General features: G+C 46.8%; 5 protein-coding genes and 1 long non-coding RNA gene across 14 annotated transcripts; 1 reads left to right on the top strand and 5 right to left on the bottom strand.

Moving 5' to 3' along the window:
• Positions 1–42,477: 42,477 nt before the first annotated feature.
• Positions 42,478–43,428, bottom strand: LOC121149836 (olfactory receptor 6C4-like). Its single transcript, XM_040970464.1, has one exon. The coding sequence runs from the start codon at positions 43,420–43,422 to the stop codon at positions 42,478–42,480; it is 945 nt and encodes a 314-aa protein (XP_040826398.1). The 5' UTR covers positions 43,423–43,428.
• A 5,112-nt stretch (positions 43,429–48,540) lies between these two features.
• Positions 48,541–49,488, bottom strand: LOC121149837 (olfactory receptor 6C4-like). Its single transcript, XM_040970466.1, has one exon. The coding sequence runs from the start codon at positions 49,486–49,488 to the stop codon at positions 48,541–48,543; it is 948 nt and encodes a 315-aa protein (XP_040826400.1).
• Positions 49,489–54,585: 5,097 nt separating this feature from the next.
• LOC121149834 (olfactory receptor 6C4-like) lies at positions 54,586–55,568 on the bottom strand. The gene has a single exon (XM_040970455.1). The coding sequence runs from the start codon at positions 55,516–55,518 to the stop codon at positions 54,586–54,588; it is 933 nt and encodes a 310-aa protein (XP_040826389.1). The 5' UTR covers positions 55,519–55,568.
• An 8,833-nt stretch (positions 55,569–64,401) lies between these two features.
• Positions 64,402–71,367, bottom strand: LOC121149777 (olfactory receptor 13A1). Of its 3 annotated transcripts, none has more exons than XM_040970365.1 (2): positions 71,348–71,367; positions 64,402–65,664 (listed from the first exon to the last, which is right to left on the bottom strand). In XM_040970365.1, exon 2 carries the CDS (start codon positions 65,658–65,660, stop codon positions 64,734–64,736), a length of 927 nt encoding a protein of 308 aa, XP_040826299.1. In that variant the 5' UTR covers positions 65,661–65,664; positions 71,348–71,367; the 3' UTR covers positions 64,402–64,733. The 3 variants fall into 3 exon arrangements, with proteins under 3 accessions (XP_040826299.1, XP_040826298.1, XP_040826297.1); XM_040970364.1 differs by lacking the exon at positions 71,348–71,367 and adding an exon at positions 71,017–71,030 and having other exon boundaries at positions 64,402–65,655; XM_040970363.1 differs by lacking the exon at positions 71,348–71,367 and having other exon boundaries at positions 64,402–65,720.
• Positions 71,368–75,090: 3,723 nt separating this feature from the next.
• ALOX5 (arachidonate 5-lipoxygenase) lies at positions 75,091–109,823 on the top strand. 6 transcript variants are annotated; one of them, XM_040970502.1, is made up of 14 exons: positions 75,091–75,284; positions 82,317–82,515; positions 86,259–86,340; positions 97,972–98,094; positions 99,550–99,656; positions 101,227–101,399; positions 102,199–102,345; positions 107,007–107,210; positions 107,420–107,506; positions 108,030–108,208; positions 108,308–108,429; positions 108,532–108,632; positions 108,845–109,015; positions 109,467–109,823. In XM_040970502.1, the coding sequence occupies exons 1-14, from the start codon at positions 75,135–75,137 to the stop codon at positions 109,644–109,646; spliced, it is 2,025 nt and encodes a 674-aa protein (XP_040826436.1). In that variant the 5' UTR covers positions 75,091–75,134; the 3' UTR covers positions 109,647–109,823. The 6 variants fall into 6 exon arrangements, with proteins under 6 accessions (XP_040826436.1, XP_040826437.1, XP_040826438.1 ...); XM_040970503.1 differs by having other exon boundaries at positions 108,117–108,208; XM_040970504.1 differs by having other exon boundaries at positions 108,126–108,208.
• On the bottom strand, positions 87,037–91,963 carry LOC121149864. 2 transcript variants are annotated; one of them, XR_005882863.1, is made up of 3 exons: positions 91,950–91,963; positions 91,595–91,697; positions 87,037–87,445 (listed from the first exon to the last, which is right to left on the bottom strand). It is a non-coding gene; the product is annotated as an uncharacterized LOC121149864 (long non-coding RNA). The 2 variants fall into 2 exon arrangements; XR_005882862.1 differs by lacking the exon at positions 91,950–91,963 and having other exon boundaries at positions 91,595–91,706.
• Positions 109,824–111,551: the final 1,728 nt, after the last annotated feature.

A 111,551-nucleotide genomic window follows, 5' to 3' on the forward strand; every position in this document is an offset into this window, starting at 1 on the left:
GTTAACAGATTAATACCAACATTCTCAGGGTTTCCAATAAGAGTATTTATTTCTCTTCTCTTGCATATTCACGGGGCTACAAGGACTATGGGCGAGTCCGGTGGCTCTGTTCCATGTGTCTTTTCATCCTGGGTCCTAGATTGAAGGACCTGCCCAACTGGGGACGTTCTGTTCTCGAGGTGGAGGGAACGAGCAAAGTGCTGGGAGGAATGTAAGATTCAGGGCTTCTTCAGGGACACGGTGTGCCTCGCACCTGTTCATGTGCGGTAAAGTCAACATCAGCAGGCTGGGCATGTGGCTCACATGGAGACGTTCAGAGCCACGCCGCAATAGGCAGGCACGCCACAACAGGCAGAGAAGGGTGAAGCAAGTGTCACACCACAGGGATCTCATGAGACCACAAGTGCTTCCAACAGTGCCCTGTACACAATAAATACGCAGGAAGTGCTAACAGTTAAGCTGGCAGAGCACCTGACATCTAAGACCGGCTGCCCTGTGGCTTCTCTCTCCTTCCCTAGCCCTTTCCCCGATTGGTCCCCTCTTATCCTTGTCTGGCTTGGCTTCTCAGTACTTTCCTCATTGTATTTGAACACCTATACTTCTTTACCGTTTCATTTTTCTCTTCTTAAAGCTTCATCGGTCTTTGATTCTCTAATCCTTGCACCTTGAGATGTAGGGAAAGGGCTGGCCCACCTTGATGTGGGATACCAAATGTTCAGGATATTTGCTGGGGTTGCGTGTGTATTGGGGAGGAGGGGAACAGTAGACGATACTTTTTAATGCAAACAGTCCCAGTAGGTGGTGGTTTGCTCAGGAAATCTTCCTAAACCATCTCTAGCCATGCCTTTCAACCCCAGCCTCTCCAGCCCACCAACATCAAGATCCTGCAAAACAATAAGGAGTCCCAATGGTTCAGGCTTCTTAATCGCCCCACGTGGTGCCTAGGGCCTCCTCACTCATACCACGATCCCTTGCACTGCCAGCATTACTGGCTTTGCAAAAATGCAACGCTTCATAGACAGAAGTGGCTGGAATTTAGGGGGCTACTCAGCCTCCTTCCCCTAAGTCTCCCCCTTCCTCCCTCATTTTACAGATCCGCAGGACACACACGGTCCCTGATTCTGACACATGCTGAAGATGAATCACTGCAGGATGGATGTAATAGCACTTCACACTGGGGGCTTCTACATATCCATTCATTCAACAAGCATTTACTGAGTGCCTGCTACCTGCTAAGCACTGTTTCCAGCACCCCGACACCACTGATAGCCAAGGAGAGCTCTGTGGGCCGCCACACGGTTGCTGGCTTTTGGGCCAAAGACAACATCACTCTGGGGCTCTGAGGAGACCTCCAGGAGTCCACGTTTCCACGGAGCAACACTTCATGTGCAGGTGTTCAAAGTGGCTTCATTTTGAAGATATTCTAAAGAGAGCCAATAGAATTTACCAATGGGTTGGATGTGGGTTTGACTTGAGCAACTGAAAAAAGATGGGAGTTGACTACCAGCTTGTTGGCAAGAGGCTAGCTGATGGTCAGGTGTTCACCTTAACAGCTCCACTATACATCCACAGGGTGCCCTGGGGTATCAGCCTGGCACACCCAGCTGTGGGTGTCAGTGATAAACAGAATCCAGGATCAGTCCGGGGTCAGCGAGGCGGTGGTCTTCGGCGGCACATCCATCGGAGGGTCTTTGAGATTGGCTGATGGGAGAAGCGTCCCCCACCTCCCCAGGATTAGGGTTAAGTGGAGGAGAGGTTCATGAAGCCAGAGAAGGACTCAGAGCAGATGAGCGGGCAGGGCCAAGGTGGCAGTGGGTGGCAGCAGGGACCCTGTGGAGAGAAGAGAGCCAGGAGAAAGGACATTAATGAGGGGATAAGCCAGGGGCTGCGAGCTTCTCAAGATGACTGGGGCACACACCGGGGGATGCGGAGCCTGTGGGACCCAACCAAAGGCGACCCACTCACACACAGCGTGGACCGGAGTAGAATTATCTCTGACGCCTGGAAAACGAGTACAGCCGGCGTCCCCAACTTCGGGGTTTCCGGGAGCTTTTCAAACTTGAAATCAACAGGGCGATTTGTGAAAATTATGAGGAATGAGGGACGGGCGAGGCTGCCCCGGGCACTCTGGCTGGTAGACCAGAAGGTGGGACAGACTGGCAGCCTTAACTTTCTCCACTAGAAAGTGGGGCGCCCACATGGTTGAGTGCTCCTGGTTTTCCCACCAGACGCCGTCTGAGAAGCGAAAGGCGGGGATGGAGGAGGGGAAAAAGAAAAAAAAAAAGGAAAAAAAAAACCGCCGGGAAGCAACGCACACAAATTCTTTTCGGGTGGGCTCGGGACCATAGAGGGTCGCTTCCTCCGCGTTCCTAGAGCGCCCGCGACGGCGCCCGGCGCGGCCCGCACTTCCGGCAGCGCGAGAGGCGCGGAGCCGGCGAGGGCGGCGGAGGCCCGGCGCGGTGAGGGGGACTGAGGCTCGCGAGGCGAGGGTCCCGGGGGGCTCCTCGGGGAGCCGGGGGCTCGCGGTGGGGTCGGGGCGGCGGCAGGGCCCCCCCGGGGTGGAGGGCCGCAATGGCTGGGCCGGCCTGCGAGAGACCTGGGCGGGGGGCGGAGGTGGCCAGGCCTTGCAGCTCGCGTCCGGTCGCTCGGGGCGGAGCGGGGGGCGGTCCTGAGCCATCTGTACAAATTCGGGGGTGCTGCTGCTGCTGCAGCAGCGGCTCAGGCGTCTTCCCCCCCAGGTGTAGAGGACTGTGCACACCCCCCATTTCCCTCAGCCAGCCCCTGCCACTCAGGCTTAGCCTTGCCTTGGCATTCGCCTGAGCCCCCCCCCCCCGGGGTTGGCAGCAGCGCGGGGTGGGGCTGGGGGGCTGGGCTCCTCCGCAGACAAAGCACAAGACTGCACCCGCTTAGGGGTTGGGGTACCTGCCTCTTATTGCACAGAAGTTGTTGTGGGACTTGAATGAGCTCTCCTAAGGCGGCCGCACAGTGCCCGCTTACACAGGCTCTTCCCCCCTCTTAGGCTGACTTCTCATCCACCCAGATCCGATTTGCATTTAAGAAAAAAAAAAAGTATAGCTTAAAAATATATATATATGTCGTTGCCATCCTAGGTATTTGTTGATGACCGACACACCACGTTCCTGAAGTGGTTTTGTAAATATTGGCTAAGGTTAAGGAACGGGTAGTGCTAATTTGGTGTTAGCTCAAGTTTGCTCTTGGCTGGAACTGACTGGAATCCCAGCACATGTAGTTATTAAGTGTCCAGTTAAAATCCTGGGCACTGTTAAACCCGAAGCCCCAGTTAGACAGTTGGCTGAAAGAAAAGTAAGAAAAGTTATGTCACCTGCCTTCTCATTTATTTGCACTGTGCTTGTATGCATAAACACCCAGTGTAATTACTCCTTTTTTCAGATCCTCTTTCTGACCCAAGGTGTGGGAAATAAGAATTTTGTTACTTGTGCAGTCTTAGAGTCTCTCACACTGCTAATTTGGGGTTTTGGGGTGTTTGCTTGGGCTGTTTTAAATAGCCTCAGGACAACCTAAGTAACTAATTTATCTGAAAACTTTTTACAGCATTGGGGTATTTTAAGACTGTCATCCTATTTTTAGATGTGAATTTATTTTCCCCCTTCTTGTTTTCTTGTATTCTATTCATGCCTTCTCAACTCTCTCTCTCTCTTTTTAATTCCACTGTCTCTTAAGTGAAATTTTTTTCTTTTTCTTGAAGCAATCTTCATTTCAGGCTTTCAAAGAATTGTCCTCTTTCTTGAATGGTTAGAAATAAAATATTAACAAAGCCCGTCATCATTTTCATGTTTATCGTTTATCATGTAAACTCAGAGCTGATCTGTCAGTCCTTGAAGAGTTTCTACTTTGAACGCGATGTTTACCCCCAAGGTAGAACCAGGTTGTCGTCAATAATTGGAAATCAAATGGCCAAGCAAATCAGAATAAACAAATAGAGAGTATTGTGGTTTCATTTCATTCAGTTTGGAAACGTTAACTAGATGTTAGCCATGAAGTGAGTTAGAGGCCTACAATGTTCTGTTTCACAAACTTTGTTATCTTCTGGAATAGTTCCTTCGGTTCTTTTTAAGATGCTCTTGTGTATCCGCTTTTTAATTCTTCATAATGATCTCATCACTTCCTTTTGGATCTTTCCAAACACTCTTAAATAGTAAGGTCAGTCAACGTTTAATGATGATTATCAGACTTAGGAATTACCTGAGATTGTGTATCGTTTCCTTCTAGAATGAAGCTGTGTTTTCATCAGTGCCAGATACTTTTTGTTTTAAACGCAGATGTAGTCTTGGTGCGTTACTAAAATTGAGTAACAGAACTCGTATTTTTTCTTCTGCCTGCAGAAGGCTCTGTAGCTCTAAGAAATGAAGCATTAATAGTTGAGAAGAGGACAGTGGGCTTCCTTCTGGTTACGTCTGTCAGTTCACCATGAAGTTAGGAAAACCTAAAGCAGGTATATCCCGGAGCTCAAGCCAGGGAAAAGCCTATGAGAACAAACGCAAAACGGGCCAGCAGCGGCAGAGATGGGGAGTGACCATCCGTTTCGACTCAAGCCTGAGTAAACTAAGGAGAAGCTTAGATGCGAAACCCTATAAATGCACTGAATGTGAGAAGAGTTTCAGTCAGAATTCAACTCTCTTTCAACACCAGAAGATCCATACTGGAAAGAAATCTCACAGATGCGCTGATTGTGGGAAAAGTTTCTTTCAGAGTTCTAATCTCATCCAGCATCGGCGGATCCATACTGGGGAGAAGCCCTATAAATGCGATGAGTGTGGAGAAAGGTTTAAGCAGAGCTCCAATCTCATTCAGCACCAGAGAATTCACACTGGAGAAAAACCCTACCAGTGTGACGAATGTGGCCGCTGCTTCAGCCAGAGTTCCCACCTGATCCAACATCAGAGAACACACACCGGGGAGAAGCCTTACCAGTGCAGTGAATGCGGCAAGTGCTTCAGCCAGAGTTCTCATCTGAGGCAGCACATGAAGGTGCACGAAGAGGAGAAACCTCGGAAGACCCGGGGTCAAAATAGCAGAGCCAAAACTCACCTGGTGTCCTCTTGGAAAGCCGGGAAAGGAAGGAAACCGGTGGCTGGCCTCCGCTAAGCAGGGAGCACTGCCTCCGCCATAAAAAGGAATGAAGTTGTAAACGGCCAGAGATGCTTTGCAGTGCAGCATTTTATACTGGATCTTTTAGCTGAAGGGAAACATTGGGACTTTAGTAACTTTATTGGGACAGAACAAATTACACGAGCCCAGCCGCCCTCCTTTCTTCGCTGTGTGACATGGAGCACAAAGAAAGTCTGTTTTGAGAAAAACGCGTTCTTGACCTCTTGAAATTGCTTCATGTTAACCAAGATCGTCGCACGTAATGACATGTTCGTGAAAGCACAGGCATGCCAGTTACTGAGTTTTAGGACTTTCTACGGAAGGAATACTTAGAAAGGAGAAGAACTTCTGTTGGTCTCGAAGTTCTTAACAGATGAGTTTTGTGGTGTGTTGGCCATTGGTTTATGAGTGTGTGGCTCAAGACTCAGTATGGTTAAAATGTATTCAGGGTCACAGATTTATAACCAACGAGGCCAACATCCTTAACATTCTTTTCTTTCTTTCTGCATATGGCCAGTTAGAAATTAAAGAAATGCAAAATTTTCTGCTTTTCACCAAATTCTTCATAAGAGATGACCATGGGATCCAGTATGAGAACTGAATGCATCCTACGTGTATGCCTGCTAATGGCTTCTTCATGATGTGGTACTGCTATGTCCCTCGATTTGCAGAAGTTGGGATCCTCGTGACCTCATTGGGCATTCTCTTTTGCTCCCATCAACTGAACGAGCCCTTTGGAGCTCTATGAATAAACAGACGGTTTCACCAACACAGTCTCGGCTTGCCTCTTACTCATTACACACCTACACTTCACATTGCCTCATTGCTTTCAAGACTGTGAGCTTTCGGTTTATCTGAAATGTCTGTGAACAACAGAAGTCGTTTGATGTAAGTGTCATTGTATTGTGGCTCCTTTGAATTGACCTTTTTCTGCATTTCTGGAGTTAAGGCTTAATAAACCTAATGTCAGAGTGGTGCCTGGTAACAGCTAATCTGATCAGCCTTCCGCTCAGGTTTTATCTTCTACTGAATACTAACATTCTTCCAATTTTTTCTTTGATATCTTTTGTAATCATGTAGTTTCTGCTGTACTAATGACAGTTATCCATAGAAATAAAAAATGAAATATTTTGCATACTACTACCTTCTCTTTATTTTTCTCCTGGAAAATGTAGACCTGAAGTCTAAAGACAAAAAATTCCGGTCTTTGAAAGAATCACTTGTTTTTCCTGTGTTTGTTTTCCCAGATTTGAACTTTGCCTTCTCCTTGGCCCTGTGCATGGGTGTAGGGTCACAGAAGCTGGCCTTGTTGATGGCATTCTCATCCAATAGAATTATCCACAAGGTGTTTTTGTGAGGTGATTACACTCAACTGTTACAGTAGACTTGATCTTTGATCCCCTTGTTACAGCCAGGTCACTTTGGCAGCGGCATGGCCGTGGGGCCCTTTGGAGGACTTGTAATGTGGTTTCAGTATTGTGTCTCGAGTAACTGCTGGCTAGGACCAAGGCAGCCTTCTTTTGTATCACAAATTCACCTATTTTGACAGCAACCATAAGACCCTGTAAGAGCAGGTCCTGTGTGTATTACGAGATTTCGTAGTTAACACTTATATCTTTGATAGACTTACGTACTGTCTGCAAAGTAAAACAGATACTCTTCAGATTTTAATATAGTCATAATTTTACTTTAATTGCACTTTAGAAATAGATTAGTAACATTGATGGTAATTGGCATGTGCTACCTAAGCCTTATTCTTATGAGCATTTTATGAGCTAGAAAAGTAACAAATGCTGTAAATGAGCAGCATTCCACCCTGAGAACTTCGATGTAATGTGAGACTAGTAGGCTCTGCATCCTTGTATGGAAATGCTGTACCTGCCCGCGCATATTCTGAATTTCCAACGTAACTTGAAAATTCAAATCCTTTGGACAACTCCTTTCTTATATAACCTCCATGCTTTATTTGGGGGAAATAGAAAGCTCAAAGGCTATTTTTTAAAATTACTGAGGTTTCTTCCACCTACACTGATAAGATGTGTAGAAATCATTGGCCTTCTACATTGCTTTATTCATTTGTTCAATCACCAAATGAAGGTGGTAGAAATAAAGCTGGCCAAATACGTTGAAAGGCAGTAAATTAGTTAAAGCACAAAGTGCTTTGAGACCCAGAGAGCACACCCTCAACCCTCCTGCAGAGTTGCTTGTTTATTTAGTAGGTCTGGCTTGGCCAGAAAGTGTGCATTTCTTGTGCTTTTCTGGGAGATACTTTGAGAGCTGTCAACTGTAACCATTGCTGGGAAGGCAGTGATGTCCAGGTCAGGAACCTTGCCCAAGTGTAGACAGGATTTAGTCAGGAGTACTTTGGGCCCCAAGGCCTGTCCTTGGTTTATTTCTTGCTCACCTAGTAATCAAGTATGTCCAATTTTGGAAATGTCCGTGGTTAGATTGTTAGTGAAATGAAATTATGTAGATTGAGGATTTAGCATAGAGCTTAGAATTGAATGCTGACTTGGCCGGTCACCAGAGGCAGGGCTGAGTATCTCTTAAGTCAGATTTGAAATGTTCAAGTGACAAGACTGTACTTTCAGGGAACATTTCTATAGTTTGTGAAATGTTCAAGTGGCAAAAGAACTACTCCCGTGAATTTAAGTTCACTTATATTTTGGTTCAGTCAAGACTGTTGCGGAGATAGACATCTGTGAAGGGAAGCACCGGAAGTTTCTGAGAGACACTTAAGTCTCCCCGTACATTGTTTGACAAGCAGTGAGTGTATCTCTTCAAAAATGGAAGTGCATAGCCACTGACATCACATTCCCCCGTGCTAGGGAGGTAAAAGGCCCTTCCTCTTGAGGAATTTGATTGAGAATGATTGTGTATAAAATGCTAATGAAAGGTAAATTACGTTTCTCGTGTTGTTTTAAATATACAGTGCCACTCTGAATTGAGACAATGTTCTGTTTGAATTGCCATGGAAAGGGGCATGTGGAGGGAAGAAGAAAGCAACCTGGCAAGGGACTGGTGTTTATACTAAGTCGGGGCTGGAAATGAAGAGCTGTGTGGAGGTCACGCAGCAGACGGGCAAAGTGAGAAGAGAGAGTGCTGCAAGCACGTTTCTAAAGAAAGTGACAACACTGACTCCGTTCCAGCAATTATTTCGCTTGCTTTTCTGATCTCTTTTTGAAATAGTGCTCTTAGCAGCTTGTAACACACAGACTAGATTTTTAAACTGCGCCAAGGTTTTGTGTATTTGGGGCCAAATCAAGTGCAGGGAAGGGAGGCGTTGGTACAAAGTGAAGTAGAAGCCATAAAATACCAAGATTCTGCTCTTAGAGAACAGCAGCTGCTAGCTGCTTTGTTTGCTGGCATTCAGGTGTTGTGTAAGAGCTGTGGGAGATGAGGCTGGGGTGGTTCTCTGGGAGACCCTTAAATGCCCACCCGAGGAGTGAAACTTCTCAAGAAGATGGTATGCGCTAACAGTTGTAGAGCATGTTAGAAGGTAATGACCAGGGCCTGGTGCGGTAGCTTACTGGCTAACGTCCTCGCCTTGCATGCTCCAGGGTTCCATAAAGACACTGGTTCGGTTCTTGTCCCAGCTGTTCCAGTTCCCATCCAGATCCCTGCTTGTAGTCCGGGAAAGCAATAGAGGGTAGCTCAGAGCCTTAGGACTCTGTTCACATGGGAGATCTGGAAGAAGCTCCTGGCTCCTGGCTTTGGATTGGCTCAGCTCCAGCCATTGCAGCCACGTGGGGAGTGGCTCAGTGGACAGATCTTTGTCTCTCCTCTCTATAAATCTGCCTTTCCAATAAAAATAAATAAATTGTTAAAAAAAAAAAAAAGCAATGATCCAGTGAGAAATAACCGCATTGCTCAAGTAAGTACTTCTTCAACAGAAACTGCACTGAGAAGTTAGAGCTCCTGGGCTTCACCTCCTTCCGAGGGCCTCTGATCTGACCACCTTCTAGCCCATCTCAAAACATCTCTGAGTAATACCTGTCCCTAAAGTTCAAAACAGCCTTGAAATCTCTTTATATGTTGTTCCTTTTAAACAGTTCTAATGAACCATATTTCAATCTGTCTCCTGGGTTGTAGTAATTACTTTATTTTTTTTAAAGATTTGCTTACTTGAAAGGCGAGTTACAGAGAGGGACACATCTTCATCTGCTGGTTCACTTCCCAATTGTCCATGATGGCCAGAGCTGGGCCATTCTAAAGCCAGAAGCCAGAAGTCTCTCCTCACTGGGGTCTTCCACATGAGTGCAGGGTCCCAAGTGGGACCATCCTCTCCTGCTTCCCCTGGCATCTCAGTGGGTTACTGGGCTAGAAGTAGAGCAGCTGGGATCTGAACCAATGGTAGGATGGCAGTGGCTTTGCTCACTACACCACAGTGCTGACCTCCCATTGTATGGACTTTCTAGATAGTCACACACACACACATACACACCAAGTATTAGTGTAGCAATCAAGCAATTCCATGTCCTCCAAAATTATGAAGCTGGTGAAGTTAACAACTTCAGGTTGGTAACTTGGAAGAGTTTTTTTTAGATGATTTCAGAGATGGAGACTTGGGTCAGGGAGCCCTCTTGGCATCACTGAATGCCAAGAAGACTCTTGGGATAATAGTCCAAGAGCAGGAATACTTCTGGTAGGTTCTGGAGAGGAGGAGCAGAAAGATGAGAGCAGAACCAGGTGACAGAATGGGCTGCCCTAGGGAAGAGCACTTTGTACTAGGAAATCCTGATCTTGAGTTGCTTGTGAGAATGGGGGGGACAAAGTTGAGTACCTCTAAAGTGTGGTACATGTGGAGGAGGAAGTTAATATTATGACTAAATGCTTTGCATAGCTTAGATCATTGTATTGGCTTGCTTCGCATATCCTGACAAAATACCACAAGCTAGCTAGCTTAAACGTTGCAAACTCACCTCACAGTCTCGTCTAATTTGATCTCTAGTAAGATTTCTAATCTGAAGGGGGCCGGCCTCCCCTGTTCTTTTCCTCTGGATGTGCTCATCAGGGCATTGGCCCTGCTGGATTGAGGTCCCACCCTTGTTCATTTAACCTTCATTCCCAGCTTGCAGACCCTATCTGCTAATACATTCCCATTGGAGGTGGCGTCTCAGCATATGAATAGTAAGGGTTCCCTAACAGACACAAATCCCATTTTCTTGACAAGAAGGCTAGGAGAGCTTTAGCAACTTAAGTTCAAACAGTTTTTTGTTTTTTTTAAAGTCTATGTCTGAATTTTGGGTGTCTGATTAAAATCTTGTCACACCATCCTATACTGTCTTGTCTGCTTTTATGGCTGTCAAAAATGTTAATAGGTTCAAAGAAAAAACTGCCCAGAATGGGCCACTTCCACCTCGGTTGGAACCCCATCTTGGACGTTAGGGCCGTCACCCACGGATGGGTGGGTGGGGAGGGAGCAGCACAAACATGTGGTCCACTACTCAGCTTTGTGGTTTACCTGTGGGTCTACTTCTCCCTGCTACTCCCAAGGTCAGTGTTACAAGTCGGGATTTGTGGTCTCTGAGAACACAATAAAAATGCCTAGTGTATGGGGGTGCTACAGGCCTCTGCTGGCGAACAGGGAGAGGACGGGCAGTCTTCTGTTGGCTGGCACTTTGGCAAGACTAGAGGGCTGTTGTGGTGTGCTGTTGATGAGGTGTGAAGCTTGGCAGTGAAGGCAGTACTGGGCTCTGAAGGAGCTGAGCGGAAAGTAAGTTGCAGTTGCTGCCCCCTGCTGGCCGCACGTCCACAAGCGCCAGCGGGAAACACATCCAGAGCTCCTTGAGTGACTTCTGTGAACCTCTCTCTGTTTTCTTCCTGTGGAAAACTGTGCAACTTGTCAATAAAAAGTGAAGCATTTTTGCCTCAGAGGTAAAGCCCTGTGGAAGAAGACAAAGTCAGACTAGATAGTTTTCATCAGTGCTGTGTGTTATAGGTCTCCATTGGGTGCACACTTCTCTGAATTTCCTGCAGAGGGATCCGCTGGCCCACGCAAGCTAGTTGCTAGCTAAAGGAATTTTCCTGTGTGTTGGCAACGGATCCTAGCCTGTACCAAGGACCCACTGTCACCACCATCCACTGCACCACCACACTCCCCTGTCACTGGCACTTCCCCTAGGCCCCACTTGAGTAACTTGCACCTAGGGGTCCACCTTGTGATGAAGCAGGACCCTGCCAATTATTTGCAGTATCCTCCCACGATAAGTAGTGTTTCCAGTAGAGAGCTTGCAGAGAAAAGAGGATTTGTCAGGGAATTAAAAATTGAGGCGTGATTAAAATGGAGAAAGAAGTTTGTGTTGGAGCCCGAAAAATCAGAAGAAGCAGCGTCATGACACATTTGAAAGTGCCCAAGGCGAGAGAGATTTATGAAAGAAATGAGGTGATTCACAACATTTCACATCGCTTCAGCACCCCACTGGACAAAGCAGAATAGTTAAGAAAAGATGCTGATCCTACCTCCAAGAAATATGTAGTTAAGGTAGAAGAAGAAATATTAAGACTATGAGGAGTACGCAGCAGTAAGAGTCATAACAAACAATAGCACAGGACAGAGAGCTACCAAAGCAGAAGCCCTCTAATTTCTTGAGAGCTGGATCATTTGTAGTCACCTATAGAGTAATTTATAGAAACATGCGCAGAGCAACATTATGAATTTGATGAATTTGAATATGACATTGCATGAATTAGTCATGCAAATATTCTATTTTAACATAAGCAGAGTAGGTTAAGTTCATTAAGTGACATGTTGGTCAGAACCCAGAGGGAACAGTCCCACCCCGAGGTGAAGGCTTTCAAGGGTGTCTGCCCTGCTGGTGCTGCCACTGCCACGGGCTGGGGTCTCCTCTCTGCTTCCTACTGTCACAGCTGGGCACGGTGACACGGCACTCTGCCCTTGCACCATGTGGAGCATGGGTGTTGGAGTGTTGGTCTCCAGTGGGAGACCGAGCAGGCCGGTGACAGACGGTCCAGGGGTCTGGGGTTTGTGGACTACAGCAGTGTCTGTATGAGATTTGGAGTTGGCTTCCTTGTAGAAAAATACCTAAATACTTCCCCACACTTGTCAGCACTCACGGTTACAGGGGGGAACATGGCCAGTTCTGGAAGTTAGACTGAGGCTTCTTTATTTTAAGGTTTATTTGAAAGATAGAGAAATTGAGAGTGTAGCCTTCACTGGTTGATCCCCCAGATGGTTACAACAATCAGAGCTGGCCCAGGCTGAAACTGAGAGACTGGAGCTCCACGTGGATTCCACATGTGGGTAGCAGGTGCCCAAGGACTGGGGACAACTTCTGCTTTCCCAGGTGTGCGCTCAGGGGGCTTGATTGGAAGCAGAGCAGTGGGCACCGCAGTCGCCTCTCTGATACGGAAGGCCAGTGTTGCAGGGAGCAGCTTAGCTCACTGCCCACGCCACCAGCCCCAAGACAGGCTTTTAACGACCACTGAATGCTTTGCTCTGCTCTCCTTAGCTCTCCGTACAGCCAGCTCCAGTAAGATGTGTCTGTATTTGTGTTCCCTGATTACTTCCTGGCATTCTTCTTTGAGTCCCTCCCTAGAAGGCTTTCCTCCGCCCCTGTGTTCAACAGTACTCCTCCCAAGCTTCCCAAGTAGCTGTGTGCACATCAAGGTGCAGCCTTTGAGATGCGGCTGGGAGGCCAAGGGTGGAACGCTGGTGTAGTTACTGACGTGGGAGCTTCAGAATTGGGATAACACTTTATTTATTTATTATTTTTTCTTAAATTTCAAAGGCAGATTTAAAGAGAGAGAGAGAGAGAGAGAGAGAGATCTTCTATCCCCTGGTTTATTCACCCAAATGGCTGCAATGTCCAGAGCAGGGCCGGTCCAAAGGCAGGAACTTCTAGAGAGAGAGAGAGAGATCTTCTATCCCCTGGTTTATTCACCCAAATGGCTGCAATGTCCAGAACAGGGCCGGTCCAAAGGCAGGAACTTCTCTCCAACTCTCCCACACAGGTGGTGAGGGCCAAGAACTCGGAACATACTCTACTGCCTTCCCAGGTGCGTTAGCAGGGAGCTGGATTGGAAACAGAGCAGCCAGGACTTAAACTGGTGTCAGTATGGGATGCTGGCACTGTAGGTGTAGGTTGAACTTCTTATGCCACAGTGCCAGCCCCAACCATTCACTTTTCATCATCATAAGCCAATCTTCTTACCATGTAGATATATTTATACTAGAAATATGTATGTAGGGCCCAGCGCGGTGGCGCAGTGGTTAAGGTCCTCCTCTTGCACGCCTGGGATCCCATATGGGCGCCGGTTCTAATCCCAGCAGCCCCGCTTCCCTTCCAGCTCCCTGCTTGTGGCCTGGGAAAGCAGTCGAGGACGGCCCAAAGCTTTGGGACCCTGCACTCGTGTGGGAGACCCAGAAGAGGCTCCTGGCTTTGGATCGGCATAGCATCGACCGTTGCGCTCACTTGGGGAGTGAATCATCGGACGGAAGATCTTTCTCTCTGCCTCTCCTCTCTGTATATCCGCCTTTCCAATAAAAATAAAAAATAAATCTTTAAAAAAAAGAGAAATATGTATGTAAAGTAAATTACAGTAGCAAAAAGGAGAGTGGGCATTGTATGGTTCAAGTTCATGTTCAGAACCCGAAATCCACACAGAACAAAGCTCAGCTGAAAACAAGCTTTATTGAGAGCACTCCCAGGTGAAGTTCACTGGTCCAGTAAAGACCACGGGCCAGGGAAGTTGTGCCTGGGAAGCAGGAGGTGTCGTTTCTATTCTGGGGCTGTAAAGGTGGGTTTGGGGGACACAGGAACGTGCCTTATATGGTTCTATAAAGTGCTATAGGTACCTTTTAGGTACCTTTTGACTTTGATGAATCCATATGTTACTGCTCGGCTTAGAGGGGCTGTCTTCTCCAGGCGTGGCCGTATCAGCCACCCGTCTCAGCATCCTCCTAGGCCGCCCCCGACCCACCCCAGCTGGGCCTTACAGGAAAACCTTGGTGAAGAGGAGATGGAATCTCAGAGCAATGTCCCAAAGTCCTGTCGCTTTGCCTGCCGGATGAACAGTCCTACCTAGCGTTGCCATTTCATCAGGTAGTTCTTTTTTGAGTCCTTTCCTGGTGCTTTTCTTCTCACCCACTCCAAAAGGCTGAGTCATTTTCCAGAGACTCTGTATGTGGACCTCTGTATGCGGACCTTATCCGCAGCTAAGTGTGTCTGGGAGGGGCTGTGGAACGTAAGGGGCCCTGTGAGCTCAAAGATCTTGTCTTGAGAGTTTAGTCCCAAGCTTTAGCATGTGCCTCTAGATAAATCATTTCCTCCATCTGGGTCTAAGTCTTGCTATCAAATGAAGCTCAATTTGGCAACTGAATTGGTTGTTCCAGTTTTGTGATTCTGTGGGTTCAAGTCACTGCAACCAACTTTGGTTAATGAAAGCAAAATAAAGAAAGAACAATGGCTGAAGAAAGAAGTGTAGACCGAGGCGTCAAGAAGGATGTGCGGGAACCATGCAGCCCCAGGCATCTTGAGTTTGTGGGTTGGGAACGTAGGAACACTTCCACTCCAGCTCTCACTACCGTCTGCCTAACAGCTCCGATGACAGGCTCCTTCCTGCCTGTGACATTTGTGTTTTGCACAGGGGAAGAGAGACAACATTCCCAGCAATGACAAGAGTAGAGGAACGGAGCAAGGATGGAGGAAGGAAGGCAGCGAGGGAAAGAAGAGACAAGCGAGCAAAGAGACGGAGAATGGAACCCATCCTTAACAGCTTGTCCGTTAGCTCTGCAGGCAATCTCCAAATTACTCATTTAGTAATGTTTGAGTGGTAGCCAGGGTGTTGCAATGCAGGCATACCTTTCTGATGTAAATACTTTCAAAGAAACAGTTTCTCTCATGTGTACGTTTTTGTAGTATGTTTTTACCAAATACTAAGTCTTCATATTGACTGAATCATGTCTTCTGAGACAATTTTCTCATTTAAAAATGTTGAACTAGGGCTTAGCGTGGTAGCCTAGCAGCTAAAGTCCTTGCCTTGCACACTCTGGAATCCCATATGGGTGCTGGTTCTGATCCCAGCAACCCCACTTCCTATCCAGCTCCGTGATTGTGGTCTCAGAAAGCAGTAGAGGACAGCCCAAGGTCTTGGGACCCTGCGCCCATATGGGGGACCCTGCATCCATGTGGGAGACCCTGAAGAAGCTCCTGGCTCCTGGCTTCAGATGGGCTCAGTTCCGGCTGTTGCGGCTGCTTGGGGAGTGAATCATCGGATGAAAGATCTTTCTCTCTCTCTCTCCTCCTCTCTGTATATCTGCCTTTCCAATAAAAATAAATAAATCTTTTTTTAAAAAAAAGTTGAACGAATGCCTGGCCCAATAGCCTAGTGGCTAAATCTCTCCTTGCATTTGCTGTGATACCATAAAGGTGCCAGTTCCTATCCCAACTGCTCCACTTCCCTTCCAGCTCACTGCTTGTGGCCTAGAAAAGCAGTAGAGGATGGCCTAAGTCCTTGGGAGCCAGAACCCACATGAGAAACCCGGAAGAAGTTTCTGTGTCCTGGCTTCTGACAGGCTCAGCTCTGGCTGTTGCAGCTGCTTGGGGCGTACACTAGTGGATGGAAGATCTTTTTCTCTGTCTTTCCTTCTCTCTGTATATCTGCCTTTCCAATAAAAAAATAAAAATAAATCTTCAAAACAAGTTTAATAACTCAAATATTTCATTGATTTTGAACTTTATCTCTGTGGCAGAACTGTCAAGGCAAACTCTCACTGTGCTCCTCAGACTTGGGATATTTGCTCTGACCCCTTTTTGCCCGTTCATTCAGATCAAAACATGTGTTTGTGTGTTCTTTTTTTTAAAAAAACACTTATTTGTTTTTATTGGAAAGGCAGATATACAGAAAGGAGGAGAGACAGAGAGGAAGATCTTCCGTCTGATGATTCACTCCCCAAGTGAGCGCAATGGCCGATTCTGTGCCGATCTGAAGCCAGGAGCAACGAACTTCCTCCTGGTCTCCCACACAGGTGCAGCGTCCCAAGGCTTTGGGCCGTCCTCGACTGCTTTCCCAGGCCACAGGCAGGGAGCTGGATGGGAAGCGGGGCTGCTGGAATTAGGACCAGCACCCATATGGATCCCGGCGTGTTCAAGTAGAGGACTTTAGCCGCTAGGCCATAGTGCCGGGCCCGTATGTGTGTATTCTTATACAGACATGTGAGCGTGTTTAAAAGTTCATGGAAAATGCATATTACCAAAAAAAATGCATAAATTTCAACATTTTGTGGAAAAATAAATCCGTCTCTTAATTCTACTTTTTCCATGAATGTTTTAGTGTATTCTTAAATAAAATTTTTGTTATATATCAATCAGAGGAAAAAATCTCATGTATTAATATTTTGATAATACTGAATATGCATAAAATTCTTTTAATACTATTTTTGGAGACTACACCTACTGTTTTACCTTGTTCTCCTCAAACGTAATTTTTTTTTGAATCTCCTCAGTCGGAGCCTGTGACAGACCCACTACGATGTGTCCTAAGCAATGGAATTCATTGTCCTCCTGGGGTCCTGATTCCCTTTACTGGAAAACCATGTCAGAGTCACAAAGCTAGTGACTGTGCATAAACAGGAGCATCCCAGAGCTGGAGAAGGCATGCATTTTTTTTTTTCTGTTTAAGTTTCAAACATTATGTAGCATTTTCTATCTGACCTATACTAAACATGCTTTATTTACTTCCACAGTTTTCCACTGGGTCTAGACAAGCAGCTCCCCACTGATGCCACTCTGGAACGACAGTCAGCAACGTGCTATGAGTGTTTCAATCAGCAAGCCCTGGTGGGCCCTGTGCTCAGGGTGCCAGCGCTGGGCTGACTGGGCCATAGCCCCTGCTGAACAAGCCCTGGTGGGCCCTATGCTCAGGGTGCCAGCACTGGGCTGACTGGGCCATAGCCCCTGCTGAACAAGCCCTGGTGGGCCCTGTGCTCAGGGTGCCAGCACTGGGCTGACTGGGCCATAGCCCCTGCTGAACAAGCCCTGGTGGGCCCTGTGCTCAGGGTGCCAGCACTGGGCTCACCAGACCATAGCCCCTGCTGAAAGAGCTTGTCTGCGTGCTAGCAAAGTCAGCCAGGGAACCATGTCTTCCCAAAGGTGAGGATATCTACAGCACCGACCTGGACTTGTACTAGCAGAGCACAAAGGACAGACAGGTACGCCCCTAGTTGACAAAGCCAGGGAACTATTTGCCAGCAAAGTGGAAGGATAGTGGAGAAGAAGAATGGAGAATCTACTGCATGCCTTTCTGGGGGTTCTGCTGGGGTTCACAATCTTTCCTGGCCCAGGGTTTGCAAAGACATCACTCCAAACTCCACCTCGATCTTCACATGGCCTTCACCCTACGTATCTGTTCTTACAACAGCATCACTAACGATTCATTGAGTCCTCCTTACTTTAAGGTAGGAACAGCATGAGGAAGGCTCAGGCAGGCAAAAGAGCATAGGATATTCTGTTTGTTGTTTAGAATGTATGCTGGGGAATGGAGCAAATGAGTAAGAGGAGGCAGAGATGGGACAGGTCAAGGAGGGCTAAGAAATACACTCTGATGTTCATTAAGACTGGTGCCGTTAGAAGGTGCAAAGTAGGGACCAGAGTAGGGTTAGATTTGATCATTATTCTGGCAGCCGTGTTGAAGAATAGCTCGAGAGCAGCGTATTATGTTTCACAAGATTCTTTTCAATTTCTTCTCCTTATCTTTCTGATGCTGAGCATATATTATAACAAATGACACTGCCTAACAATAATTGATTTTATTTGTTTTCCGAGATTAAAGAGAAAATGTTCTTTCTAGAACAATTCTTCTAAACCTCCAAAATGTTGAGAATTAATATTTAAAGTATGATGTTGCTTATTAAGAGCGATTTCATTAGCAGTTCTGAAAAGGGGCTGCCTGTAGAAGTTGAGGTCTGTTCACATTGGATAAATTTATCTTTTCTTATTTGAGATGGTGTAAATAGCTTCAGGCCGCAGGGTTTCCAACCGATACGTCAACATTTTCATACGATCGCATATTTTTATTGGAAAGGCAGATACACAGAGAGAAGGAGAGACAGCTCTTCTGTCCATTGATTCACTCCGCAAGTGGCCACAATAGCTAGAGCTGAGCCAATCTGAAGCTAGGAGCCAGGAGCCAGGAGCTTCTCCCAGGTCTCCCACACAGGTGCAGGGTCCCAAGGACTTGGACCCTCCTCTACTGCTTTTTCAGTCCACAAGCTGGGAGTTGGATGGGAAGTGGAGTAGCTGTGGTAGGAACTGATGACCACATGGGATCCTGGCACACGCAAGTTAAGGATTTAGTCATTGAGCCATTGTGTTGGGTCATCAATATCCTCTAGTCATCATCTATCAATCTCCCTCCACTGGTTCTGATTCTCTGTAGAATCCTAATTCTGTAATCTCTAACGCAACTTCTTTTAAGCTCCCTCTGAAATCTCCATGAACACACACAAGTGAAATCACAAGCCCATGATCTCTAAAGCTTCAGAATGATTGCAAATAAGACTGGATTGAGGAATACTGCCCAAGCTTTGTCCCATGGAATGCTCAGACACAGACCACAAAGGAAGACCAAGGAGGCACTTAGGTACCAGTGCCTGAATTAGTTCCCTACGACTGCTTAGCTAAGTGACATAAATTGAGTGGCTTTCAGTCAAAGAAAAATTTGTTATCTCACAGCTGTGAGAGTCTAAAATAAAGGTATGAGTAGAGCCATGCTCTAGATGAAACTCCTTTCTCTTAGGTTTTGATGCCATTTTTTCATGGTCCATGGTTTGTAGTTTATCATTCCAAATTTTGCCTCTCTCAACCCTGCTCTGCTCTTTCCTCCCCTCTCCCCTCCCGCCCCCCTTCTGCCCCCCTTTCTCCTCTCCCTCCTCCCTTCCCCTCCTCTCTTCTCTCTTTTCCTCCCCTCAACATCAATTATAATGGATTAAGAACACAATTTACTACATATGTTGAACTCTATTTTTAGTGACTCTATATCCAAAAATTTCAGGAAAAGTATGAATTTACAGACACAATTTAACCAAGTTACAGGTTCTGTCTCTTGATCTCCATGACTCAAGATCAAGGAAAAAATGAGATATAGTAATTTTAAAAATCACAGTTTTGTGGTCAAAAGTCTGAATAGGATAAACTGGATTTTTGGCATGGCATCTTACAAGACCCAAATCAAGCTATTGTCGAGCTGGCTCTTAGCTGAAAGCTCTGGGCAAGAATAAATGTTAAGTCATTTAGGTTGTTGCCAAATACTCTAGGGCAATGGAAAGGAAATACTGTTGTAGAATTAAAAATGGAGACTATACTTACCTTAGCTTGGGATGTTGACAAAATCAGAACCCAAGAAAGAGTGTTTATCTTGGTTACTGACTTGTAAGGAAGTCTCAGGGTAGAAGGGAGGCCTCTGGGAGACCACAGAAGAAAGGCTGAGAGCGAAGGGAGAGGATCCATCGGGACTTTCAAGGGGGCTCATGGAACGTCTGTCCAAGCTGTCATTCAGATACCAACAAGCAGAGCTCTTTGTCCATCTGATCTGGCTGGATCCTGCCCAGTGTGCTGGATTCCTACCTCCACCCCAACACACACACACACACACACACACACACACACACACACACACACACACACACACACACACCAAGACTGGGATGGTTCTTACAGGCTTGACAGTGAGCTGCAGTCTCTGGAATCAAGGATGACCCAAAACAGACAGTAAAATATATTCAGGACATGTTTGGGGCAAGACACTTCTGATAGGAGAATCATTTGGTTCAGTTAAGTGAAGCTGAAGGGCAACTAAGGGTGGCATTTGGAACCAGATCTTATTCAGCACTTCTGAAACTGACCCAAATTCAGGGAAACATTCTCATGTTTACACACAGGCTACAGTTGGCAGTGATTCCAACTAGGAGCCTAGGATGTGCACCTGACCCGTCCTGAGGGTTCCTGCACTCTCTTATCTCCGCTACTAGTTGTACATGAAAAAAAAGATTTGTTCATTTTTCAGATGCTCTACCACTTTCCTGTAAAGCTTCAGAATTCAGATATCTTAAAAGGAAAAATTTTCCTTATGTCTGACTTTCTCTTCTCATTTAAAGTCTTGGGTCTTCAGGTCTTATTACCATAAGTTACTCCAGTATAAGTGGATGCAAATAGCCATCATGTAACATGTTTAAAATTAAAATGTAAAATGGATCCATATCTTCCTGTTGCAGAAGTTGTAAGATACGCTATCGTTAGCCGTGTTCAATACTGAGACACACATAAAAGGACAGTGAAGTAACACACAAAAAGATGCATTTGCGAGAGATGGAGAAAATGCCCTGATAGTTTTAGTTTCTCTTGATGCTCATTCTTACTTTTCTGAGTAGGGAGGTTCCTTTATTTTTTGTATTTGTAAGTGCGTGTGTGTGTGTGTGTATGTGTCCAATAGCTTCATAAACAAGCTTTGGTTTGGGTGTCTGACTTTAGGATCTGAAAGCTTTAGTCCCGATTAATGTGGAAATATGATACTCAGAAATTGCATGTTACAAAATTGTTTATTTGAAAGACAAAGTGATAAGAAAAGAAGGGGGAGAGTTTATAAGAGAGATAGGGGAAGAGGGTGAGAAAGGGAGAGAGGAAGAGAGGGAGGGAGGGAGATCCTACACCTGCCACTTCACTCAGATTCTTGCTGCAGCTGAGACTGGGCCAGCCCGAAATCCAGAAGCCTAAAGCCTCATCCAGGTGTCATGTGGGTATTACGGACTCAAGACCTTGGATCATCATCTGTTGTCTTTCCAGTTGTATTAGCAGGGAGTTGGGTCAGAAATAAAATAACCGTGATCAAATCAGGCACTCCAGGATTAGATGAAGACATCCCCAGCCACAAAACACCTACCCCCAAAGAATATAATAAATAACAGAGTATAAATGCGGTGGATGGAAAGAATGAGGAAAGTGAGCATCTATCCGCAGTCAACTGTCAGTCCTGCTGTGTGATCATGTGGTGGACAGCCTCTGAGATGGTCTCCGTGCCCTTCCCCTCCAGTGTGTTTGACACCTGAGTGGGCCAGACCTCTCTTCTGGATCCTAACCAATAGAATATGGCAAAAATGATTGCATCACACAATCTAACATTCCATCTTGACAGCATGCCACTCTTTCCCACACTGGCTTTGAAAACACATGTTGGCAGGATGGGCAGGAGCCTTTGGGCAGGGAGTCACATTGCAAGGAACTGCAGGCAGCTCCTGGAGTTTACTTGCCTCCAGCAACGGTCAGCAAGGAGGCAGGGTGCTCAGCCTCACAGCATTGAGGAAGCGCCCTCTGCCAGCAACCTGAGTGAGCCTCAGTGAGTCTGTCAGTGGCTGTGCCTCCAGCAGAAAACCAAGCCCTGACAGACGCTGTTTAAGTGTAGACCAATAGGGTAAGATCCTGATCACGCCCAGACAGATAATACATGTGACAATTATTTTGACCTGATAAGTTTGTTGCAATTGATTTCTCAGCAATAGAAAAGTAATACACGTAGTTAGTCATGGGGGGAGGGGGTGAGGAGGAGGCAATTGGAATCAATGTCATCGGAATGGGGGACTTCTTCCCATTTCTTGATGTGACCTTCCATGCGGGGAGAGATGCTCCAGCTGTAACACATTTGCCTTTTTTCGAGGATGTGCACATTGGGGGATTTCTCACCTTATTGATGAACGTTGGTGGAAAATCCAAGCACGTGTGCCCCATGCCTTTCATTTCCCGTTTCCACGAGAAGCAAGCTGCCTCACAGTTAGCAAATGTTCCTCTCTGCTTCTGCAGTGGCAGGTCCCGCACACTGGCCCACTTCCTCCTCTGCCCCACGCCCAGCTGTCCTGTACTGCGGCCGTGTGTCTTCACAACGAGCGCTAAGATGAAGTTAAAATGCTTGTATCTTACCTACTGACTCGGGTAGGCTTTCTCACATATCAAGAAATGATTTCTTTCTTGCTCCAGGCGCTTCTTTATTTTAAAGGATTTATTTTATTTTTATTGGAAAGTCGGATTTACAGGGAGGAAGAGAGACAGACAGGAAGATCTTCCATCCGATGATTCACTCCCCAAGTGACCGCAACAGCCGGTACTACACCGATCTGAAGCCAGGAGCCAGGAACTTCTTCAGGGTCTTCCACAGGGGTGCAGAGTCCCAAGGTTCTGGCCTGTCCTCGACTGCTTTCCCAGGCCACAAGCAGGGAGCTGGAAAGGAAGTGGGGCTGCTGGGATTAGAACTGGAGCCCATATGGGATCCCAGTGTGATCAAGGTGAGGACGTTAGCCACTAAGCTACCATGCCGGGCACCCAAGTACTTCTTAATTGCAGTTTACAGTTGTATATGGTCAAATCAAATAGGTCACTTAGCTATCTTTTTCTCATTGTCTTCCTGTTCTCTTCCTTCTCCTCCTATTATTTCTCTTTCATTTTTGTTTTTAAGTGTTGCCATTCAGAGATGAGCTACATCTCCATAAGCTTTTCCACCATTTCATTGTTCACATTTCATTCTTTGCTTTTAAAAAATATTTACTTTTATTGCAAAAGCTGATTTATGGAAAGAAGAAAAGACACAGAGAAAGATCTTCCAGCCACTGGTTCAGTCTGCAAGTGGCCCAAATGGTTAGAGCTGAGCTCATCCAAAGCTAGGAGCTGTAAGCTGCTTTCAGGTCTCCCGTGCGGGTACAGGGTCCTAAGGCTTTGGGCCATGATCTACTGCTTTCCCAGGGTGCTGGATGGGAAGTGGAACAGCTGGGACACGAACTGACACCAATATGGGATACTGGGTCGAGATAGAGGATTAGTCAGTTGAGCCAAAGCACCACCCCCACAGTTAATTCTTTAATTCTATGAGAATTTGTGTTGCTATTTTATTAGGTAACCAGCTATTTTTGTAAGTAATTCATTATTCAAGCGCCAGCACTTGTTTATAAAGATTTATTTTCTACACATCAATTTCTGAATATTTTAGTTTGTTTGGAGTCTAGTTTTGTGTCCTATCAAATTGTGATGCTTTTATTTAGCCACCAGACAGTTTCTGTCACAGCCTTCAAGAGCCTGGATTTTACAGCCAAGGGGAGTTCTTATGAGCTCATCAGTGATTTCAGGACACTTCACATGAAAGAGAGACTTCAGATATGACACACACACGCACAAGACAGGCAAGCGCTTGAGTGACGTCTGACCACACACAGTCCCTGTGTCTTCCTATCCCTTCATGCAAACAGCGGGTGTCGAAAAATTAACTCCAGTTGGATTCTGGTTACCTCAATGCCCCTAACATTATAGCAGTTGCTTTGCATTTTGTTTTTAGTGTTAGCCATGGCACCCTAAGGCCAGTGAGGTGGTGGGGGAGAGGGTGGGATCTATAGCAAGAGGGATACATGTCCATGAATCAACGTGTAGATGTATTTAGTAACATTGGGCACCATTAATACAAACTGTATGATTTCCTAAGCATAGGGTCCCCTACAGCCCCTGTGTCTCCTGGCCTGTGTTACCCAAGCCTGTCACCTTCTATCACAGTTCCCCAGAACCCATCTGTCCCTGATCTACTGGGAGAAATTTTGCAGAGGTTCCCTCTGGGTCTACTCTACTGAGGCCCCTGAAACAGCCGAGGGACTCGGAGCTCCATGGACATGCTCCCCCAGCCCCACCACTCCCACCACAGGAAGCCAGCTTCCTTGAGCTAATAAAGCCCAGGGAGACAACACAGATGATGATCAGCCTCCAGATCCCTGCGGACTTGGCCCGGGCTGTGTCTCCATCACGCTCAGTATTCTGAGAGCAATTAGTAGACAAGTTAGAGTTCCTGGTGGTCATCCTTCCGGGTGGCTCTGTCATGGACTGGGGAGGCACAAGGGCCCTCTGCCTTGACCCAGTTTGTCTTGCTGTTTTCCCTTCTTAATTCATCTGAGAGTTACTCTGCAGGAAACATGAGGTACCGAACAGGCGGTGAGGGTAAGGATAGGAAAGCTGTGAAGATCTTGGGGCATCCACAGAGTTTCCGCATCGCCGCGTGTTTTCATATTGGTGACTAACTTGTGGCATGCATTTCCTGTATGTTGCCTTTAATTCCCACAAGGGCCTCCAGGAGTGCACAGTGCAGTTATCCAGAGTGAGGCTCTCTGGCATGCCGGTCTTGGTTGGCTCTGGGGCCAGAAGTGTTGTGGGAGAATCCTTCCAAATGTGACTGCTGGACCAACAGGATGTCATAAACGTCACAGAGCAGTACCGGCTTCTATTCCACAAAGGTGGCAGCGACCCCCACACCCACAACAGAGCAATGGGGAGTTTTTTTCTTTTTCCTCGTGTTTCTTTGCTTAAAACTGACTACTGTACTTCTTGTGTTGGCCAATAAGGTGTTTTAAGTGTTATTTCAATATTGTCTATTATTTACTGTGTATTATTATAATCAGCATGACTAATGTACATATTTCCTCCTCTGATAGTTGTCTCAGTTGTTTGGTTGATTCTCATATTGAGTTGTCTTTCTCTTAGGAAATATTTGTATGTTGAGATTAACCTTTGTATGTTTGTATGCACGGTATAAATATTTACTTTCAGCTTATCATTTGCCCTTGATTTACTTATATAAATATGTATTTTACTATGGAGAGTCTCAGTAATCTTTTGGGTTGTTAAAGCTGCAACTTTTTCTGTTTTTTTTTTTTAATTTTATGGCTCTGATTTTTTAAAAAGTGTGGTGCAAAGGATTAAACCACCAACTGAGATCCAGGTACCCACAAGTGGTAACTGGAGCCCTGAATATATGACTTCTTTTTTTTTCATTTTTAAAAATTATTATTTTATGATACTGTTCTGTGGGCTCTGGGATTTTGCTAACCACCTTTCCAAGCCTCCTAACCATCCCACCCCACTGATTTCCCCTATATTATTACAATAGAATAGTTCTTCATAAACATTCCCATGTCCAATATTGTGGGTTGGACAATGGCAGAGTCCAGCATCCTATTGTCAAAATATAGTTAATAGTTTCATTGGGAGTTCATCTTTGATTTAAAAGTAGAGATGCATACTGCATTGTATCCTCACACCTGAATATGATAGTCTCCATTACACAGTTGCTATACATAACCTTAAATGGAAAGCCACAAAACAACACCAACAACAGGAAGAAAAATAGAAATTTACAGTGCCATGAAGTTACATAACAAGCTACTGAATCACTAATGTATTGCTGAAGAAATGAAAAACAAAATGAAGAAACGTATGGGAGGAAATTATGCTACTGTATGAAACTGTATCATAAAATAATAAATTGATTACATAATTAAAAGGAACAACAAAAAACCATAAACCCAACGAGCAAGCAAACAAACAAAAAACAATTTAAGAGAACACAAAGCAATGGAAAGAAATCCCATGATCAATAAATGGAAGTGTTAATCTCATTAAAATGTGCATAGGAAATTTACAGTTTCCATGCAAGTACTTCCAAAATTCCAATGACATTTTTAACAGAAGTAGAACAATCCCTACTCAAACATGTATGGAACCTCAAAAGAGCCCGAATAACCAATGTAATCTTGAACAAAAACAGCGAAACAGAGGGCATTACCGATCTGACTTTAAAATACAAAGTATTGATAATTAAAGCAGTGTGATATTGGTATACCATACAGATCCATAGGTTAATGGAACCCCTAAAGCACAGGAAATCAAGGCAAAACTAGAGAAATGGAATTTTTACAAACCTAAAGAACTTTTACACAGCAAAGAAAAGTAATCAAAGAAATAGTGGGGATAGGAGAAAATATTTGAAAGCTGCATGTCTGACAAGTGATTAATAACCAGACTATATGAAGAATTCAGTTGAACCAATGGCATTAAACCAAGTGGACCAGTTTTTAAATAAGCAATAGTTCTAAAACATTTTCTCCACTGAAGACGTGTCAATGACCCGCAGGGATTGTTCACCTAGTGGATGGTGAAGCTTGTGACTATAAAATAAACAGAATTATGCTATTGTAAAAATTGAAAGAAAAACTAAGGAAAGAGAGAGAAGGCAGTGCAGGAGCATGGTTAAGAGAGAAGGGAGGCGTGGGAAACCCTTTATGCTCAAATCTGTACGTGTGAAATACATGAAATGTGTTCACCTTACACACATAAATTTTTTAAAACTTTAAAATAATACTCAGTACACCAATGTTAACATAATATTTCAAATAGACTGATATTCAGCATCACTAATCATCAAAGAAATTCACATCGAAACCACAGTGAGGCGTCACCTCACAATAGGAAGCCTGACCTTTAGCAACAAGACAAAAGCTAACAAGTGATGGCCAAGTTGTGAGAAAAGGGGAGTTCTTGCATACTTTCGGTGGAAATTTAAATGAGCATGGCCATTTTGGAAAGGAATGTGGAAGTCTTCCAAAAATAGAAATCGAAGTCCCAAATGATTCAGTAATCCGATATCTAGGCATCCATCCAAGGGAAGGAGAATTCATGTGTTGGAGAAACGTTTACACTTCCATGTTAATTGTGGCGACGTTCACAGCACTTGGGAATATAAACAACCCAAGAGTCCGTAAACTGGTGGATGCATAAAAATGTGCCACACATACACTTTGTTTCTTCAATGTGCCGGCTAAGTTTGGCTATTTTGTTTATATATATATATATTTTTTTTTAAATCTCAGCTTTTTAAAATCTTTTGTATGATAGTTTCGATCTTCCTTCTGCTCCCATTGTTATTATTTCTTTTTTTTTTAATTGCTAATATTATTATTATAATTTTACAATGCAGTTCCATAGGCTCTGGGGTCTCCCTGACCCCCTCCTCCAATCTCCTCCCTCCCATGGGTTTCCCCCGTATTATTGCAGTAATATAGCCCTTCATAAAGTCACATGACCATCATCCTGCTACTTAAGTGTAACCTTACATCACAGGCCTGGACAATGGCAGAGTCCAGCATCTTATTGTCAAGACATATTTAACAGTTTTGCTAGGAGTTCATCTTTGGCTTGGAAGTAGAGATGCATACTGCATTGCATCTTCACAACCGGTTATGATAGTTTCTATTACACAGTGATCATACTTCCCCTTAAATGAAAAACCGTAATACAAATTCAACAGGAAAATAAATAAAAAATTTACAACACGAGCTTAATAACATGCTACCAAGTGGCCAATTGCTCATTGAATTTTTTTTTAAGATTTATTTTTATTATTTTTTCATTGGAAAGGCGGATATACAGAGAGGAGAGACAGAGAGGAAGATCTTCCATCCAATGATTCACTCCCCAAGTGAGCGCAATGGCCAATGCTATGCCGGTCCGAAGCCAGGAGCCTCTTCCGGGTCTCCCACGCAGGTGCAGGGTCCCAAAGCTTTGGGCAGTCCTCGACTGCTTTCCCGGGCCACAGGCAGGGAGCTGCAAGGGAAGCGGGGCTGCCGGGATTAGAATCGGCGCCCATATGGGATCCCGGGCGTGCAAGGCGAGGACCTTAACCACTGCGCCACCGCGCCGGGCCCTGCTCATTGAATTAATGATGGCATTGTATGACCTGTGTGTCACTGAAGAAATCAGCAGGGCAAAAAAAGGCTTTTGAAGAAATGAAAATAAAAACATGAGATGTGTAGCCACAACAGTGTTAAAAAGGATTTTAATAATGTCCTCCCTCCATCGTCCCCTGTGTTGTGCAGTAAAATAGTCTGTGCATTCTTGACTCCAACCTTCTGCTCTTCACCTGAGTCATGACATTGTTGGCCCAGGTGAGTATAGAAAGTTTAATATTCTGTTGCCTAGGTGTATTTAGAAGTTTCTTTTGGGGGTCTACTTTTATTCAGTAGCAAAGATGTTTTCTGTTGATTTTCTTTGGTTCTTGGTCCTTTGGGCTCCATTATATCTTTTGTTTGTGAGATTACAAATGTGCATTTGTTTAGCTTAGTTTTAGTTTTGCATTCTTAGTGGAGGTTGTCTTATATTAGAACAAACATACGATATCTGTCCTTTTGGGATTGGCTTGTTTCACTGAGCATAATGGTCTTCATTTGGGACCATTTGGTTGCAAAGGGTAATATTTCTTTTTAGTAGCTGAGTGGTATTCCATTAAGTAGATGTACCACAGTTCCATTATTCAGTCTTCTCTTGATGGGCATCTAGGTTCTTGCTTTTTAATTGTTGGTTGTGCTGCAATGAATATAGAGATGCAGGTTGAATTCTCATGTGTATGTACCAATTCTTTTATTCCCAAGAGTGGAATTGCTGGTTCGTATGGTCAGTGAATTTTCAGTTGTCTGAGTATTCTCCATGCTGACATCGAAGTGGCTGCATCAATCTATCGTGCCACCAGCAGTGGAGGAGGGTACACTTCCCCCCACATCCTCGCCAGCAGGTGTTACTGGTAGTTTTCTGTGTGGGGGCCAGTCTCACTGGGATTAAATGGAACCTCAGTGTACTTTATATTTGCATTTCCCTTATTGATGGGAAGCTTGAGCATTTTTTCGTATGGAATGCTAGTGCATGCGAGGCAAGGACTTTGGCCGCTAGGCTGCTGTGCCAGTCCCAGTTCTGTCATTCTTGATTCGGGATCTCTGTTTAATTTTGGCTTCTTTTGTGGACTTTAATGGAAGCAACTTGCCCTTTGCCATTGTTGAGTGTGGCTAACTTGTGTTTTTTCTGTCTTCAGCATGTTTTTTGAGTAGCGTTTCTAGGGCTGGTGTAGTATTGGCAATCTTCTAGCTTGTTTTTTATTGCGGAAATACTTTATTTCATTTTCAAACACAAATGCTGGGTATGTTATTCTTGACTGACAGTTTTCCTGTTTTGGGATCTGGAAAATATCGCTCCATTCGTTTCTTGCTTGAACAGTCTCTTCTGAGAAGTCAGCAGTGATTCTGATTAACCAAATGTTAATCTAGCGGCTAAAGTCCTCGCCTTGAAAGCCCTGGGATCCCATATGGGCACCGGTTCTAATCCCGGCAGCTCCACTTCCCATTCAGCTCCCTGCTTGTGGCCTGGGAAAGCAGTTGAGGACGGCCCAAAGCTTTGGGACCCTGCACCCGCGTGAGAGACCTGGAAGAAGTTCCTGGATCCTGGCTTCGGATCGGCGCAGCACTGGCCGTTGCACTCACTTGGGGAGTGAATCATCGGATGGAAGATCTTCCTCTCTGTCTCTCCTTCTCTCTGTATATCTGCCTTTCCAATAAATAAATAAATAAATCTTTAAAAAATAAAATAAATAAAATTTTAATTGTGGTATTAATTTAAAGAACAGATTTAATATAGTTCATAGATACGATTGTAGTAATATACTGATAAACTTTTCTTCCTCCACCTCCTTCCTCTCTTCTCTCTCTCTCTTGCTCTGTCTCCCCAGCCCTCTCTTTCTACTTTTGGCACCTCCAGTGTCCTTGCCTAGACTTACCCCGAGTTTCACCAGAGATTCACTGAGATATTTTAAGGAATGTGTGATAATTTCTTTCCTGCATTAATTATCTAGCACATCAGCAAGATTTTATGATTTCCCCACACAGGTAAGTTTCACAAAAAATATTTCAAGTTAAACTAAACAATGAAGAAACTACTCCCTAAAGAATTCATTATTTGGTCTTCTATCCCCGCTGGAGATACAAATAAACTAGGAAATGAACTTTCAGTTTGTATATTAAGCCCAAGTGGGCAGAGAAATTCTATGTGGCAGCTCCTTATTCACAGGGTTCAGGAGGACAAACGGTTCAGGCAACCCTAGAGAATTATTGTACAATCCTGAAAATGTTGTATCACAATTACCACTAACTAGCTGTGAAACCATTTCTGTTACGGCTCTCAAAACCAATTTGCACACAGTATGCAAAACAATTAACTTCCTCTTGCCTCTGTCTCCTGTGCCCACTTTGTCCTCCTCCTATAAGCATCACAGTTTTAATAAGCACCCCAATTTAAACCTCCTGTTAATGCGTTGCTGAATCCTTGCCATGTTGTAAATACCAGTCATTATTTCCTCAGCTTTGTTTCTCTCATTAATACCATATTTAAGCATGATACTTAGTGAGAGAGGCTTGAAAAGAGTGTCAAAGGAATGAAATATGACATTAATTCTTTAAGTGTGGTTCCTGGATCAGTAGCAATACATCACCTGGAAACTGTTTAAAAATGTAAAATCTTGGGCCCCATCTATAGGATGAGAAACTGCTGGGCAGGAGGAGAGAGGGTGGGTGGCAAAAATTTGTGGTTAAATAAATACTAAGGGTGAAATGAGAGTACTTCAAGACGTTTGTGGTGAAATGATCTAGAAGTTCATTTCATATTTCATTGTTATGCAAAACTTTGAAATCCATATAGTCTTTTGATAATATGCAAGTTTTATGAACTTTTAAGTTATACATACTGAGTTTTTTTTCTCTTTGTTATTGCTATTATTATTTTATGATTCAGTTCCATTGGCTCTGGGATTTCCCTTTTAGCGCCCCCTTAAACTCCCTCCTCCTCCCACTAATTTACACTATATTATTGCAATAGTAGAGTTGCTCAAAAACAGTCATGACTCCATCACTGCGGGCATAGACAATGACAGAGAGTCCAGCATCCTATTGTCAAAATACAGTTAACAGTTTCGTTGGGAGTCCGTCTTTGTTCTGGAAGTAGAGATGCATACTGCATTGCATCCTCACATCTGGATATGATAGTCTATTACACAGATACTCTACATAACTTTAAATGGAAAGCCACAAAACAACACCAACAACAGGAAAAAATAGAAATTTACAGTGCCATGAAGTTACATAACAGGCTACTGAATGACTAATGTGGCATTGAAGAAATGAAAATCAACAACCGTCTTTTTTTTTTAACAGTTTTTTTTTATTGATTACATTACATTATGTGACACAGTTTTATAGGCACTGGGATTCCCCCCACCTCTACCCCATGGTGGATTCCTCCACCTTGTTGCATTACCACAGTTCAAATTCAGTTGAGATTCTTTCATTGCAAGCATCTACACAGCATAGAGTCCAGCATCTTATTGTCCAGGTCTACCACTCGATTTTACTTATTGGGGTTGGTACACGGCTCTTTGCTTGAATCACTTGTGTCACTCCCCCCAGCGAGTTCCACATCTGGGTTCTTAGGTTAGTCTTCCACCAGGGTCTCTGTAGCCCCAGCTCCTGGTTCTCCACTACCCACTTCCGTGATACCATGTTGAGGCTGCACCGTCTGTACGTTTCTGTCACATTGGGTTCATGCAGTTCCCAGGTTTAGAGAGATGCCAGGTGTCCTATATAGATCGCTAGTGGTGCTGATCTTGCTGCAACCTGTTAGCCTTTAGGTCTGAGGGCCACCTATTTTTATCCATGGTGTCAAAATTGGTATTATTTTCCCTGTAGGACCAATACAATGCCTTGAACTGGAAGTGGGTTTGCTCCCAGTACAAGCGCATGTGCAGCTAACTGTCGTTTGTGAAGTCTCATAAGTTTTTACCACACTGTACAAAATGTCACATGATGTGCCATTAGCTCTTGGGGCTACTCAGACATATTTTGGGTGAAACTTGAAGCTAATTCGAAGCCAGGAGCTAGGACCTTCTTCTGGGTCTCCCATGTGGGTACAGGGTCCCAGGCTTTGGGCCATGCTCGACTGCTTTCCCAGTCCACAAGCAGGGACCTGGATGGGAAGTGGAGTAGCCAGGACACGAACAGGTGCCCATATGAGATCCCAGCTCTTGAAGTGAGAGGATTTAGACAACTTAGTCTATGTGCCTCCCCCTACAAGTCACTTTTTAAGATTAGGGGTTTTCTGAGTTTTTACTTCAAACCTTGGGTGTTCATTGAATTTTTTTATGGATTACTGAGAAATGACAATATTCCTTCTTGATGTATCACCTAAAATTATTGTTTTTATCACTTCTCCTAATTTTTGTATTGTTACCTATTTATTTCCACTTACTTTTTTTTAAAGATTTATTTATTTTTATTACAAAGTCAGATACACAGAGAGGAGAGACAGAGAGGAAGATCTTCCGTCCGATGATTCACTCCCCAAGTGAGCGCAATGGACAGTGCTGTGCCAATCCGAAGCCAGGATCCAGGAACTTCTTCCAGGTCTCCCACGTGGGTACAGGGTCCCAGGCTTTGGGCCATGCTCGACTGCTTTCCCAGACCACAAGCAGGGAGCTGAATGGGAAGTGGAGCTGCCGGGATTAGAACCGGTGCCCATATGGGATCTTGGCGTGTTCAAGGCGAGGACTTTAGCTGCTAGACCACATCGCAGGGCCCTCCACTTACTTTCAAATTACACAAATAATGATATGGTACTTTACATGTATAATATTGCTTTAAATGTAACCATATATTCACAATTTGAAGTGTCCTTTGTACCTTTAGAAATATTTTAATGCAAATCGGTTGGTGAGAAAGTCTTAATTGTATTGCCTGTTTATACAACGGTTATTCTTTAAATTCTGCTATTTACTATAAAGAAGTCTTACATACAGACAAAATGAACAAAATATAGAACATTTCTAACATCCCAGAAGGTTTCTTCATGCTTCATTGAAATAATAACCACTGTTTGAACTCCATCATTGTATATTATTTCTACGAATTTATAAACTTGAGTAAGTAGAATGGTACTGTATATTCTTCTTATGTAAGACTTACATCAGTGTGCATTATATATATACACAGATATATATATTATATATGTTATATATATACATAATTTTCTTTTTTAAAAATAAAGCTACCAAGACATTCATATGCCTTTTGGTCAGCATGCACCAATTGCTGTGTGGTGCATTTGCAAGAGTGTGTAATTGCAGAATCATGGGTCTGCTTTTAATAACTGTTCTTATAGTTTTCCTGAGTGGTTGTACTAGTTTATACACCCAATATCAAGGAGTGCTAGTTGCCCCCACCTCCTCATCAACACTTGGCTTTGTTCTGTTTTAAACATTTTGGCCATTTTGTTAGATATGTTTGTTAGATATGTATTTTACTGTCATTTTGTTTTGTATTTTGGCACCTTCTGGTAAGGTCTTTTGTCCTTGGTGGGCATTTGGCACAGCTGCTAAAACACAGCTTAAGACACCTACATTCCATATCAGAGTACTCGTGTTTGAGACCCAGCTGTGGCTCCTAACTCTGTCGACTCTACAAGGCAGCAGGCGGTAACTCAGGTAGTGCCACCCACATATGTGGACTGATCCTAGATCCCGGTAGTTTTATCCCAACCCACCTCTTGCCATTGTGAGTATTTGGGGAGTGAGCCAGTGTAGGGAGATCTCTTTTCCCTTCTCCTCTCTTTTGCTTTTCAAATAAATAAATAAATAAACATTTATTATTTTTTAGTTAGCTTTTCTTTCTATTATCAATAGTGATTCCTTGTTATTTGATTTTTAAAAGGTTATTTATATATTTGGAGATCAGAAAATAAGTGTGTGAGAAAGATTCCTTGCATGTACTGGGTTACTTCAAACCAGATGACGATCATGGCCGGGGCTGGGTCAGGCTGCAGCAAGGACCCGGGAGTTTCATCCGGGTGTGTCACATGGGCAGCCGGAACTCAAACACCTGGGCCATTTTCTGCTGCTTTCCCAGGTGTGTTATCAGGATGTTGTATCGTAAGTGGACTTGAGCTACCACCCCTATGGGATGCTGGCATTGCAAGAGGCAGTTTTACCCATTGCTCAGTAACACAATCCTCTTTATAAATTCTATATACAAATATTTTGTTGTATATACACAGACACAGATATTGTATATCATGTATCCACTAGAGTGGATGAGTGATCATCACGGATTGTCTGAGATCAGAGAGAGGGATTCTCAGGCTATGAAATTTTGGGTCCTAAAGGGACCACTGTCCTGGCAATCCTTGATGGCTGATCTCACCCCCAACCACTCTTGTGGCTTGTTTTTTGACTGTTTTAATATGGGGCATCTACACATGAAACTTTTTAAAATATATATTTATTTATTTATTGTTGCAAAATTAGATATACAGAGAAAAGAATAGATAGAAAGATCTTTCATCTGCTGACTCACTCCCCAAGTGGTGCAATGGCTGGAGCTGAGCCGATCCGAAGCCAGGAGCCAGTGGCTTCTTCCAGTTCTCCCATGTGGGTTCAGGATCCCAAAGCTTTGGGCTGTGCTCAACTGCTTTCCCAGGCCACAAGCAGGGAGCTGGATAGGAAGCAGATCAGCCAGGACATCAGTCAGTACCCATATGGGATCCTGGGGCAAGCAAGGTGAGAATTTAGCCACTGAACTACTGAGCTGGGCTTTAAAGATGTCTTATTGAGCAAAAAAAAGTCATTTTAAATATGTAAATTTTTGTGGGTTTTTTCCTCCATTTTATAAAAATTCTTTTCATATCGTAGTTAATGTTTTTTGCCTAACTTAATGTCTTAGTTACTCCTTTGTTCCCTTCCTGAAGCTTGAATGTCTTAGTTTTACATTTATATCTGTGTATTTCTGAGATTATTTCTTGTGCATTGTGATAAGTGGATCATATATAGGTTTTCCCATCTGGGCATCTGATTAAGGAAATACTTTTTGTTGAAAAGATGTTTTTTTTTTTTTTCCAAACATGGAAAGGGAACTTTTTCGTAAATGATGAAATGCTACCTGTAGACTTGTTCCTGGAAACACTGTTACATTGACTGGGTGTATATTTTTATTTAATATTTCACCAATGCTATACCTTAGGCATCACGAGATTTATTTCTAGTAAATCCTTATTTCTGATAAGACAAGTTCTCTAATTTTGTTCTTCTTTTAATTGGTATTGCTTTAACTAATCCAGATGCGTTCAATGTGTATATTCGCTTTTTAGTACACCTGTCACTTTTGAGACATGCAAGAGTTCAAAGAATTTAAGGAAGCAATAAAGCAAATCAAGGCTGATATATCAGAAATTAAGAACATAACACAGCAAATTAAAAGTACAGTGTAGTATACATTTCTGCTTGCAGACAAAGATGGACTTACAATGAAACTGTTTATTATATCTTGACAATAGGATTCTGGACTCTCTGCCATTGTCCATGCCCACAATGATGGACATATGACTGAGTGTGAAGAACTATATGTTAGTAATAATATAGAGGAACTAGGTGGAGGGGGAGGGAATTGGGAGAGGATAAGGGAATATGGAACTGTATAATAAAATGATAATGATAATAAAATGTGAAAAAAACCCAAGTTAATCATGGTGTTTCAAACAATTGATTTTTAATTTATCTAGTAGGCAGAATCAGTAACATTGATTTCTGTATAATGGCTTCATGCCCACATGGAAGCCAAATGCTCCAAGTGGAGTCTTAACTGCCGAGTTAAACTCAAACTCCCTTCTGTTCTGGAATTGAACACAGCCTGAGTGGCTTGGCTGGCTCTTTTTTTCCTCAATGTGTTTCCAAGAGTCATCTATGCTATTTCATCTGCATTGATTGGTCTCCGTTGCTCTGAGCGGCACAGCCGAAGTATTTCACCATCTTCCCTTCTTCCACTGAAGGACGTTTATGTCCTTTCAAGTTCAATCTGATTATAAATGAAGCTGCTGTGATTATACTTGTGTACATCTTTTGGAAATTTCTCTGTAAGTTGCCATAAAAATACTGAATTGCAGAAAATAGCTCTGCCTATACTTTAGATGTGATTCGGCAGATGTTTTCTCAATAAAGTCACAAGTTGATGGTTCTGGGGAAGTAGAGATTTATCCAGTTGTGTCTAAGAAAAGCATCTGGGCAGATCTTTTAGTCAATCAGTAGGGACACCACTCTCCACCCCCTGTGATACCGTGCTGAGGCTGCACCGTTGTCTCTGCAACCTTCCTCCCACTTCCAGTTGGAGCGGGTCCCAGGAATACAGAGACACCACATGTCCTATGTAGCTAGGTTGTTGGTGGTGCTGATCTTGTCGGAACCTGTTGGACGTTAGGTCTGGGTGCCACACGGACCTATTTTGACCTGTACGATGCCACAGTCAGTATTATTTTCCTGAGGGACCTCAGTGAATTCTCACGAGCTCAGCACATGCGCAGTTCACTGTTGTCCCGGCAGTCCTAAAGCATTTGCCACAGTGCGCAAAATGGCACCTGATGTACCAGCACTACATTTGATCTGCTGGTCGTTGATCCGAGGGCTACCCAGACCTGCCCTGGGTGGAACCCATAGAATGCCATGTAGAGTCAGAAATGAGTTCACTCCCAGCTCAGTGTATGCTCAGTCCTTTCCCTTGCCCTTTCCTCCTAATGCAAAATGGTGCCCAATTCGGCTCTAGGGGGCTCACCTGGCTGTGAAATCCACTCTGTTCTCGCACTGCCCGTCTGGGATCTGCTGCTCTGTCTCTGCTCCTGGCCAAATCAAACGGACCAGCAGGACAGACAGTTCCCCGTCTGGATTCACCTCCCAAGCTCCCAGTGAAAGTCCCTTCCCACCTGGTTGCTGGTGGAGTTCAGATCGCCGTGCTGGAGTATCAGTCACTGCAACACCACACCGTTGTGTCCGCTGCTTTCCTGTGTCTGTCAGTCTCCAGGTACCCCTCTGCTGTTGTTCTGTCCTCTCCTATTTCCTGGAATGTGTCCTCTCGGCTTTGTCCTGATTAAATGTTTTTCCATCTGTTTAAATGTGTCCTTACCCTATTCTGCCAGCTTGATTCCTCCGCAATTTTCAGTGTAAGTCTAGTGTTTCTTATAAAAGAACAATAGAAAGCATGGCAAAACAGAAAGTTTCTGACCCTCATATCCACAAAAGCAAAAACTTAAAAATAACAGCCAATCACTTCAGAACTGAGTTTTCTGGAGCTTTAAGAGGTAAAGATTTACAACAATCAAGAGCACTTTCAGGCCCAGTGCAACATCACAGTGGCTAAAATCCTCACCTTGCTAGTGCCAGGATCGCTTATGGTGATGCTTTGTGTCTTTGCTGCTCCACTTTCCATCCACTCCATGTTTATGGACTTGGAAAGCAACAGAGAATGGCAAAAGCCGTGGAGTCCTGCACCCATGTGGGATACCTGGAGGAAGCTCCTGGCTTTGAATTGATTCAGCTCAAACCATCACAGCTACTTGGGGAATGGACCAGCAGATTTAAAATTCTTCTGTCTGTCACTCCTTTCTGTCAATCTACCTTTTCAATAAAAATAAATCCTTAAAACGGAAACTATATATATAAAGAGTATTTTCAATAAAGAAAAAATATCTTAAAATAGCAGGAAAGTTTTGTAACAATTTTACTCACAATTGAACCATGCCAACACTTTCTTCAATCCAAGTCTAAGTAACTTCCCCTAAGCAAAAGGGATTAGAGGATTGCATGTTTGTTTTGAAGATTTATTTTATTTTTATTTGAAAGTTAGAGTTATAGAGAGAAGGGACAGAAGTCTTCCATGTACCAATTCACTCCCCAAATGACTGCAATGGCTGGAGCTGAGCTGAGCTAATCCAAAATCAGGAACCAGGAGCTTCTTCTAGGTCTCCTTCATGGGTGCAAGGTCCCAAGCACTTGGAGCATCCCTCTATGGTTTTGCAGGCCGTTCGCAGAGAGTAGAACAGCTAGGACATGAACGGGCACCCATGTGGAGTACCAGTACCACAGGAAGAGGAGGATTAGCCTGATAACTTCATCAGTCCCTTAGGGAGTATACTTTTAATTGTGCTCTAAATCTCTTCTTCCTGGGGGACCCTTGAAAGGCCAAAAATAAGTCCCTCACCTCTGCTTTGTTAAATAATAATTTAGGGATGAGGGAGAGCATTACAGAGCTACTGTATCAAAGCAGTCAAGCAAAAAAGAAATGGAGGAAGGAGAGAGATTGAGGGAAGGAAAGGAGAAGGAGGGAAATGTGGCTGTCTTCCTGTAGTTGTGCCTGTGTTATGCGTGGACTCTCTCCTGTTTAAATAAATAAAAGGTTAAAAAAAGCCCAGATGTCCAGTCAACGTCATAGCTAACAGAATGAAATGTGAAAATAGGGTTCACTGAAGGAAAAATGTTAATATACAGAGCTAAATTTGGGGAAATTCTGACATCAGACTTACTAGAGAGAGGCCTTTGAAACCAACAGCATCTACGGACAAAGAGCTTAAATAAACCCTGTAAAAGCACTAACGGAAGCAATGAGCACAATATACGAGCAAAGTAAAAACATTACTGATGTGAGGTACATTTTTAAAAAATGATTGATTTATTTTTATTGCAAAGTCAGATATACAAAGAGGAGGAAAGACAGAGAGGAAGATCTTCCATCCAATGATACACTCCCCAAGTGACCGCAACAGCTGGTGCTGCACTGATCCGAAACCAGGAGCCTGGAATTTCCTCCAGGTGCAGGAACCCAAGGTCTTGGGCTGTCCTCAACTGCTTTCCCAGGCCACAAGCAGGGAGCCGGATGGGAAGTGGGGCAGCTGGGATTAGAACCAGTGCCCATATGGGATCCCAGTGCATTCAAGGCTAGGACTTTAGCCACTAGGCCACCACGCCGGGCCCAAGTGAGGTACATTTTAAATAAACTAAAGCGAAATACTCACTAAAAAGGACCAACAAATCTGAGCAGGTAAATAAAATACTCATGAAGTATAAGTTTGCCACACAGAGACAATAATACTGAAAGTTCAAAAAGTGTAGGGAACGTGTGGAATATCGTCTGGAGCATCAATGCTAGCATTGTAGAAGTCTGAGAGAGGAGACGGAGATGACAGGGGAGAATTTTTAAAGAATATGATAGGATGAATTCAGAGAGACCAGCGAGAAGATGCGTTATGCAGATCTTTCCCCCACTCATGGTTGTTTCGTTGTACTTGGTTTTACACTCGCTGTATCTTACAGACATTATTCCTTTATCAGAAGCATAGTTTGGAAATATTTTCTTCCACTTTTTTCCCCACTGCATTGATTGTTTCCTTTGCTGTTTAGAAGCTTTTCAGTTTTATATAATCCTATTCATACTATTACCTGTATTTGGGGATCTTTTCCGAAAGTTTATTGCACATGCCAACGTTTTAGAGCATCTCCTTTAAGTTTCATTCTAGTAGGTTCATAGTTTTAGGTCGCATTTGTAAGCCCTCCATTCATTGTATGTTGGTTCTTGCACAGGACACAACACAGGGATCCCGTTTCAAACTACTATGGGTGGAAATATAATTTCCCCAACATCATTTGAGCTTAATGCAAGGACCATAAAGACAAAGTTGGTTGTGGAAATCTGGATTTATCTTGGAAGTTTCTATTCTCTTCCATTTTTCTTTGGAAATATTATATTTGCATATATATAGTAAATGAAAGTTATTTACTTTATATAAATAAAAAAGTAAAAAATAAATAGAACATGCTATAGGCAGGATTCTAAGATGTCCACCACACTTCCCTCACACCCCTGCCATAACTCACTATACCTCCCTCCCTCCCCTGTTTTCAACCTTTCTATATCCCCAGGTGTAATTTGCCATTAACTGTCATATTGAACAATTAAAAATTAGCAGGACCACCATTCCGTTGGACTAAAAGCAACAATTATATCCCAAAGTAACCACTTAATTCCTATAAATTTTGTGTTCCATATTAGTCGCTGCATGTCAGAAAATATACAATATTTGCCTTCTTGAAACAAAGTAAAAATGATTTTCAGTTGAAATCAATTTGTTACAGAAGACAAGATTTCATTGTTTCTTGTGCCTGAGTAATATTCCATTATCTGTACATACACGTATGTGTTTATATAATGATATATCTCACATTTTCTTTACTTTGTCATCAATTGATGGATGCCTGGATTGATCTTGTATCACAGCAGTTGTGAAGTGAGCTTCAATAAACATGAAGATACAAATATTTTCTTTCATTTGACCAAATTCCCAGAACTGGGATGGCTGGGTCATACTGTAGATGCATTTTCAGATCTCTGAGGACTCTCCCTACTGGCTTCTGAAAGGGTTGTAATAGTTTACACTCTTTTTTGTTAGGAATTATTTTCATTTTTATTGGAAAGTCAGGCATACAGAGAGGAGAGAGACAGAGAGAAAGATCGTCCATCTGTTCAGTCACTCCCCAAGCAGACACAACAGCCAAAGCTGCGCTGATCCAAAACCAGGAGCCAGGAGCCTCTTCCAGGTCTTCCATGTGGGTACAGGGTCCCAAGGCTTTGAGCCTATCCCGACTGCTTTCCCAGGCCACTAACGGGGAGCTGGGTGGGAAGTGGGGCTGCTGGGACACGAACCATGGGATCCTGGCACATGCAAGGCAAGGACTTTATCTAGTAGGCTACTGCACCAGGCCCAGAAATAGTTTATACTCTTAAGAACCCAATGATACCTTCACCTTACCTTCCTCCTTCCTCTCATCCTCCCTTCTTCTCATTCTCTTTTTATTTTTCATATAACATTCTTTGTGTTTTTAGTCTATTTAAAATTTTATCATTTTAGTGCCTCAATACTTATAAGTTTCTGACAATTTATAATTGTCAGTTATAAATTTGTAACAATTTAAGTTTTTGTATTCTTTTTCTTCTCATTTATCTTGGCTGTGACACTTCACATTTCCTTCATTAACTTTTTTCTTTATTTTAATCGTTTATTCATGTCTTTAATTTTGAATTTGGTCTTCTTTTCATTTGGGGTATAACATTGAATTGGTTGACTTCCTTCTGTATGCGTGCCTATAATTATAAACTCTGTTTCAGAATAACTAATTGGCAGTTACAACAGATCTTCCACCATTACAATGTTCCATCTCAAAATTAGCCTTTATTTTAGTGTGTCATTAGTTACACAAAGTATCATTTGCATTGTTATAGAATGCACAGCTAAAGGTAATCACATCCTAATCTCTTAAAACACAAATGAATAAATGAAACCAATAATATTTTCCAATTTTAGAGACTTGTTCGTAAGTGCTTCTGGAAAGAGCTCCAGTCCTAATTAGACTTCTTCCCACCCCTGATTAGAGTTCTCCCAATGTCTTCAACTTTTTTTGTAGCAGGAGAAAGACCTTAAGTATCTAGTTCTTGTTCCAGAACACTGAGCACCCTGACCTGAGGGACTTAGACTTCTGGAATCTGAGTACTAAGAGCAACTGGATGAATGAAAAAAGAAAAGGAAACCACCCAGAACTTTCACTGAAACAACTTGCGCATGTGGTTTCATTGTATGGAAAACTATAATCTCAGATATTATTTTACATGTGTATATACCATATGTAGTTGGAAATAGTTGCTTTGACCACTTCATAGAAACAATGACAGTCATATATGAATATGAGTGTGTGTTCTTCAAAACTCGCTATCATGGCAATGTTCATCTATTTGTGAATCAATTTGATATTCTTAATATTTGGGAATTTTATTCTCTGTTACCTTATGGTTAGCACAAATGAATGCATGAAACCACTGCCCCAAGCTTTGTGATGCCATTTGTATCAAATTGATGAATACACCTGAGGATTTTCATTTAAGATTTTTTTAAAAACATCCATTCATCTTTATTGGGAAGTCAGATATTTGGAGAGTGACAGAAAGGAAGATCTTTAGTCTCATGATTCATTCCCCAAGTGGCCACGTTGGCTGGAGCTGGGATGATCAGAAGCCAGGAGCCTGGAACCTCTTCTAGGTCTCCCATGTGAGTGTAGGATCCCAAGGATGTGGGCCATCCTCCACTGTTTTCCCAAGCAACAAGCAGGGAGCTGGATGGGAAGCAGGGCTGCTGCAATTAGAAATGGCACAAATATGGGATCCTGGCATGTGCAAGCTGAGGACTTAAGCCGCTAAGCTACTACGCCGGGTCCCGTTGAATTTTTTTTTTTTTTTTTTAATCTGGAGCTGATGTGACTTAGCAGAAAAAGCTGACACTTGCAATGCCAGTCACCAGTTCAAGTCCTGCTCTTCCACTTGCAAGCGCCTTGTGATATTGGCCTGAAAAAAAGCATCAGTAGAAAGTATTCAAGTGCACGAGCCCCTGTAATCCATGTGGGAGACATGGATGATCCAATCTGATGCTGGCCGGGTCAAGCCCAGATATTACAGCACCTGGGGGGTGGGCGTTGATGCATCAGCAGAAAGAGGTTCCTCTCTTTCTCTCTCTTGCTCTCTCTATATAACTATTTCAAATAAATGAATACATATTTAAAAACAGTTTTGTATCTTATTGATTTATTTATTATCTAAAGATATCAGATAATACATTTGTCTAAATACAACACAGATTACTAAAGCATTGACAATAAATTACGACTTCAGTTAGCTCCCATTCTAACATAAATCATCAGAAAATGAACAAACTACTTCATTTATAAATTCACATGTAGGTAAAAGATACTGTACATTGAGCAGGACTGGATTCAATCAGGAGAAGGAGCACCCTCTACTGAGAAGCTGGGCGTCTACTTCACCCTGCACAGAGCATCTCTCAGAGCCTGGTGCACCTGCTTGTTGCGCAGAGTGTAAATGACAGGGTTCAGCACAGGGGTCAGCACGGTGTTCACCAGAGCAGCCTGTCTGTTGAAGTCCACCCTGCTCGTCTGCTTTGGTTTGATGTATATAAAAAAGCAGCTGCCATACATGAGAGAGAGGACAATGAGATGAGATGAGCAGGTGGAGAAAGCTTTCTTTCGCTGGGCTGATGGGAGCCTCACTATTGTGACTGCAATGTTGCTGTATGCAATGATGGTTAAAAGAAAGGATGTGAAAATAACCAAAAAAGCCAGACTGAAGAACAACGTCTCAACAGGTTTTGTTTCTGAACAGGAGAGCTTAGCCAAAGGCCCAAAGTCACAGAAGAAGTGGGGGATGACATTGGGACCACAGAAGGACAACTGGGACAGCGTCACCACTGGAACCAGCATGAAGAGGAATCCCAAAGCAAAGCAGGCAGTGACCAGGAGGAAACACACCCTGGGGCTCATGATGCTGGAGTAATGCAGAGGTTTGCAAATGGCCAGGTACCGATCCAGGGACAGCACAGCCATGAGGAAGAAGATAGTTGCTCCCAGGATAAGAAAGAAAAAGGCTTGTGTGAAGCAGGCAGCAAAGGAAATTGTTTGCTTCCCTGACAGGAAGATGGTCAGCAGTTTGGGAATAACAGAGGTTATGAAGCCACATTCCACAAAGGCAAAACTGCTGAGGAAGAAGTACATAGGTGTCTGAAGGCGATGGTCAGCCCAGGTGACGCTGATGATGAGCGTGTTTCCCATGAGCGAGGCCAGGTATGCCAGCAGGTGCACCAGGAACAAGATGTTCCCCAGGTGCTGGACCGCAGGGAACCCCTCCAGGATGAACTCCTGCACTGAAGTGTTGCTTCCTGCACGCCTCATCACCAGCTTTTCCATTTCTTCTACAACTCTCACGTGCTGTCTTGCAATGTCAGAACTGTAGAAAGCAGAATTCTATTTCATTTAGCTTACTATAGCGTAGGCCATTGGACTGTGTTTTCTGGAGACACTATTTCTTTTTTGCTTAGAATTTATGCATATGCAGATATATTTATATATATACATATATGCATATATATGTGTACATATATATATATTTGCTTGTCTGTTTATTTAAAAAAGAAAGGGAAATATTATTCACAAATCTACTGAGAAAATCCAGAAATGCACAAAATATCTCTACTTATACCAGGCCAATTGTAGCACCTTGAATCTCAACCAGCCCTCCATATGGGAAATGGTTGCATGGCTTAAACTATTTGAGCCACCACGCCTGGTCTCCAAGTTATATTATCTGCAGAAAGAATAAATTGAGCATGATACTTAATTTCAATGGAAACATTGCCTATGGGATGCTGTCATCCCATTACGTCTTAAACTAGCCGAAATGCTTGCTCCATGAGTTTTAAAACTGTCACATTTTGCACATAGCTTTCCCCCATTCTATATAGAAGCAAAAGTGATTTTTAATCATGAGTATAATGAGTGAAACCTATAATGATGAAAACCAAATTTTATTCTAAGTACCTGTCTGCCTAAGGTATAATGGAATGTTAAGAGCATTTCTCATATTCCTTTGCAGTCTAGTTTCAAGCAATAAAATAGCATTTCTTTCTTGTGCAACTGAGCATATTTGTGTCTCACTGCTCAGAAAGAACTCACATGTACAGTCAGAGGTGAATATTACGATAGAGAATTGGATCTCCAAAACACAATTTTTGTTATGAAATTCTGAAATGCCACAGAATTCTTTCTTAGGTAATATGGTTCGATTTCCAGTTTGTGGACATGAATTCATTTTTTTTTTTAAGTTTAATGTCTTCAAGCTACTGTTACAAGAAGTTCATTAGTCTGTAAGAGTCACAGAGTAGCATGAATAGGAATGTTCGAGGCTCAGCCCAGCCTTTTTCTTCCCTACATCAGCCAGCAACAGGGTACCTTTCCTTTCATCTGGTGCCAAGCGACACTGCAGAACGGAATCTTCTTCTGGATGCTCCCTCTCTATTCAATGATGGAATGCCCACCAGGAGGCAGAGCAGTGATATGACTTAATTTCAACAATTACCTTCTGATTTCTTCTGTCTCGTGATTTCGACTATGTAACATAAATATTGTCTTTGGCTCTTTAAGTCCACAAGCAAATCTCCAGTGAGACTTTGCCATACTGAACAAAAAGTGCTCCTCTTAAAACTCTGAGCGCTCTTACTTAGCCAAAACAAACAACCCCAATCCTTCTACTGTGCAACATCTGTTTGAGGATGAACAGAGTCTATTCGTCTAGAACAAATGAATGACGAGATGACCCACGTACCCTAAGGCCATGTACTCACCAACACTCGGTTACCAGCCACTGTGGTTCTTCACTATTCTGGAAGAAACTTGTGCATAATATTTGCTAATCACAAATCTTGGAGGAGTCCAGGGATTTCCAAGCTAGGAGTAATGAAAATGGTAACACAGTGGCAGAAAAGGAACACATCTTTTTCTGTAAATTGGATCTGAGTCCATTGGCATTCCCTAAGATCTCTCATGGACTCCCAGTCGGCTCCAGTTCTCTCAAATGACCTACTTCCAGGAAACAGGCTGCATGGTAACAACGAGACAAGAAGCAGCCTCCTCGCTTACCTTGGCCTGAGCTCTCTTATTTAGCCAAAACAAACAGTCCAAATTATTTTTACGGTGTGAGATCTGTTTGAAGAGGAGCAGACTCTGCTTTCGTTTTGAATGTAGATTTTAGAATACTCCGTTTCCCGCTACTCTGCCTGTATGATCTGGGAGGATCTCCATATGATTGAGAGCAGAAGCAAAATGTATACAGAGCTTGCCCATCCTATATTTATCATTGGACTGCCTCTTGCCATTTCCCTGTAGCCAGCAGGGCCAGTGGGCCGCTGACATCACTGAGATGGAACAAAGCCATCTTCACACCAGTGTCCCTCCAGGATCCTTGGTAGCTGCTAATTGGGCACTGGCATAACAGAAAGTTATACAAGCGTCACAGTTGTTCTTCCATTGTATGTGCAGGTAGAATACTATAAATCTTCCCATGAACATCACTAAAAGCAGAGAGGATCTGTGGTCCCAAGGGCTTATACTTTCCCAGATACTGTAATGTTACTACATGAAGGTAGTGGTCATGACCCATTCTGGCAGCAATGAGGTGTCACTCACCCTAACATTGTCATCGCAATGTACAACTCAGATAAAACCAAACATTTGAGTAGAAGGCAGACATCATAACACCCCAATGTCCCCCATTTCACCTAAAATTAACTTGTCACACAAAGAAATAAAGTATCACAATTGAAACTCAACACAACCAATAGATTGCAATATGAAGATGAGAGAGATGCAACAAACATTTGAGAATAGCTTGTGGAGGACTGAGGTGTGTTCCACTTCAGACATTTGGTAGAATTGAGCAGTGAAGCCATGCAGTCCATGGCTTTCCTTGGTTGCCAAGCTTTTAATTACTGATTCAATCTCAGTCATTGTTATAGACCTGCTTAGATTATTGATTGCCTCATGATTTGATTTTGGTCATGTGTGTGAACAGAAATCTATCCATCTTGTAATAGTTCCTGATTATGTTATGAATGCCTGAAATGCCCATTGTTAGATTTCATTTTTTAGCCTCTGATTCTTTTGATGTTTATCTTCTCCCTGCTTTGTTTCTTGACTAGTTGGGGTAGTGGGAATCTAATTTGTGGATTTTCTCAAAGAACCAGCTCTATGATTCATTAATCTTAAGTATTGTTCTTGTGGTGTCTCTTTGGCTTATTTTCTCCTTATTTTTATTGTCAGCCTTGGGATTGTTTTGCTGTTATTTTTCTAGTTCCTTCACACATATGTCTAGCACATTTACATGGGGTCTTTCTGATTTCTAGAAATTAGCATTCCTCTTAATGCTGCCTTGTGTTAAGTTTTGGTAAGTTGTTCTGAAGTCCTCCTTGGTTTCAAAGAACTCTTTGGTTTCCCCCCTTTGATTTCTTCTATATACCCCTTTGTTCATGTCACATCATGCTATTCAGTCTCCAAGTATTTGCACAATCTCCAGGGTATTTTGGCTTGCTGGTCTTCAGCTTCATTCCATGATGGTCTTAGAAGATACGTGGTATGATGTCAATTTTTACCACTTTGCTGAAGCTTGTTTTGTGGCTTATAATATGATCAGTCCTGGAGAAGGTTCCATGTGCTGATGAAAGGAAAGTGTGAGTGTGCTTTGCAACTGTACGATGAAAGGTTTCATGGATATTAGTTAAATCCATCAATTCTATTGTCTGAGTGAGTTTCATTATTTCCTGTATGGGGTTCTACCTCATCAGTCTGTTCATTGAGGTTACCGGGGTATTAGTGTCCCCCACTCTTATAGTATTGGAGTGTATTTCTCCATTTAAATCCATTAATATTCCTTTGACATAGCTAGGTGCCCTGGCATTTGGTCCACATACATTTATCATGGTGATTTCTTCTTGCTAAATGGATCCTTTGTTCATCATGTGGTGTCCTTCTTCATTCCTTCCAATGCGTTTCAGGTGAACTCTATTTCATCTGGAAGAAAAATGCCTACACCAGCTTGCTTTTCCTTTCCACTCCCCCACACACTATTCGAAACAAAAGAACGCCTCTGAAGACAGAATGAATGTCCAAGTGCCCTCCCACAATCATACCTATGCCACAATCACAGAATTCACACAGTCACACAGCACAGGTCTCCCACAGTCACAAGGAGCAGGGGATCTACTCTTACCCTTACAGGTATCCCCGTTGTACAGAAACATTGCAAATCCTGGGTATTAGTTCCCTATCAGTCATGTAGTGTGCAAAAGATTTTCTCCCATTCTGTTAGTTGCTTCTTCACTTTTTTGGGTCTCATTTGCTATACAGAAGCTTTTTAGTTTGATGTAGTCCCATTTGTTTATTTTGGCTTTGACTACCTGTGCTTGTGGTGGTATTTCTAAGAAGTCTTTGTCAATGCCTATATGTTGGAGAGTGCTTCCTATGTCTTCCTCTAATAGGTTTAAGATTTCAAGGTGCAGATCTAGGTCCTTGATCCATTTAGAGCTGATTTTTGTATGATGTGACAGGTGTGGGTCTCGCTCCCTACCTCTGCACGATGCTATCCAATCGTCCCGACAACATTTGTTGAAGACATCAGTTTTTTACCTTATGAAGACACTTGTTCGAAGATGCATTTGGAACACGAATACAGCCACAATCAGACTTCTTCCCACCTCTGATTATACTTACCCCACTTTTTCAATTTTATGTTGTGGAAAAATATCTGAACCGTCTGGCTCCTATTTCCAAATCCAATATTGTGTTGTGTCTTGAAGATCTTAGACTTCTGGCCTCCGAGTACTAAGATTAATCCAGCAAACCAATGGTACCAAGAACTTATGCTTCAAACACATGCATTTATGTGATTCAATTTAGGAGAAGCACAATTGTAAAGACTACTTGCATGTACGGATATAAAAACACACATCATCAGATTCAGCATATTCAATTTTATATGAATATTAAACATCATAAAAACTGCTTTGAGTAATGTTAGATAGTTAGATGATAGAATAACAGTAATGTAAAACATGTGTCACTACTTTGTAATTTCAATATCGTAACCTTCCTCATCCACCTGTGAATCAATCTGAATTTCTTAATATTCACAAACTTTGCAGCCTATGTCTTTAATAACTACCACAAGAGAACAGATGAATTTAAACCTTTTCATCACTGAGTTTACGAATGTATCACATACACATTTGTGGCTCACCATTAAAAATGTTTAATATTATTGATTGAAAAGAAACGAAAACACAGGAAAGTATTTTGCTTCTATATAGGGAAGATCATTAAAGCTTTCAGAATGGATTAACATCAATTATTCTATTGAAAACATTAAATATGAACAAAGGGAAACATGAATTTACATATATGTAGAAGATTCTGCCCACTGTGAAAACATTAAATTCAAGCAGGAGAAGGAGCACCCTCTACTGAGAAGCTGGGCGTCTACTTCACCCTGCACAGAGCATCTCTCAGAGCCTGGTGCACCTGCTTGTTGCGCAGAGTGTAGATGACAGGGTTCAGCACAGGGGTCAGCACGGTGTTCACCAGAGCAGCCTGTCTGTTGAAGTCCACCCTGCTCGTCTGCTTTGGTTTGATGTATATAAAAAAGCAGCTGCCATACATGAGAGAGAGGACAATGAGATGAGATGAGCAGGTGGAGAAAGCTTTCTTTCGCTCCTTGGCTGATGGGAGCCTCACTATTGTGACTACAATGTTGCTGTATGCAATGATGGTTAAAAGGAAGGATGTAAAAATAACCGAAAAAACAAGGATGGAGAACAACGTCTCAACAGGTTTTGTTTCTGAACAGGAGAGCTTAGCCAAGGGCCCAAAGTCACAGAAGAAGTGGGGGATGACATTGGGACCACAGAAGGACAACTGGGACAGCGTCACCACTGGAACCAGCATGAAGAGGAATCCCAAAGCAAAGCAGGCAGTGACCAGGAGGAAACACACCCTGGGGCTCATGATGCTGGAGTAATGCAGAGGTTTGCAAATGGCCAGGTACCGATCCAGGGACAGCACAGCCATGAGGAAGAAGATAGTTGCTCCCAGGATAAGAAAGAAAAAGGCTTGTGTGAAGCAGGCAGCAAAGGAAATTGTTTGCCTCCCTGACAGGAAGATGGTCAGCAGTTTGGGAATAACAGAGGTTATGAAGCCACATTCCACAAAGGCAAAACTGCTGAGGAAGAAGTACATAGGTGTCTGAAGGCGATGGTCAGCCCAGGTGACGCTGATGATGAGCGTGTTTCCCATGAGCGAGGCCAGGTATGCCAGCAGGTGCACCAGGAACAAGATGTCCCCCAGGTGCTGGACCGCAGGGAACCCCTCCAGGATGAACTCCTGCACTGAAGTGTTGCTTCCTGCAAGCCTCATCACCAGCTTTTCCATTTCTTCTACAACTCTCACGTGCTGTCTTGCAATGTCAGAACTGTAGAAAGCAGAATTCTATTTCATTTAGCTTACTAGAGCGTAGGCCATTGGACTGTGTTTTCTGGAGACACTATTTCTTTTTTACTTAGAATTTATGTACACATATATATGTATATATATATTTGCTTGTCTGTTTATTTAAAAAAGAAAGGGAAATATTATTCACAAATCTACTGAGAAAATCCAGAAATGCACAAAATATCTCTACTTATACCAGGCCAATTGTAGCACCTTGAATCTCAACCAGCCCTCCATATGGGAAATGGTTGCATGGCTTAAACTATCTGAGCCATCACGCATGGTCTCCAAGTTATATTATCTGCAGAAAGGATAAATTGAGCATGATACTTAATTTCAATGGGAACATTGCCTATGGGATGCTGTCATCCCATTACGTCTTAAACTAGCCGAAATGCTTGCTCCATGAGTTTTAAAACTGTCACATTTTGCACATAGCTTTCCCCCATTCTATAAACAAACAAAAATGATTTTTAATCATGGGTATAATGAGTGAAACCTATAATGATGAAAACCAAATTTTATTCTAAGTACCTGTCTGCCTAAGGTATAATGGAATGTTAAGAGCATTTCTCATATTCCTTTGCAGTCTAGTTTCAAGCAATAAAATAGCGTTTCTTTTTTGTGCAACTGAGCATATTCGTGTCTTACTGCTCAGAAAGAACTCACATGTACAGTCAGAGGTGAATATTACATTAGAAAAATTGGATCTTCAAAACACAATTTTTGTTATGAAATTCTGAAATGCCACAGAATTCTTTGTTAGGTGATATGGTTCGATTTCCAGTTTGTGGACATGAATTCATTTTTTTTTTTTTAAGTTTAATGTCTTCAAGCTACTGGTACAAGAAGTTCATTAGTCTGTAAGAGTCACAGAGTAGCATGAATAGGAATGTTCGAGGCTCAACCCAGCCTCTTTCCTCCCTACATCAGCCAGCAACAGGGTACCTTTCCTTCCATCTGGTGCCAAGCGACACTGCAGAACGGAATCTTCTTCTGGATGCTCCCTCTCTATTCAATGATGGAATGCCCACCAGGAGGCAGAGCAGTGATATGACTTAATTTCAACAATTACCTTCTGATTTCTTCTGTCTCGTGATTTCGACTATGTAACATAAATATTGTCTTTGGCTCTTTAAGTCCACAAGCAAATCTCCAGTGAGACTTTGCCATACTGAACAAAAAGTGCTCCTCTTAAAACTCTGAGCGCTCTTACTTAGCCAAAACAAACAACCCCAATCCTTCTACTGTGCAACATCTGTTTGAGGATGAACAGAGACTATTCGTCTAGAACAAATGAATGACAAGATGACCCACGTACCCTAAGGCCATGTACTCACCAACACTCGGTTACCCTCCACTGTGGCTCTTCACTATTCTGGAAAACACTTGTGCATAATATTTGCTAATCACAAATCTTGGAGGAGTCCAGGGATTTCCAAGCTAGGAGTAATGAAAATGGTAACACAGTGGCAGAAAAGGAACACATATTTTTCTGTAAATTGGATCTGAGTCCATTGGCATTCCCTAAGATCTCTCATGGACTCCCAGTCGGCTCCAGTTCTCTCAAATGACCTACTTCCAGGAAACAGGCTGCATGGTAACAACGAGACAAGAAGCAGCCTCCTCGCTTACCTTGGCCTGAGCTCTCTTATTTAGCCAAAACAAACAGTCCAAATTATTTTTACGGTGTGAGATCTGTTTGAAGAGGAGCAGACTCTGCTTTCGTTTTGAATGTAGATTTTAGAATACTCCGTTTCCCGCTACTCTGCCTGTATGATCTGGGAGGATCTCCATATGATTGAGAGCAGAAGCAAAATGTATACAGAGCTTGCCCATCCTATATTTATCATTGGACTGCCTCTTGCCACTTCCCTGTAGCCAGCAGGGCCAGTGGGCCGCTGACATCACTGAGATGGAACAAAGCCATCTTCACACCAGTGTCCCTCCAGGATCCTTGGTAGCTGCTAATTGGGCACTGGCATAACAGAAAGTTATACAAGCATCACAGTTGTTCTTGCATTGTATGTGCAGGTAGAGTACTATAAATCTTCCCATGAACATCATTAAAAGCAGAGAGAATCTGTGGTCCCAAGGGCTTATACTTTCCCAGATACTGTAATGTTACTACATGAAAGTAGTAGTCATGACCCATTCTGGCAGCAATGAGGTGTCACTCACCCTAACATTGTCATCGCAATGTACAACTCAGATAAAACCAAACATTTGAGTAGGAGGCAGACATCATAACACCCCAATGTCCCCCATTTCACCTAAAATTAACTTGTCACACAAAGAAATAAAGTATCACAATTGAAACTCAACACAACCAATAGATTGCAATATGAAGATGAGAGAGATGCAACAAACATTTGAGAATAGCTTGTGGAGGACTGAGGTGTGTTCCACTTCAGACATTTGGTAGAATTGAGCAGTGAAGCCATGCAGTCCATGGCTTTCCTTGGTTGCCAAGCTTTTAAATACTGATTCAATCTCAGTCATTGTTATAGACCTGCTTAGATTATTGATTGCCTCATGATTTGATTTTGGTCATGTGTGTGAACAGAAATCTATCCATCTTGTAATAGTTCCTGATTATGTTATGAATGTCTGAAATGCCCATTGTTAGATTTCATTTTTTAGCCTCTGATTCTTTTGATGTTTATCTTCTCCCTGCTTTGTTTCTTGACTAGTTGGGGTAGTGGGAATCTAATTTGTGGATTTTCTCAAAGAACCAGCTCTATGATTCATTAATCTTAAGTATTGTTCTTGTGGTGTCTCTTTGGCTTATTTTCTCCCTCGGTTTGATTATTTTTATTGTCAGCCTTGGGATTGTTTTGCTGTTATTTTTCTAGTTCCTTCACACATATGTCTAGCACATTTACATGGGGACTTTCTGATTTCTAGAAATTAGCATTCCTCTTAATGCTGCCTTGTGTTAAGTTTTGGTAAGTTGTTCTGAAGTCCTCCTTGGTTTCAAAGAACTCTTTGGTTTCCCCCCTTTGATTTCTTCTATATACCCCTTTGTTCATGTCACATCATGCTATTCAGTCTCCAAGTATTTGCACAATCTCCAGGGTATTTTGGCTTGCTGGTCTTCAGCTTCATTCCATGATGGTCTTAGAAGATACGTGGTATGATGTCAATTTTTACCACTTTGCTGAAGCTTGTTTTGTGGCTTATAATATGATCAGTCCTGGAGAAGGTTCCATGTGCTGATGAAAGGAAAGTGTGAGTGTGCTTTGCAACTGTACGATGAAAGGTTTCATGGATATTAGTTAAATCCATCAATTCTATTGTCTGAGTGAGTTTCATTATTTCCTGTATGGGGTTCTACCTCATCAGTCTGTTCATTGAGGTTACCAGGGTATTAGTGTCCCCCACTCTTATAGTATTGGAGTGTATTTCTCCATTTAAATCCATTAATATTCCTTTGACATAGCTAGGTGCCCTGGCATTTGGTCCACATACATTTATCATGGTGATTTCTTCTTGCTAAATGGATCCTTTGTTCATCATGTGGTGTCCTTCTTCATTCCTTCCAATGCGTTTCAGGTGAACTCTATTTCGTCTGGAAGAAAAATGCCTACACCAGCTTGCTTTTCCTTTCCACTCCCCCACACACTATTCGAAACAAAAGAACGCCTCTGAAGACAGACAGAATGAATGTCCAAGTGCCCTCCCACAATCAAACCTATGCCACAATCACAGAATTCACACAGTCACACAGCACAGGTCTCCCACGTCACAAGGAGCAGGGGATCTACTCTTACCCTTACAGGTATGCCCGTTCTACAGAAACATTGCAAATCCTGGGTATTAGTTCCCTATCAGTCATGTAGTGTGCAAAAGATTTTCTCCCATTCTGTTAGTTGCTTCTTCACTTTTTTGGGTCTCATTTGCTGTACAGAAGCTTTTTAGTTTGATGTAGTCCCATTTGTTTATTTTGGCTTTGACTACCTGTGCTTGTGGTGGTATTTCTAAGAAGTCTTTGTCAATGCCTATATGTTGGAGAGTGCTTCCTATGTCTTCCTCTAATAGGTTTAAGATTTCAAGGTGCAGATCTAGGTCCTTGATCCATTTAGAGCTGATTTTTGTATGATGTGACAGGTGTGGGTCTTGCTCCCTACCTCTGCAGGATGCTATCCAATCGTCCCGACAACATTTGTTGAAGACATCAGTTTTTTACCTTATGAAGACACTTGTTCGAAGCTGCATTTGGAACACGAATACAGCCACAATCATACTTCTTCCCACCTCTGATTATACTTACCCCACTTTTTCAATTTTATATTGTGGAAAAATATCTGAACCGTCTGGCTCCTATTTCCAAATCCAATATTGTGTTGTGTCTTGAAGATCTTAGACTTCTGGCCTCCGAGTACTAAGATTAATCCAGCAAACCAATGGTACCAAGAACTTATGCTTCAAACACATGCATTTATGTGATTCAATTTAGGAGAAGCACAATTGTAAAGACTACTTGCATGTACGGATATAAAAACACACATCATCAGATTCAGCATATTCAATTTTATATGAATATTAAGCATCATAAAAACTGCTTTGAGTAATGTTAGATAGTTAGATGATAGAATAACAGTAATGTAAAACATGTGTCACTACTTTGTAATTTCAATATCGTAACCTTCCTCATCCAATGTGAATCAATCTGAATTTCTTAATATTCACAAACTTTGCAGCCTATGTCTTTAATAACTACCACAAGAGAACAGATGAATTTAAACCTTTTCATCACTGAGTTTACGAATGTATCACATACACATTTGTGGCTCACTATTAAAAATGTTTAATATTATTGATTGAAAAGAAACAAAAACACAGGAAAGTATTTTGCTTCTGTATAGGGAAGACCATTAGAGCTTTCAGAATGGATTAACATCAACTATTCTATTGGAAACGTTAAAAATGAACAAAGGGAAACATGAATTTACATATATGTAGAAGATTCTGCCCACTGTGAAAACATTAAATTCAAGCAGGAGAAGGAGCACCCTCTACTGAGAAGCTGGGCGTCTACTTCACCCTGCACAGAGCATCTCTCAGAGCCTGGTGCACCTGCTTGTTGCGCAGAGTGTAGATGACAGGGTTCAGCACAGGGGTCAGCACGGTGTTCACCAGAGCAGCCTGTCTGTTGAAGTCCACCCTGCTCGTCTGCTTTGGTTTGATGTATATTAAAAAGCAGCTGCCATACATGAGAGAGAGGACAATGAGATGAGATGAGCAGGTGGAGAAAGCTTTCTTTCGCTCCTTGGCTGATGGGAGCCTCACTATTGTGACTACAATGTTGCTGTATGCAATGATGGTTAAAAGAAAGGATGTGAAAATAACCAAAAAAGCCAGACTGAAGAACAACGTCTCAACAGGTTTTGTTTCTGAACAGGAGAGCTTAGCCAAGGGCCCAAAGTCACAGAAGAAGTGGGGGATGACATTGGGACCACAGAAGGACAACCGGGACAGCGTCACCACTGGAACCAGCACGAAGAGGAATCCCAAAGCAAAGCAGGCAGTGACCAGGAGGAAACACACCCTGGGGCTCATGATGCTGGAGTAATGCAGAGGTTTGCAAATGGCCAGGTACCGATCCAGGGACAGCACAGCCATGAGGAAGAAGATAGTTGCTCCCAGGATAAGAAAGAAAAAGGCTTGTGTGAAGCAGGCAGCAAAGGAAATTGTTTGCCTCCCTGACAGGAAGATGGTCAGCAGTTTGGGAATAACAGAGGTTATGAAGCCACATTCCACAAAGGCAAAACTGCTGAGGAAGAAGTACATAGGTGTCTGAAGGCGATGGTCAGCCCAGGTGACGCTGATGATGAGCGTGTTTCCCATGAGCGAGGCCAGGTATGCCAGCAGGTGCACCAGGAACAAGATGTTCCCCAGGTGCTGGACCGCAGGGAACCCCTCCAGGATGAACTCCTGCACTTCAGTCTTGTTCCATGCAACAGCCATTTCTTCATTAACTTCCAATGAGCTATTAACAGCCAGAACTGCAGAGCAATGAGCTTTATTTCATTTAGCATAAAATAGCATACACGAGTTACCTATTTCTTTTAATGAGACTACTTATTGCTTACTTGTTGATGTATTCATTTCTTTTAAAGTGTGGTGCTTTGGCCAGGGTTCTTTCATGGGTGGCAGCATCCCTAGGCTTGAGGCATCACTCGCTTCTTCTGCGAGTCTGCATCCACAGGTTTCTGAATTCGAGAGTGAATCAAACACAAGCACTCACACTTGGGATCCATGCATACCAAGCAGCACTTAACCACTACGTTACATGTTGCCCATGTTACTTTAAACCATTTATGTAGCTTTTGCCTACCTCCAAAGTAATTTTTTTTCTAATCTTTACATAGTTGATTAGGGTATAAAGGGTCAAAGGCTACAGGAAAGTGGGTAAGACCATTGTTCTACATTATTATTTTTTTTCTAGATCTGGGGTAAGGGAAAAATAAAGGGAGAAGCCCCAACCAGCTGCCCACCCATCCCAGATGTCCGACATGGGGCATGCTTTGAGGGTCCTGCTTAAGTGGTTTTGCTAGGCTAACAGTTCTGAATTGCTGCCAGTCTCGCCATTCCAAACATGATGAAATCTGTCCAGAATCCACTGACTGACACAGTCTACCTTAGAGTCTCCGTTAGCCCAGATTCTCACTGCCAACACATGGCTGGAGTAGATATTAATTTGATCTGTCTTCCGTCCTGTTGTGATACCAGGTGTCCTTTGCAGGTTCCAAAGACTACCCTATCCTCCATGCGCACTTGGATTTGCTGTCTACTGTTTCTTCTGAGCCTCTAAGGAGGCTCGGCTTTGACACTTGCACTTCATGGTCAGACCATGGAATCTGCACTTCTCTTCATGCCTGGACAGAATAGCACCCACCAGCATGTGTGTGGGCTGGATAGTAGGTCGGTTGGGTTGAACTAGGCTTCAATGCCCATTGACATGTAGGGGAGCTGAACGGGATGTGGGGCAGATGTTGTACATACTGGTAAGCACAGGAACCAGGGCAGGAAGTGGGCCTGGTGGGAGTTATTGCAGGTCGCTCCGACTAGGCTGCAGCTCCCGCTGGTTTGTGTGAGGGCTGAATGCGTTCTGGGCAGAATCAGGCTGGACTGCAATGCCTGTAGGTTCGTGTGGAAGACAGGGCTGGAAACAAAACTAATCCAGCAATTGCAACCACCAGCTGATTGGGGTGATGGACTGTGCCGGACCCTGTACTGGCAAGCATACACAAGAATCTGGTCTGGGATCACCTCAGATGAAGCTTCTTTGGGGATCTCCCCAATTAAACAAAGTAATTTTCATGTATGAACATAATACATGTAGCCTACAATCCTTGTACAAATAAAATTGTGCTTGTTCCTAGCAGTCTGCATAAAGAACAATACGATTTTAAGAATGCCATCCATTGTCAAGAAAAGAAAATTTTTTTCTTTTAGTTCCTAATGTCAATATGTGATATAACACTGCTAACAAAACAAAATGTACAGCAACAATTAATAAAAAGAAAAATTGTGGTAAGAATTTTTGATCATGAAATTCCACATGTTTCCAAATTTGGAGACATACTGTCACTGAATTAAAAAAAAAAAAAAACTTTTGGTGGCTTCAACTGCAGCTCCTTGAGGTGAGTTATATTAGGAACATGACACTGGAGCACTGATTCTCCTCCTGTCCCTTTTGACCCTAACTTGACATCAACCAATTGGACAGGTTTCTTCTCCCTCCCGTGCTAAGTGCTCTTCTGGGAAGAATCTTTATCTATCCTTCCCAGTCCATATGTTCAAGGACATGCTGCAAGGAGACAGAAAGAGCAATAGCATGACTTGACTCCAAGACTTAATTTCTGATTCCTTCTCCAACCCACTGTCTGCCCATGTAGAATAATTGTTCTATTTTGCCTTCCAAGTTCACAGAGTTCTCTTACGTGAGACTTTGGCATGTTGGTCAGCAAGGGTTCCTCTAAGATCTCTGGACCAGTACTCAGATTCAACCAAATCGACAGCCCCAATCCTTTCACGGTGTAAGACCCATGGAAGAGGAACAAACTGCTTCAAATTACAACTAGTGACTCGATGACCTAGTTGAACTAAGGCCATGTACTCACCCACATGCAGTCCCCAATCATCAGGGCTTTATATGCAGCTCCTTACTCTTCTGAAAACCAAGATGCTGGACTAGGCAGTTGAAAAATCAAGAGAAGAAACACTGTCATCGGAGATGTTCTCCAATTTGTCCGGATAAAGACTCGAAATGTGCACTATGACTGCTAATCACCCATCTTCAACAACCTAGACCTTTCCCAACTGCAGGAAATTAAAGAGACATTCCAGCGGCAACCTTCAATGGTGAAACGCTAGAAAGTAAAGGACATCATATTGCATCTGGAAACTGAGTCTGAGTTCACTTGCACTTCCAAAAGGCTTTCATGGCATGCTGCAGGCTTTCAGGTCTCCCAGTTGCAAGAACCTTTCCTGTCCCTGAAACAGCCAGCTCTACTGAACTTTGCTGGGACAATGCCCGGGGGCAGTCAGAAAGCAAAAACAGCAGGCTTGCTTCATCTGATTTCTATTATATAGATTGTCTGTAAAATGTTACAAGGCACTAGGTTTTCCACCTTCACCTCATCAGAATGAAGCAGCATTCATGCCCTTAAAAGCAGAAAGTATGTTATAAGGATTTCTGTCACAACATGTTTCACATCAGATTGTCTCTTGACACCAACGAGGAGCCTCCAGGACCAGAGGGCAGCAAACGACATAAGAATAAGATGGGACAATGACTCCCTTGGGTCCCTGGTGGCTACTAATTGGACACTGTTGCAAGCAGAAAATTATTGCACAAACACCAGAGTCATTCTTTTATTACACGTTCCAGTATAATAATATGGACTCATAGATGTCTGCGTTGTCTTCTGTGGAATTCATTACAAATACCATACGTTTATAAAGTATCAAATCGTGTTATGATGCTAAAGTGGGGTTGAAAGGTCGGGTAGGAAACTTGCACCTTTTCCTGGCAGCTATGAGCTGCAGCATCCCCAACTCTTTCCTTGCTCTGCAAACTTAGATAAAATCCAACATCTAAGCAGAAATCTAGAGTCTTAAACCATAATACTCCAAATGCCCAAGTTTGTTGAAAATCACTCATTTCATCAAGAAGTGAAAAAATAACAATACTAATAAATGCCAATTTGAATTTTAAAAGGTAATCAAAAGATGGTAGAAGAGGGAAGCCGGGCAAGTGGGGAGTCCTGTACCTACAACAGTGTATAATGGAAAATACGAATAAAAAAATAATGAAACAAATGTTAATAGATCTAAAGACAGAAACATCCTCCAGTACAATAATAATTGTGGAGACTCATCACCTGACTTTTGCCAGTGGACAGATCTACCAGATTAAAAAAAAATCAATTCATAAAGAAACAACAGAACTAATCTGCACTACTGGCCAAGTAAATCAAAGTGATATCTACAGAGCATTTCATCCCACAACTTCAGAACACACATTCTTTCATGATTTCATGGGTGATTCTCTACAAGGGACCCTCTCATAGACCAGCAAGCAAATCTCAATAAATTTAAAAAAAACCTAAAACGATATCAGGTATCATTTCTGATCACATTGCAATGAAGCTGGAAATTAACATTAGAAGCTAGAAAATATGCAAACACATGGAAACTAAGCAATATGCTTCTTCTCACCCTCTCTTGTAATGACCATCAGGATCGCTCCAGAAACCCCTCAAAACAAACAAACAAACAAACAAAACTAGAATAGATAGACAGAGAACAACAAGGAAAGCTTACAGTCAGACAGGAAATGGTCAGCGTGGATTCACTTATACCTTACTAGGTGGGACACAAAGATTAGTTACTCCTCACTGGGGTATTGAAGATTTCTCTGCACACCCCTCCTAAAACTGTTTTGCACATAACCTGTTGACATATGCCTTGTTAGAGTTATAAGCCAGTTTAGACTACCTGAAAAACTGCCAGGTTCAGCAAAATTATGCTTCAACACTATAAAATGCTAAATGCTAAAATGAAAATAAACATGAGACAGCTGAATAGTCCCCTATCGCTATTTTAAGGTGTATAGCAGCCGATCGTATATAAACTAAAATTGAAATCTCAATGAAGTAGTCACAGAATGTGGTTAAGAACTTGAATTTTTTAACATAGTGGTTACTCAATACTACGTCAATTAATTCCATAACGTTGTAAATTGTTGCTGATGTTATGTTGGGGCTTTTAATTGATCGGGATGATACTCTGCCAGCTCTACCTTCAGACCAGAGATGGTCTCCCCAAGAAACCATTGAATTTATCTGGACAATAAGATGCTGGACTCTATGCTTGGTATATGCTTGCAATGAAAGAATCTCAACTGAATTGAACTATATACTATATATATGGACATCAGCTCTCTGGAATTTTCACTTTCAAGTAAAATAAATAAATCTTTTAAAAAGGAAATAAAAATGCTGGAAATTAATAAACATTACCACAAAACAGTCAAATGTATGGGGTACAGTAAAAGCAGTGTTAAGAGGAACACGTATAGCAACTAGTGCCAACATCAACAAACTAGAAAAACATTTTTTTAAATGACCTAACGATGAATCTCAAGGACATAGAAAAGTAGGAATAAATCAAGCCCAAAATTGTTAGATGAAAGGAACTATAAAAATTAGAAAAAAATAAACAAGACACAAAAATACAAAATACAAGTGCTATGAAAATCTGCTGTTTTTTCAAGAAAAAATAAGCAAACTGGATAGGCTATTGACCCAATTAATTTAAAAATGGAGGCGGCTCATATTAATAAAATCCGAGAATTGAAATGATGTTACAACAGACACCACAGAAATAAAAAAAAAATAATAATCATTGGGAATTACCATAAACCAAAAAAAAGTAATCCCAATCTCTAACATTTGAAAGTCAAAAAATAAATTCTGGTGAGGATGTGGGGGGAAATGGATCCTGATGTACTAAAACCAAGGAGTTTTAGACCCCGTGGTAATGGCAGAATGAGTCCTGGCCTTGGACAGGCACCAGTTCAGCCATCACCATGTGCATCAGCTGGTATACTCTCCAAATGACAGCAACAGCCAGGAGCCAGGAATTCCATCCTGCGGGGACCCAAGGCCTCGGCTCATCCTGTACAGCCTTCCCAGGTGCATTGCCAAGAAACTGGATCAGAAATGCCACTGGTGTGGTGGGTGGCTCAACAGGCTGATCCTCAACCTGCAAGCATCCCATATGGGTGTCAGTTCCTGTCCCGGCTACTCTACTCCTGCTAGATGGCCCAGGAAAGCAGTGGAGTATGGACCAAGTCCTTGGGACCCTGCACCCACGTGGGAGGCTCAAAAGAAGTTCATGGCTTCTGCTTTGGATCAGCTCAGCTCCAGCCTTTGCAGCCTTTTGGGGAGCGAACCAGCAGATGGAAGATCTTTCTGTGGCTCACTGTATCTATCAATCTGCCTTTCAAAACAAATCACAAAAATACTGAAGTGGGCTTTCGCAAAGATAGTGTAATGGTTAAAGTCTTCGCCTTCAATGCACCAGGATCCCATGTGGGTGCCTTTTCTAATCCTGGAGGCCCCACTCCCCATCCAGCTCCCTGCTTGTGGCCTGAGAAAGAAGTCAAGGATGACCCAAAGCTGTGGTACCCTACACCTGTGCGTGAGACCCAGAAGAGGCTCCAGGCTCCTGGCTTCGGATTGGTCCAGCTCCAGCTGTTGTGGCTGCTTGGGGAGTGAACCATTGGACGGAAGATCTTCCTCTCTGTCTCTCCTCCTCTCTGTATATCTGCCTTTCCAATAAAAATAAATAAATCTTTAAAAAAACGAAGAAATGAAGTAGCCCCGACTCAAATCAGGACTCCAATAAGGCATGTGGGCCTCTCAAGTGGCTGTTTAGCCCATGATCCCACAACACGTACAACACGTACCCCCACAAGATGAGACATTCTTGGTTGTCACAGATGGGCAGCCCTGCTAGCATCTGAGTCTGAGAATGATACTGCCAAATGCCCAGGGAAGCTCAAACGGCAGCCCAATGTCTCAGTGGTTTTCAGGGATTGACATGTATCATCAAAGCTCCCAGTGTAATTGCATCCAAGGATCAATCCTTGAAGAAAAAGGAAAGCTACATAAAACACAAGGGCACAATTGCCTTCCTGTTCAGGAACAGAGGAAAGCTACGTAGTTGAGGCTTCACTCAGTGAAGTAGCCTCCATGGAGAGGACCCAGATCCTATCCCCACCAGCCAGACGCATTATCATATGCTTGCCACCACTTCTAAGGAGGGCTGCTAGAATTAGGAAGGCGGAAGTAGTAAGGATTTATGATTAGGGAGTCATTTAAAGCAGGCAGTGCTTTCCTTGTTCAATAGGCACATGCAAAGACTGAAAGCAGAGGAATGGGTGAAATTGAAACAAAGAAGTTTCCGTCACTTCAAGGCTGTTAAATACTTGCTACTGTGGTGTCACGGTCAACCACAAAAGGGTTGCCTGAAGAGTTCCTTGGTCACAAATTTACCTGTTAAATCACAGGGCTAATTTTGAGAGGGAATATAATGTGAAAGCAAGAGCTGCTTCTCACTCTGAGCAAAAAGAGACAAACTGGTGCCAGATCCTGCAAAAGAATCCACTCAGAGAGCAAGTTGTTCCTTGTCCAGCCAGCTAAAGGAAAGGGTTATGTTTGTGCCTGAAAGACAAACGTCCAGCAAGGAAGGTTCTCCCTGCAGACAGACCGGCTGCTCACCCCTGCAGGACCCACAGCTATAAAATAAGCAGAACCCAAGAAAGGCACTGGGAGGATAGGGAGAGATTTGGAGAGGGACATGAGCCTGCATGGGTTTGGAGAACAAGAAGGGAGCATTATGTCAGAAAGAAGATTGTGGAGCCACACCAGGTAACGCCTTTTACTCAACTCAGTGAGTCACCACAAAGCTGGCCCTGGGGAGAGGCTGCGATGGCCATGGTCATCCAGGCCCTCAGGGATCATTCACCAAGGGTGACAGCCTAAATTCTGTGCTCAGCTGATCTTTCTTCAGTCCTCTAACTCCCTGTTGTCAGCATCGCTCGGTTGATGTTGTCCTCACACTTTGAAGATAAAGGGCTCAAGTGGGTTGAATGCAGCTGACGGAGTCTGGGCTTGAATTTACATCTCTCCACCCTACCAGTCCGGGGCTCTTTCCACGCTCTCACTTCGTTGAGCATCCACAACACCCTGGCACACACCTGGCACACAACACTCCTCAGGCTTTCTCGTCTATCATCATGGGTGCAACTGACCATGTCACCGAATCACCACTCTTCTTTTTTTTTTTTTTCAAGATTTTATTTTTAATCACAAAGTCAGATATACAGAAAGGAGAAGAGACAGAGAGGAAGATCTTCCATCCGATAATTCATCCCCCAAGTGACCACAACAGCCAGTGCTGTGCCAATCCAAAGCCAGGAGCCAGGAACCTCCTCCAGGTCTCTCACACGGGTGCAGGGACACACAGCTTTGAGCCCTCCTCGACTTCTTTCCCTGGACACAAACAGGGAGGGAGCTGGATGAGAAGTGGAGCTGCCGGGGTTAGAACTGGCACCCATATGAGATACTGCAGCATTCAAGGCTAGGACTTTAGCCACTAAGCCACCACGCCAGGCCCTGTATCACCACCCTTCTAAGAATATCAAATTATGCATTTCTGTTTTTCTCAAATTGTAATACTCTCCTAACCCTCAATAGTTGTCCAAGTACCTTTTAAAAATCCTTTATAAATGTAGAGGATGTGAAAATTATAAGAAACTAAGATAAGTAATACAGGAAGAACTCTTTTTGGGATGTTGAGAATCTACTAGTAATCATAGAGGCAGTGCTGACCTGACTGTTTTCAAAGCTTTGCTTATTGGATAGTCTCCCACAAAATTGGAGAGCATTAATATGCCATTTGAATTGTCATACTTCTACTAGAGGATGTTAGCTCTGCTCTGTAACTGTCGCTGTCAGCCACCATTCACTGTCGTGAATTGTTCTTGAACTTCATGCTCCACATCAATGGGCTCTCCAATGAATGATGATAACACTAGCTGAAAAAGACTCAGAGACAGTACATCCAATTCAAATACCAAACTCCCAGTTCCCATCTCTAATGGCAAACAATTCATATTTTTATTTTATTCCGAGGATACAACTAAACATTCTTAGTTTGATCTTGGCATTCTAACTGATACAGATAGAGAGGGAGAACTCTCCAGTACAACTGTCCGACAGCACAGAGCACAGGCTCAAGAGTTATCTTCGTTAGACACAGAGAACTTGTCTACCCAGTTTCAATCAGGAACGAGTATTGCCTTCTTTCAGAGCTGTGTGGCTTCTTATGCCCAGATTGTAGCCATTGTCCCCACTCCAAATCAGTGAGGTGCATCAGATCTTCATGACCTGAGAACAAAGTCAAGGAAGAGTGAGAAGACTTGCTTCGTGTCTCTCAGACGCATCAGGTGATGGACATTAGAATAATTATATTTAAAGCCAAGTGGCAGTCCTAATCATTCATCTCATCTTGAATGAAAGTGGGACAAAAAGGAAGAAACAGAAAAAGAAAAAAAGCTTTCATTGCAATCAGGAACTATTTTGGAATTCCAACAGGCTCCAGGGCAGTTCCAGTAAGATCACAGCAGCAGTTCCTTCGGGAGCAGTAAGCTTCATAAAGAGCTTGTTCCTCCGGCGGTCCTCCAAGCACTGTGGGTCCGCACATCCTGCCTTGCCCAGACCCAAACACCTAAACTCCAGGTGTGGCTTCAGGACTTACACCTTGAACCTTGTATGTGTGCATTTGCATATGACAGCACATCTGAGCTGCAGGGAGCATTCTGCTGCTGGAACACTTCACTGCACTACATTCTTAGCTTGGGGTCTGACTATGGGACCCCACTTTTTAGGGGTCTGTAAGTCCCCCGGATCCCCAATCCTCACCTCAGTCAGTCCCAGGACACCTGAATTCTGAGTTTGTCCATGCAGACATTCTACTAGAGTGAAATAGACAAGTTTACTCACCCTCCAGCCCAGAAACCTGATCATGAGACCCCCTCCCAGGAAGTTCACTATCCAACCAAATCACAATTCTCAGGAAGGGAGAAGGGCTTCTGAAGATGGAGATTAATTCCTGCAGAATGGGAAAAGCTTCCCGAGAGCTGTTCTGACTTCATTGTTTCTCAAAGTATAGATGAGGGGGTTGAGAGTAGGGCTCAGCAGGGTGTACAGCACACCAGCCACCTTGCTCTTCTCTGCACTATAGCTGGACACGGGGCTTATGTAGGCGTAGAAGACGGCAGTGTAATACATGCACACCACAATGAGGTGGGAAGAGCATGTCGAGAAGGCTTTCTTTTTCCCCTCTGTAGTTCGCATCTTCAGGATGCTGGCGATGATGAAACCATAGGACACGATGGTCATCAGAAAGTTCAGCACACCGTAAAAGGCATCAGCCAGGACGATCATGATACTGTTCACATAGGTGGAGCTACAGGAGAGAAGCAGCAGAGGCGGAACCTCGCAGAAGAAATGGGTGATGACATTGGGGCCACAGAAATCCAATCGCACCATGAGTCCCGTGTGGATGGCTGTGTTGAAGGCACAGAGGCCCCACACACCAGCAGCCAGCGTGCTGCAACATGCCTTGCTCATCATGGAGTTGTAATGCAGCGGATGGCAGATGGCTGCATACCTATCATAGGCCATCACCGTGAGGAGCAGCAGCTCCGAGGACGCGGACCACGTGAGGAAGTAGAGCTGAGCCATACAGCCCCCATAAGAGATGGAACTCCTCTCCAGCAACAGACCTGCCAGTGCCTTGGGCATGATGGAGGAGGTACATATCACATCCATGGTGGCCAGGTTGAACAGGAAGAAGTACATGGGAGTGTGGAGCCCACGGTTGAAGGCAATGGCAAAGATGATGAGGCCGTTCCCCGTGAGTGCCATAGAATAAAGGGAGAAGAAGCAGCCAAACAAAAGCACCCGGTATTCTGGGTGCTCTGAAAAACCCTGTAGGATAAACTCTGTCACCAGCGTCTGGTTACTCATTATCCTTGGGCTGAGAGGGGTTTCTGGGGCTCCCAGGTGAATCTCCACACACAGCGCCATGCAGTTCAAGGCTGGAGATAGAGAGAGGAGAGGTGTTCCAAAGAAGGCTGCTGCCATGCCCCATTCATACCTGATACCACCACAGGCTGTGCAACATTATACCCTGGGCTACAGGAACTAAGACCAGCACACCAATATTACAAAAGGCAAAAGCCTTGAGCATTCAGACCCTAAAAGATAAAAGCAGATGAGCAACTGAACTCATGAAGCATCACTCAACCCCAGAGAAATACAAGCCAAGTCAACGATCCTCTCTCCATCATCCCTGACTTGGCAAGATGGGATGCGTATGACATGGCATGTGGATATTCCTATGGAGCCAGAACTGACTCCTGCAAAGGCACCCAAAGAAAGTAATTCAAAACACAGTGTCGAGGCAGTGCTATCTATACCAGGGAATTTATCAAAATGTTCCTTGGTGAGTTGTTTTTTTTTTTTTTGAGTTCATCAATACATTAGATTCTCACGGTCACAGCAAATGCATGTAATAGTGAAATGTTAACAATAACCTATACTCTTAAAAGTCTGCTTTTTATGACATTGATATAATGTAATCCTGGGTCCTTATAAAAATTATGCTATGGAAGTGTTTTACTAACAATTTTTAAGGCAAAACTAGTGGTGGGAGTTGTGGTGCAGCAAGTTAAGCTGCCTCTTGGGATGCTGACACCCCAAATTAGAGTGCTGACTGTAGTCTTGATTCCATTTCTGGTATAGTTTCCTTATAATGCACCTGGGCAGGCACTGAATGATTCAAATGCATGAAAATTAAATGCAATATAATAGGATGAAGAACATAAAAATAATACGTATAATTAAATCTCATTGTTGCTTTGGAAAAAGAAAGAAGCACGCGCATGCACTTGTAGGAAGAACTACTGGTAAATGGCAGAGCAGTTTGAAAAGTGTGGGTGACTTATGACTGATTTTCATTGTCTTGCTTTTCTTTTCTTCAGAGAACCTTTCTAAAAGACGGTCTTACCAGTCTAAGCAATCCCATCATTTCCAGGGTGGAACAGTTCTTCCATGGCTTTCTTGCACTGCCAGAACCAATGCTCCCAACCACTGCTCTGGGAGAAACCCTCCACCACTTGCTAACATCTCTTCCCACCCATGTCAGCCCTCACAGAGTTCCAACTTCATCCAGCACTCCCAACATGACTCGTGCACCAAAGTCAAACCAGGAAATCCTGGCTCTGTTCTTGCAGACCCCTTAACCATGACCACTGCCACACCTTTCCTCTCTTAATATCCATTGGCTAAGCTGGCAAAAAAAAAAAAAAACAACTGTATCTATATTCGGTGCTCATCTGTCCTGGACCCCTCATCACACAGCACAGTGTGATCACATTACCCAACTGTCCACCCTGAGGTAGGTGCTTGCACCCCACTTGTCTCAACATACTCCTTCCTGGAATCCAGCCCTGTCTGTGGCACTCAGCTGGATTGACATCATGTTAAAGGACAGCCTAGTGTGAGTATCAGCTGAATCCCTTCTACCCACAGAACAAGGCACAATCTGCACCATTTCCAACACCATCAAAGACCTTGCTTATTTCTCTGTTAAACAGAAAAGTTAAGACATTCATTTTTAGTTAAGAATTCCATTTTTGCTCAACCTTCAAGAAATGTGCTTATCTCACACAGATTAAAAGATTTACACAAAATGAGCTAGCCTTACCTGTAATCTGAGTGGTATCACCATTTTCCCAAGTGAAGCCTGTTCTTGGTATACATGAGCAGGAAGGCAGAGTTAATGAGGGTGGAGCTGTTCAGAGCTGGTGAGAGTGATGGGGCCCCGTTGGCATGTGCTCCCAGCCACAATGTGTCAGAACAGCTCTGAGACTTGAGTGGATAAAATAAACATCATCTGCTTACTGCATTTTCATCTGGGACAAGATCAGAAAATCACTTTTTACTCAGTTTGAGTGGAAGATCTGACAAACACCTGCACTATTACTTACTCCTTAGCACGGTCACTGAGTGGCTCCTGCTTAACTCCAGGGCCCATCCAAGGTGAGACTGAAAAAGGAACAAAGCTGGACCTACCTACAAGATCCCTGTGCAAGGTTTTCTCCTTCCCACTCACATCCCCCCAGGATTTTCACAACTTCTCCCCAGCCATCATAGTGTGCATTACCAGCCACAGCCACGGTGTTGCTGCTGTATCCCAGAGACCAGCACATCTCTCTCCAAACAACTCCACGACAGTGGCGGGCCAGGTCTGCCTCACATCACCATGGGAGTACCAAGACAGCTTGTCACAAAGGAGACTGTAGTACCAACCTTTCAATACCTCCAGAATGAGAAGAAAAACACTGGAGGTTTTGAACAGGAGCTGAGCCCAGGGCAGTTTTAACAAACCCACTCCCATTCAGCGGACACACTGCCCATTCACTGTGACTTCCATGGCAGGTGGACAGTCTCCTTGTCCATTTGTTCCATAAGGAAATCAAAGAATCAGGAAACCATGACTCTTTCCATGAGAATAGCCACAGAATCTCTGTGAGCGCTCAGCTACCACTTCTCCTCCTGGAAAACAAGGACCTTTCTCTTGCAGGATTCTTAGAGCCCTGGCTTTAATTATCATCAAGCATCAATAGCTCATGACCAGGAACAGGACTTCACACACCAGTGAAAGTCGAAGCACACGCTCTCCTGTGACAACACAGTGACTCCCACAGTGGTTGACTGGGTAAACACTGTTTCCTACACTAACTCCTCAATGTGCACGCTTCCTGGAAAAGAAAAACACATTGGAGAATTTCAATCACTTAAATGACATGACAACGGTTGTTCTCAAAAGTCTCCCCAAAATAACAAAGCTCTCCATTGACTGGGCTTTTTCCGAAGATGGATTGAATTTTACCAGAATACATTTTATTTGCAATGAAATTTTATTAGTTCCAGGCTATTGTTCATGCTTTCACAAATGGAGCATTTTCCCTGCTTTTAGGTAATTCATTAATAATAGTGGAGAGCTTGACCATCTCTGCTATTTCTATCTCTAAAAAGATTCAAAGATTTCTTTACAGGTACTATATAATTAATTAACTCAATGTCCTATCGTATGGGAAGGCGACTCTTCCTATTGTAAACATTTCAAGAACAGAAAAACAAACACCAGAACACACCAAAATGTGCCCTAGACCTTTTAAATTTGACTCATCCTGATTTTTTTTGAAAGTCACAAACAAAGTGACTTGCAGAAGTCATATATAGCAGCAGAGACAAAGCTAGACTCTCATCCTAAGGCTTTGGAATTCCACTCTCGGGATTCTTGGCCAGGTAAGGTTTTAGATAGCTACCTGAATCTAGCTGCATCAAATGTTAGAGAAACACCATGAGAAAAATCACCCAAGGACTGCTGAGATTATTCTTATGGCTGAGGTGTGGAATACAATCCCCAAACTCTCACCAGGTTCTGACTTTCCATGCATTCTGTAATTTCCTTTACTGATCAAACAGCCATAACACACAGGGAGATAGATTCAAGAAGGCATCTGACTATGGGTCAGTCAAGTAAAACCCAGCAGACTTTTGCATAGTTAACTACTCATGCAAATTAGGAAGACTAAGAATTTGGAGCGGAATATTGCCTGTTCTTAGATCACCAGGTAGGATACAACAAGTCATCCTCAGAGCACACATAATTACCTTGGCAAAGGGATCTCACCCTTGTGCAGCTTAGCAGGGATTATCATTGACTTCTTTGTCAACTGCAGTTGAGGCCAGGGACACAGTGACACTGAAGCTGCGTGCAGCCTGTGGCAGTCAGTGTAGCCAGAGTAAGGTTATTTGCCAATATTTAAACTACTCTCACCAAAAATGTTAGAGTAATCTTCAGCCAAGTGTGTCCTTACCTGTGTGAGACACTTGGGAAAGATGCTCACAGCCATTACTCTAAGTGGACCCTGAAGGAGCAATTAAATGTACTGCTTCTTTGCTGAGTTCTTGGTTTTCCCTGGGGGTCACACAAAGGCCAGTTCAGAATTCATGTCCTAATTCATGGAAGAGAACGTACATTCAAGTTTTGGGCAGCAGGACTAATCCTCCTCAAAGCTCAGAATCCAAATTTGGGCAAACCAACCCAGCACCAAGGGGTCAGAATATTGTGGTCCCACCTGGGTGCTAGAAGAGAGGGTCGGGCCAGCAGCTGGCATCTTTACACCTCCCACCCTGGAAGATGAGAGACAGCAAGCAAACATCCCACACTTCCCTGTGTGTCCTTCCTGGCTGATTACCCTCACTCACATCTTGGATCTCTGTCTCCTTTGCTACTTCCCTTCCCCATCTCCATATTCTCTCTCCCTGTCCAAAACCCACCAAATCTTACCCCATTCTTCTGCCACACCTACCCCTGACTCCTGGAAGAAGATGGAGCCTGTCCACAGAGCCTCCATCACATCCTAGTGGTTGAATCATGGACTCCAGTATATTCACACACGAAGGTGTACTTCCCACTGGATTCCCGGTCTCCTTTATAAATCGCTTTATTGTCAGGGCCCATGATCTCCACGTTGATGTTCAGGAAGCCGCCCTCGGCCACCTCGAAGATGAGGCCCATCTTGTGCCCGAGGTGACCCACTCGAAGACGCACTCCTCGACATGCGTGTCGATGTTGACAAAGTAGCCCAAGGCCAGTAGCACCAGCAGCTCAGCGGGCGTCACCACGGTGGCTCAGAGTCGAGGCCACACCAGGACTCAATAAGCAATAACTCTTAAGCAATTTAGTTATCGGATTGCTTTATAAATCATGTTTTATCTCATAAACAGATACAAATTGTTGCATAAACTAAAAAGGAAAATCTAAAAAGAGATGTTAAGGTTTAACACCTCAAGACTTCGAAGTACAAATATTATTTATGCATGAAAGCAAACTAAATATGTCATCATAGGAAACTGAGATAATGATGGTATGTCCACATGTTACCCAGGTGTTAAAGTATGTTTTAATTTGAAAGGCAGGTGAACAGACTGGTGGGACAGGGATGGAAAAAGAGAGAGGAAGAGAGAGACATTTTGGCACTACCCAAATTCCCACAACAGCCACAGCTGGGTCAGGGTAACTCCTTCCAGGGCTCCCTCATGGGTGGCAGGGACCCAGTTACCTGACCATCTCTGCTGCCTCCCAGGATGCACAGAAACAGGAGGATGCGTTAGGCAGACAAGATGGGTACCTTGGCCGGCGACCCTAGCAGTCCGCTAACTGCAGAGACAAAGCTCTACCCCGTTAAAGTGCTTTATAATAAAAAAGAAAGCAAGATGGCAGAATAGGGCACAGACACATTTAAACAGATGGAGAACCATTAGCCAGTGTGAAGCAGAGAGGGCACATTCCAGGAAACATAATAGGAAAGAACAAAAGCAGAGGGGCGCCTGGGGACAGACAGCCATGGGAAAGCAGCAGACACAACAGTGTGGTGTAGCAATGACCGATACCCCAGAGGCATTCAGCAAGCAGTGATCTGAATTGCACCAACAACTGGAACGCCACCAGCAACAAAGTGGGAAGGGATGTTCACCAGGAGCTCAGGATATGAACCCTGACAAAGAACTGCCTATCCTGTTCGATTTGACCAGGAACAGACACAGAGCAGCAGGTCCCAGACAGGCAATGTAGGAACAGGGTGGATTTCACAACCCAGTCAACTCCCTAGAGTAGAATCAGGTGCCATTTTGTTTAGAGAGATAAAGGCCATGGGACAGGGACTAAGCATACGCTGAGCTGGGAGTGAACTCATTTCTGGCTCAGTGAATTGCAACAGCATGGCATCCCACAGGTTCTACCCAGGATAGGTCCAGGTAACCTTCAGACCTGACACTGAGGAGATCAAGAACTCTAGTAATAGAACATCAGGCACCAGTTTTTACAGTGTGGCAAAGGCTTTAAGTCTGCAAGGACAAGAGTGAGGTGAGCATGCGCTGAACTGCGAGTGAACTCATTGAACTCAGTGCATTCCACACTGCTCACAGGAAAATAATACCGACTTTGGCATCATATGTGACCAAATTGGTCCATGTGGCCCTTAGAACTAATGGCTAACAGGTTCCAGCAAGATCAACACCACAAACAACCTAGCTATATAGCACATCTGGTTTCTCCCTAATCCTGGGAACTGCTCAAACCAGAGCTGGGAGAAAAGTTGTACAGAAAATGGTGCAGACTCAGCACTGTATCACAGGAGGTGAAGACCGGTGAGCCAGGAGCTGGGACTACGGAGACCATGGTGGAAATCTGACATAAGAACCCAGACCTGGAACTCGCTGGAGGGAGTGGCACAAGTGACCGCAAACCAAGAGCCATGCAATAAGTAAAATCAAACTGTAGACCTGTGGGTGACACAGCTTAGAAACCTGCCCCAAGGAGAAGAATCTGGTAACCAGAAGCACAATGACCAAGAGCAAAAGAAGAGATAGAGGCACAATGAATATTACTGAAGACTCCCCTGTAAAGGAGTAAAACCCTTTGCCAACCTCTGAGTTAACTGAGGAAGATGTTGAGAAAATGGGGGGATAGAGAATTCCAAACACTTGTTATAAAGCTTCTTATCAACAGTGAGAAGCACGTAAAGCAGGCATTCAAGGAATTCAAAGGATATGTCACACTGGAAATGAATCAAGTGAAAGCTGATATTTCAGAAGTTAAGAATACAGTGGACCAAATTGAAAGTACAGTGGAGAGTCCCCAAAATAGAATAAAGGAAGCAGAAGAAAGAATCCAAGAATTGGAAGATATTTCCTGTCACCAAGGGGAAACAAGCAAAAAGCTGGAAGCAGAGCTGGGCCAAGCTAAAAAAAAGTATTCAAGAACTGAAGGACACCATTAATAAGAGTTATGGAGACCCAAAAGGTAGGGAAAGAGAAGCCGGGTTTACAAATGTATTTAGTGAAATATTAAAGGAAAATTTCCCTAATCTAGAGAAAGGATTGGCAAACAAAATCCAGGAGAGGTACGGAGCTCCCAACAGACTTGACCAAAAGCAATCTTCACCATGACACGTGATAATCAAGCTCTCTTCAATTGAACATAAGGAAAAGATCCTTAAATTTTCACGTGAAAAAAATAAACTGACTTATAAAGGAATGCCAATTAAATTCACAGGAGATCTCTCACAGGAAATCCTACAGGCAAGAAGAGAATGGAGCGACATAATCCAGATTCTGAAAGAAAAAAAAAACTGTCAGCCCAGGATAACATACCCTGCAAAGTTTTCCTTTGTCTTTGAAAATGAAGGAAAATTCTTCCACAATAAAGAAAAGTTAAATATGCCTCTTCCAAACATGATGTACAAATGATACTTAAAGATGTTCTCTTTACAGAGAAGAGGAATGGCGCCCACCAAAACCAAAGGCAAATGGGAAGAACATCCCAGCAAAACAACAACAGAAAACTAAATCAGGGAACAACCCATTGCCAAAATGACAGGACCAAATTACCACCCATTCATATTAACCCTGAATGTAAATAGATTAAGCTCACCAATCAAATGTCATAGATAAGCAGACTGGTTTTAAAAAGCAAGACTTGATCTATTTATTGCCTACAGGAGACATATCTCACCAACAAAGATCGGGGGAAACTATAGCTCATGGATTATGTTTTTTTAAGTTTCATCTCTTCAAAACAGCCTGTGTCTCATTAAAGTCTTCACTGACTCACAAACAGCAGCAGCATTTTATTATTTTCAAGTAGATTTTTGATTTCCTCTTACATTTCTTCAGCGGCACATTAGTCATTCCATAGCATGTTACTTAACTTCATGGTGTTTTTCATCTCTTTTTTTCCTCCTGTTGTTGATTTTGTTTTGCGGCTTCTCATTTAATCCAGTAACTTTGTAATGGAGACTATCATATCCAGTGGCATGTTTTGTAACTTCATGGCATTGTAAACTTCTACTTTTCTTCCTGTTGCTGATTTTGTATTGTGGTTCTTCATTTAAGGGGATGTACAGTAACTGTGTAACAGAGACTATCATATCCAGATGTGAGGATACAATGCAGTATGCATCTCTACTTCCAGATCAGAGATGGACTCCCAATGAAACTGTTTACTGTATCTTGACAATAGGATGCTGGACTCTCTGCCACTGTCCATGCCCGCAGTGCTGGACATACGACTGTGCATGAAGAACTATACTATAGTAATAAAATGGGGGAAACTCAGTGGGGGAGAGTGTACTTGGGCAGGGGTAAGACAAATTCCAGGGTGTGTGGGACTGTATCATAAAATGATAATAATGATTTTAAAATAAGTTAAAAATGTTTTAATTACAAATAAAAGGGCTTTGTAATGAAATCACATAGGAAAGTAAGTTCTAGAAAAAGGAAGCGTCACACGAAATTACACACACAGTGTCCTCTTGATGGTGTAAAAATGTCTACAATTGCTAATATTTTTCGTAATTGCTTCTTCTGTATTGTTATAAAGTGTATGCATCTGATTTATCTGTATTTCCTACATTTTCTGACAGAAAAAAAAAAACCTACTATATCTCCCTTTTAAGAAAAACAAAATGGCCATCTCACTGTCAGATATCAAGGGCGTGTTGCACAGCCACCTTCGGGTGGTCTTGGCGCAGCGCAGGCAGGCACCCGCCCTGGCTTCCCCTACCGCCCCCCTTGGGGTCTGCATCCTGCTCTTTCCCACCCCGCCTTGCCATGTTCCTCGCCATCCGTGGGATTCTGGAAACCTCCCTCCTGTCCTGACTTCTGACGCTGGCATCTGCCCTCACCAGAATCACCTGCACAGATGCACTTCCTGCCCGGGGCAGAGCAGGAAGCAGATAGCTCCCCCACGCAGGCTCCACCGGGATCTCAATCGCATTACCCGGTTCCCGAGTGTGTGGGGGTGCAGCACGCAATGCCCTGAAGGGAAAGCAGGCGGACAGAGCAGGGTGGGCTCCGCAGCGCCAGCCTGCGCCTTCCCTTCCACCCGTGTCCCTGCCCCGTCTCTGCGCCTCGGTCGCCAAGGCCGCCCCAGGACTCCCCGGGTTGGACGCACCGAGGTGCAAGCTTAGGGTGGTGGAGGGAAGCGGCTCCTCTTCCCTGGACCCTCGCTAGCCTCTGGGACTTGGTTAGAACTTGTGTGAGCACCGCTCAGCCCAGCCTGGGCAGCGGTACTGACCCCGCCTTAGGTGTCCGCTCAGGAAGCCCTGGCCCTGGCAGACAGGCAGGAGGAGGTCGGGTGAGTGAGTCAGTGAGACGATGGATGAACTGAGGTTTGCCGCGGCCTGGGACAGCCACGCAGAGGAGGTGGTGGACACACGAGGTGGGGCGCGGCCAGCGGGGGCAGGGGGCGTGCTCGGGGAGGGGCCAGGGCATCGAGGGGCGGGGTCCCGGGTCGGCGCGGGAGGAGGCGGCGCGGCGCCCGCAGGTGCGGACCAACAAGTGCAAGGCGAGCGCTCCGCGGCCATGCCCTCCTACACGGTCACCGTGGCCACCGGCAGCCAGTGGTTTGCTGGCACCGATGACTATATCTACCTCAGCCTGGTGGGCTCGGCGGGCTGCAGCGAGAAGCACCTGTTGGACAAGGCATTCTACAACGACTTCGAGCGCGGCGCGGTAAGGACTTCCAAAGTTTGGCCAGGGGTGGGAGGAGAAGGGTGTCCACAGACTCCAGGGGGCTGGATGTAGCCCGGCTCGGTCCGGAGCCAGGAGCATGTGAGACCCGGGCGCAACAAGCTGTGCTGGCGTAGGGGCGCACCTCTGGAGGGTCCCAGGGCTGCGGGGTGGTGAGGGAAGGGCAGCGTCAAGTGTGCGGTCTGCGGGGCTCTTGCGTACCACTGCGTACCACTGCGGGGCGGCAGCTGGGCGCGGCTTCCCTTCTTTCCTGGGGGGTGGACCATGACAGTGGCTAGGTCTCCTGCTGCCCCCAGCTCCAGTCTTCTGGGGGTTCTGGCACCGCAGTGGAGAGAGGGAGAGAGGGAGGGAGGGAAAAGTGCACCCTCCAGGCCTCAGTTCCCATAGTTGTGAACTGGAAGGTAGGCTGGAGTCAGGTCCCATTGGAGATCTAAGTAGAGCTATGTTGGGCGGTTTTCCTTGGCTCTGGAGAAGCCCCAAAAGGGAGGGGGTGGGAGTGAGGGCAAGAGAAGCAAGGCAACCAGTCACATTTAGGAACTCTCGGAACCCAGGTATGAAGGCCCCACGCAAGACGGAGAGGGACAAGAACCCCTTCTCCCCTTGGCACTGGGCACCCCGGAGTCCAGGAATTCAGGGCACACTTCTCACTCCGTGGAGCCAGCCACCTCCTCACTATATTCAGAAACCAGCTCCCAGCAGCTCCAGATGCTGCCCTGGCCATGAGGGGCCTGGTGCCTGGCCCGGGGGTCCTCAGTAAATGATGACCTGTCAGATACACTGTGCTGTACCACTTCCAGCCTCTGAACTGCCCCACTCCCCAAAAGAAATGAAGACTTGGCAGCGACCATCTGTCTCACCCCGTAGGAGACCACTGGGTCATACCAGGCAAAATTACGCAGAATCTGCGAGTTTTGACGGTCACAACTAGCGATTTGGTGTTTCCACTGAATGCTTGAATCAGATCCACAAGGTGTGTTTTTGGTCTGTAGATCCTAAAAGGGAGTAAATAATAGTCTATTCCTTTTCTTTTTTAATTGGAATTTTCAAATTCCCCATGGACTTGCTTCCTATGTAGGAACTTATCACTGGCTGTGAACTGGCTTGGCATCTGGCCCAGTTCGGTGGACTGGCAACCTGGCTTGGGTTGCTTTCCGCAAGAGTTGACTGTTGAATATAGAAACCACCTGTAGCTTGGTTCTCCACCCCACCCCACCCTCACACCTTCAAGGAACTAGCCCTGAGCATGACGTGCAGGGGAGGTAAATTGGTCCTCAATTGAGGATGGTGACACCTGTTGTCATTTCCAAAGCACCTTCCACTGGTTCCCCAGGCAATAGGTGAGGAGGCCATGTCTCAGACCACTCATGGGCAGCTGCCATGCACATCGCTCCACACCCCACCGGCTCTTGGAAGCACAAGCTATCAGTGTGCCCAGGCTGCAGAGCCCAGGGACCCCCATGGGTGGGTAGGCGGTCCATCCCAGGAGAAGCACAACCCCGTGGCCATCACGGACAACACTGCAAGCACCTCTCCAGCACTTCCATCTCTGAGGGGTTCTGACTCCCTCACCAGAAAGCTGTCATTCAAATAGCATCAGGAATAAATAGTTCATCAAGAAACCCAGAGGCAAAGGCAAGAGAGCTTTGCATGTCACGTTTTGCATGTCGCATTGAATGGGAGGAGAGACAGAGAGAGAACAACAAAGCAAAGGGGAACCCTGCAGTGCAGAGGAGTCAGCTGAGGGTAAAGGGACCTTGGAAAAAAAAAAAGTCAGCTTTGAGAAACTTCCTGTTAGTGCAGTTTGTCTTGCACAGCCTGGAGCCACTTCCTCCTCCTTCTCTTCCTCCAACCAGGGTGTGTTTAAAGAGAATCCTTCCCTTTGAGGTCAAAAAGAGAGGTCTTAGATGGGGCTCCCCAGTGGCTGCCATGATTGTGACAGTGATGGAAGCTGTCTCAGTCTGTGGAGTCGTTTTTCAGGTTATTTCCTCTGAAGCCTAGTCAGTGGGAGAACAGAGACCAACTCTTTCTCAGTAAATCAAGTTACCAATCCAGAGCTGGATGAAGTATCCCAGGTCAGCATGGTGGCTTGGAGGCCATCATGGTATGGGAGGGGAGGAAGAGCAAACGGCCTCATCCCCAGAGGCCAGTCTGTGTGGAAGCAGATGTGATGAATGGATGGGCTGAGAGAAACCCGAGCATGTTCATGTTATCAGTCCCAGGACCTACAAGACACACACACACAGAGCAGTCAGACAATGTTTGGCATCGAGTTTTTTTATTTTTAAAGATTCCTGAGCTTGTAGAACTCTATCGTGGAAAATAACAAAGAGAAAAAGGACATCTGACACACACACACTAAGATTTATTTATTCTATTGGAAAGTTGCAGAGAGACAGGGAGAGACAGATCTTCCATCTGCTGCTTCACTTCCCCAACGGTTACAACAGCCAGCAGTGGACTGGTCCAAAGCCAGAAGCCAGGAGCTTCTTCTGGGTCTTCCAAAGATTTGAGCCATCCTCCGCTGCTTTCCCAGACATGTTATCAGACAGCCAATGGGAGCTAAAGCAACTGGGACTTGAACCAGTGCCCATATGGGATGCTGGCACCACAGGCAGAGGCTTAACTGGATACACCAGCACGCCAGCCCCAGGATAGGTTTTTTTGAACACTTCTCGTGAGGATATGTACTTCTTAACTCTGATGAGTTTTTTTTTTTTTTTTTCCCATGGGGAATAAAAACTAGACTGCGTCCTCAAGAAGAAGGATTTACTGACAGAGAATAAGCATTCCTGCCTTGGGACCCCCCTATCGCGGTATCTCAGGGCTTCCTTCTCTTGCCTGCCCCTTGACCACATTCAACCCCCTCCACTTCCTCTGCTTCCTGTCCCCAGAGTGCTCCCTGAGCATGACCCCCTTAGTACCCGCTCTGTCCTCTCCCCTCAGCTACATCTCCTAGCTGCTGGCGGCACCTCCCTCCAGCTCTCCATCACCTGTCATCCTTATGGAACCCTCCCTGACTGTCTGCCTGCCTGCCTCCCTCTCCGCAGCCCTCCCCATCCCCACAGCCTGAGCAGATCACACCCTGGCCACCCCTCCTCCCACCCCCACAACACTTGCCTCAGCACCATTCTCCTTTCCAGCTCTCTCTGCCCACCCTTCCTGCTGTGACGATCCAAAGTTCACAACCAGACATGTGGATCTCCCATCCAAGGCCCTTCCCAAGACATTGGCCTTCATACAAGGGTGTGGGTTCTAGTCCTGGGGCCACCAGGTATTCTCTAGCATGGTAGCTACGGACCTGTCAACTTTGTCTGTGACTTGGGATAACCCTCAACATGTCACCTATCTGGTGTGCACTGAGACCCCATCCCAGACCAGCCACTGTACAGACTCCAACGCCGATCTGGGGCTCCTCATGCCTCCCTCAGGCCTCGCTTTGCAGTGTGTCCCTCGGAGAATCCTGGAGGGAGCCCCTTACTTGTCCTCTATGGCTGTTGCCCATGATGCTGGAGCCATTAGATGAACTTCCGGGGTCCAGGCCCAGCTGCTTGTCCACCTCCTATCGCACCCAGGCCTGAAGCCTCTGGGCCTGGCCAGAGCCCTCAAGGCTGCAAACCTGAGCTGCTCCCTACTGGGGAAAAATCACCCTTCCTGTGTCCATTGATCTCAACTCAGGAGCACCACTCTGGGACCCTGGGCCGGGTATCTATGGGTGTGGGGAAGCAGGGGCCAGGAAGGGCCCCATTTTCCTGGGACTGCACCCTGAATGGTATCCCCTCCTGAGTGGTCTACTCTCTTCCTTGTGGGTCCCCACACACAGCCAGACACTGCCCTCCCTCGGAGCCCTGCTCAGTTTCCCTGCCTTTTGGTTTGCTTGGTTGCCCTGCTTCCAGCCCTGCTCATGGCTGGACTGTTACACTTCCCTTAGGAGGGTCTCCCTTGGGGCATCCTGGAAGCTGATATGTACCATGGGCCCTCTTGAGCTGTGCATATGGCACACAGGTTCACATGCCTGCACAGTGTGTCACGATGCTTGCTGAAGAACCGGCTTCTACCTGATGCATACTGTGGGATGATCAAGTTCTCGGGGGTCCTGCCACGCGTGCTGGAGACTCAGGTGGAGCTCCTGGCTCCTGGCTTCAGCCTGACTGAGCAGCCAGCTGTGGTAGCCAACTGGGGAGTGAACCAGCAATTGGAAACTCCCGGCCACCACCTCCCTACCCCTTTTTCCTCTCCACCCTCCAAATTAAATAAATCACCTGTACTAGGGCCCTCTCCAGCTTCCCCCAGCCTCCCCAGCAACCATCTCGGAGGAATCCTTCTGCCCCCTCCAGCCACAGCAAAAGCCACTTCCCCTTCAGCCACCATGCTGGGTGCAGCCTAGGCCTCCCAGTGGCCACTCCTCTGTCCAGACCACAGGCTGACTTCCCCTTGTTCCAGCACAGTGCCTTGTACACCTTCCATTGTCCCTCTGTCCTCACAGCTGCTTCTCCAGCCTCATGCGACTCCTCCCTAAGGTCCCCAGGTTCTCAGCTCTCAGGTTCAAGGCTGCCTCCTGTGTGTGCTTCTGGCTGCTCTAGGGAGTGTGTGTGCGCTAGGGTAGTTATAGTGCTGGGACCCACGCTTGCTTGTGGCTGCCCGGTGACAGCTCCCCTCCACCCCCATCTCCCACCAAGGAGTCAGAGAGGGAGGGCCAGGGGTTTCTGAGGCCTAGAACAGCCAGCCAGGCATCATCTCACTTGGATCCCTTAGCAGTTTGCAATAACAGGTATCACCTCCTGTTGGTCCATGAGGATGTGGCCTCAAAGAGTGAAGAAAACTGCCCAGGCCACAGAGCAGTCTCTTTGTGGCTCAGATGTGAATTCAGAGCCCAGATGCCAGCCATGCAGCCCCCATTCTTCAAGGGGTGATTATGGGGTCTCTGTGCTGGCCCACAGGGCATGCAGGCCCTGCAGGTATCTGGTCCTGGGCCATCCTGCCCCTACTCTGCTCCTCCAGATGGGTCCAGGTCTCCAGGACAGTGAGCCTCTTGTCTGCCTGGGCCCACCGACAGCCAGTACAAGGCCCTAACCTCCTTGCTCTCCAGCTCTGCACCTGAGGACCTGACAGTTTCTATCCCCAGAGCCCACTTGTCTACAGTACAGACAAGGCCTGTGTGAAGTCTCACCCACACCCAGGCTGTTCTAGGGCCTCCCATACAGCGCTTCTTCCCAGGGTCTTGCACACCAGGAGGAGGGCTCTTACTCAGAGCGGACCCCTCTGTGTAGGAGCAGCGAGCTGGTGGCATGGAGGCTTGTATGTGGGTGGCAGGGGCCAGGACGTGTTGTCCCAAGAGCGAAGGAGGAGGCTTCCCCTTTCTGACCACAGCATCTGGCCTTGACAGCAGGGCAGCCACCGCACCACCTCATGCAGACTCCTCCCTGCTCCCTATAATCTGAGCCCAGACGTTCACTAAATTCACCCATCTTTTTACTTCCTTAGTTAGCAGGTCCTCCTGGCAGCCAAGAGGGTGGTGAATGGGACTAGGGCTACGCAGGTGGGTCAAGTGAGGGCTGGACGTCCCCCAGCTTCACTGTCAAGTGGCATAGCATACAGCCCGTCCGGGCCCCAAAGCCAACCTCCACTTACCATCAATCATGCATACAGACGCACTGGGACTTGCGCCCATCTGATCATCTCAGTGCCGTTGTGTGGCTGATGGCTGCAGCCTCCCGGCAGGCCTTGAATTCATGTGACTCCTCTTTATCTCGTGACATCATTGAGATCTACAGAGAGACAAAGTGGCTGTGATGGAAAGACCAAGAAAGGATCCTTCCCCCAGCTCTGTACTCTCACTCCCAGTTAACTGCTGCGGGACTTACTGGGCCCCTCTGTCCTTATGAGTGACACAGGTCAACGTCCCATGACCACCGTGTCTCAGAGTGGCCTTGGGCTCCGCAGTCATTAGGAAGAGGCCATGCCTCTGTGAGGGCGGGGTTGGGCTGGACACAACTGGGGCACAGGACCCTCACTGAGCATGGCTCAGCAGGTGCAGCCACATGCTTGCACTGGCACCTCGTGCTAACTGCCCCTGCTTCAACAGACGCAGGCACAGCCAAGGCAGGCCCAGAGCCTATGCCTCCCTGTTACCCAGGGCTCAGCACAGAGCCTAACCGAGGGCAGACATGTGGCAAATGTGGGCCAAATGAACCAAGAGGTGCACTGAAGGGATTCATTCAGACCCTAGAGAAGCAGCACCCTAAGCACCCACAATAGATGAATAGATTTTTTTTAAAAGATTTATTTTTATTATTCTCTCTGAAAGGTCGATATCACAGAGGCAGACAGATGGAAGATCTCCACCGAATGTTTCACTCGCCAAGTGAGCGCAACGCCGATGCTTTGCGATCCGAAGCAGGAGCCTCTCAAGTTCTCCACGCGGTGCAGGTCCCAAGCTTTGGTTGTCTTCGACTGCTCTCCAGCCACAGCAGGGAGCTGAGGGAGTGGGCTGCCGGATTTGACCAGCAGAGAGTTAAAGAAGGCCAGGGAGTCTTCTGTCCATTGGTTCACTCTATAAATAGCTGGGGCTGGACCAAGCCAAAGCCAGGAGACAGGAGCTTCTTCCGGGTCTCCCACGTGGGCTCAGGAGCCCAGAGCATCATCCTCCACTGCTTTCCCAAGCATATTGTCTCCACAGAATCTAAATAACACAAGAATCCTCACTAGGAAAGGAGGACCCCCGCCAACAGGCAGTTGGCATGAGGCAAGCTGTGGAATGCAGTTGGGAAGCAGATGGTGCAAGGGAGGAAGTTTGGGTGAGGAAGACAGGAGCAGGGTGACAAGGTTTGTGGGTGGCTCTGCTCAGCTTCCGGCCTTCATTTCCTGCTTTCCGGGAACAGAAGGAAGGATTGTTCTGTCTGCTTGCAACTGATGGATTTATTTTTCAAGATCTGTTGCTTGGAGTATAATGGCTGTGCCAGAGCAGTGTAGCTCTGAGCCCCTCTGACCACCTGCTCTCTCATCACCACCCGGCAGGTAGACTCCTACGACCTGACGGTGGATGAAGAACTCGGCGAGATCCAGCTGGTCAAGGTCGAGAAGCGCAAATACTGGCTCCACGATGACTGGTACCTGAAGTACATCACGCTGAAGACGCCCTATGGGGACTACATCGAGTTCCCGTGCTACCGCTGGATCACAGGCGAGGGCGAGATCGTCCTCAGAGATGGGCGTGGTGAGTGGCTTATCCTACTGAGGCTTCGGGAAGAGGGGGCATGGGGGACCCTCGAGTCCCAGAAATTGCTCCTGGGTGGTACATCTGCAGTGTGCCCTGATGCGCCTGTGGGAGCTGGGCTGTTCCTCAAGCACTCAGAAACCCCCCCACCTCAATGGCTAGGAGCGACTGCAGGGTCCAAAGCTGGGCCCCAACTTTTTGTGACAGTTCTTGCTGGGTGGAGGAGGGTTATAACCAGTCTTCTCAAGCAGCAGGCACCTCACACAGACCTGAAGAAGAAAGAAGTGGACCAGGGGTGCCTGGACTGCTGGTCCCAAGGGACAACAGCAACCTGGGGTCCATGAGAACTAGTTCTTGAAGAAATGCAATTGAAATTTCACTTTTGACTGAAAGAGTCTAGAATATGCCACCCCATCTGATCCCCACTGGCCAGAGTAAGCCTTCACGCAAAGTCAACCCAGCACTTCCTCAGGAAACCATGACTTATAAGGGATATGCAGCTGGCCTGGCACGGAGGGTCACAGATACAGATGTGGGAGGTCAACTTAGGGTTACCATCTCCCTAAGTGACCCTCGCATGCCTGCCTCTCAATAAGCATGACTCAGAGTCATAGCTCGGCAAACGCAGCTTCGCAGCAAAGCCATAGCCATTTGTTTTGCCTCCAGCTAAAGGCGGGGGGGGGGGCGGGAGACCTTCAAATGCCAGGCAAACCCTGCAATATTTGGGTGGAAGCAGTGTCGTCTTCCAGGGTCAGCCCTAATACTTGCTCGGTGGCGAAGCTTTCCTTGTGGCAAGTTCATTGTTCTTCCCAGAAGATCTACCATCTACACGGCTGAGCAGTGGATCTATAACCTTCTGTCCACTGGTTTGTTCCCCGTGTGTCCCTAACAGACCTGGGCCAGGAGCCAGGATTTCTAGATGGGTCTCTAGGAATGGGGAGGACAAGAATGATTACTTTCCCCATGATATAGCAAAAACAAACAAACAAACAAAGGCCTGAGACAGTGGAGGGCCAAATGCTCCTCTTTGTAGCCTCAACAGCCGGATCAGATCTTACTATTTCCAAAGTTCAACTCTACTAAGAGAAGCTAAGCCCAAGAGTGTATTGGACTGGGTGATCAAAGCTAGGAGGATTTTTTTTTTGTTTCCAACTTCATGGCAGGAAAATATGTGGTGGAGGAAGGGATGTGAAGGTTAGGGGCAGAGTGATGTCCCTTCCACAGTAGCCGGAAAACACCTGCTCCGTGTGCCCTCCCCGACTCCAGTCCCACCCACATACAGTTTCATTGTGAAACCCTTCTCCCTGCACACCCTGGAGCTCTTCCTGGCAAAGTGCAGGTTGGGACTCTCAGTTCAGGAGGATTGAAGGAGGGATTCAGAAAGGATCTGTTATCACCTGAGAGCCCACATCTCCTATCAGGATGCCTGGCTTGGAGGCCTCCTGGCTGCATTCCCTATTTCAACCTCTTAATGCATAATCCCATGGGACACACATATGGTGGCTCGAATGCTAGGGTCCCTGCACCCATGTGGGAAATCTAGATTGTGTTTCAGAGTCCCAGCTTTGGCCTAGTCCAGCCCTGGATGTTGCAAACGTTTGGGGTGTGAGCCAGCAGATGAAAGAGCTCTCTCTTGCTCCCTCATTCTCTCTCTCTCTCCCTCATTCTTTCTCTCTCCCTTCCTCTCACTCTCAAAAATAATAAGCAACAAAAAAATTTAAAGGGACTTGAGATAGGGGTGGGCCAATGTGTCCATTGTGCAGAAGGGCCACACCTGTGTGAAGCCAGCAGCACAGCTGGTCCCAAAGGGTGGAGGCGGGGGAGAAGGTGAGAATAATCCCAGAGAGGGGAACCCTGGAGACAGCTTCCTTGGAAGGGCTGTGGCCCTCAGCAGTGAGGCAGGCATCCTTGGAGACACTGCAGATAGGAGGTGAAGAGTAAGTCTGCTCTGATCATGACCCCGCTGCCCAAGCCCAATGCCAGTCACATGCAGGGAGGGTCGGGGGAGGTGGGTACAGAGGCACTTTCAGTCAGCTACACTGCCTACTGCCATATAAGCAACCAGCTTAGAAGCTTAAACAGGACAGGGAAGGATTCTACTGGGCGGTTCATCTGTGACCCGCATGGCGTCTGTCTGCTGGAAGGGCCAGGACTGGAACCCTTGCGTCTGAGCTCATTCTTCTCTTCCATGCACCTCGAAACTCCAGGGCCACCTCTGCACCCGTAACCTCGTTCTTGGAGACCTACCACGACATCATGGTCTCAGATGAACCCCCGGTGGTTCCAAGAGCAAGTTGCGAGAGATAGAGGCGGATGCCATCAGCCCTACACACTAGCAAAGTGTGACTTCTGCAAATCCTATCGGTCTGAGCCATCACAGAGCACCCCAGAGTCAGGAAAAGAGCAACCCCTCCCGACCCCTCAGTGGGTGAAGTATCCTATATCTTGTAGCCATTATTGATACAGTGCGTGGCACGATAGTCAAACCTTTGAGCAACCTGACAGGAAGGAGCTCAGTACATTAGCAGTTTCATCATTCTCCTTGCAATAATCTCTCTCTCCTCTGTTTTTTTTTTTAATTTATTTGCAAAGCAGTGTTGCAGAGAGAGAACGAGAAGGAGATGAGAGAGACAGAGATGGACAGAAAAATCTTCCACCTGTTGGTTCACTCCCCCAAATGGCTTCAACAATGGGGACAGCTGGGGCCAGGCTGAAGCCAGGAAGCAGAGCTTCTTCCAGGTCTCCCACATGGCTGCAGGTGTCCAAGCACTTGGGCTACTTTCCACTGCTTTCCCAGGAGCATCAGCAGGGAGCTGGACTGGAAGGGAAGCAGCTGGGATTTGAAGAGACCATATGGGATGTCAGCACTGCATTCCTAACTTAAGCCATCACTAAGCCACAGTGCTGGCCCCATGCGATAAGCCCCTGAAATCTGCATCTCACCACAGCAAGCTGGCAGCCCCAGACGCTCCACTGCTCTAGGCGGGGCTTCCTTCTGAGTCCTCTGTGCATCTACTTGGCCTAGGCACCTGGACACTGCATGCTCAGTGCCTCGATTTTCTTTCTTTCTTTTTTTTAAGTGCCTCAATTTTCTGTGGACCCACCAAGCAGACTAACAAAACAAGCACAGAGACTCCTGCTGCTCTTCCAAGCAGCACAACCACCCAGCCGACCATCATTTTTTTAGCTCAGCCAAGAGCTACAGGGGCAAAAGCGTCCTCTCTTGGCACTGGCTTAGAAACTTAGAAACTCCTCCGGGGAGCCATGAGATGCCGTCCCTCGTGGTGACAAGACACGCTGCAGTGGAGGCCCCAGGTTTCCTGCAGAAGCTACCTCCCAAAGGGCTGGGTGGAAGGTGAGAAGATGAGGTGGTAAGGCCAGACAGAGGTGGGCAAGAACTGCCCAAGAGCCAGAGACCTGGCCCGGACCTGGCCAGTCTGTGATCATGGCAAGCCTGGCTCATGCACTGGGACTGCAAGGCCTACTGGGTACATAGGCGGGTGGATGGAGAACTGGAGTTTCCCTTGCAGCAGAGATGATGAGGGCATGTGGCTGGCCATGGATGAAGTGTAAGGATGAAACTCCTTGACCTGCCCCAGCCTTGATGTCCTCACAGTAACATGGCAGGTGACCCTGAGGTTAAATGAGAAAATGTGTGTGAAGCATGTGGCATGGGGCAACCTGAGCTGGGAACCAGAGTTGCTCCAGCCCAGGCTCCGCTCATCCTTGTCCCTCCTTCACAGCCAAGCTGGCCCGGGATGACCAGATCCATGTCCTCAAGCAGCACAGGCGACAGGAACTGGAATCGCGGCAGAAGCAGTACCGGTGAGTTCCTACCTGGGCAGGGTGTGAGTGAGCCCCGAGCACATTGTGTGCCCACCCTCGCTGCCTGTTTCCAAGGTGGGCCCCAGATCCCGGGCACAGCATACAGCTACCCTCGCTGCCAGCTTCTGTGGTGGCCTCAAGATATTCGGGACGATGTATGGTCACCCTCGCTACCAGTTTCCATGGTGGCCCCTAGCCCTGGGCACAGCATGTGTTCACCCTCACTGCCAGCTTCTGTACTGGCCCCAGGTCCCAAGCTCCATGGTGCGAGAGAGTGAGCAGAAAGTTCAGGATCAGCCACGCCACCTGTGCAGAAGCTCGACGTCGCCTCACTGTTCTCCCACCTGCCATTGTAGGGATGCCCGTGACTTTGAAGTTTTCTCGCAATAACCCCGTAACAGTGACGTATGTGCCCACAACAAAATGGGCCGTGATAAGCATTTTAAATATTTCTATGATGAATGTAACAAAACCCAACATCTTTTCATGATAAAAAAAAAAAAACACTCAGGAAATAGGAATTGAAGGAAACTCACACACAGGCAAAGCTCACACTTAGCAGCTCACGGAGATCCAGGGAAAGGTTGACAGGGTCGGCCTCTGTCACTTCCGATTAACATCATCCTGGAGCCTCTGCCCGGATCAGTTAGGAAGAGAAAAAGGCCCTCGCATTACAGTCAATAAAACTGTCCCTACATAGAAAATCCTAGGAAATGCACGCACACACTGTTAGAACCAATAAACCAGCAAGATTGCAGGACACAAAAGCAACATATAAACACCACTTGTTTTCCTCGATGCTAGAACCAACTGAAACTAAAAAATAAGAGAAAAAAATAATGTATACCGCCATCCGAAGAAACAAAACTGCCTATGTGTAGGTCTAACAAAAGTAACCCAAGATGGTACAGAAGCTACAAAGAACTACAGAAAACAAATGAGTAACATCTGACGAAGCTGAAGTCACGGTCATGGACCTCAGGGATGAAAGGGCAACATCCCCTCCCCTCCGTGAGGTCCAGATTCCAACACAATCCGGGTGAAACAGCCCCGCTAGGGCTTTGGGGGCAGAAATCAGCAAGGTTTACATCGGAATTCAAACAGTCTGAAAAAGAAGAACAGAGTCAGAGGACACGTACTTCACAATAGCAAAAGTATTACACAACTTCGTATATCAAAGGATCCCATCAAGAAAGTGAAAAGACAGAGTGAGAAAAAAAAATGTATATATATGATAAGGGACTTCTATCCAAAATACATAGAGTGCTTGCAACTCAGTAATGAGAGAGAAAATAGCCCAAAATAGATCTGAGTGGGAATTCCTCCAAGGAGGGGAGAATGACCGCTGAGTACATCCAAGGGTGTTTGGGAAATGCAATGCAACACTACCAAGGCAATCTAGGGTGGCTACAATTTAAAACATAGCAACACGTGTCGACAGGGTTGCAGCTAGAACCCCCATATGCTGCTGGTGGGACTATAACGTGACAGCGTTCAGAGAAAACAGTCTGATGGTTCCTCAGCTGTCATCTAACCCAGCAGTGTCACCGCTTTGCATGTACCCAGGAGAGATGAGAGCATACGTATGCACAAACGCTTGTACGCTCATGATTTCCACAACGTTATCTATCAGAGCCTCCGGGGGTATACAACCCCAGTTTCGTTAACTGATAAGCAGATGAACACAAGGCGATTCTGTGCGGAAAAGGAAGTCCTGGTGCATGCTGCAACCAGATGAACCTGGAAAACATGATGCTAAATCGAAGAAAGCAGCCAGCCACCATGGATCACCTGTTACCGGATCCTGGCTGGGACAAGGACATTTGTAGCAACAGGACCAGATCTGTGCTGCCCGTGCACAGCTGAAGGATTTGAGGGGCCTTTTCTGGGATGAAGAAAATATTCCACAGTGGATGGTGAAAGCAGTGGGACACCTCTGTGAGTATCCGCATTCAAAAGTAACCTGAGGTTTAAATGTTAAAAATGGCAACTCCATGCCTCTTTGAAGAAGAGAAGACAAGTGTGGACAGAGGGCACAGGGGGTTAAGGCTGGTTCTCCCACAGGGAATGCTGTTTCCTGTCCTGCTAATACATTTCCAGTCCAGCTCCCTTCCCGTGTATCCTGGGATGCAGCTCAAGGGCTTGCCATCCACAAGGAAACCCAAATGGAGCTCCTTGATTCAAGCTTTGGTCTGTTGCAGGCATTCGGGAAGCAAATCAACAAAGAGATATTCTCAATCTCTCTCTCTCTCTCTCTCTCTCTCTCTCTCTCTAGTCTCTCATTCTTACTCTCTATCACTCTTTCAAGTACTTGAAAATAAACATTTAAAAAAGAATAAGTCTTCATAATCTGGTGATTGGCAACTCTTACACAACACCATGAGCACACACACACAAAAAAATAAATTTCATCCAATTTTTTAATTCTGTGCGTCAAAGGGCATCATGAAAAAAGTAAAAAGATAGCAGAGATGCTGTAGCCCAGCATGTGACGAGGCTGCCTCAGACATGCGCACTCACTAACGCAGTTCTAGCTGAGGCTTCCACTCCAGCAAGCTGCTAGTGCATTCTGTGAAGGCAGCAGCTGCGGGCTCAGGTTCTTAGAGCCCTGCCATTCACCTGGGGTGCTCCTTGAGCCTGGCCCAGCTGTAGTTGTTATGGGCAATTGGATAGTCAAGTAGCAAATAGAAAATTCACCTAACTGAATCTCTTTCAAATAGATTTTAAAAATACCTACAAATGCTGTGTCTGATAAGGAACTTGTATCTAGAGTACAGAAAGAACTCTAACAAGTGGATTTAAAAATTAGCACAGAGATGAGCCAAGCGCGATAGTGTGGTGGTTAAGGTCCTCTCTTCGCATGCTCGGGATCCCATATGGGCACAGGTTCTAATCCCGGCAGCTCTGCTTCCCATCCAGCTCCCTGCTTGTGGCTTAGGAAAGCATTCGAGGATGGCCCAAAGCTTTGGGACCCTGCACCTGCGTGGGAGAACCGGAAGAAGCTCCTGGCTCCTGACTTCAGATTGGCTCAGCTCCAGCCATTGCGACCACTTGGGGAGTGAATCATCAGAAGGAAGATGTTCCTCTCTGTCTCTCCTCCTCTCTGTATATCTGCCTTTCCAATAAAAATAAATAAATCTTAAACAAAGAAGCAAAAAAAAATAGCACAGAGATGGGCCGTATTGTGACACAGCAGACAAGTAAGCCACTGCTTGCAACATCAGCTATTGCATATGAGCACCTGGTTTGTGTCCCAGCTGCTCCACTTATTTTCTTTTTATTTATTATTTATTTATTTTAAAGACACAGTTATGGAAACAAGGAGGAAGGAAGAGAGAGAGAGAAAGACAGGCAGAGGTCCAGATTCATCCTCTATCTGATGGTTCACTCCCTCCAAATGGCCACCGTGGCTGGAGCTGGGCTGGTCCAAAGGCAAGAGCCAGGAGCATCTTCTCATATGGGCACAGGGGCCCAAGCATTTGGAGCATCTGCTGCCGCTTTCCAGGTACACTAAGCAGGGCGTTGGGTGAGGAGCGCAACAGCCAGAACATAAACTAGCACCCGTATGGGATGCCAGTGCCACAGATGCTGGCTTTACCTGCTGGCCTACAGAGCTCCTCTTTCAATCCAGTTCCCTGCTTATGGCCTGGGAGAACAGTAAGGGATGCCAGGTCCTTGGGACCCTGTAGGCACCCAAGTAGGAGACCAGAAGAAACTCCTGGCTTCGATCAGTTCAGTTCTGGCCATCGCAGCCATTTGGGGAGTGAAGCAGCAAGTACAAGAAGATTCTCTCTCTCTCTCTCTCTCTCTCTCTCTCTCTCTCTCTCTCCCCTCTCCTCTCCTCTCCTCCCTTGGGGTGGGAACCAGCAGTTGGAAGACCTCTCTGTGTAAGAAATAAAGAAGGAAAGGAAGTGAGAAAGGGAGGGAAGGAGGTGTAATTAGATTCTTAGAATTATATCTGTGAACTACATGGAATCATCTTGTGTTAGAATCACATTAACACAGGAATAGACAAGAATTGTGTGAGACAGGAATTATGTGTTAGTTGTAAGCTTGATAATTTTATGTATCGATAAAATCCTTTAAAACACCCCACTGTTTGGGGATTGGCATTTGGCAGTTAAGTGCAGTTGGTGAGGACTGTATTCCGTATTGAAGGCCTGGGTTTGAATCCTGACTCTACTGCTGATGCGAGCTTCCTGCTACTGGGCAGCAAGTCATGCCTCAACCACTTGGGGCCCTGCCATTCCTGGGGGGGGACCTAGACTAAGCCGTTGGATCCTAACTTTGGCCCTGATGTTGGGAACATTTGGGGAGTGACATCTTTTTGGAATTCATGCACGCAAGAGGTCTTGAAATACTTTATAGAAAAAAAAAAAAACTGTGCAAGATTTCAGATTTATTTCTGCGCCCAGATCAGCTTATCTCTTCACTCTGTTTCCCTCGGTGCCTTGTGCTTGATGGAAAGATGGAAAAGCATTACAGGACCACACTCGGCAGAGTTGTGTATATGATGCAAAACGTTTGTCATGAACACCCGACAATGCAACAGTGAAAAATGCAATGGGCAGAAACATCCACGAGAAAGTTACTGTGCCCAAAGCTGTTGCTGGGCTCTGAAGGAGAAAAACTGACACAGCAAGCCTAGAAGCAGACCCCCCAAAATACATAAATCCAGTGTGAAGATGGCTCCCGCTTACTGGGGTGCTGTCTGTGTTGACACGGGCCGCTGATACAGTGCCTTTCCCCCAAAATAATAATAAGTAATGTTGGATTAAGAGTTCTTAAACAAAAGTATGTATTTTATTTATTTGAAAGGCAGAGTTAGAGGTCTCCCATCCCTGGTTCACTCCCCCAATGGTCACAACAGCTGGCGCAATGCCAGGCCAAAGTCAGGAACCAGGAACTCCACCCAGGTCTTCCACCTGGGTGGCAGGGATCCCAGTACTTAGGCCTTCTTCCACTGTTTTCCCAGGCACATAAAATGAAGAGCTAGACAGAAGTGGCGCGTATTCAGGATTCCAATCAGGGCTTCTATAGGATGCTGGTGTCATGGGTGCCCCACACGACGCAAAAAGTACTGGCACGCAAACATTTACTCAACAGCTGCCAGTCCATTCCCAGATGGAGTTAATCATGGAGGCCAAAGATGATTGCTTCCGGACATCTGCTGTGATTCTCCTCACTTCTTCAAAGCCTTCTCTGTGCCCCAGTCTCCTGTAAACACCCAGAAATCTGCATGAGGTGCACCCACCTGTGAGACTCTGCTGCTCTCAGTTAAGCCTCATTCTTCTTTGGCAAGTCTCTTTCTTGTTCTCGTTTGAGGCAGCAGTGCTAAAACCCTGCTTATTATTTATCTAAAAAAAAAAAAAAAAGAAATTGTGATTTTCCTTTTTCACAGACGAGGGACTGGAGTCAGAGAGGGATTGATGAAACCACAAGTGGGGTCAGCAATGCGGTGTAGTGGGTAGCATTGCCACCTGCTATGCCAGCATCCCATATGGGTGCAGGTTCATGTCCCAGCTGCTCCACTTTGGATTCAGCTCCCTGCTTGTGGGCCTGCGGAAAGCAGTAGAGGATGGCCCAGTTGCTTGGGATCCTGCACTCACGTGAGAGACTGGGAAGAAGCTCCTGGCTGCTGGCTTTAGATCAGCGCAGTTTTGGTCCTTGTGGTCATCTGGAGAGTGAAGTAGCAGTGACAAGGTCTCTAGCTCTCTTTGTCTCTTCTTTTCTTTCTGTATCTCTGCCCTTCCGATAAATAAATCTTAAAAGTGAGAACGACACAGAAGTCCAGGCACTCGGCTCCAAACTCACACATGCGCCTGCTTCATGCCCCAGGGAGCGAAAATGAACTGATTTCAGTCTTTGATGATGTGTAAGCTTGATTCCTGCTTTGCACCATGGAATGGAGAGTGTGAGCTAAAAAAGAATCAGACAAAAACAATGCCGAAATGGGGGAGGCAATTAAAACAATTAAGCTGCTGCTTCAGACAGCTGCATCTCCTGTTGGAGTACTGGGGTTCAAGTCTGGCTCTGTTCTGCGTTCCAGCTTCCTGTCAAGGCACACCACGGGAAGCAGCAGGTGGCTCGGTGGTTATCCTCCTGTCATCTGCATGGGGAGACGAGGCCTGAGTGCCTGGCTCGTGGCTCGTGGCTCGTGGCTCGTGGCTCTGGCTCCTGGCTCGTGGCTCTGCTCGTGGCTCGTGGCTCCTGGCTGTGGCTCCTAGCTCCTGGCTTATGGCTCCTGGCCCCCTGGCACCTGGCATCTGGCTCCTGGCTCTGGCTCTGGCTTCTAGCTCCCGGCTCCTGGCTCCTGGCTTCTGGCCCTCTGGCACCTGGCACCTGGCTCCTGGTTCCTACTCCTGACTCCTGGCTCCTAGACCCTGCACTTGGCCCCTGGCCCCTGGCTCCTGGCTCCTGGACCCTGCTCCCTGGCACCTGGCTTCTGTCTCTTGGCTCTAGCTCTGGCTCCTAGCTCTGTCCCCCAGCTCTGACTCCTGGCCTGGCCCTGGCCCTGGCCTGGTTGTTGTAAGCATTTTGGGAGTGAGCCTGAGGATAAGATATCTCATTCATTCTCTCTCTGCCTTTCAAATTCTAGGTAGATAAAGAGAGAGAGTTAAGAATAAATATAAAAGTTGTAGACAGAAACCTTCATGTATCCTTGAGTTGGGGTGGGCTTTCTTCCACCAAGCAAGTGACCCAAAGGTTACCAAGGGGAAAAAATGCATAGAATTAGGAACTATAAAGAGCTGAAATATCCAGTAATATACAGGAAACTACTGTTAAATGTTATACCCATGACAAAGGATTTGCATGCTGAAATGAAAAGACCCCCATTAAGTTAATTTTTAAAAACACCAATAGTAAAATAAATCAGAGAAGCGATGAAGAGAGGCTTAATTAACCAGTGGCCAGAGAGGTTTAATTAATTAACCAGTGGCCAGGGGGTGTGGACTAAAACACCACAGGGGGTAAGTGTTTAGCCCAGCAGCCCCAGACAGTGAAAGTGAAGTCATCAATGGAAATCCTCTCTCTCTCTCCACACCCATCTCTCCAAATTTCTTTTTCATAAATCAATCATGTTTGTTACAAAGACACATAGGAGAAGCAGCCATGCTCAGCTAAGCATGCACGTGGGCAGGACGATCTGCGGTGCTTCTGCAGAACATGCGCAAACTCACGTGACCTGCAGCCCCTTAGGTCTGCTTGCAAGAAGCATCCCCAGAGGAACACACCCCCGAGCGTCCCAGCTGACACCCAGGGACACTCACCATGGCTGCGTCCAAGTCCCATGTCCCTCAGCAGGAAGGAGGGTGAGCACAGTGGCTCCCACATACAACCACGTGCCTGCTCAGGCATTTAACTTAACGGCACCCGTCCGTGCCCACCACTGTGTCCTTCAAAACATAATGACAAGTAGAAAATCATCACAGAACAATTTCGTTCAACAGCTGCATGTTAAAACCACACAGACTGGATGGGGTGTTGCTGGTCAGCAGTCTGCAGTGCGGGTGCTGACCGCACCTGTCTACCGTGTGTGTGTGACAGGTGCACTGACAGGGTGAGAGCACGGGCCGTGAGGTTTTGGCCTGGGCTGTCTGCTACGTGTGATGCAGGCAGGATGCCCTGACTCTCTAATATTTGGGGAACTGCTCGTGGTGGTTGCTTTATCTCCAGGCTCTGCTCTGAAAGGTTTCACCAGAAAGAGGAACTCTGGTCATTATGTAGACAGCATTTCCTGAACGGAAGCAGAGGGGGGAGTGTGAGGACAGATGAGGCGGGGGGGGGAGGGGGGAGGAGAAAACCATGAGCACCAGGTATGAGATAGGAGTCCAAGGCCCCACCAGAAGCTGCCCTGTGCCATCCCTGGGTCCTCGGGGTGATCATGTTAAGTAGCAGCCCAAGCATCAGGCTGGTGTAAGTCCCAAAGGGCAGACGTCCAGTCCAATCCCAAATTTAAAAAAAAAAAATGAAAGAAGTGAATGATAGTTCATTTTCTGCTGCTGCCTTGCTCCCCTTGCAAAGCCCAAAAAAGCTTGGCATACTATATATTCCTTAGGAAGTTTGATGGCTGAGAACAAGCTCACAGCCACAGGTCTGCTGGGCTCTTCCGTAGTGAGTGACGGAACTGTTGCTAAGGCTGCTCCTTCTGCTTCCGTTTGTTCAGGTAACAGAGGCAAAGACTACGAGCTAGAAGCAAATGATTGTTGCTCATGACACGAGTTGCAAAGAGATGACCATTTCACTTGTAAAGTCATCATGGCTCAGTAAAACTGAGTAATAGCATATTACTATTTTTAAAGATGTTTTTCTTCTAAATTGGAAAGGCAGAGTTACAGAGAGGAGCTAGACAAAGATCTTCCATCCTCTGGTTCACTCCCCAAATGGCCATGATATCTGGAGCTGTTTCGATCTGAAGCCAGGAGCCAGGAGCCATGTGGGTGCAGGATCCCAAGGCTTTGGGCTATTCCCTACTGCCCTCCTAGGCTACCAGCAGGGAGCTGGATGGGAAGTGGAGCAGGCAGGACATAAACTAGTACCCACATAGGATGCCAGTGCTTGTAGGTGGAGAATCAGCAATTGAGCCATTGTGCCAGCCCTGGGCTACCATATTATTCTTAACCATTGGCTTGAAAATCATCGGAAACCAACTCTGATAAAACTATATTTGCAGCAATACTGATGCACAGGCGTTCCTCTCTTTTGGGTTATGGTGAGTTTTTTTTTTTTTTCTTTCCTTGAATTTGGGCTCCCATACACGTGAGGGAGAACATGTGTTATTTGTCTTTCTGGGTCCAACTTATTTCACGCAACATGAATGTCCATTTTGGTACAAACAGTAGAGTTTCATTCTGTTTTAGCTTGATAATACCACATTGTATATAAGTATGTACAATTTTTTTTTTTTTTTATCCATTCAGCTGATGGTGGACACCTTGGTTGATTTCCTAGTTTGGCTGTGGTGAACACTGCTGCTGTACACACGGTGGTGCAGGCATGTCTGTGTATTTATCCGGCAGTAGAATGGCTGGCTCATGTGGCAGGTCTGTTTCGGGTTTTCTAAGACATCTCCGTGCTGTTTTCCACAGCGGCTGCACTAACTCACATTCCCACCAGCAGCCTGCGAGGCTCCCCCTTTCTCTGCATCCTTGCCAGCAGTAGCTGCTGGCTGCACTTTGGTTTCAGCCATTCGGACTGGGATGAGGTGATAACTCATTGTGGTTTTGATTTGCATTTCACTGACGACTGTTGAGCATTTTTCATATCTTTGCCAATCATTTGCATCTTCTTTGTGAGAACTCTCACTGAGGTCTTTTGTCTATCCTTAACTGAATCGGTCACTTTCTTGTTGCTGAGCTTGTAAAGTTTCTGATGCATTCTGGATAATTGATTCTTGACAGGTGACTTGCACAGACTTCCTCTCATTTTGTCACATGTCTCTTCACTCTGTTGATCATTTCCTTTGCAGTGCGCAAGCTTCTGCGTTTGCTCTAGTCCCGTTCATCTGGTGTCGCTCTTGTTGTCTGTGCTCTGGGGCTCTGATTCAAGAAAGCAGCACCAGAGGCCAGTGCCGTGGTACAGAGGAGTGAGTTACCACCTGCAATGTGGGTATCTCATATGGACACCAGTTCATATCCCGGATACTGTGCTTCCAATCTAGCTGCCTGCTAAAGGCTTGGAAAAAGCAACAGAAGATTGCCCAAGTACTTGAGCGCTTGCTGCCCATGTGGGAGACCCAGATGAAGCTCCAAGCTTTGGCTTGCCACTGCCCTGGCCAGCCATTTGGGGACTGGACCACCTGATAGATGATCTCTCTCTCTCTCTCTCTCTCTCTCTCTCTGTATGTGTGTTTATCCCTCTCTACCTTTGACTTTCAAGTAAATCTAAACAATAACATGAAACCATTGCCTACACAAAAATAATGTTTTGAATTTCCCCTACATTTGCTTCAACTTTATAATCTCAGGTCTTAACTTTAAGTCTTTGATCCATTTTGAGTTGATTGTATATGCTAAGGGGTGGGAATCTAATTACATTCTTCTGCGTATATACATTCAGTCTTGCCAGCAGTGGGGATTTTTGTAACAGTAAATGCACAGGGCCTGGCGTGATAGCGCAGTGATTAAGGTCCTCGCCTTGCATGCGCCAGGATCCCATATGGGTGCTGGTTCTAATCCCTGCAGCCCTGCTTCCCATCCAGCTCCCTGCTTGTGGCCTGGGAAAGCAGTTGAGGACGGCCCAAAGTTTTGGGACCCTGCACCTGCGTGGGAGACCTGGAAGAACTCTTGGCTCCTGGCTTCGGATTGGCTCAGCTCCAGCTGTTGCGGTCACTTGGGGAGTGAACCATTGGACGGAAGATCTTCCTCTCTGTATCTCCTTCTCTCTATATATCTGCCTTTCTATAAAAATAAATAAATATATTTTTTTAAAAAACCAGTAAATTCACAAAGTTTTATTAGAAATGACTTGAGGATTTTTGACTTGAGGATTTTAATGACCTTAATTCTCTACCTTTTACTTTCCTTTCTAAAGAGAGACTGGACGGGGTAGGAAGATTTTAAATTTTTTTATTGTTGTTTGAAAGGTAAGTTTACAGATAGGAGAGACAGAGATGACAGAGATACTCCGTCCACTGGGTCATTACCCAAACAGCCACGACAGCCGAACCTGAGCTGCCCCAACCCCAGGAGTCAGGAGCTTCTTCTGAGTTTTTCACATGGGTGCAGGAGCCCAAGGACTTGAGCCATCTTCCACTGCTTTCCCACTGCTAAAAGCAGTGAGCTGCATCAGAAGTGGAGCAGCCAGGACTAGGACTACACCCATATGGGATGCTGGTACTACGGGCATATTACACTGATAAGCCACCATGCCAGCCCCAAAAGATAGGAAGATATAAAATACAAATGAAGATGCTAGAAATCCCAGACTGTAAATGTTGAGTGTTTTCACAAACACACTATAATGTCCCATCCACAAAGAAATGACCAATTGTTCCTTTCGTTTGGTTTTCAAAAAATAAACAATTTTCAAAGTGTAACAATTGCTTTTTATGGTTCAAGTTTAGTGAATGACTGTACAAAAAAAAAGTAGGATGAAAGTTGCACTGTAGACATGCGATGTTACACAGATGGACACTCAGGAGAGCAGGCTCTAGGCGTGTCTACCATAAACGGTGCAAGTGGGAGGAGAAGGCAGCTGGATTGCAACAGCCTCAGCTGTTACTAGCTGGCAGAAGCCTGTGCCCCGGCCTCTTACCCCATCATGTCTGCTGCCTGCAATCCTATCGGGAAAGCACGAGACCTGTCCCTATTCCCAGAATACCACAAGCAGGGCGTGCACCCAGTCCAGAGGCAGTGGGCACTGAGCAAGCTGGCGGAACACTGGGCATCCTGTCATTCTTTCGTTATTGGCCCTGTGCCCTGCTGCACGCTGCATTGTCACCAGCCCCTTGTGGCAGCCACTCTCAAGGCGCACAGTGGTCAACTGCCACTGGACCATTGGAAGGGCCACAAGGTCAGTATAGAATGTGACCATCTCATGGTGGCATCAGCAGATAGCACTGGCAGCCTCCAGCAGGGGGCCTAGCCAGCGGCTGGCATATAACCCAGGTCTTCTCCTTTCCCTGCCTAGGTGGATGGAGTGGAACCCTGGATTCCCTCTGAGCATTGATGCCAAATGCCATAGGGATCTACCCCGGGACATCCAGTTCGACAGTGAGAAGGGGGTGGATTTTGTTCTCAACTACTCCAAAGCGTAAGTTTCCCAGGAAACTCAGGCTGTGAGAGCAGCTTCAGTGGGCCACTGCCGGCCCCTGGCTGGCCCCGAGGAGGGCTGGACACACGCGGTGAAGCTGCCAGGTGGGCCAGCCTTCTTCCACAGCTCCAGTGAGTTGAGGACAGCCACCAGCAGGCTGGCCACGCTGAGGGCCAACAACCTGCAGAGACATCCTGGCAGTGACTGTGTGCTCACAGCAGCCTCTGAGGACCCACAGGCCCAGGGAGACACCTGTCACAGTGCAGAAGGCTCCAGGGGGATGCTCTGATGCCCTGGTCCTGGGCCTCCAGTGTCCTCTGTGTGTCTGTGTTGCACGGCACCGCCAAGGAGTCAGCCATGAGAGAGCAATAGAGGCCTTGTTGCTCTCAGCTGAGCACACTGCAAACTGAACCCGCAGCTTCACTCCTCTGATTCTGCCAGGACTCTGGCATTTCCACCCCGCCCCCCAGGCTCCTGACACTGCTCCTGTGTCCGCAGCAGGTCCCAGTCAGGCTACTGCCCAAGGTCTGCTGTCCCCAAGTGGGCTGGACTCCAATTGTCAGGTGTACAGGTGGAAGGGAGCCCCAGGGGCAGGACCCCTGCACTGGCGTCAGGTGCACCTCTCACTCCTCTGGGTGCTGGGCAGGCCTTAGGCTGGGTACAAACATGCTCTCATCCTCAGGCATATAAGGCAGCAGACAATACCCACATGGGTGCTGCATGGACGTGTGTGCACAGGAACCAGGCAGACCAGACTTCCTCTCCTCCTGTAATGGAAGGCTTCCTGGAGGCAGTGGCCTTTTTCCGAGACCTGGAGAGGATACCAGGCTAGCCCCCAAAATACACCTGCCAGCCATGCATGCATCAGGAGGGGGGAACCCCAGCTACCTGAACCGTTGCTGTTCATTCAGACCCAGTTCACTAGCCGCTGTCTGGAGGCTGCCGGGCAGACCTGTGGAGCCTGGAGGGGAGACGGGGCGCTGGTCACAGGGTACAGGAAGCCTGGAAAAGCACTGCCTTACATCCTGTCAGGACCCTGGCATACCCTGGCACACCTGGCATACCCTGGCATAACTCAGGCCAGCCATACTTCCTCCTGCCCTGCCGCTCAGCATGTAAATTCAGGGTGCTCTTCCTCGGGGTCGCCATTAGGCTGCCCTGCACGACCTCTCAGAAGTAACCCCAGAGTCGGAGCCGGACAGAACATCAGGGAAGGTGGCTCACCTCCCAGATACGGGTGACTCCATTAGCGCAGCCATGTGGGAGCAAGGCCTGAGGAAAGACTGAACCCGCACAGGTGGAGCTCAAGGCACTGGAATTGAACTTGAAGCTGCCGGTCATTTCTATAGGGGAGGTGCAGTGGTTCTTCTGCCTTCCAGCTTGAGGGCCTCCTGGGGCCAGGGGGCTTGGGAGTCCCTGGGCGCATGCGCCGCAGTGCCTGTCTCTGGCCTGCAGGATGGAGAACCTGTTCATCAACCGCTTCATGCACATGTTCCAGTCCTCCTGGAGCGACTTTGCTGACTTTGAGAAGATCTTCGTCAAGATCAGCAACACTATTTCTGGTGAGTGTGTCTCTGGGGTACCCGGGGGGCACGGGGTACCCAGGGGGGGCACGGGGTACCCAAGGGGGGCATGGGGTACCCAGGGAGGGGCACAGGGTACCCAGGGAGGGCACGGGGTACCCAGGGAGGGGCACGGGGTACCCGGGGGGCACGGGGTACCCAGGGAGGGCACGGGGTACCCAGGGGGGGCACGGGGTACCCAGGGAGGAGCACGGGGTACCCAGGGAGGGGCACGGGGTACCCAGGGGGGTCACGGGGTACCCGGGGGGGCACGGGGTACCCAGGGAGGGGCACGGGGTACCCAGGGAGGGCACGGGGTACCCAGGGAGGGGCACGGGGTACCCGGGGGGGCACGGGGTACCCAGGGAGGAGCACGGGGTACCCAGGGAGGGGCACGGGGTACCCAGGGAGGGGCACAGGGTACCCAGGGGGGGCACGGGGTACCCAGGGGGGCACGGGGTACCCAGGGGGGGCACGGGGTACCCAGGGAGGAGCATGGGGTACCCAGGGAGGGGCGCGGGGTACCCAGGGGGGGCACGGGGTACCCAGGGAGGAGCACAGGGTACCCAGGGGGGGCACGGGGTACCCAGGGGGGGCACGGGGTACCCAGGGAGGGGCACGGGGTACCTAGGGAGGGGCACGGGGTACCCAGGGGGGGCACGGGGTACCCAGGGAGGAGCACGGGGTACCCAGGGAGGGGTACGGGGTACCCAGGGGGGTCACGGGGTACCCGGGGGGGCACGGGGTACCCAGGGAGGGGCACGGGGTACCCAGGGAGGGGCACGGGGATTGCCATTTTCCCACCCCAAGACCCACCCCCGGCCCAGCCGGCACCCTATGCAGACCGTGTCGGTTGATCCCACAAGTTTCTCTTGCATGGCTTTTGATGGTCCAGCACCTGGGGCCTCATTTCATCATCAAGATCCTCAGCAGCATCAGAAAGCAGCCATTCGTAGCATGGTAGGGCGGAGGTGGGAAGAGGAGGCAGGTGTCCTGGGCAGAGTCGGGGCAGCTCCTGGCTTATCTTTAATCACCGATCCAAGGACAGTGCAGGCAGGAGTCCCATGAATGGAAGGGCCCAGAAAGACAGCAGAAAGCTTGAGAGGAATGCTTGTATGAACACTGTTGGAATCTGTGCATGGGGAAAACACAGCCAATGCCACCCGCGTGTTGCTCCGTCTTCTCTTGCCACACTGGAATGAAGGACCTAATTTTCCCCAAAGGCAGAGAGAGAGAGAGAGAAATAGCACCGATTCCTGGTTCACTTCTAAAATGTTCACAATAGCCATAGCTGGGCTGAGCGAGGCCAGGCCAGAGCCAGGAAAAGCCAGAAACTCAATCCAGGTTTCCTGCGTGGGTGGCAGGAACTCAGCTATGGGAGCCGTTACTCGCTGCCTCCCAGGGTGCATGATAACAGGGAGCTGGAAGCCAGTGACGGCATGGCAGGTTGGAGCCCTTGATCAGATATCCAGTCAGCAGGGGGCCTCTGCACTGGACCAGGCTGGGGAGGACCAGGCCCCACTGCCCTGTGCTCAGAGCTCCGCGGGCCTGCCCGCTTGCCTGTCTGCAGAGCGGGTCATGAATCACTGGCAGGAGGATGTCATGTTTGGCTACCAGTTCCTCAATGGCTGCAATCCCGTGCTGATCCGGCGCTGCACGGAGCTACCCCCGAAGCTGCCGGTGACCACTGAGATGGTGGAGTGCAGCCTAGAGCGGCAGCTCAGCCTGGAGCAGGAGGTCCAGGTAAGTCAGGCTGGCAGGGGTGCAGGAATCGAAACCCCTCAGCCGAGCAGAATTCCTTTTCTGCTCCCTTTTCAGGCCTGCGTATGCAACCACTTCTTTCCCCCCACCAGGCCAGGGTGCTGAGCTCACACAGACTGCCCTAAGGGGCATGGGTCTGCATAGGGCCCGCACCAGGAAGCCTGGCATTGACACTCTGCATCAAGACACACAGCTACCCCCATAGGGAACCACAGTGGGATGGCTGGTGCACTGTTCCTTGGTCGTCACCCACCTCACCGCAGGGAAAATCCCACAAAGAGATGTGGGCCTTGCATAAGAGCAAATGAAAGAGGGGGCCTGAGGAAGCTGGGAGAGCAGCTGGCTTTCTGGTTAGCAGTGCAGGCCCTGCCACTCCTGTTCCAAGGCCCACTCAGTCTTGAGGCACAAAGGATTCAACCCAACGTTACTGGGACCTGGTGGGACTCCGGGCCAGACGCAGCCCTGGGGTCTTACAGCAGCCTGCCCCAGCCCCCAATTCCCACCACCTACCCTCCAGGTGTTCCTGTGCCTTCTGCTGTTTTTGTCAACTAGACAGATTCCCCCTTGACTGTAGGCCCACCTGGCTTTTGGAAAATAAAAACTGACCCAGAACCCACAAGGACTCCCACAACCGCCCCGTGTGTTTCAGTCTTGGATTCAGAGGACAAGGGAGTTGGGGAGATCCCACATGGTCCACCCCTCAGCCCCCCACACCACCTGATAGCCTGCCTGCTAGGTCCATTTGTGCCCGGACTGATGGGAACCCATGTGCCCCACCCAGCAAGGGAACATCTTCATCGTGGACTTTGAGCTGCTGGATGGCATTGACGCCAACAAGACAGACCCATGCACGCATCAGTTCCTGGCTGCACCCATCTGCCTGCTGTACAAGAACTGTGCCAACAAGATCGTCCCCATCGCCATCCAGGTGAGCAGTGCTTGCAGGCCAGGACGGGGGTGTTGGGAAGGAGCTTCCTGGGTGGCTCCATCTGCAGCCCTGGGGTAGGGGAGGGGAGGCAGCCCCAGGGAGAGGCGCTCAAGTGCAAGGAGCAGAGAAGCTGTGATCGGCAGGAGGAGCTCCTGGCTGGGCTGGTGCCTGGGAGTGTGTGCTGTACCTCACCCTCACCCCAGCATACTGACTGGGCCCCCCCCCAAGACAAGATGCTGGTGCAGACCAGCTGGGGGAGGCTGTGAGTTGAGTCAGGGACCAAGCCCACCAACAGGCATCAGGTGCCCTGCTGGCCAGAGCTGGGACTTAGTGAGACCCAGGGTTCCTGTGATGGGGCAAGTGTGAGGCAGCCACAGGAAGGGACTGTTTAGAGGGTCCAGCTCACTTGGGAACAGCCTGCCTGTGCATTGGTGCAGGAATGCCAGTCTAATGACCACATCTGGTGCTGACTCAGACTGGGGGCAGAGAAGGGGCGGGGCAGAGAAGGGCGGGAGTGATGGTGCATGAAAGATCAGCCACACTCAAAAGCCTTACAGATTCTGAATTCCATGCACCTCTGGCCACTGAGGGCTCAGAAGAGGCCCTGTCTTTCTTCCTGTATCCTTCACCTTGACTTCTTCAGGTGGGGGTCTCTGAGGCTGTCCTTCCCGTGAGGTCCTCTGTGGGGTGCCATCCCCAGGGGAACCACCTGCCAAGAGCATGCCACACGTTTTCAGCTCACAGTGGGCTCATCAGGACACAGCATCACCGTACAGCCAGCGATAGGATCCAAGGATAAGAAAAACGTTGAAAATAGTAATTATGATTACAGCTTTTGTTAGAAACCAGGAGTCTCCAGTGGGTCTCCCACGTGGGTGCAGGGGCCCAAACACTTGTTTCCTAGGTACATGTAGCAGGGAGCAGGACTGCAAGTGGAGAAGCTAGGACTTGAAGCAGTGCCCACATGGAATGCTGCCACACCACAGTGTCTGCCTCTTTGGGAAAGTGTGACGTGATGATGACAAAATGGGCTGTGGTCAGCCTGGGGACTACGTGGAGGTGGTGGGTATCTCAGGACCGCGGGGTTCCTGTTGAAGTGCTGGTGTCAAGATGGTGTCTTTAGCAGAAACGAATGACGTCAGGAGCCCCATAACCCTGGACCCTGTGGACCCTGTGTGACGGCACCACCCCCCAAGTTAGTGAGCTAGCTGGTCCCACCACCCAATCAGGGCAAAGAAGCTTGAAACCCATGGTGTCTAAGCAGAAACACTATGAAGAGTTTGCTTTTAAAATCCATTAGAATTCATCAGGTAGCATCGGTTAAACACACCCCTCAAAAGATACAGAAACCTTTTTGCATCTTAACAACAACAATATACCCCCATAAAGAAAAAATAATACAAACATGAAGGGACAATCAAAATTTAATTGTTAATATTAAAACTTTCTATAAATGTGTCAGTTCTATTCAGATTTTATACCAACTTAATTTGCTTTCAGTTACTTTTTATTTTATCTGAACAGTGGAGTTAGATCTTTTATCCACTGGTTCATGCCCCCAAATGGCCGCAATAGCCAGGACTGTGCCAGACCAGCGCCAGGAGCCTGGGTGGCAGGGAGACTCAGCACTTGAGCCACATTCTGCTGCTTTGCTTGGCATGTTAACAGGGAGCCAGACCCGAAGAGAAGCAGCCAGGATACAAACCAGCTTCCATATGGGATACCAGCACTGCCAGTAGCAGCTTTACCCACTCTGCCACAGCGTCAGCTCCTCCAATTACAAGTTCATTCGGGCATTTTCCTTTTCTTGAGTGGAGTGCAGGGTTCGAACAACGAGAAAACTGAAGTCAAGAATTTATATATTCACACGGGAAAAGAAAGCTTCAAACCCAGTCAAAGGTGTTTTTTGGTTTGTCTTTTAAAACCACTGGACATCAAGGAAGACCACGAGGTGCCTGAATAGAGCAGGCACTGCCCGTGGGACAGGATGCAGAGAGCAGAGGCAGACCACACACACACACACACACACACACACACACACAGACACGGGAATGGAAAGTGCGACAATGGTGGCTTCCGTGTCCGATGGGAAAGTGACGGAGTTTCCATGCTGTCCTCACTCCATCTTTGGATCAGGAATAAGTTGGTGGGCCCTTCCATCAGGCTTTTTACACACATTTCCACTGGCTGGGAAAAAAGGGAGGGGGGAATTGCAGAAGAAGCACAGGAAGTATGGAGACCCCCTACTCTTAAAAACAGGAAGCTGAGAAGTTACAAGGGGGAAAAAAAACAGGGACATTTGATTACGGGATATCTTACCATTTGCATGGTAAAAGAGACCACAAACAAAACCAAAAGGCAAATGTAGGTTGCGGGAAATAACTGGAACACAATGACAGGTGGAATTTGAATATTTGCAACATACAAGATAACAAACAGCTGCTGCCATAGCCAACTGTGCGGAGAATGTGAATAAGGGAGTCACAAGACAATGTACGAATGTCCTCCCCACAACCCTTGCAGTCACTAGAGAAAGGACAGCTGACTCAGTGAAGTGTCCCACTGACCCAGCAGGCTGCAGGGGTGGCCTCTGGCTCGGGTGAAGTCCGTCATGTGCCACCCGGACAGTTCCAAGCCAGTGCCTGCCTCCCCGCTGTACCTGCTATACTAGGTCAGGCTGGCATAGACAGGGCAACTGGAGGGGGCAGTAGAGAGGGCTCTGAGCCCAGACTGGTTCCCATTCCCGTGTGGCAGCATCCTGGACTGCTGAGGAAGTGACTGGCAGTGGAGGAATAGGGTGTGGCCTCCCCAAATGAAACCCAACACAGAGACGCAGCCAGGAGGAGTTTGTACAGGAGAGACAAACTTGCCAATCGCCTGGAGGCAGGACAGGGTTGGACGAAGTCAGATCCTACAGTGTCACTCCTGCCAGGCTGGGGGTGGGCAGACACTCACTGGATCCGTTCCCGGCTGGTTGCGATGAGGGGGAGGACAATGACACTGGACTTGACCCCAGCTGGTGTTGGGGTAGGGGGACACTCACTGGATCTGACCCCAGCTGGTGAGAGGAAGATGACACTGGCTCCAACCCCGGGTGGTATGAAGCAGAGGGATGCGTCATTCACTGGACCTTACCCCTGCTGGCCTCGAGGGTTCCCAGCGCAAGACGCTGAATCCCAGATGACAGGAGCTCCTGTCTGGGTGAAGGAGGGCCAGGCAGCAGCCCTACCTCTCCAAGGAGCAGACACTGGTGTGAGCAGGGGCAGACACAGGGATGCACGTCCACAGGAGAAGAACAACACTGGGGGGGCCGGGGGTCAGGAAGCCAGGTGAGAAGGCAGGGGCAGGGTTAGCACTCGGGCCCCCTGATGTTGCAAGGAAGCCTGCTCCTTGCCATCTCTAAAGGCGGACCTCAATCCCGTGAACACATTTGCAGGAACACTGGGCAGTGCCACACTGCTCTGCTGTCCTCTCCTCCTGATGCCAGGCTGGTGCTGCCTGGCACAGCTGCTCTGTGCCCTGGGCTGAGGGGCTGGCCACATGTGGCCGGGAAGCTACTGTGAGACATAATGAGCTAGCCCATGATGGTGGCTGCTGCGTGCTTCAGTCAGGATCCCAAAGACCTGGAGAAGAACAGGCAAAGAGCTCGCTTCTACACTTGTCTCATACTATTTTGTCTTGTGTAACATACAGTTGTATGAGGAGCCATGAACTCCACCTGTTTGCTTTTACTTTGACTAACGTGCCTTTCAGAAAACCAAAAATCCCCTGGGTGACCCAGGACCCCATGGAGAATAGGATCTGCACAAGTTTAGAATAGAACTTGCATGAGTTTAGAGCAGCGTAGCATCTGCATACAGCCCAACCGCCCTCCTGCTGCTGCGTTAAACCAGGACAGCTAACATCAGATGACGCCGTTCAGTAGCTGCTGCCCCATGTTGTCCAGGGCAGAGTGGCAAGGACCAAGTGTCTGCAGATACACACCTTCCCCAGTGTTTGACAGGACACAGCTCAGCCACTTCCTGGCCTGCCGTCCCCCTGGGTCATCTCGATGCCAGCCCCTCTGGGTCTCCCTGGTCTCGTGGCTTTCCCTGAACACACCGGGTGCTCTGTCTGTTGAGAATACACATCCCAAGACAAACCACGCAGTGGGAGGAGAGCAGGAGACACCAGGAAGGCAGGGTGAGGGCGGGAATGTGGGGCCCGTCCCTCCCCCTCCCCTCTCCCGAGCCCCGCCACCTGCTGCTGCTGGTTCCTGATAGGAGTCCTGCCCCCCATTAACGGGGCTGCTTCCTCCACACTCAGCCCTTTTTCTGAAGTCACAGCTTTTCCTGGAGCTTCCAGAGAGGCTGAGTTCTCCAGTGGCCACAAGAGTCTTTGGAAAAGTTGGTGGGAAAATGGATATTGGAAGTTGTTTCTTTAAATGCAGACACTTAAAAAATTCATGAGGGCTTTTTTTTTTTCCACACTACCCATTTTCCATGAACTTTATGGCGTTTCCCTTCCCCTCCAGCTCCTGCTAATGGATTGATTTAAGAACTATTACTACACCCAAATGAACACCCTTTCATGTCAGTGTCCTCGATGGTTGAGAAAGGCCTTCCTAGAGCCTGGGGCGGGGGGGCCCACAGCAGTGTGTTTTCTTCCTCCAACAATACCAGCTCAACCAAACCCCGGGAGAAGACAACCCCATCTTTCTCCCTTCCGATGCAAAATACGACTGGCTCCTGGCCAAGATCTGGGTGCGCTCCAGTGACTTCCACGTACACCAGACCATCACCCACCTCCTGTGCACACACCTGGTGTCAGAGGTCTTCGGTATTGCCATGTACCGCCAGCTGCCCGCCGTGCACCCCATTTTCAAGGTACAGCTCCCTCACCTGGAGGGCGGATGGGAAAGGGTGCCTGGCACGCCCACCTTTTACCTTATCCGTGAACTGGGGAGAGGAGCCTGTCTCCAGACCTCAGCAAGGCGGTGCACCCCTGCCTCCCTGTGCCAGCTGAGGGCCCCGGGACTGGGGGGGTTCTCTGGTCTCAGGCCCTGGCCCAGCCCTGGCCTCCCTTTCCTATCCAGCTGCTGGTGGCACACGTGCGGTTCACCATTGCCATCAACACCAAGGCCCGGGAACAGCTCATCTGCGAGTACGGCCTCTTTGACAAGGTGGGTGACCTCGCGCGTACACAGCCTCACCCACAGCCTGCCTGCTCGGGAAACCAGGGAGGCCCGGCCGTGAGCCAGAGGCAGCTCTGCTGGCCCCAGTCCGCTCCCGAGTCTGTCCTCCGGTGGTCTTCCAGCCGCCTGGCCTCTGGCTCTCCCAGCCTCTGGGATGGGCGCACAGGACCCCCTACCTGCTCCTTGTGGCCCATCCACCCTGCGAGGTACCACAAGGGCCCTTGCCCCGCCTTCCTCCTGTCCCATCGCCCAGGTCAGTTAGCGATGCCCGGAGTGGGTCCCGGGCCAAAGGACCATCATGGATCAACCTCTGATGTCCCAGTCCTCACTGCCCTTGCTTGTGTGTGTCCCCCAGCTCTCAGCACACAGCAGGCAAGCCGCTCAGCGTGTGGCTGGATCCCTGGGGGACTGGGCTCCTTGTCACACAGTAGCCCTGGCACTGCTGGGCACGCAGAGCCCAGCCGCCTTCTGACTGGGGACTGCCTCTGAGCCGTGCGTCCTGCCCACGCAGGCCAACGCCACGGGCGGTGGCGGGCACGTGCAGATGGTGCAGAAGGCCATGAGGGACCTGACCTACACCTCGCTCTGCTTCCCCGAGGCCATCAAGGCCCGGGGCATGGACAATGTCGAGGACATCCCCTACTATTTCTACCGCGATGACGGGCTGCTGGTGTGGGAGGCCATTCGCACGTGAGTGCCTGCCGGGTCGGGGGGTCAGGGGGGTCAGAGTGCGGGGAGGGGTCCTGCAGCCAAGGGGCGTCCCCTCCCTGCCGTCGCCCACCCGCACAGGTTCACGGCCGACGTGGTGGACATCTACTACGAGAGCGACCAGGTGGTGGAGGAGGACCAGGAGCTGCAGGACTTCGTGAGCGACGTTTTCATGTACGGCATGCGTGGCAGGAAGGCCTCAGGTAGGGCTGCCCCCTGTGGTCAGGGTCAGGGGCGGGGTTGGGGGTCAGCGCAGGGGTCCCGGCGGGGCCGCCCGGCTGCCTCAAGGCCCGGCCCTGTCCCAGGCTTCCCTGAATCCATCAAGAGCCGGGAGCAGCTGTCCGAGTACCTGACCGTGGTGATCTTCACGGCCTCGGCCCAGCACGCAGCCGTGAACTTCGGCCAGGTAGCCCACCCCCCGCCCTTGGGTGCCTATCTGTCCAGGACCCCGCCCGCCCATCAGGCCCCACTCTTCTTGTGGCTGGAATCCCCAGTGGGTGTGGAAGGGCCCAGGGAGCTGGAGCTGGGAGAGACCAAGGAGCCTGGAGAGGAGAGGTGAGAAGAGGAGGGTCCAGGGGGGTGTGGAGGTGCCCATGCACTCGGCTGCTGCCCCCATAGTACGACTGGTGCTCCTGGATCCCCAACGCGCCCCCGACCATGCGGGCCCCGCCGCCCAAGGCCAAGGGCGTGGTGACCATCGAGCAGATCGTGGAGACGCTGCCTGACCGTGGCCGTTCCTGCTGGCACCTGGGCGCGGTGTGGGCACTGAGCCAGTTCCAGGAGAACGAGGTGAGGCCCCGTGCCAATGCCCACCTCCACACCCCAAATGCTCCACACCCCAAATGCTTCCGCGCGGGCAAGGCCTGGGAGCCCGCAGACGCAGCCCTGCCCAGTGCCAGCAGAGGGCGCTCGAGCCACACTGCCGCGTTCCCGCGCAGCCGCGCTAACTGTGGAGTTCCTGAAAAGCAGACCAATGTTTCAGAGTTCCCAAACACCGAGGTGCCTGCGTGTGTGCACCCGGCTCAACCTGAAGCCCAGCTGCGTGTCCTAGCCCTGGGCTGCCTCCCTTGTGAAAGCACCTTGGTCTTGGGTTGCAGCCAACCTCCCCAGCCCAGGACCTTATTATTGTTGTTGTTGTAAAAGAATGAATGTGTTGTTGTAAAAGAATGAATGAGTTGTCCCTTTGGGGAGGGCGGATGGGCGGGCCAGCTCACCCGCGTCTCTTTGCCCGGGACCCCAGCTGTTCCTGGGCATGTACCCCGAGGAGCACTTCATCGAGAAGCCCGTGAAGGAGGCCATGGCCCGATTCCGCAAGAACCTCGAGGCCATCGTCAGCATCATCGCCGAGCGCAACAAGCACAAGAAGCTGCCCTACTATTACCTGTCCCCAGACCGCATTCCCAACAGCGTGGCCATCTGAGGTGGCTGGGCAGGCCCAAGGGTGGCTTGTGTCCCCCGCGCTGTCACGTCTCCCCCGTCTGTTCCCAAATCTGTGGGTACGTCCTGCACCTCTCCGGCTGAGATCTGCCTTCCCGTTCACGCTCACCCCAGCTTGGGGGTATGCAGTAGGTGACCAATAAATTGTTGAATGAATTCATCTTCGGTGGTTGTCATGGAAAGCCACACACGATGTCCCAGCCACCCAAACAGCTCAGGAAAACAGCCATTCGGAATTGCAGTGCTGCACCCCCGACACAGCCCAGATGCCACTGCCTCTGGGAAGGCCTCCGTGGTTGCCCAGACAGTGCTGGTCTCTCCCCCCTGGGCTTCCCAGATTCCCTATGGCTGCCCTCCCCCGGTGTGTGTATCTGTGTTGGGGGTGGGGGGAATGACAGGAGGGGAAGAACCCCTGCAGGATGAGAACCCGCCTTCTTCACTTCCAGGCACACCCAAGGCACCACATCTCAGCTACCCCCGTCATCCCCCAGGACAGAGCATCTAGGTGACACTGCAGCCGCCGCTTGGGAGTTGCGGTGTCTTTTCTCCTGAGACACTGTTCTCAGAGTGACCAAAAAAATCGTCCCATACCCCCAGCCCTCCACCCAGAGAAGCAGGGTGAGTCCTGAGCACAGAGACCAAGGGCTTTCTCCCACACATGTACCTAGCCCGTGGACTCCTGGCACTGTGGAATCCCAGAGGATCCCACCCCCAGGCTCACACTCTACCTCCCAGCCACATTCACCATACACACCACCCTCAGGACGATCTGTGAGTACACAGCCCACCATGCAAGGCTGTGTAGCTGGGGAGGCGGGACTGGCGGTGACAGCCAGCATGGGCATGAGGTGAGAACACTAAACAGTGAGAGGGTCAGGCCAGCCAGCGCAGCATCCCCAGACCAGTCACCCGGGACAGTGCTCTGGCTTCCGGCAGGAACACCGACATGAACGGCTGGCGACTGTGGCGGCCGAGGCCGTCAGTGGAAAAGTCCTCTGTGCAGCGGGGCTCCGGGGAGCGGGATGAACTGCAACATCCAGGCACCGAGGCCGCAGCTGCTGGCCCGAGTGCCAAACACCCAGGGTCAGTGACTCCAGAGCGCTGGAGACTGGCCACGTCGTCCAGCAGAGGCTCCGTCTCTACTTCAGGGACACAGCCTGGTATGCTCTGCCTGCCCAGACCAGAAAGAGAGGGGCCGCTGCATGCCCTCTGCAGTGCCCCTTCCTGAGGGCAGTGCCCAGAGGACCCGCTGCCTCCCAGAAGCCCCCACTCCTAACACCGCCCCTCTGCGGCTTGAAGCTGCCCCAGAGGACTCTGGCAGGAAAGCGTGTGTTCCAGCAGGAGCACAAACAGATGCGGGTTTTCAGCTTAAGCTCCACTAATTCGTTGCTTAGCGGGGAAAGATGATCAACCCACAGAGCTGAATTCAGAATCTGCACAATAATGCCCCCGTGGCTGGCACACAGGCCCCAGTGAGTCCAAGCACAAAGCCTTGTGGAAAGCAGCTGAAGGATGAAGATCATGGAGACGGGTCACGGGATGACCCTGCTGTTGCTGCGTGGGGTTTTATATGCCCAGGGAGTCCGGGGAAACAGGATCCACTTTATTAAAGCATAGGAAAGCTCAGCATAGGAACATGCAGAACTAAAACGAGCAGGAAATAAAAACGCTGGGACCGAAAAGTAGCTGGGAAAATGAAACAAAGGACCAGGCTTCCCGGCAAAGCCCAAGGAGGCGAACCTGAAGAGCAGGCAACAGGAACGAACTGACCTACAGACAAAATGACTGTACATCTATTTGAAGGAATGACAGAAAAGAGAGAGGTCCTCCATCCGCTGGTTCACTGTCCACATGGCCACGACAGCTGGGGCTGGCCAGGCCAAAGCCA

The sequence above is a fragment of the Ochotona curzoniae genome, unplaced genomic scaffold (genome assembly GCF_017591425.1).
Source record: "Ochotona curzoniae isolate NIBS_2020 unplaced genomic scaffold, NIBS_Ocur_1.0 scaffold_4763, whole genome shotgun sequence".
Taxonomy (NCBI): Eukaryota; Metazoa; Chordata; class Mammalia; order Lagomorpha; family Ochotonidae; genus Ochotona; species Ochotona curzoniae.

Excerpts from the sequence above, each read along its gene's own strand:
- LOC121149837 (XM_040970466.1), bottom strand. The coding sequence starts at position 49,488 with ATGGAAAAGCTGGTGATGAGGCTTGCAGGAAGCAACACTTCAGTGCAG.
- LOC121149836 (XM_040970464.1), bottom strand. The coding sequence starts at position 43,422 with ATGGAAAAGCTGGTGATGAGGCGTGCAGGAAGCAACACTTCAGTGCAG.
- LOC121149834 (XM_040970455.1), bottom strand. The coding sequence starts at position 55,518 with ATGGCTGTTGCATGGAACAAGACTGAAGTGCAGGAGTTCATCCTGGAG.
- ALOX5 (XM_040970502.1), top strand. The coding sequence starts at position 75,135 with ATGCCCTCCTACACGGTCACCGTGGCCACCGGCAGCCAGTGGTTTGCT. Across the intron at positions 108,430-108,531 it reads GCGTGGCAGGAAGGCCTCAG|GCTTCCCTGAATCCATCAAG; the intron begins GTAGGGCTGCCC and ends GCCCTGTCCCAG. Across the intron at positions 109,016-109,466 it reads GCCAGTTCCAGGAGAACGAG|CTGTTCCTGGGCATGTACCC; the intron begins GTGAGGCCCCGT and ends CCGGGACCCCAG.
- LOC121149777 (XM_040970363.1), bottom strand. The coding sequence starts at position 65,720 with ATGGCGCTGTGTGTGGAGATTCACCTGGGAGCCCCAGAAACCCCTCTC.